We start from the raw sequence: 144,179 nt of genomic DNA on the forward strand, positions 1-144,179 counted from the left end.
TGGAAGACTTTTTAATGCTTCCACACTAAAAAGTAGAAATGGAGAGATCTTATTTTTTTGGCCATGGGAAATTTCTCAGGTTGAATGCATTTGGCTGCAAATAATGGATGACCTAAGGAACAGAGGCTGAAACAATAGGAACCAAGTTGTTTTGGTGGTTCAGTAATGCCACCAGGATCCACTTTGTTGTCCCTCTTTCAAGGATGCTCTTGGCACTGTTGTGCTTATGGCTCCTTTCCTGGTTGGCTCATTAGCACCAGTTCCAAACACAATGTTCTTACAAGATAGTATCTAAAGGTGGGAAGGGCTGCTTTTCTTCATATGTTTTTTGTAACTCGGGAGAAAAGTGGGAAGGATGCAGTGGTCTCCCTGTAACATTTTATCAGGTGGGTCACACCATATGCTCATTTTTAAATCAGTCACTGGGAAACAGATGTAATTACTGTGATTAGCTTAGAATAATTATTTCTCTTTTTGGAGCCAGGGAGGGGTATTAAGATGATAAATATTGAAATAGAATTGTGTTTCTCCAGCAAGAGACAAGAAGGAATGGCTACTGGGTAGGGAGCCATTAAAGTTTGTTGTAGTGATTCATTGAAGAATATTGAGCAGGGGAGTCTTAAGGTGGGATTTCAGTTTTAGGGCATTTTGTATATGGTCTAAATCAGGCATGGGCAAGCTTTGTCTCTAAAGGATCTAGTATTAAATATTTAAGGCTGTGTTATCGCTTTCACATCTACTCAACCCTGCCATTGTAGTGTGAAAGTAGTCATAGAAAATATGTAAGCAGATGGGCATGACTGTGCTCCAGTAACATTTTGTTTTACAAACCATATGGCATATGCATAGAGAAGAGCAGCAGTTCACCAAGGAAGATGAACACTTTTCTATAAATGTTGAATTTAATGGATATTCATATAGAGTCTTTTTAGTGTTTTCCAGACTCCCAGAAGGAAAGCCGCTCTTCAGAGTAAGTCACATTGTTTTTATGAAGAGTTTTTAGGCACAGTGTGCCGCTCTTTTCACTTAGGGAATGGTGGGAATCCTCTCAAAGCCAATGTCCTGGATCCCAGCCATGAGCCAGCCTTGCAAGCAGGCCTTTCTAAGGATGGCAGTCTCATCCTTGCTGTATAAAATCTGTTCTGCACAGCAGTTACACCCCAACTTAATTTTTAGTGGTTTTAAAATTTTATTTAATAGCAGATAATATAATGATATAGCATAACATGGTAGTTGTTTTAGTTGCATGATCCATATTAAGTTGCAATGCTGTTTACTTTTTTTTTTTTTACTGTTAATGAATGTTTAACAGATATTTGTGCATAAGTTACTATGGCAATGCAGGCACTTAAAACAGGGGATGTGATATTATGAAATATATATGTGGTCTTTGATTTGGTTTCCTGGCATACAACTCCTAAAATTTTTGTACTCTCCAAAGTGATTATCTTTTTGTGTGTGAAGGATTGACTGATGGCTGGCAGCCACCAGGTAGCTGCAGGATGGAGGCTGGTCATCACAGACCAAGGCATGATTAGGGAGCTGGGACTTCCACCCTACCTCCAACCTCCAGGGAGGAGAGTGGGGCTGAAGATAATGTGATCTTCAATGGCCCATGATTTAATTTGTCGTATCTCTGTAATGAAGCTTTCATAAATAGCCAAGGAGTGAGTTCAGAGAGCTTCCAGATAGCTGAATATGTGGAAGCTGTTCTAGGGTGGTGCCCCAGGAGGGTATGGAATTGCTCTACCCCTTCCCCCATACCTTATCATATGCATCTCTTCATCCATATCTTTTGCAACATGTTTGCCTGAGTTCTGTGAGCCATTCTGACAAATTAGTGGAACCCAAAGAGGGTATTACAGGAACCTGGACTTGAATCTGATCATTCAGAAGTTCTGGAGGCCCACATTTGCTACTGGTGTGGGGAAAAGCCAGCCTTGGGAACTGAGCCCCAACCTGTGGGATCTGAAGATAGTGATGGAACTGGATTGGAGGACTCTCAACAGGCGTCTCCAGCAGAATGAATTGCTTTATTGTTTATGGGGAGCCCCTGAACCACCACCACATTTGGTCAAAGAAGTCCTTTGTGTTGATAATTGCTGTTGTGGTGTGAGAACATATAGCAGCAAGGGGGACTGCTGTATACTCTGTGATTACATCTCCCAGTCTGTTAGTCCAGAAATCATGCTGTTTAAGTTTGACACTGTCTTCTTACAATACTGACTCTGCTAGTGAGACCATTTTCTGTCACTGTGGTAGGTTTCAGTTGGGATTATGATGATTGTACACAGCGGTTCACCTGTAGGTATCAAATTTTGAAAAATTCCAGTCTCCCTTGCATTTGATAAATCAAAGGAGGGGAGGCAACTGTTACTAATGTATTGATTGCCTACCAATAGTATCAATAATATTAATACTAATATAGTCCTCAGGTATGACCCCAAAAGAATCCTTTGTAACAAAGCATGAGTCTTTTTCTTATTTTGGTCCAAAATCTAAAACATATACAAAAGTGTGCATTAATTATTTATGTTTTGTGAAGGTGGAGCCTTGCTGTGTCACTCAGGCTGGTCTTATTTCCGAACCCTTCAAAGGATCCTCTTGCCCCAGCCTCTCGAGTAGCTGAACTTATAGGCACATAACACCATGCTCTTGTATGCTTTTAATATTCTATATTTGTCTGTTGTTGATTTAAAAATACTTTGCTTTTTTTTTTAATAGTGGATGGAATTTCTGAAGACTCTACAATCAGGTAGGATTTTGCAGATTTAAAAAAATTGTATGATAACTAAGGGAATGCAGAGAAAATAACCTAACTTTTCAGTGTTCTATTCTGGGCTGCAGACCACATTATGTGCTTAACATTTCATATCTTCTATAGTCATCACAACTGCTTCTCAAAGAATCCATGCTATTACTTTTTACTGATTAAGTAACTGTGGTTCCAAGAAGTTAATTAATTGCTCCATGATCCCATAGTTTGATTATCAGCCTGACTGGCTCCCAAATGTGTTTGCTTGTCCTTTAGCATAGATCAAGAGAAACCTGTGCAGTATTGCATCAAGGTACAGGTACAAATTAGATCAATTTAGAAAGTCAGATTTAGTTATATATTAATTCTCATCAAGAGTTCTTCTTAGAAATCTGGTTATTCCAAGAGCATGTCCTGATGTATTTGAGAATGACAGTGGTCCTTCCTTTTAACATCAAAGGTTTTAGGGCGGATCTCACTTCACTGTGGTTGTAGGACGATAGGTTTTACATAAGCAAGACCAGGCAAGTCCTAGAGAGGAATTGTTTTACTTTAAGTGAAGGTTATCTACATATACGCTATGTTATGTTAATTATTTATCAGCTATTTAGAAGTTCTTTCTAATTGATTTTTCTACTTAATGACTTACCAGTTTAGTTTTCCCATTAGGCTGGTATCCTTGCCTAATCCCATGAACGTGTTTTTTTTTTTTCCTAGAATCTTTTTTTCTCCCAAGATTTTCTATAATTTTGTCTTAATATTTTTTTACTTTCTACTTTGCATTTCTTGGTTTTTTATTTTTTTTTTTCCTGTTAAATATTCCCTACTTTTCTAAACAGAGAATGCAAAGCACATAGAAATTCATGATTTTAAGGAATCTTAGGGACTAATAAAAATGTCCTCTGGTACTTTAATCTGTGTTTAACATCCTGGTCAAGTAGTTGTTTAGATAGCATACCTGAAACTTTTTACTTTGGTAAATAACAAAGGATTGAAACCCAAGATATTTAAGTGATTTATTTGGATATAGTCAGAGGCAGAAATGAGATTTGAACTCATGTTTCTTCATTCAAGCCCAGTACTGTTCCTTTTTCATCATCTTGTAGGTGAGTGTTTTAATAATAGAAATGGAGAGTAGATCTAGGGAACCCAATGGAAGAGAATAAGAATGAAATTAGCTGCTGAACCCAGTGGCAGTGGATAAGAGTGGAATTAGCATTGGAAGGCCAATTTTGAAGAAGAACAATGCTGGGTTGGAGAGAAATACAGGTTTAAGAAAACAGATCAGAATATTGGGGCTTCTGACAAGTGTGATAAAGAGAAATCATATGAATGAATGAGAAAGGATGTTGGGATTTATCTAGAAAGGCACATTAAAATAGAGGGTTTGAGGGAGTTCTGAACAGGTTGCTGTGTTTTTGTTTGTTTAATTGGAGGAACTGGCAAACTTGAAATTTCTGTCAAAAGATGTTAAAAGAATTTGAGCCACTGGGAAGAGTCTCTGTAGCAGATAGGAATGTGGTATCATCTACTTCCACTCCAACCTACACAGGGGTGGCTTACAGCCCCTTGAGTACTAGGGGGCTAGCGGTTGCTGAATTACATAGGTCTGTGGCCCATGGCACGTGTCCCTTCACCTCTGTCCTTTTTCCCAGTTCACTGATGTCTTTCCCATGTACATGTAGAGTAGAGACGGGGTAAGATTTGCCGGGAAATCAGTCATGGAGCTGGGGTAGCTGGTAATGTGCCTATCCTGGGAGAGGATGACTGAGACTCGTTTAGCCTGCTTATCAGGATGAGGGAAATAGAGGATTTCTGCTCTTGGTCATTTGAGCCTATTTTTCAGGAACCTGTGCTGTATTAGACTGAAGATTAAAAGTTTGAAGACTGCCATGGAGTCCTCCAGAAGAAGGACCTGGAATCAGGAGCCCATAAGAAGGTACTTAGATAGTACTTTGGGAAATAGAAGTATGACTACCAGGATTCTCCTTTTCCAGTAGTCTCTCTCCTTGAGTATCTGAGTGTCTATGAAGGTTTTTAAAGGCTTGCTAGTTTATATAGACCTGAATAAGGAATGACCTGTATGGGCAAAATAATCGGGTAATATAATTTTTAATTTTGTACTTTTTCTTGGAAGAATATCCCCAATAACAACATATAATTTTTTTTTACTTTTGTACATTTGTCTTTCAAACATTTCAGATGTTTCCTGGAACTCCCTGTATGGTTTTAGAGGAAAGGGGAGATATAGGGCCTTCTTAGGTGCTTTCCTTCCTGAAGAAGCAAGCCTCCCGATTTTCTGAGTTATACAGATTAGTCTTTGAAACAGAGACATGTAATGGAGAAGGGACAGCATATTTTTCTACCTTGTTTCAGGTTATCAGGTTTCTTCCAGTTCAGGTAAGAAGAGTCATGTCAGTCACTAAGTTAACAGACAATTTGTGAAGACATATTATACTCGGGATTTGCTAATATATTGGCGGTCGATATCTCTTATGAAGCTAAAAGTAAGTCTTCATTGACTACTTCATAGACTGTGAGAGGTGGAGACAGAAGTAAGTAACTAGAATATTTCTTAAAACAGAGACCAAATTTTACTAATAATTATATCAAGAAACATCATTTAATATCTAGATAGCTGACCTTTCATGTTGTTTTATTTTTTCTGGGTGAGTGCACCTAGATAGAACCCTGTAGATGTTTTTATTTTAAGGCGATAACCTCATTTATTTTTGTTGTATATTTTTTCTCTAAAGGATGTCCACCTACCCGACTATTGATGATTTAAGCAGTGTCGATACCAAGGTAAAGTGGTTTCTTGTGAAATTAATTTTACTACTCTGAATCTCCTTTTGTATAGTATATTCTCTTAAAATTTAGCAGTGGTTTACATATGACTTTATAATAGAAAATTGGTCAGAGAAAACCATTCTACATAAGTTTGATGAAACCCTTGTGTTACCTCTGACCTGTTATCTTCCTCTTCACCTCTTCCCAATGGAGTGTAGGGAGTTCGGTCCCCCAGATTAAGATTCAAGCTTGTGGACTGTACTTGTGGGTACGAATCCACTGCTCCTTACTAGCTTGAGATGGAAGGAACTGTGTTTAGCTATGGGGTTGTTCCTGCTGTCATTGCTTTTAGTTTGTGTGGAGGAGCCAGTTACTGAGGTAATCCTTTGTGCCCATGGTAGGCTCTGGTCCACCAGGTGGGGTATACGAATGCCTTAAGCTTTGGGAGGGGCCGTTAGCTTCCAGGTGTTGCTTGGACCCTGCTCCCTCCTTAAGTAGGGGGAGGAGCAAGATGGATCACAGCTGGGGTGCAATAGCCTGGTTGTGTGGGCTTCCATGGGGCTCAGAGTTTGCTTATCTGGCCATTAGGGGGAGCCACTGATACAGAGTTGAGAGTTGTCTCTGGAAGATTAGAGGGCTGCTCCTGATGGCAGGTGCCTACTCATGTGATTGCTGAGGCCTCTGGCCAGATTTTCCATTCTTATCTACAAACCTGGTCACTTTTCCCTCTGATCGGTCCGCTTTTGTTTCCTCTCCACCCAAGGTGGGCTCTCAAGCTTCCCCACAGTTTGTGTATCTGGCCTGTTGGCATGTGTCTCTGCACATCACTGATAGATAGGGGGATCTCCAATTGTACACTGCTTTTGTGCCACTAGACCCCAATGCAAGGTGGGTGGGCCTCTCTACCCCCCAAAGTCACCACTAAAGTGATGCTCCCACTGGGAGAATAATGGCAGCTAAAGGAAATTTTGGTTCAAGCTTAACTCTCTATTAAAGTGAGTGGGGATAGGGACGGTTGCTCTGATTCAGCCTGTGGCACTCAAGGCATTTGGTTTCCATAGGAACCAGTACTTATGCAAATTGCATCCCAATGGCACAGCCAACTCCAATATGGCACTTCTCAGTGGGGAAGGGGGCATGGGGCTCACCCATAGAACCCTGCTCTCTTGTGCTCCTCCACACCCTCCCAATGGGCATGGGTTCTCACTTGCCACCTGAACTTAGAACTGGATCTCTCCCCCATGGCCCCTGCCCTTCTGTCTGCACAATTAGCAGCTGAACACACCAAGCACCTGTAGGCAGCAAGATCACAAACTGAGGGCTGTGGGTGGAAAAGTGCCCCTGGCACTGAAGCATGTTACTGAGCACAGAGAACTCCAGGGCTGCTATGGTTTGGGGAAGGGGCTGTGGACTTCCTGCACCACTCTGAAGTTTGGAGTGGCACCTGTCTGTCTGCCTCTCTGAGCCCTGGTGGCAGCTCTGCTGACCCAGGCAGGCTGAGCTTGGAATGGGGTCTGGGAGTGTGCTTCTCTGGCTCAAGGCAGGCTCAGCTGGGAGTGTGTTGTTGTGTGGAACCAAGTCACTCAGTACAAGGTGGTTTGGTGGTTACTATGGTGTGGGTGCAGCCTCATGGCTAGGAGTTGCTTGAGCCAAAATTACTTCCTGTGATGCCAGGAGTCGGGGAGTGCAGAGGAGATGGCATCTGCATGCAGAGATGCCAACTGCCTTGTCTCTTCTGGCACTCCCCTATTGGATGAGAACCCTGCATCTCGTTGCTGCCCTGAGGCCTCTGGGTGGGGGAGGGGAAAAGAAAACCCTTACCATTTCCCTGGGCTCCAGGACATGCCAATAACTCCCTTCTATCTTCCTCTCTCAGTAACTCAGTTCTTCTTGGTGGTGTTCCTGGACTCCAGTGGTATCTATCCCCGAAGTCTACTTCCAAGCGGTAATCACTCTCTGCTCTCAGTCCAATCCTCAACTGTTCTGCTGGGATGGTCCAGCAAGCTTTTTCTCTAGTCAGCTACTTTGGCTTTCTCCCCAAGGACTCCTATGACTCTTATGTTAGGCCTTTTACAGAATCCCATATTTCTTGTAGGCTTTGCTTGTTCCTCTTGCTTATCTGCTCCATCTCTTGACTGACTTGTTCAATTAAAAAGTGTTGTCTTCAAGTACTGAGAATCTTTCCTCTGCCTGATCTAACCTATTCTTAAGGTCTTCCACTGTGTTTGGTAATTCCTTGAATGATTTTTTCATTTCCAGAAATTGTGTTTGATTTTTTTCTTTAATATTTCAGTCTCTTTGGTGTTTTTTTTATTCATTTTTTGCATTGTTTTGGTCCTTTCTTTGTGTTGGGTTTCCTTGTTATCTTGTATTTCGTTGAGCTTCCTTATAATCCACGTTCAAAATTCTTTATGTGTCATTTCAATATTCTGGTTTTGGTTGTTACCCATTGCCAGAGATGTGGTGTTCCCTTTTGGGGGTGTTCTTTTGCTTTGATTCTTCATATTTCTGGAGTTCTGTCTCATATTCCTTCTCATCTGGAGCAGATATTGCTTCTTACTTTTGGATTTTCTTTTGTTTAGAGAATGACATGCCCAGTTTATTCTCTGAACCAGTAGGTGGTGCTTGGAGGTGAGCATCAATTACAGCCCATATGATGAGTCAGTAAATGCAGTAAAAAGATGTACAAATTGACTTCACTGTTAGTAGGTGGTGCTTGCCAGAAGGAACAAGCTGCAATGCTTTTTGGGGGGGTCATGTGACCAGGTCTAGTCCCTCAAGAAAAGCACTCTCATGCCCCCAGTGGTTGGATGAACCCTGGGACTTCCAAGTGTGCCCTTACTTTCCACCGCAGCAGTTGTGGGTGGGGGAGTGAGGGTGGGCATGTTTAGCTTGGGTGGTGAACTTGCCATCAAGATGAAAAATGCTATTAACAAGGGTTGAAGATCTGCTCCCTACCTCTGGACAAAGCTGCCAGGGAGGGGCTCAAGTGGCCCCATTCAACCAGAAAGTCTGTGTGAGGAGGCAGGGCTATCTGAGTCCCTCAATCTGGCAGTCTAGAGCATGCCTCACTCCTTTCCACCCTCCTTTATTACATGGTTTCTCCCAGGCCTCTGCCATTAGGCCCTCAAACCAGCCAAGGTCCCCTACAACTGTTGTGCAAGCCAGGATGTTCCCTTCCCAGGATCCTGGCCTCAGCTGGAAGTGCGGTCCTCCCATGTAAGAAGGGGTGCCCTTAGAGCACACTACATCTAGGACCCCCACTGCACTCTCCTCTTTGTCCCTGCAGGCACCCACATTTCATGACACTTATTCACAAATATTTCTTCTGTGCCTCCGGGCAATACGATTGAGACCTGGGCATACATGATCTGGTGTGTGGGCCCATCCCTGGGATCCAGTTCTTGACTATACCAGGGATGTGGATGCCGTTCCCAAGTCATCCATGGGGTACCGAAGCTGATTCTCTGTCCCCCCACCTTTGGTAGTTCCATGCTTTACTGGAGTTGCTGGGGAAATATCACCAGGGATGGCTAGCAGACAGGGAGCTCATGGTCTGTGTTACCCCTCTCTCCACTGCAGGACCAATAAGGAAAAGTGTGAACCCTGTTTCCTATAGAGGCCTCCATGTGGTCGCCCATTTGTTTCTCTTGGCAGCGATGGGTTGGGGAGGGAAAGGAGAGAAGAAGAGTTTGGCTGGAGGAAAATCCACTCTGGTCATCTCCAGCCCTCTCTCCAGGAGGCAGTCTGTCCAGAATGATGGGGTATCAGATTCATGCAGATCACCTGGGACCCACAGGGCCCCTGTGGCTCCTGTAGTCTGGGACAAAGTTGAGCAATGTCTATGTGAGAGTGAGTAATATGGAACCTGAGGGGTTGAAGCCCCCTAGGGAGGACAAAGGTGTCTGGTGGTAGACAAGAAATATGACACCTACTGTCCAGCTCAGATCTGTGGGGTGTTGTTGGAATACAGAATTAAGAGACATGGAAAGTTTCAAGAGTTTTTCAGGGCTTTGCTTGAAGGAAACTGAGCATATTAGTTCACATTCCAGAAGCTGCTTAGCAACAGGGGAGGCATTCCACTGACCAGGGGTGACTGCAAGGCTATGCTTGTCTCGAGGCCTGCAGGCCAGCACCTGGAGCTTGTGTAAGGCGGAGCTCGGCATAGGGTCACAGGTTAAGGAAGTGATCAAAGGATGCCAGCCCAGCAGGCACCTGTAGCTAAAGCTAATTAGCCTCATGGACAGTTCCTGCTTCACTCTGGACCACATGTCTCAGTTAATGACAAACTAGATAAAGAAATACATGGTCTGTATATTTCTGTTTTAGCTTTATTGCTAATTGGTAATTTTATCTTTAACTTGTATACTCAGCTAGGTCTATTCTTAACTTAGTGCTTAAGAAGTTTATCTTAGAAAAATTTTGTAACCATTTGCTCACGTAGATAGAATTAATTAAAGGATCTCTTGAAACCTTTGGGGAGCCTTTAAACCTAAATGAATGATCTGTACACATATATCTGTAACCGCTAACAGCTAATTGTTGTACCAATAAATACTGATGCAGGATTTCACTCAGTGACTCCTGGCTCACGGGAATGCTGGAGGACCTCTGCCTCCCCCATCATTTTAAACTACACTTTGTCTCTATCTCTATTATTTCCAAATGTCTTGCAAGGATCCTGCTTGGAACCTGTATTTCTTGGAGAATAGCTGACTCCCAGAAGGGCGGGAGGTGTCCTGGGAGGCTGGGAGCCTGGTTTCCTGTTTTTAAGGAGCTCCTTGCTCACTGGTGGCAACATTCTCTGGGCTTAGGTGGGCAGAAGGATGCTCCAGCAGCTCTGGAGCCCACCGACAGTCTGAGATGTGAGGGAGGGGGATGTTAACTCCTCCTCCACCTACCCTTCTTGTAGGTTTCCAAGCCTCTAATGGGTTAATCCCCACTGATGCCTTTCTCCTTCCAGTTGTGTTTTGCAGCCTCTTCCTGTGGAGTCTCCTGTAGGTTCAGAAACCCTTCCTTTAGACTGTCACTCAATCTGTGTTCGTTTGTCTGTTTGTTCTTTCTCTTTCATCTAAAGCTCCTCCTTCTTACAGAGATGCTCTGGCTAGTGGTGCCTCTGGTTCACCATCTTGCAGTTATTTATTTTAAACTTCTTGATCTGGGCTCCATTTAACATGAGCTTCTTGGGAAGGCTTTCCAGATATTCAAAGGAAATTGAGTGTTGTTAAGTAACTTGTTGGTTACTACAGGTGAATCAGCACAGGGGGAACCCCACGTCCAGTAATTATATGACGATTGCTAAATCCTTGTAGTACTGGCTTGGTGGAGTTGGGAATGATATAGGAGAATTTCCTGGATTATGAGGAAAATTTGTCATTCTCTTTCCTCACTCTGTGTGCTGAGTTGGTGGAGTTGGGGGAGGAGCAATGTGGGCACTCCCTCATGGTCATCATAGCTAAGACTTTGCTTAGGTCACACTGGACCCCAGCCAATCTCAACAAAAGCCCATGGTGACTGTTGCCTGGCTCCCCCTGATGTTTATGCTAGCCCAAGGGCTCTTTAGTCAGCAAGTTGTGAATCCTGCCAGGACTGGGTCTTTCCTTTAATAGCAGAGTGTATCTTTCGGGCTCAAGGTGATTCTAGGAGTGTAATTCATGGACTATGTTGTTAAATCCAGGGCCTTGGGAGTCTGCTATGTACTTTATTTTGCTGTTGGCATGCAAGTTGCAAAACAAAGTCTTCTGAATTTTTTCCTTTCCTTTCCCCAAATGAAAGAAGACTCTCCCTGAGCTGCACTGCCAGGGTTTGTGGGAAGGGTGACATAAGCACTGTCTTGGCCACCACCATTAGTGTATCTCTGGGTCATGTGTACCTCAAGCCCACTGGATCGGAGCCAGCACAGGCACGGGAACTACCCAAGGATGGTGTCCTTTGTGAAATCACTGCCTTACGAATTTATTTCAGGCCCCAGGCTGCTTTTTCTCAGCCAGTTGATGGACGTAGTCAGAACTAAGGTTTCAGGACAGAGAATTTCTCTTTGGCTGGGTGGGTCCAAATGCTCCCTCTGTGGGCACTGGCAGCATTCTGACCTGTGCTATGTTCCTCTGAAATTCAATACAAAGTCCCACAATCACTTCATTCTCTCTGACTCAGGGAAATGTATTCTCTTTGCTTGATGTGCTGGTGTGGCATTGCCTGCGGATGGAGGAGGGATAGTGTGCAAGGCTTTTTACTGCCCCAGTCAATGCCTCTTTCATTGATTGAATGTGAAACCTGGTACTGAGATCACTCACATGATTTTTGGTTTCCCTGAAGGTGCTTCCTTGCGTGTCTAGTTGTTGAATTTGGTGTTCATGTGGAGGGATGATTGCTGCAGGTTTCTATTTGGTCATCTTGCTCTTCTCAGATCTCCTACAGATGTCCTTTTTATAATATGACTTTCTTTTTCTTTTGGTATGTCTACTTTTAGTTCTTTGAGAAATCTCCATATAGTTTCCATAGAGATTGTTGTAATTTATTCTCCTACCAAAAGTGTATAAGCCTCTTCTTTTCACCACATCCCCACTAGCATCTATTGGTTTTGACTTTTTAATAACAACTATTCTGACAAGGGTAAGGTGGTATCGCATTGTGGTTTGGATTTGCATTTCTCTAATGAATAGTGATGTACAATGAATAGTGATGTGTTTTCATATGTTTATTAGTCATTTGTTTCTTTCCTTTGGAAAAATGTTCATTTATTTTGCCTACTTTTGATGGTTTTTTTTCTTTTTTCGTGTTGATTTGAGTTATTTATAGATTCTGGGTATTAGGCCTTTTTCAGATACGGAGCTTGTGCATACATTCTGTAGGTTGTTTACCCTGTTGATTACATCTTTTGCTATGTAAAAGCATTTTAGTTAACTTAATTTCAATTTACTTATTTTTGATTGTATTGTATTTGCTTTTTGGGTCATAGACATGAATTCTTTACCTAACCCTATTTTGAGGATAGTTTTTTCTAGTATTTTTTTTCTAAATTTTTTTTTATGGTTTCAGGTCTTACATTTAAGTCTTAAATCCATTTTGATTTAATTCTTGTATATGGTGAGAGATTGAAATCAAGTTTCCTTCTTCTGTATAGGAATATCCAATTTTCCTAGCACTATTTATTGAATAGGGTTTCCTTTTTCTAGTCTATGGTTTTGTCTGCTTGGTGAATGATCAGTTGGTTGTAGGTATTTGGCTTTATTCCTGGGTTCTCTATTTTGTTTTATTGGTGTATGTATCTACTTTTATTTTAGTAGTGTGATTTATTGGTTAATATTGCCTTATAGTGTAAATTAACATCATGTAATGCGATGCCACCTGATTTCTTTTTTCCTTAACATTGCTTTCGCTGTTCGTCGTACTCTTTTCTGGTATCATATGATTTTTTTGGTTTGTTTTTTCTAATTCTGTGAAAAAAGTGACATGGGTGTTTTGGTATAAATTGCATTGCATCCGTAGATTACTTTGTCAATGTGGCCATGTTCACAACATTTATTCTTCTAATCCATAATCCTGAGATACTTTCCCAATTTTTTGTATCATCTAGGACATTTTTAAAGTAGTATTTTGTAGTTCTTCTTGTGGAGATGATTCACAATCTTGGTTAAGTATATTCCCAGATTATTTATTTATTTATTTGTTTATTTGGAAGCTGTTATAAATGAGATTGAGTTGCTGATATTATTCTTACCTTGTTTGTTGTTAATGCATAGAAATGCTAGTGATGTGTATACATGGAATTTGTAACCTGAGACTTTACTGAATTTATTTATCTATTTCAGGAATGTCTTGGAGGTGTCTTTATGTTTTTCTTTGTATAAGATCATATTCTCAACCAACAAGGATAGTTCGACTTCAATTTTTTCTAATTTGTATGCACTTTATCTCTCTTTTTCCTCATTGTTCTGGCTAGGACTTCCAGTGGTGTGTTAAATTGAAGTGGTGAAAGTGGGCATCCTTGTCCGTTCCAATTCTTCAAGGGAATGCTTTCAGATGTCCCCCATTCAGTATGATGTTGGCAGTGAGTTTTTTATATATGGTTTTCACTATTTTGAGGCATATTCTTCCTATGCCTAGTGTCTTGGGGGTTTTTGTCATGAAAGGGGTATTGGATTTTGTTGGATGTTTTCTCTGCATGTATTGAGATTAGGCTTTGGTTTTGTTTTTAATTCTTTTCATGTGGTGAATTACAGTTATGGACTTTTGTATGTTGAACCACATTTGCCTCTCTCAGGTGAAACCCACTTGATCATGGTGAATTATATTGTTGAAGTGTTTTTTGCTAGGTTTTGCTTGTTTGTTTGTTTGTTTTTGAGGAATTTTTAAATCTATTTTCATCAAGGACATTGGCCTATAGTTTTCTTTTTTTGTTGTTGTGTCCTTACCTGGCTCTGTTATCAGGATGATATTGGTTTTGTCAGGTGAGTAAGGGAGGATTCCCTCCTTGTTGTAGCACAATTTCTGTAGGATAGTACAAGTTCTTTTCTGTAGCTCTGGTAAAATATACCTGTGAATCCATCTCACCCTAGGCTTTTTTTTTTTCCCATGGGAGTTTTCTTGTTAATGACTCAATGTTATTATTCATTATTGGTTCATCCAGGATTTCTATTTTATCCTGATTCAAGCAGGGGACTTTGCATTTTTCCAAAAAAATGTGTCCACTTCCTCTAGATGTTCTAGTTGGTGTGCATAGAGGTGTTTGTAGTAATCTCAGATTTTCTTTTAAAATACGTCTCCTTTTCCATTTTGGATTGAGTTTATTTGAATCATCTCTTTTCTTGGCTAATCTGGCTCATGGTCTGTCAATGGTTTTATCTTTTCAAAGAACGAATTTTGCATTTCATTGACATTTTGTATTTTCTTTTTGGTTTTACTTTTGTTTAGTTTTGCTTGGCTATTTGTTATTTCTTGTCTCCTGCTAGATTTGGCATTGGTTTGTTTTCATTTTTTCTAGTTTCCTGCGGTATGATATTTGGTTATTAATTTGTTGTCTTTCTCATGTAGATATTTTGTGCTCTTATAAACTTCCCTCTTGTTACTACTTTTTCTGCATTTTAGAAAATTTTATAGCTTTTGTTGCCATTGTCATTCAATTGAAAAATATTTTTTCATTTCTGTCGTGTTTTCAACTTTGGCCCAAAGATCATTTCACAGGAAGTGGTTTAATTTCTATATATTTGTCCAATTTTGAGAGTTCCTCTTGGAATTGTTTCTCATTTTATTCCACTGTAGTATGAGACAATAAATACATGATATGATCTTGATTTTTTAAAACTTTTCTGAGATGTGTTTTGTGGTTTAGAATAAGTTCTGTCTTGGAGAATGTTCCATGTGCTGATGAGAAGAATGTGCATTCTGCAGTTTTTTTGGCAGAATATTCTGCAAATGTCTCTTAGGTGTATGTGTTCTACCATCTTAAATCCATTGTTTCCTTGCTGATTTTCTGCCTCAGTGATTTATCTAGTTCTGTCAGTAGAGTGTTAGGGTCCCCCAGTATAATTATGCCCCTATTGATTTCTTTTCCTGGCTGTAGTAGCATTTGTTTTATGAATTGGGGAGCTCTGGTGTTAAGTACATATATATTTAGTTTTGTTAAATCTTCTTATTGAATTGCTCTCTTAATCATTATATAATAACCATCTTTGTATTGTCATTATTGTTGTTTTAGAGTTTATTTTACCTGGTATAAGATTAACTACTCTTGCTTGCTTTTTATATCCATTTGCATCGAATGTTTTTTCCAGACCTTCACTTTGATTCTGTGAGAATCTTTATGAATTAAATGTATTTTTTTGAGACATGATATTTTTGGGTTTTGTTTTTTTTATCCATGCCACGAATTGATACGTTTCAGTGGGATATTTAGAAGGTTTACATTGAATGTTAATATTGATTAGTGAAATACTGTTTCAGTCTTGTTGATTTGTACCAGTAGCTTTGTATTCTCACTTAATTTACTATTTTGTAAGAATTGTGAGTTTTAACTTCTACTTATTTTTACACTGTAGAGTATTGACTGTACTCTGATTTTTAGAGCACTTTTGAGCATTTTCTGTAGAGCAGGTCCAGTGCTGTGAGTCAGGGGAGAAGAGTCTGAATGGAGGAGAGCTGGCACTCTGGTCCTCTTTTTCCCAAGGTGTACCCTGCAGGGGATGCACTCTCTTTTTACTTGAAGGGAGCCAACCCTGTATGTCCAAGCTCTGGGATCACACAGTTCCCCTAAGACCTACCAGTGCCCTGTGGTTACTGCAATCTGACTGAGTATTAGAGAATATTTGTGTGGGTTCCAGTGTCAAGAAATGTAAAATGCTGAATTCCCCTGGGCAGGGCAAAGGCACACAATAGCTGGAAAAGCAGTATGACAACTGCTGCCTCAACTTGGGTCTGTGGTAAGCGTGAGTGATAACCAGTGGGCTAGAAGCCTGGTGCTGTATTGTCAAGAAGCTCTCAGTTCACTAAGGGCAGCAGTGCTGGGCTTATGAGGCTACAGGGTCTACCCAATAGTTTGGAGCCTTAGGACTGCCAGAGGTGTGAAAGGAGGAAAATCAAACACACTGACCTACCCTTTCCATGGGGCCACTAATTCCCTGGGGGTTCATTTCTTCTAAAATCTTGTTCCTTCTTGTTATTTCCTGTGACTTCTTTCCTTGGTGTCTCTGGCAGATTCTGGCACTCTTCCTGCAGAATTACACCTGGGCTATGATTTCATCTGAAACTTTCTCTTCTTTCTGAGATGATCTGGCTTCTGATATCTCTAGTCAGCCATCTAAGCTATATCCACTCCATGTTTTTCCTAGTTATTTAAATAATAATTTTATAACTCCTGCATTACTATGAGTTACTACAGGTTAGGAAACATATTTGTGTGTGTGTTAGAGTATGAAGAATGTAATCTGGCATGTATAAAGCATTTTAATATATTTTAATGGGAATAAATGAATAGATAAATGAATTTTAGTGCAAAGAAATGTTAGAATATTAAGGTTACAATGGAATGTTAAAAGTAACAATATCCATAGTATAATTAATAATTAAATCTATTGAATTTTTAAAATATAATTTAAATTTATGTTCCCCTTTAATAATTAGATTGTACAACTTCAGGAGAGTTATTATGAGAAAATATTTCATGAAAATGAACAAATTAGCAACATATCATAAGTAGGAAAGAGAACTATGTTATCTTTTCTAGTATCATCCAACTAGAAGTTTAGATTAGGATTTCAGATTAAAATTTCTTAAGTGTTCCTTATCTTCAACCGAAGTTCTATTAAAAAATGTCTTTTTAAGCAATACATTAATCTTTATAATTCTAATTACCAATTTTTTCTCCAAGTACAAAAGAGATGGAATATTTCTTTTTCTGATTTTTTTATCTCTGTAGCAATAGTGTCACAGCTTCCACATAGTGGAAGATGATTATGTTTCAATAATTTATTGTTTTATGGTAATTAAATTAAATTCTTTCCTATAGAAGAATATAGGAAAGTAAATTGTAGAGTAAATATTAATCAATTATCAGTTTTATCATGGATATACTGTAAACTAAAGTCTCTGTTTTATTCTCATATTTCTCCATGTACCTTATCATACAGAATATTTTTCCTTTTCTTCCATGGTTTAATCACATATTAGGTGGAGTGGTCATGTCTCTTTTTGTTTGTTTGTTTCATCCTCCTCTTCCACCTTGCAAAAATGCTTTTCCCCAATCTAAATATTTCCTTGCAGAATGCATTTCCTCAGTGTGTACCCTGTCAGTGCCTCTTTGTCTTCATTGTCATCGTATTTAGTGAAAGCTTTCTACTGAGTAGCTGTTTGTGGCTTTCATTCTTCAATGATTGCCCCACAAGGTTTATTATTGTTTTCTGTCTTTCTTGGGAGAACCTGAATCTATACAATAATTTATCTTTAGAATTTTGACAAACATAATAGAAGTGATTGATAATATTTGCAAAGCCAACCCATTAAAATAAGTTATTACTAAAACCTAAACTCTCCCATTTTCCCTGGCAAGAGATAGTTAATCCAAATGTAAATCATGCAAACACATTTCACAATGTAACACAAAATTGATTAATTTAAGTATCTTAATGATAGTTACTTTAATAATCCTGTAAGCTGACTAGGTCCATTTTTGTCTCAGGCTATTTTGGCTAAGAATATAATCTAATGGATATTATAGCATTTGTAGAATAATCAATTATGGGCAAAGGGAGTAACATTCTTAGGACATCTGTACCATCTCTCATAATCTTCACCCCATGAGAAGATGTAAATTAGTAAATGACAGAATTGAGGTTGAATCTACTCCAAAACCTCTTTTCTTTGCATTAGGTCATATGGTAATGGTGAATATTATAATTATTTTACCACTTTGATACTTGTTATCCTTAAAGCTATTGTTTTTTGTTCTAGGATGTTTCTGAACCAAACTTAACCAACTTAACTACTGCTTCTCAGCAATCCAGGAAATATTGTAAGCTTTTTAAAGATTGCCTATTTTTGTATTATCCACTGATTCTTCATTACAAATATCTTTATATATTATTTACTTTCTTTTTACTGTAGTAGAAGCAAAATATGCTACTGTGAGAACAGGTAAGGGAAACGTGTTTGAGGACAAGATTTCTGATCATCCAAAGGAAGATGTGTTTGAATGCTTTCCCACAACATCAGGCAAAGTCCAGGGCTTTTTAAATCCTTCCTTTCCACCACCTGAGCCTCAGCGGAAACCTTCCTCCGGGTCATTGGAAAACTGTGGTCTTACAAAGGTAAGTTATTATTTGAAAAACTTTTCTCCCCCATATATTTATGTACCCCTCCCCCATCCTCATAATGCTGACAAAAATACTGTAAAGAAATGGACCTCCTCAAGGCCATAATAGAAAACAAATGTAATAACAAAAGGAAGGATGGACAGGATTGAGATTTGTAAAAGCTGAGGGGAGTAAACAATTCTTAGGTTAGAAATTGTAGAAGGAAAGAATTAGAAAGCAACCCAAAAGAGCAGCTCAGAAATGTGGAAATGAAGAGGGGGATGATGGGGAAGAATTCATGCGAAGAAGGGCAAGATAAATACAAAGTTTGATTAAGAGAGTCAAGATCACACAAATTATTATGAAAAGATAACAGAAATAGTGGAGATAAATGAGAGTGGGAACTCTGTATCGTAAGGTATGTTAGAAATTGTTTTCATGCAAATCAAGAAAAGACAGGCAATGAAAAAGAGGCTGATATTCTTTTAAAAACTTATAGATTGCTTTAATGAAAAACAAACCGAAAAGTTAAGGGTGGCTATAATTAATATATTGTACATTTAAAACTAGCTATAAGAGAATAATTCAAATGATTCTGCCATAAAGAACAGATACTATTTAACATGATGCATATCTCAAGTACACTGATAAGATTCTAGAAATGTATCAAAATTTAGGTCCCTTCAAAATTTGTACATCTGTTATGCTCAAATAAAAACTATGTAAAAAGGAAAAAAATGAATCCTCATTTTTAAAAAATTATTAAGGTAATACATTTAATCTAGTAAATTATTAAAGTAATATATTTAATCGAGTAAAACCTATGTTCCTGGATAATGCCAAGTGAAATATATTTCAGGCCATATCTGATATTATGAATTATTAATTTTTGACTCTTTCATTTCTTCTTTAAGGTTTATAACTTATCTTTTGCATATCCATAACTTACTTAAATAATTTGTATTACTGTTTGGTATAATGTTGACAATCATTTTAGATCTGTTTGAAAATAGAGAAAGGAATAAACATTTTATTTGATCTTTTTTAAAATTTCAGGTTATATAAGGGAGGTTCTTAATCAGTATTCATTAAATAAGAATATAAATTTTGAGCTGCAACCCTCTTGAAGAAATAAATGCTACAATTGTTTACTTCTGGACATGTGATTTATCTTGTGCCAATAATTTCTACATATAACAGACACACATATGTATACATCACATGAATGCAATCATAATTGATTATTGTTCCCTAGAATAAACTACTTATTGTCATAGCATTATAAAGAAGGGGTGACTGTCAACAGAGTATACACATTCATCTCTGGAAGATGGTTGTTTACTTTTAAAAAATATTTCTAGCATTGGGAACATTTTATATTATTCTCAGGAAGATTTATTAAGTTTAGTATTCATAGTTGTTATATCTTGCACATAAATTTGTTCATCTGCAAAACTCAGAAAGCCTGTAGACTTGATTTTGTAGTCCTCTCTCCACTCCTTATGTGAATATTGGGGCCTGTTTGACAATTGTAGATGTATTTAAAGATTCTTAAATCTTCAATTCCGGTAATCATAGCTTTATGTTCTTTATAGTAGATGCTCTGTCCAATTTTTAACTACCGTCCTATATGATGGAAATAGGAAATTAGAGCTATGAGTATGTTGCTTACATGGGAGTAAGAAAACAAGGTGAAATTTAATGGAGGGCTTTATGTTTCTTTCTTACATGATCATAGTACTTAGAAATACATCATAATTCTGCATCACATAAGCATTTCTCTTCTACAGTTTAAAATTTTAAGATTAATTTTATTTTTTTTAGTGTCATTCCTTTTTTTATTTTAAATTTTTTAATTCAGGATATTTTGGGGGTGCAAACATTTTGGTTACATGAAATATTGTTTGCCTCACCCTAGCTAGGGCTATAAGAGTGTCCTTCCCACATACAGTGTTCCCCATTTCCATTAACTGTGGGTTTACTCCCCTCAGTCCTCCACCCCCCAACTTGACCAGCACCCAGTGAGTATTACTACCCTATGAGCACCTTAGTGTTTATCAGTTAGTACCAATTTGATAGTGAGTATATGTGGTGCATGTTTTTTCATCCTTCTGATACCTTACTTAAAAGGATGGTCTCAATCTCTATCTAGGATCACATAAGAAGTACTAGATCACTGTTCTTTTTTGTAGTTGAGTATTATTCCACGGTATACATATATCATTTTATTAATCCACTCATGTATTGATGGGCACTTGGGTTGTTTCCATAGCTTTGGAAAAGTGAATTGTGCTGCTATAAACATTTGATTGCAAATGTCTTTATTCTCTTCCTTTGGATAGATGCCTAGTAGTGGGATTGCGGGATCAAATGATATCTCTATTTTTAGCTCTTTGAGGTATCTCCAAATTACTTTCCACATGGGTTGTACTAATTTGTAGTCCCACCAGCAGTATAAGAGTGTCGCAATCTCTCGTATCCATGCCAGCATTTGTTATTTTGGGCCTTTTTAATAGAGGCCATTCTCACTGGAGTTAGGTGATGTCACATTGTAGTTTTGATTTGCATTTCCCTAATGATTAGAGATGTTGAGCACTTTTTTATATGTTTGGTGGCCATTAATCTGTCTTCTTTTGAAAAGTTGCTGTTCATGTCCTTTGTACATTTATTGATGGGGCTATTTGATTTTTTCTTGTTGATTTTCTTAAGTTCTATATAGATTCTTGTTATCAGCCCTTTATCAGATGTGTAGAAAGCAAATATTTTCTCCCATTCTGCAGTTTGTCTGTTTGCTGTAATGATAGTTTCCTTGGCTGTGCAGAAGCTTTGTAATTTGATCAGGTCCCATTTGTTTATTTTTGTTGCTGCTGTGATTGCTTTGGGGGTCTTCTTCATAAATTCTTTGCCAAGGTGGATGTCTAAAAGACTCTTCCCAACATTTTCTTCCAGAATTCTTAAGGTTTCGTGCCTCAGGTTTGAGTCCGTTATCCATCGTATGTTGATTTTTGTGAGAGGTGAGAGGTGGGGATGCAGTTTAAATCTTCTGCACATGGACATCCAGTTTTCCCAGCACATCTTGTTGAATAGAGATTCTTTTCCCATATGTATGCTTTTGTCTGCTTTGTTGAAGATTTGATGACAATATGAGGATGGTTTTATGTCTGGGATCTCTGTCCTACTCCAAAATTCTATATCTGTGTTCTTGTGCCTATACCATGGTGTTTTGGTTACTATAGCCTTGTAGTAAAGTTTGAAGATACTTTCAGACCCAAAGTCAAGGGCTGGAAAACAAACTTCCAAGCAAATGGAAACCAAAAGAGAGAGGCCATGGTGATTCTGATTTCAGACAGCATAAATTTTAAAATAGCAAGACTAAAGAAAGACAAAGATGGTCACAAAATCATGGTGAAAGGAAAAATCCAACAAGAAAGCTTAACAATTCTTAATATTTATGCACCGAACACAGGAGCACCCAGATACATAAAGCAAACCCTGTTTGATCTAAATAGCATGATAAACAGTAATTCCATATTAGGAGGGGATTTCAGTACCCCACTGACTGAATTGGACAGATTCCCAAACAAAAAGTAAGCAAAGAAATCATGGACTTAGACAAAGCTCTAGAACGAATGGGTCTAACACACATCTACAGAATATTCCACCCAAATAAAGCTGAATATACATTCTTCTCATCATCTCATGGAACTTTCTCCAAAATTGATCAAATCCTAGGCCACAAATCAGACCTCAACAAATTTAAAAACATAGAAATTGTACCATGTATCTTGTCAGATCATAGTGGTATAAAACTAGAGATCAATTCCAACAGAAACACTGCTTCACAAGGTCATGGAAATTAAACAATCTCTTGCTGAATGATTACTGGGTCAAGGGAGAGATCCAGATGGAACTTAAGATTAATTTTAAAAATAGTCTTCTTGCAGCATCTTGAATTGGTACTTTAGAATTAAATCTTTTTATTCAATTTAAAAGTGTATGTTATGATAATATTCCAGAAATAAATATTTTCATATATTAGTACTATTATATCTCACATTCTTCAAATTTTTAAAAGTATAGTTGAAAAAATTGAACTGTATTTTTCCTCCTCTTATTCTCATTTTCAAAATTTCTGAGTTCTGTATAGAATTTCATTATTTAATTCTACCATTTTCATATACTTTACAAATACTCATCCTTTTTCTCACATTGCCCTGTCTTGAAATGCTTCACACCCATTCTCAGCACTTTTTCTATCTTTCACAATGTGGCCATATATCTTTGCAGTATTTCCTGATCTTCCCAGGCAGAACTCACTGCTCTCTCCTTTGTGCCCTTACTGTCCTTTATTCACTTTAATTGTAGAATCAGTGAATTATTCTTTTCCATCTCTCTTTCATACATCTCAAACTCCTCTTGAATCTAGGGCAAAATCCACCGTTTTTTTATATTATCAGCTTCTGCCAGAATAGTGCCTGTGATTTGATAGACAGAGTAACGTTCATTGTCTTATAGACTAATTGAGTGAGTGAGTGAGGGAATAAATGCAATGTTTTCTGAAGTTGGGATTTTTTTTTTTTTTAAATAGGAAGGAGCAACAAAGCCAGCATCTGGACAAAAGGAAAATGGTATTGGTATTATTGAACATGCTCCGCGAGAGCAAAAAGTAATGTCAATTTTATTTATGTGCACAAAAATAACAGAAGTGGTAAGTTAGTGAATACCTATGATACTCTTTAATCCTTAAATGCCATCACACACACACACAAAAAACATTTAAAGTATGCAGACCCAAATATATTATCCATTTCTTTTAAATATATTTCTTTTGCTGTCTTTCTTGATACTGTCTACTTTTTTCTTCCTAAAACTGGTTCAACCTTGAAATTATTTTTGCTATTAGTTTTATTTTATTGAGATAAAAATGAATGGTGATAGACTTGTATATGTATTTAAAATGTATGATAAAAATGTTCTCATGAGTGTATCTGTGAATACCATTTTATAGACAAGATGTCTGCATTAAAGCCTGGAAAAAATGAAGATGCAGAATCACCTCAGGATTTGGAGGTACTGTCTATTGTTGTTGTTATTTTAAAATATAAGTATCAAATGATGTTAGAACCTAAAAGGAAATGTTTAGACTTTATGTTCTCACCTCTGTTTATGCCTGTAAAGAGTTAGTTTCTTGTATTTTCAGCTCACAATTAACAAATTGGTTATTGCATAGTACAATTCTTCTCACCTGTGGGATTCATTTAAGAAGCTACTATAGTATAGTGGAACAAAATAAAGCTTAGAAAAGGAATCAGTTTGGGTTCTCAACTTAGGTTTTTCTACAACAAAAGAATTATTCCAGGTCAACTTATGATCAAATGAATCATTCTATGTTATATGTGGGTGTGTAAAAGTCCTAATGATACTCAGAGAGAAACTGTTTGAACGATTGTCTTTTCCAACGTGGAACTTAAAAAGATAATATCTGCAACTTGAAGGTGTTCGTATAATTGGGTTGTTAAGTATAGATCTGCAAACAACATTTCCAGACAAGGAAAAGTATGGGAACAGTAAATATGTAGGACTATAGTAACAACAGTTCAGTTTAGTGGTGTTTTAATAAGTAGAATTCATTTTTAAAAATAGAAGCCATTGGATATTTTTGTGGCACCCATGTTTGTACTAGTGTCAGCATAATATAATGACAGTGTACATTGAAGTGACAACTGTGGAAAGATATGGGAAGGGTCTGATGATAGAACAGCTGCTGCACAGTGGTACCAGCACTGAGTGGAAGCCAGAAGACATGTTAGTGTCCTGGTGCTGTCGCTTAGTAGCCATGCAATCTTGAAAAAAATGAATGATTTATCCTATTCAGATATCAGTGACCTTCTTCATAAATATGGTACTAACATCTATTCCTTAAGTACGCGCAATGAACAAATGTGGTAAGAAACATAAAAACATTTTGTAAACTGGAGAGAGTGTTTATACAAATGAGGGACCAAATGATTACACTGATACTCACTAACTTAATGAATGCTGAAGGTACTTTTTGCAAACCAGAAGGCAGTAGTCCTAAGAAAAGAATGGAAGTTATAGCAAGCATATGGATTCCTAATTTTGGTTATGTTCAGTTTCCCAGCAGACTATTACCAGAGATGTCCTGTGGGAATATAGTGATTTGATGCTTGAGACCTTCCTGATGGGATTTTACATGTTTTGACGTTGATTAAATGTCTGTTATTGAGTACCAACTACATGCTGGGAAGTAAGACACTGAATATACAAGATGAGGGAATATGCTATAGGGGTAGGAAGAGAAAAATAAGTAAACAACAAAGAGCTATAGGTCATTATAAGTTCTGCATATAAGGAAAACAGAGACTGGTTAGAAAATATTGAGGTAGTTTGTAGTTAGGATGGGGATGGAAATGTGAATAGAATTCTGTAGTCAGAGAATATCTTTCTGAGGGTGACATTTACATCGCCGACTTTCACATGACTAGGAATGAGCAAGCTACGTGAAAGTCTAGGAGGAGGACATTCTGGATGGAGAGATGAGTGGATCACATCTCTTCATTTTACCCTTAACATCCTGGAATGACCAGGAAGCAGGAAATGGGACAACCACCATCCTACTCAATTATTATTAAGTATAGAAAAAATGTACAAATAAGTGTCCAGCACCATTTAGATGCTTTATGAATAAATATTCTTATAATTCTCTCTTCATTAAGGTTTGCTATTCTTTTTTGCAGTTTTCTTTTTAATTGGGAAAGAGTTACATATACTTTACTTTGTGTATCTCTAATATTTGTTTGCTTTACCTTGTACATGTGTAACATTTCCTTGGTTTTATTGAAATATGACATAAAGATATGTTTTTTTACTACTCCATCATTTTATTCATCCGTTTATACTATCAGTAAAAACTTTATTAAAAAATATTTAGATATTTGCAAGCCCTTGTTTCCAAAATGATGCAGCTTGTTAAATGTGCTGTTCTTCCTGAACTTGACATACTCTGATGTTTGTTATCATGCTAAGTATCTTATTTTAACACTAAACATTTCGAAGGTTAAAATTATTCTAAATATTTAATTATGTAATTATTATAGTAGGTGTATTGTATGTATGTATATATATTAAATACTCTTCTTATTTTTGGTGGGGATTGTAAAGTACAATCAGGTATTTTGAAGTTACTTCCTTGTTGAAATGTGCATACCCATTAATATTTTGTCTGTGACTATATTGCCTTTTTCCTCCATTCTTGGTTTTCAGAGTCAATAGCCAGAAATAGATAAAAGGTAACCTTGAGCTGGATAACATTTGTGAAGTTCCCTGTACAAATGTTTTGGTTTTTCAATACATACTTCTCTTATTTTTAAGTCTAATTGCCTTTACAATAGGAAATTCAGGTAGTTTTAAGAATATGATTGGAAAATTTTGATGGAATTCATTATTTTTATTTTTTAATTGAAACTTATTATTGATATTAATTTTAACAGAATGTCTCCACGAATCTCCCACAGAAGTATGGTGGTGATTTACGGTGGGCTGCAGTTCACAAACAAGAATACACCATAAATGGACAAGTAGAAGGTAAGAACCATATTTTATTAAAAGAAAATAATTTAACAGACTGTTTATTTAAAAACATGTACACTGATACATTCTAAAATCCAAAGAATATCATCAAGCATCAAGAAGCAGGCATATGTAATGGAGGGTGGTCAAATAAAATAATTCTTCAGAAAAAGGAAGAGCAGAGTGTTTGAAATGTGGGAAGCATATAAAGTGAGCTTCCAATACCAGAGTGTGTCAGAGAAGTATAGCAAACATTTCTCACTCTTCTTATCTCCCTCACTGTTGGGAAGGCACTAAGGATTGAGGCACCTAAGCCTGCAGCACTATCTTTTCTATACCATAGAGGAATAGAAGCATATGTGGTCAGCTGTACACATGCATAATTTAATGTGGTTTGAAATGTTCTTACTTCATAGGGTAGAATTAGTACTGCTCAAGATAAAAACTTTGGAGAGAAGAAGAGAATAGGGTCAGTTATTGAGAGATGAGGGAAGATAGAGGCTGATAAGCAGCCCATTAGAAACATTATGACTTGTAATACAATTTCATTTGTGGGGACATGATAGGGAGGAACATGAGGCTAGATTCCAAAAGGGTCAGTTCAGGTAGAGGAATGTGGAAGTACACTCAGTGTAGACCAGAGCGTCTCAAACTTTCATCAATCAGCTGTGTTAAAAATGCACATTCTGAGTCAGCAGCTCTGGGATTCTGCATTTCTAGTAACTTCTCAGCTGATGCTCCTGCTGGTGGGCCTTGGGTATAGACTTCTTTTTAGAGAAATCTGGAAGAAGAGCCATTGGATAACAGTTTAAGAAGTTACAGGATCAGGGGAAAACATTATTTTGTTATCATTTCTGAGCATGTTTGTAGCCAGAGGGGAAGGAGCCAAGTGATGAGGAAGGAGAAATTAGAGATGTGAGGTACTACTGCTAAATGAAGAGGAAAGATGTGGTGGGAATAATAAATCAAAGATGTTGAAGGAGGAGAATAAGGGGCACAGATCTCTACATGACTGCTGTAAAGGAAGAAAGATTGTGAGGGGTGAAGGAGGGAGGAATGAAAGAAGTTAGGAAGGTGATTTTGGAGTTGATGAGGAAACTTGGGAGCACTTCAGATGACTTCATTATATTTACACTCAAACAGAAGCTTAGATTCTTGCTACTTTAAAGGTTAGTAGAAGCAGGAGGGAGTGCTAGAATTGGGGTGAACAATAGTAATTTATTTTTCCTCCCCATAGCTGTCAGACAGCAAATATACATGTTGCATTAATATTAGTTAATCAAATGAGATTAATTTGAATATAGAAGCATCAGCCGCTTTTTTAAGATAGCTAAATTTTTGGTAAGGTAATTGTTTCATAAAAGTCTTTTAAAGACTAATTGGTAACCCAACTAATTTTAAAAAGAAAAAAAATTACAGAGTTCATCCTTGAATACTAAAATTGTTATTTCAATATAGAAAATTTATTATACATTGTTTCTTAGATGTGGTGTTAAGGCTTTTTGTATGTGTGTGTATCAAGAAAGTTTAAGATGACTAACCCAGAGGATACAAGAAATGTAGGCATACCAATAGCCCATATAACTAATGAAAAAGGTGAATATTTTCATTAACTAGCATTCTACAAATGAATCCAAGCTGATCAGTTCAGAATAGTTTTTCCGATGAAAGATGAATTATGCTCTCAACTGCATTGCAGCTGAGTACTTCTAAATCATGGGACAAATTGAAGAACATGATAACTAATTATAGTATAATGGTACAAATAATTCTGCTGGGTTGTGTTACAGATATGCTGTAGCATTCTCCCATCAGTTTTGATGGTTACCCTCTCAGCGTCATGACTTTCTCCGCTGATTAATGATCCCTTTTCCCCTCATCAATCAGCATGTTCACACAGATCTATGGCCACTTTCCTCTTCAGTTAACAGACATAGCTAATAGTTAATAGAATTTGTGAGTGAATCTTTGAGATGTTGTATGCCTTGGACCAGGTGTCTCCCCAAGTGGTTTCTTGAAGCTTGGGTTTTTTTTCTTTTTTTAATTAGAAATATTTCTTAAAGAAGTAAGTATTTCATCATAGATTTAGCTTCATTTAAACTCTAAATTTATACAATGAAAATTTTATTTTCTATCTATTTCTATAAAGACTGTCTTTTACCTCACTCTTCTAACTAATCCAATTTAATTCAATGTATGGATTTTTTAGCAGAAGAAGACCTAGAAGTGACATCAGAGAATGAGCAAGAGAGTCATGAAGGAAGTGAAAATAACCAGCCACCGGTATGTAAAGATTTAAATTTAAATTTCTGGTTTAACATAATTTTCTTCATTTTAATAACATCATTTTGCACTAACCTGTTAGAGTAAATAATCATTTACTATTTTATAATTTTATTTATTTATATTTTTATTTTTCCAATTTATTTATTTATTTTCATTTTTCAAAAAAATTTCAGAATATTATAGGTCTACAAACATTTTGGTTATGTGTAATGCCTTTGCATTGCCCAAGCCAGAGCTACAAGTGTGCCCATCCCCCATACAGTGTGCTATGCGCTCATTAGTTATGAGTTTACCTACCCCCATTTAAAGTAGTTATGCAACTGAAAATATTCTTACAATCTCTAGTAACTTATAGCTGATGTTTACCTTGGAGTTGAGGCATATGTTTTTCCAAATTTTGTTTACTCTTCCATTTTTACAACTTCCTTACATGATAAAGAGGGTGACATCAAATATTGAATTATAAGCAATAGAAATTATGAGTAATTTAAGAGTGATGACCACTGAGTTGTATTCATGTCAAAGGAGTAACCATTGCCAGTGGTTCAGAATTTTCAGTTTTATGTTATCAATCATTAATGGCACGGTTAAAGATTTCTTCTGCCTTGTGGTCTCTAATTGACTTCATCATCTATGTCCAGGGTGAGAATAGGGTCATAAAGTCATCTGTACTGTCTGTTAAGGGACTCATATCTTTTAAGAAGGGGTCCTTTGGTGTTAGGGTACAAACAACTTTCTAACTTGTTTTAATGTGGGAAATCATGAAATGTTATTATATTTTTAAATTCACTGTCATTAGGAGACTTTAGACTGTTAGTGGCCTCTGAATGGAGGTTTTTTCCAAGTTCTTGGTGTTAATCAGGAAAAGAATTTTAGGATGGACCATGAAAGTCAAGCAGGAAGCTTTATATTGAATGATTGAAAGCAACAGTGCACTCTCTCAAGAGTAAGAGAGTGGGCAGGCTTTGAAAAGAGCATCTGCATCAGGAGGAAGAGGTTTTTGGTGTTCTGAAGTCTTATTAATTGAGGGGAGGAGTATTTATGAGTAAGGGGCTGACTTTTGCTATGAATTTGAGTAGTAATTCCTAAAATTGGGTTTGCTCTCATTTTAATACTGTATATGGCTGTCTTTGAGCCATCATGGTGATTTCAAGGGTGGAGCAATTGTAAAACTCCAGTAATAATTGGCCTAAGTTCATGTAAAATGACAGAAATCATAATGACAAGCCAGCTGAAGCTGGTTCTTGCCTATGGTTAACAGCCCCTCTAGTCAGCTCCTGTCTAAGGGTTATTTACTGTAACATCTGCTCCCACTTTGCAAGTCCCCACATGTGATCTCAGCCCTGTCTCTGAAACTTCTCTTCTAACAAGACTATATTAGAACTAGTCTTAAGCAGATTGTCCATCTAGATTCGTGACATTATCATCTTATGGTATATCATTTGAATTAACATTTAAGAAATTCCTTTTCTTTCTAATTGGTGTGTTGATTTTGGATCCTAATAATTAAAAGTGTGACACTCCCCAGTTAGCAATCTTTAGAAAAAGTACTTAAGTGCTACCCTTTCTACTTTCTCTTCATCAATTGCCTGATCCATTCTGATTTTCTACTTATAAAAGTTCATGGGTAAGATGGAGTTATCTAAAGATATAATTGTATATAGAAATAGATTTTATCTGTTATGTAAATGATAGGAGTTCAGAATATTTTTTTCATAATCATTATTCCTTAATCAACCTGTTTCTCCATCTCCAGTCTTCCAAGTGGCCTAAGGACTGGGAAGCTAATTCATTCATATGCCATATCATCTCAACAAGAATAAATGTAAAATAAGTTAATAAAAGTATGTAGTAAGGTCTAGGATTTTTTCACCCCCTAGTGACTTAAAGATGAATTGCATTGATTTGAACAATAAAATGAAAATACAGTGGGAAGGAAGCAGTGACTGAGAAGAGATAAATATGTGTCTAACCTTGAGATTTGCAACAAATATGCCCAGCCAAGTGAATCTGTTTAATGTGCTTTTATGTGTGCAAGATTCATCTATTTGATTCAAACTGTTGGAACTTAAAATTCCATCATAACCACTTTAAATATTATTGACCAGAAACATATATAGTTCCACATAGCTTTTAAAATCGCCACTCTCAAATGTTTGTGAAATCAGAATTTACATTATGTTGCAAATATGGTATAAGATTTGACAAGTATGATTTGATCATATGAGTAGAAAAATCCCCAGCCAAAAATACAGTATTTGACTCCAAAATGGAAAGGTGAGTTCTGTACGTTGAGTTTTAAAGCTACACAAAAATCTAGAGATACTCTTTTTTAAATGTCGATGTAGATGAGGCCTGCCCCCCAATTAAGGCATTTAGTTATTTTGCCAAAGTCAGACAGTTAATTTATCTGACTAGTTTTTGACTAGTTTAATCTCGTAATTTACCTGATTCAGCATGATGCAATTCCACTATCTCTTTTTCTTTTTTTGTCAGAAATTGCTAGGTAATGCCACTTTAGGAGCTTTGAATGAATCATTTAATCTTTCTCGGTTTTACTCCAGTTATCAGTAGGTGAAGGAGCTAAAATAGATAATTACTTTATACTGTACATCCTCCAACTGTAAAATTGTATGGCTACTGAATGTGAAATTTGGGAAGCATCTCATTTTTCAGGACTCCACACCAGCAACTGAGCACTTGCACTCTGCTCCTTGTGTGGTGACAAACTTGGTTCATATACATTTGTGTGTATCTTCGTCTTTTGATATTTCTCTATCCAAATGAAAAAAGAATGATAAACGGCAGCGTCAAAAGATTAACTTGGTGCAGAAAAGGGAAAGCTTTCTCTCTGTTCCTGAAGCCTTACAATATTGCATCCTCTAAATCTGGCCATTTAACGTAAAATCCAGGTGATAAGACAGAAGAAGACGTGATTTATGTCTTTGTCTTTTTCTTTCTGTCTCTGCCAGTCAAATGGGGGTGGAAATTCCTATTATCCAGAGAAGAGTGGATGTGAATAACAGCAAAAAATTAAGAAGGGCCCTTTTAGAAATTTGGGAAAATTCTGTTTCATTCACTCAAACAGAAATGAAGTAGACTTTATAAAAATTTCAATAATACCATAATAATTATAATTATATGGTAATTATGTACAATAATATTCAAGTAAGCACAAAATATTTAATGATTAAAAATATGACAGTTAAGGTGAGTCAAGGGATAAAATCAATGAAAAGAGAAAAAGTTATTTTTATTGATAAGGTAATAACAATTATTCGTACTATCAAGCTTTCATTAAAGGTTGAAGAAAAGGAGAAGCACAAAAGCAATAAAATGGCAGCATCAGAAAACCTATGTGATGGTGCTGGTGATGACAGTGACGATGACGCATTACTTCAAGAAAGAAAGAGTAGAAAAACTGACAGTTGGCAATTTCCTAGGATGGAGAATGAAGTGTGTGATAGGTAAGCCTGTAGCAATATTTAACAGTAGATAATTTTATTGTGCTATACAATTAATTCTAATTGGACTAATATTCATGATTAAGAAATTTTATGCTTTCTGTAGGTATATTCAGCCTTGCTCGGTGATCAGAAAAATGTGCATTAATGATGTAACATATTTTCCAATGATACTGGCATTTTATTAAAAGATTAGCAGTGTTGGCAAATGTGAGGAAAATGCATTTTGATACACTGTTGGTAAATAAAATTGACAAATCCTTTTTGAAGTGTAATTTAGTAGCATGTATCAACACTTCAAATATGTCACTCCTTTGGCCTACCAGGAACTTAGGATCTGGGACTAGATGCTGCAGGAAAACATGACTTGTAGAAACACATGTAAACACATACGAGTTAAGGACATTTATTCTATATTGTATATAACATACAAGAAGCCAATATATTCATAAAATAGATAGCCTATGTATGTCAAAGATCTATAATATATGTGTGTTCAGAATATTTATACAAGTGTGTTACGTGCATACATGTATATGCATGTTAAAGATAGTTACTGTAACATCATCATCTCAAAAACTTCGAGGTAGTCTACATACCAATCAAGAAGGAAATAGTTACATTGTCATGTCCATATAATAATGTCATATGCAACCATTTAAACAACAAAGTTAGATCTGTAGTGTACTGATTACTTCACAATTGATGGATATTTAAAGCATATAGTTTGATGACACATCTTAAGCAAATTATGTTAGAATTCTTGTAATATCTGCTGAGGTTCAAAAGGATGCTGCATGCTACACTGCAGCTCTACCTTGTTCCCAACAGAATTGCTAATTATTGATTTGTTGGGGTTTTGTTCTCAATGCATGAGTGCTCACCTGCTGGATCCTCACATTAATCCAGATATTGCCAAGGGATTGCATATCCATATCCCATATAAACATTTTCATATTTTGGGTAAAACTTACTAAAATACATCAAAGGATCTTTAATCTACTAACCAGGTATTGGCCACCTCATTCTGTAGAAAGCCAGATAGTAAATGATTTAGGCTTTGTGAACCACAGGGCCTCTGTTCATTGTAGTCCACAAACTGTGATAGACAGTAAATAAATAGACATGGTGGTGTCCCAATTAAACTTTACTTATGAAAACAGGCAGCGGGCTTGACTTGGCCCCAAGACACTAATTTGCTGACCCCCGTGCCAACACCAAGTTGCTGCTAATGTGGTGAATCTTCTTTGTAAAGATAGCCTGAATTCATGGCATTAACCTTCCTTTTAAATATACGTCAGTATGCATCATACCGTATTTTCTACAGTGACTTTATATGTTACAAACATTCAGTTTAAAAATGAGATTATTTTGTGCATTTACCCCTTTTATTCCTGTCCTTGAATCAGTATTTTAGTATGAGTGATTGCTTTCTATATTTGATGAGTATAAAATATCCTGCAATTGGATGATGTTTCTAAAGGCAAAAATACTACTTTTGAATGTTTTGGTGTTTCTGTGGTCTTTTTTATAAGTATGGGCAAAAGCATAAGCAAAAATCAGCTTATATGATCTAGAAATGTTCATAGGATCTTGTAATTCTATAATTTTTGTGAATTTATTCTTTAATACCTTGGTCTGGCGTTTTTTAAAATGCCATATGTATACAATTTGGAAACATTTAAAGTGTGAAAATATACTATATAATTATTTTATAGTGATTGAAATATATAGCTAAACAAGAAGAACATTAGAGTGTCCATGATCATGCCACTTAGGTATGATGGCCTTGAAAAAACTGCCTAGTGTCTGCACATGGACTTGAATTTCTTTGCCATTCACTCTTGAACTCATTCCAGCAATTTTCACTCCCACCTCTAGTGCAAAATTGGTTTTCTCAAAGTTCCCACTGATTTTCACTTTAATAAATCTAGATATAATTTCTGAGACCTCATTTTACTCACTCTGTCAGCAATCTTTTCTCCAGTGAAAAACTCTCTCCTCCATAATCCCTTTTACCCTTGACTTTCAGTATATCACTCACTCACCTGGTTTTTCCTCCTTCTTTTCTAGTTCATCCATCTTAGTCTGTTTTGTGTGTTCATCCTCACACCCCACCTTTCGCACATTGAAGTGTCCCAGGGCTCAGTCCTCAGGCTTCTTTCTCATGACTTTTACTACCTTGTGTGTGCTAATGATTTTCTTAATTCCAGACCTATAGACAAAACTGCCTACTTGACCTCCCTCTTTGGTTAGCTATTAGGTATCACAGCTTACGAGGTCCAAAATTGAGCTATTGATGTTCTTTCTTATACCTCACCCTCATCATGGAGTCTTTCCTACCGGAGTTAATGGGAACCCTTTCAGTTAGTCTGGCAAAAACCTTGGGATAATCCTTGACATCTCTCTCTCTCTCATTCTCTCTTTTTTTCTCCCTCTCTGTCTCTGACATCTCATACCAAATCTGTCAGCAAATCTTGTCAGGTCTTCCTTCAAAATAGATGCAGAAACCATTCACAGATTGGTGAAGCCACCACCAATGTCTAAGCCACCACCATCTGCTGTCTAGATGAGTGTAACGCACTCCTAAATGGTCTTTTTTTTCTAGTCCTCTTTCCATCAATGCTTAACCCAGTGCTCATATTAAAACAAGTCAGAGGATGTCATTGCTCTGCTCAGAACATCCCAATTGCCTCCCATTTCAGTCAGAGTATATGTCACCATTCTTCTTAATACCTAAAAGGAAGCACGTGATCTGATCTTTAGTCCCTCTGCCTTAATTTTCCATTTTTTTAAATCCCTTTAGCTCTGCTACTGCCTCATTGAACTTCTCACTATTCCTTAAACTCTACAGGCACACCTCTGTACTTGGCAGTTCTGTCTATTTTAAATGGTTTTCCTCAGAAATCTTTCTGGCCTCCTTTTGTCTATTTCTTCAGTTCTTTCCTTAACAACTGTTTTCTCAGCAAGGCTTTTTCTAGACATGCTAACATTTCCACCATGCCTCTTCTCCGACACATAAACATTTCATTATCCTGCTTTACCTTTTCTCCTCTAACATATGATGCAGTTTGCCCAGCTTTTCTGTTTACTGTCATTGTGTGTTTCCTTCACTCTCATGATAGGACTTTTGCGTGTTCACTGCCATACCCCTGTGTCTGGAAAACAGCCTAGCATGTAATGTCATAAGGACCTACTCCATACACTTGTATTAACTGAGTGTATGGAGTTTACCCTGTGGGTATTGTTTTAATCATTAGACTAAATCTCATTTAAAAGTGTGACATGGGTTCATTGTGACAACTTTACCTAGCGGTTATGCATTTTTGAATTCTTACGTACACTTTAATAAGCTATATTCTGTATATTTATTTGTTTTCATTTAGGGAGAAAAGCCCAATAATGTGTTTACTCAGTATTTACTCTTTTACTGTAATGATGATTGTTTTACATATGGTAAGACAGATCAAAGGAATTGCAAACTTCATTTGTGTTTATTAAGAAAAGTAAACTATAAGTGAGGTAATTTTAATGGACTTAACAATTCTTTCCAAAGAATGGTGAGCCTTCAATATCTGAAATAAGAAGATGAAGTTGGAATTTATTGCTTTCTCTAGTAAGAGAGCTATGCTGGTGAGGCAGTTTCTTCCGACAGAGCAGTTGCTGATCTTACACAGGGTTTTGGGAAGAGTGGCATTGAAGGACTGGCAGCCTTTCAGAGGAATACGTGGGTTGACATCATCTGTACTAGCACGGTTATTTGAGTGACACAGTGGTTGAGTGCTGGGCACTCCCAGGCATGTTTATTGGAATGAGTTTGTGTCTGACTGGCTGTCTCTCAGAAGCAAGTGGCTGATACTGATTGGTGAATGAGGCCAGTGGTCACTGATGGATTGACTAGATTTAAAACTACTTGGGGGTGGCTATTTGTTACCATGGCTACAGATCAGTCATTTTCTAAGTGTGAGGACCAGACATTTTGTGTTGAAATCAGCCTTCTATCAACTATGTTCAAAATGAAAACTATTTGTTATTCTAGAATCGTAAACTTATTTTGCAGTTTGAGTCAAGAGCAGTTGTTTGATAATTGCTCTCAGGAAGATTTTCCCCCAACCCCCTTTTCTTTCTGGCCTGCTTAGTCTTAAACAGAACAGTTATCTACATGATTCATTTTATAGCTGTTACTTTTGTTTTTGTTTTTGATATATTTAAAGGCTCATGCTCAACTCCTAACATAATCTCCTGTGGGAAATTTTGGTTTCTTTGTAAATTCATATACGTATATGATAGTGATTTTCTTACACATGTGTTTATTCCACAAAAAAGTAAATACACTTTTCTGTTGGTATATCTTACTATTTACATTAGAATTAGCTAGGCTAAAAGTATATAAAAGTCAAAAAATTATTTTATTTTCAAACAAAATTATAATTCATCACAATATTACCATTTATAAATCCTATATAGAATGATATATAGGTATTCTTTTTTTTTTTTTTTTTTTTTTATATATATTTTTTTTATTTCAGCTCATCATGGGGGTACATAAGTTTAGGTTATATACATTTTCCATGTCCCACCCATCCCCCCGAGTCAGAGTCCCAAGCGCGTCCGTTCTCATTCTCCAGACAGTGCACCTGGCACTCATCATGTAGTCATACCTCCATCCCCTCCCCCCCCCACCTCCCCAGGTCTGCACCTTCAAGCATGACCATTCCCCAGAGGGTGTGCAACGCACTCATCATGTAGGCATACACCCATCCCCTCCCCCCACCCCCCATCCCAGTCTGATATCCAATTGGTATCCTTCCCTGATGTACATTTAGGTGATGATCAGGGAAACCAGTTTTCTGGTGAGTACATGTGATGCTTGTTTTTCCATTCTTTGGATACTTCACTTAGTATAATGGGTTCCAGCTCTCTCCAGGAGAACCAAAGAGATGTCGTATCATTGTTATTTCTTATAGCTGAGTAGTACTCCATGGTATACATATACCACAGTTTACTAATCCATTCGTGGATTGATGGGCACTTGGGTTGTTTCCACATCCTTGCAATTGTAAATTGTGCTGCTATAAACATTCGGGTACAGGTGTCTTTGTTAAAGAATGACTTTTGTTCTTCTGGGTATATGCCCAATAATGGGATTGCTGGATCAAATGGTAGGTCTACTTGAATCTGTTGAAGGTATCTCCATATTGCTTTCCATAGGGGTTGCACTAGTTTGCATTCCCACCAGCAGTGTATGAGTGTTCCTGTCTCTCCGCATCCACGCCAACATGTGTTGTTTTGGGATTTTTTGATAAAGGCCATTCTCACCGGAGTTAAGTGGTATCTCATTGTGGTTTTGATTTGCATTTCCCTGATGATTAGGGATGTTGAGCATTTTTTGATATGTTTTTTGGCCATTCTTATGTCTTCTTTTGAAAAATTTCTATTCATGTCCTTTGCCCATTTTTTGATAGGATTGTTTGATTTTTTCCTGCTGATTTTCCTGAGTTCTAAATAGATTCTTGTTATCAGTCTTTTATCTGATGTGTAGTATGCGAAAATTTTTTCCCATTCTGTAGGCTGTCTGTTTATTTTCATGACTGTTTCTTTGGCTGTGCAGAAGCTTTTTAATTTAATCAGGTCCCAGTCGTTTATTTTTGTTGTTGCTGCGATTGCCTTAGCGGTTTTCTTCATAAATTCTTTGCCTAGACCAATGTCTGTAAGAGTCTTTCCTACATTTTCTTCTAGAATTCTAATTGTTTCCCATTTAAGGTTTAAATCTGTTATCCACCGTGATTTGATTTTTGTGAGAGGTGAAATCTGTGGGTCCTGTTTCAGTCTTCTACATGTGGCTATCCAGTTTTCCCAGCACCATTTATTGAATAGGGACTCTTGTCCCCAGAGTATGTTTTTGTCTATTTTGTCAAAGATTAGATAGTTATATGAGGATGGTTTTATATTTGGGTTTTCTGTTCTGTTCCACTGGTCTGTGTCCCTGCCCTTGTGCCAATACCAAGCAGTTTTAAGAACCACAGCTTTGTAGTATAGTTTGAAGTCTGGCAAATCAATACCTCCCATTTTGTTTTTATTGCTTAAGATTGCTTTTGCTATACGGGGTCTTCTCTGATTCCATACAAAGTGTATAATTATTTTTTCTAAATCTGTGAAAAATGATGTTGGTATTTTAATAGGAATTGCATTGAATCTATAGATTACTTTGGGTAGTATAGACATTTTAACGATGTTAATTCTTCCAATCCATGAGCATGGTATGGATTTCCACTTATTTACGTGTTCTGCAATTTCCTTCCTTAGCGTTTCATAGTTCTCTTTATAGAGGTCCTTTACCTCTTTAGTTAAATATATTCCTAGATATTTTATTTTCTTTGTTGCTATTTTGAAAGGTATTGAGTCCTTAATTTGGTTCTCCGATTGAATGGTATTGGCATATATGAATGCCTCTGATTTGTGTGTATTGACTTTGTAACCTGAGACATTACTGAATTCGTTAATTAATTCCAGGAGTCTCTTGGTTGAGTCCTTGGGGTTTTCCAGATACAACATCATGTCATCAGCAAAGAGTGAGAGTTTGATCTCTTCTGTCCCTATTTGGACACCTTTGATTCTGCTCTCTTGTCTGATAGCTCTCGCAAGGACTTCCAATACTATGTTGAAAAGTAATGGGGACAGTGGGCAGCCTTGTCTGGTTCCAGTTCTGAGTGGGAATGCTTTCAGTTTTTCCCCATTCAGTATGATGTTGGCTGTGGGTTTGTCATATATGGCTTGTATTATTTTTAGGTAGGTCCCATTTATGCCTATGTTGTTAAGTGTTTTTATCATAAAAGGGTGTTGAATTTTGTCAAATGCTTTTTCTGCATCTATTGAGAGGATCATATGGTCTTTATTTTTGCTTCTATTTACGTGGTTAATTACATTTATAGATTTTCGTATGTTAAACCACCCCTGCATCTCTGGGATGAAGCCTACTTGGTCATGATGAATTATTTTTTTAATCAGCACTTGGATACGATTTGCTAGGATTTTATTGAGAATTTTTGCGTCTACGTTCATGAGAGAAATTGGTCTGTAGTTTTCTTTTTTTGTTGCATCCTTTCCTGGTTTTGGTATTAATGTTATATTGGCTTGGTAGAATGTGTTGGGGAGAATTCCATCCTTCTCAATATTGAAGAATAGTTTATGTAGGATGGGCACCAGTTCATCTTTGTATGTATGGTAAAATTCAGGTGTGAACCCATCTGGACCAGGGCTTTTCTTTTTGGGAAGGTTTTTTATTGCTGTTTCAATTTCAGTTGTTGATATTGGTCTATTCAGGAATTCTATTTCTTCCTGATTGAGCTTGGGAAGGCTGTGTGATTCTAAAAATTTGTCCATTTCCTCCTCATTCTCCAATTTGTGTGCATAAAGATTTTTGTAATATTCATAGATAATGTCACGTATCTCTGTGGCTTCGGTTGTGATTTCTCCTTTCATGTTCCTGATGGAAGTTATTAAAGATTTTTCTTTTCTGCTCTTGGTTAGTCTAGCCAGTGGTGTGTCTATTTTATTTATCTTTTCAAAGAACCAACTTTTTGTTTTATTAATTTCCCTTATAGTATTTTTGTTGTCTTTTTCATTTAATTCTGATTTGATCTTAATAATTTCTCGCCTTCTGCTGGGTTTGGGGTCAGTCTGTTCTTCTTTCTCCAGCTCTTTGAGTCTATTCATTAAGTTGTCTAGTTGTAAATTGTCTGTCTTTTTGAAATAGGCATTTATGGAAATGAATTTTCCTCTCAGGACTGCTTTAGCTGCATCCCATAGATTTTGATAAGTTGTGTCACCTTTGTCATTTAATTCAAAGAATGTTTTGATTTCTGACTTAATTTCTTCCTTTACAAAATTGTTATTCAGGAGAAGGTTGTTTAGCTTCCATGACTTTGAGTAGGAATGAGAGTTCCTGTTAAGGTTCATTATTATTTTTATTCCATTGTGATCTGAGAAGATGCAGGGTATGATTTCTATTTTTTTAATTTTTTTAAGACTTGCTTTATGACCTAGGATATGGTCAATCTTAGAGAATGTCCCGTGAGCTGATGAGAAGAATGTATATTCAGTGGTTTTCGGGTAGAATGTCCTGTAGATGTCAGTCAGGCCCATTTGTTCTAGCATTCTGTTTAAGTCTACTATGTCTTTGCTTATTTTCTGCTTGGAAGATCTGTCCTGTGCTGTCAGTGGGGTATTAAAATCTCCAACTATTAAAGTGTTGTTGTCTATGATTTGGTTTAGATCGAGTAGGATTTGCTTTATGAATCTGGGTGCACCTAGATTGGGTGCATATATATTAAGTATGGTTATGTCTTCTTGTTGAATTGTGCCTTTCACCAGTATGTAGTAACCGTCTTTGTCTTTTATTACTTTTGTTGGTTTGAAGACTAAGTTATTGGAAATTAAAACTGCCACACCAGCTTTCTTTTGGCTACCATTTGCTTGAAATATCAGGTTCCATCCTTTTATTTTCAGTCTAAATGCATCTTTGCCGGTTAAGTGAGTTTCCTGAAGGCAGCAGACACTTGGTTTGTGTTTTTTTATCCATTGGCCCAGTCTATGTCTCTTGAGTGGGGAATTCAGGCCATTGACATTTAGTGAGAGAACTGATAATTGGGATAGATTTCTGTTTATCTTATTGGGTAGAACTTCATTGCTATGTTTTCTCTCTTGAGCCATTGTGGTGGCTAGAATTTGATCTTTAGCTCTTGGGTGGTTTTACATTCGTGGGTCTTTGTTGTGATGATCCATGTTTAACTCTCTTTTGAGTACTTCTTGGAGGGGTGGTCTTGTCTTGGTGAATTCCCTCAGTCTTTGTTTATCCGAGAATGTCTTAATTTCTCCTTCATATAGAAAGCTTAGCTTAGCTGGGTACAAGATTCTAGGCTGGGCATTATTCTGTTTCAGAAGAGTGAGAATGGGGCCCCAACTTCTTCTTGCTTGTAAAGTTTCAGTTGAGAAATCTGGCGTAATTCTAATGGGCCTCCCTTTGTATGTTACTTGTTTCTTTCTCCTTACAGCTCGAAGAAGGGTCTCTTTAGTGGATATTTTGGTCAGTCTGACGACTACGTGGCGTGGTGTTTTCCTATTTGCTATGAATCTACCAGGGGTTCTTTGAGCTTCTTGAACCTGTATATCTAAAGTTTTAGCAAGGCCTGGGAAATTTTCTTCTATTATGTCTTCAAATAGTTTATCCAGCCCTTGCTTATTATCTTCTTCACCTTCAGGGATGCCTATAACTCTCACGTTAGGTTTCTTCACATAATCCCACATTTCTTGAAGACTCTGGTCTTTTTTCTTATTTCTTTGCTCTATCTCTGTGACTGTCTTATTTAATTGGAAAGAGTTATCTTCGATTTCTGAGATTCTGTCTTCTATTTGATCTACCCTGTTCTTGAGACTTTCCACTGTGTTTTGTAGCTCCCTGAATAAATCCCTCATTTCTAGGAGTTCAGTTTGGTTTTTTTTCAATACGTCTATTTCTTTAGTGAATTTTTCTTCCAAATCCTGGAATTTTTTTGCGGTTTCTTTGCGGTGGATATCAATTTTTTCTTGTATATCATTCAGCTTATTTATAACCCAAGACTGAAATTCTTCTGGTAACATGTTGGTATTCTGAAACTGGCTTGTGCCAATTGGAGGAGAGTTGGTATTTCTCTTTGGGGGCGAGGTTTCCGTTTGGTTTTTTGTGCTCCCCATATTTTTCCGCTGAGCCCTTCCCATCTGGCTCTATCGTTAGATCTTTTCTCACAGCTTTAGTCTAGTTAACAGCACGTCTTGTACTCTGTTCTTAGGCTGTGGAACAGTCTAGGAATGTTGCTTCCTTTATCTATAGGGGGAGACTGTTGTGTGCTGTTTAGAGTTTCTTTTTTCTATCTCAGTTGGGGGACTGCTTCTGATGGGTCCACCCCCAGAGGGTTGGCTTGACCTAAGACCAGTTTGGCAAGTTAAATCATTGTGTTGCGGACTTTCAGTTAGTAGGCAGGATTCACACGATTTGCAAGCAGAAAGCCTCTTCTCCCTCTCTTTTTTTTTCCCCCCCCTGGCTTTTTGGTTCTTCCTCTGGATGTGTGGTTTCTGTCTCCTTCAGCAGGAAAGACACTGGCTAGGCCGAGGAGGCAGTGCCCTCACTCCCTCAGTGCCCCAGCTGCTGCAGCTCCCACGGGCAAAGGTCTACACTGTCCCAGTGTTCCCAAGGTCCGGGCTCCACACTCTTGCGTCTGGGGAAGCACTCAGTGTTCACACCTGGGAAGGGGACCTGGAGAGGGTCTATGGATCAGGGGATGGAGCCTCCTGAGGAGTCACCTGGCACCCTATGGCTCTGCAGCAATTAGACCTTGGCCCGCGCAATTGTTCCTGCCCACCCGCAGATCACTGGCACTGGGGGGTAATTTTCAGGGTCCGATAGGAATCACAGCTGGGGGTCTGGAGCACTCAGGAGTTTACAGTAGCTCCTGGGCTGGAGGGACACCGGAAAGGAGAAAAGAAAAAGAAAGGAAAAAAGAAAAGAAAAAAAAAAAAAGGAGAGAAACAATATGAATAACAAGAAGAAGAAAGAGAAAACAAGAAAGAAAAGAGAAAGAAAGAAAGAAAGAAAGAGAGAGATAAAAAGAAAAAAAGAAAAAAAAAAAAATCCCACTTTAATATTTCAGGCTCGGGGCCCCTCGCCTCGGTGCAGGTCCGCTTCTGTCCCTTTAAGAGATAGGGCTCTGGCACCGCGGAGGCCTGCCAGAGTTCAAGGTCCTTTCCGCTTAGCTGTGGGAACCGAGATGGCCACCGCGCGTCCGTCGGTCGCAGGCGCCAGGGGAAAGCGTTCAGAGCTCGGCAGGCGCCAGGGCCCGCAGCGGCTCCCCAGCCAGAGAGCTGCCGTACGGGAAGAGAAAAGCAAAAATGTCCCGCTTTAATATTTCACGCTCGCGGCCCCTCGCCTCGGTGCAGGTCCGCGTCTGTCCCTTTAAGAGATAGGGCTCCGGCACCGCAGAGGCCTGCCAGAGTCCAAGGTCCTTTCCGCTTAGCTGTGGGAACCGAGATGGCGACCACGCGAGAGCGTTCAGAGCTCGGCAGGCGCCAGGGCCCGCAGCGGCTCCCCAGCCGGAGAGCTGCCGTACGGGGAGAAAAAAGCAAAAAAGTCCCGCTTTAATATTTCACGCTCGCGGCCCCTCGCCTCGGCGCAGGTCCGTGTCTGTCCCTTTAAGAGATAGGGCACCACGGAGACCCGCCCGAGTCCAAGCTCTCTCCTGCCTATGTCACCTGTCCTCGGAGCTCCACGTCTCCCGCGGTGATTCTGCACCAATTTCAGCCAGATCCCTGACCGAGTGGATGTGGGGGTCAGTGGGGAGATCAAGCCGCTCTGCTGTGGGGCTGCACCCGCCCCACTCGCCGGTGAGGCAGGCACGGCCGTCCCGCACTCCGCTGTCTGTTTTCCATCTCGCACTCTCCAAATTATCTCGGTCTGATTTCTCACTCGCCTCTGTTTTTTCCTGTTCCCCGTGTCCCACGGTGATTCTCCGTGGGTTCACACCGCCGTTCCTGTGGAGAAGCAATCCTCTAGCGTTGTGGCAGGTGGAGATCCACGCCTTCCTCTCTGGGAGCACAAATCCAGGAGGTCACCTCCACTCCGCCATCTTCTGATCCCAATTTTCAGTTTCGATATATAGGTATTCTAAAAGTAAGGATTTCCCCTAAGATATTTGCCGATTTCTTACATTCATGTTATGTGTGCTTCATGCTATTTTATAACTTTTGAAGTGAAACATTGTCATATTTAAACAGAAAACCAAAAATATAGCACAAATCTAATTATTGCTCCTATGCCTAAGAATCATTTCTTGTAGGCAGTGAGCTCCCAGCTTTCAGTGTAGGATTCAAGGTCAGCGTAGCGTTCACCTCTCAGCATTTGCTTCTATGTATTTTACACTTTTCCTTTCAAGTTCCTAAGAAACACCTAGACACCCTGTGCCTCATCTTGGTACTCACATTCTTTCCTTAAGTTGGTTGGCTTTCTCCTACTTTTTGCCTGGTGAGCTTCTTTTATGTATTTTGTCTGTTCTGTGAAGCCTTCCCTGGGCTCATGTAGAACTTTTCAAAAAGATTCAGTCTTGTGTATCACATTGTATCATAATTGCATTTGACCTTTTTTTTTGAAGCAAGGAATATGTATTTCTTTGCATATTGTTGGTGCTTCATAATATTTTTTTAAATTAATAAGTGAATTGAAATGGAGAAGATGTAGAAGTTTATAAAAAATTCCCTTTTATATATTGTCAATAGAATTATTAGAAAACATTATCTCTTTTATGTGTTTGTTTTAAAGTACTGGTCCTGCATTGCATATAAGGGAAGTAAAGAAAAATGAAAATGAAAAACAGACCTCAAACGAATCTGTGATGAGCAGTGTATGCGCAGGCCAGTTTAGTACCTGGAGGTGTGAATGATGACAGCGCCTGAAGTGAAATAGAATGAAGGAACATAAAATCTATAAGTCCTTTATGTCCTTGTAAAAGAATGTCAGCAGTGATTACTTTTACTGGAAATATAATAGTGTTGCCTGCCAAAACTAGAGAATGCTCAACTGTATCCATGCTGTGAAATGATTGATTAAGATGAGGACAAGTGAACTTGGACAAGGAGTAGAGCAGTAGTTTCTTTTTTTTTTTTTTTGTATTTTAAGCTAAGTATTATTATTTTTCATTTCAAAATATTAAGAGAGTACAAATGTTTTCGTTACATGGGTGGGTTTTGTAAAACTTGAGTCAGGGCTGTGAGTGTGCCTGTATCCTCTGAGCAGTGTTCAGTATACCCTTCAGGGCGGTCTGTGCCCCTTTCCCTATTTCCCCCTGTTTGATTTCCAATGACTTTTAGTTCCCTGTGTGTCTGTGTGTGCCCCTTAGTTAGTTGTAATTTATTATAGAGTGGATGGAACTAGAGACCATTGTCCTAAGTGAAGTAGCTCAAGAAAGGAGCAGTTTCAATAAATGGTTACCATGGAACCCTGACTGTAGTGGACAGCATGGACAGCTCTTGAGTGACATTTTCCTGGGAAAGGCAATGGAGAAATGGGTAATAACTGAAGAAGAATGTGGGATTCAAGGGAGTTTTATTTCTTTATTTTAAATTAGAAGCTTTTAGAGAATATATTTGTATGCTGTTGGGAATGACCAAGTAGAGAAGGAAATTTAATTTTGTTTACATGTCTGAGCACTAGAAACCTTCATACATTACGTTTTAAGCATTTGTAGTAAACTAATTGTCCTTAGAAGTTCTATTCATGTATGATTTTATAGTAGGATGTTATTTCTTCAGAACTGGTTCAGAAATGAAATTTTCTAATTGAATTAAAGATGCCAATGATGACTTAAAAATTAAACTGTAATAGATAGGATTTTTAAAAAGTGTAGTAAAAACACACAGACACTTAAGGCATATTTATTACAGTTTAAACATTCCTTTTTGACCATGTATATATTACAGTACCTTTGCCAGTAGCATAATAAATACCTATGATTTGGTAAGGTGCTCTAAAGTATCAGGTATATGTGTCAACTTTATAATTATTTAGATTGTGGGGAGGGCTTTCTTCATGTACAATAAAAAAGCAAACTATTATGATCTACCACAGATTATTACTTCTGGATTATAAAGTTCTAAAGTATAAAATAAAGTTTCATTGTACCAACAATGTCATTCACATGTATTACATGCTGAATAAGTATTTGTTGAATGCATGAATGAACAGTTGAATAGATAAATGAATGCTTGCTGATGACGTTCTGTAGAAAAAATAAATGTTTAGTTTATTAAAATATGTTTCCAAAATTGGTTGAGTATAAAACCTTTTAAGAAAACATTTGTAAGGTTTAGAAGTTATTATGTATGATTTTGGAAAGAAATGGAATGATAATATTGTTTCCTCTGCTATCATCTCACTTAAAACACTTAAAAATAAATGTTACTTTCACATCACATGGGGAAACCCATGCTTTGGAGTCAGAAACCTGGGTTTGAATGCTGGGTCTGCTACGGACAAGCTTTATGGGCTTGAGCAAGTTCTGTGGCCTTTCTGTGCTTAGCTTCTTCCTTTATAAAATACCTAATGTGTCACCTACCTCACAGGATTATGGTGAGGACAAAAATGAGTTTACCACATGCACAGTGCTTAAAATAATGCATAGTATCTGCATAATAAGTTCGGAATGAGCTAGCTAATACCATCATGAGAAAAACGTTTCCCTCATATAAGGACATAAGTATGATTTCCCAAATAGGTTTCAGTGCCAGTAAAAGCTTGTTTTTAGTGAAAAGGAGAATAATCACAATAAAAATACCCTGATAGATTTCTTTCTATCAAATAATGTAGCTAAGATGTGTTTCCTTTTGTTTTGAATGTCAGAAAGCTTGATCTAAATTTAATTCTTTGTTATGATATTATTAATATATTTTCTGTATCTCTTCATATTACTTTCTATCATTTAAACTTCCTTGTAAAAATTATTATATTTTATATTGCCTGTAAATATAATTACCTGTAACATTTTGAAGAGGAGAAATAAATTTACATATGAATTTTATCATATAAAAATTAGACATTTATATATACAAAAGTTTTAGCTATTCTTTGTATTTCATATATTTATTGTTTCTCTGAAAGAAATTGTTTGTGTTTTTCCAGGCCTGCAAAGAAAACACCTAATGAAAAGAACAAGGTATTTAAAAATAAATTATCAAAAATATTGTTAGAATATGTATTATACAACATAAAATAAGAAAATAGTGGACATTTTGTTGTAAAGTCATTTGCTTTGAAAAAGTGGTAAGAAGCAGTAGGCATCGATAAAGGTATCCTTCGAACAAAAATCCCTTTCTTTTAGAAGAACCTATGATTTTATTCATATAAAAGTTGGATAACTAGCACTTCTGTACATTTTTTTATGCTATGAGTATTTGGAGACATATTGAAGCAGTGTTATTTATTTTGTAGGTGAAAGAACAAATACAGTCTATGAGTGACCATGATGACTTAACTTGGTCATCTGCAACAGCCCCAGAGGATTGTGAGTTGCCTTCCTCTTACTATCAGCATTTTATCTTGCTTGTTGAACAGCTTGGAATGTATTGTAAAGGTAGAACCATTGTATAAATGTAAGACCTTCTTACATATCCTAAGTAACATATATGTACCCATTGCTTAGCACGGCACCATCCAGCACTGATGTGCTATAGTCACGAGTTCATCCCAGAAATATACTTTATGTTAATGTACAATTAGAACTAATGTATATTGTGCACTGTCAGCTGAAGAGTTATGATAATTCCACTGTGTTTTTCTCTGTGTGAATGGCATGCCCAGTCTTTTTGTTGACTCTGCTTCTCCTCCTACCTATAGCCAAGGGCAGGTTGCCATTAACTCCCACCTAGAATATTGGAATACACTTAAAACTGTTTTCCCTTCTACCCTAGCTGCCCAAACTGTGGTCTACTCTTCAACCATAATTATATATTTTGAAAACTCCAGATCTCATCATGGTCCTCCCTTGCTTAAAACGCAGCTATCACCTTTCATTGCTATAAGGTTAAAGATCTCAATTCTCCAGCATTATACTGCATAATTTTCTACCCTTCTTTCTCTCTGTGTTCCAGCCACCATCTTAGATGCTTGTCGCTCTAATCAATGGCTTTCATGAAGCATAATTAATATATGATAAAGACATAGATAAAAAATACATTTTGATAATTTTGGACACATATGGAGACATTAAACCATCACCACTGTCAAGATAGTTAACATCCATCACTCACAAAAGTCTCCTCATGCCCCTTTATATTCCTTTATTAAGAAACTACTCAATTGTTTTCCAAAGTATTTGTACAGTTTTTCATTGCCATCAGCAGTATCTGACAGTTCCGGTTGCGCTGTATTGCCACAAACACCATGTTGTGCCATTTTTTAGAATTTTTAAATTTTAGGCATTCTGGTGGGTGTGTATTGTGCATATCATAATGGTTTCAATATACATTATCCTAATAACTAATAACCTTGAGCATCTTCCCATATGCTTACTTGCCATCTGTATGACTTCTTTGTGAACTATCTTTTTGGAGGTTTTTTAAAATATATTTTGGATACTTTTACTTTATTAACAATGTTTTTGTTTTTTTTTTTCTGCAAGGACTTTGTCCCAGTTTGTGGTTTAACTTTTCTTTCTGTTGGTAGTATCTTATAAAGAGAAGAAGTTTATAGTTTTAATGAAGTCCAATTTATCTATTTGTTCAATTATGGATTTTGATTTTCATAGCATGTCTAAAATGTCTTTGCCCAGCATAAGATCACAAAGACTTTCTACTGTGCTTTCTTCTGGAAGTTTTCTAGTTTTAGGGCTTATATTAATATTTGGATCTATGTTTCCATTTTGAGTTCATTTTTGGTTATTGATATTCAATTGTTCTGGCACCAGACGGTATCTTTCCAATTATATAATGGAATTTAATTATTTCAGTGATATTGTATAGTTTTCAGTGTATAGGTTTTCTTGATTTTACCAGTTTTATCTGTATTTCATTGTTTGATGAAGTTGTAAATATTTTTAAAATTTTAATTTGCTTGTTTTTTGCTAGTATGATTTTTTTCCCAGCCTGGCTCATGGGAATGGCCACTCTTCCTGGCTCTGTGTGAACACCAGGCATGGTTTCCTCTATTTCTTTTAGCTTTTCCCCACCCCCCACCCTTGGTTTAGGTAGTTTCCTAGCACACATGCACTGTTCGTTACTCTACTAAATACCCGACAGGGGATCTCTGCAGGTCTCCAGGTTTCTTTCCCTGTGCTATTCTCTCCTATCCAGTGTTCTGTCCTGTGATCTCTCTCTGCCTTGGTTTTACCAGACTCTCAGCTTCATCACCTCAACTCGGGGAGTCTGGGAGACTCTACCTGAGGTTTTTCCTCCCTCAGTCATGGCCTGGAACGTCTGTCAAGGCAGAGAGCTGAGGCATTCATAAGGCTTAGCTCACTTGTTTCCTTTCTTTCGGGGATCATGGTCTCCATTGCTTGAAGTCCACTGTCCTGAAAATCGTTGTTTAATGTGCCTTGTCTATTTTGTTCTGGTTGTTTCAAGTAAGAAGGTCAATCAGCACCTGTTCCTCCAACTTGGCTGGAAGCAGATTGCAGTGGAGCTTCAGCCCAGGCTGTAGAGTGGCTGGAATGTTTTCCTTCTCCCTTTGCTCAACTGCTTCCTTTCATCTTCTGTTTTTCAGTGTTGCCATCCCTTCCTCAGAGACAGTTCGCTGGGCTCAGTGTAGATCAGTTTTTCTTAAGTGCTCATAGAACTCTCTTTACTTATAGCATCTATCTGAATTTATAATTGTCTTTGTTCCTGACCACACTTAAAGTATTTAAATAAGAACAGAGGTCTTATCTGTTTTATCTTCAGAGCTGGGTGTAAGGTCCTCCACATTGCAGGCCCTCGCTATATATTTGTTCATTGTATGAATGAGTGACTGTTAAATGTGCAGTCCTTTATATCCCAAAAGTACTCATGTATTTTATATCTTTATTGTTTTCTCCCTAATACAGATTTTGTTATCCTATTGAAAATGCAAGATGCCATTCTTTCCCAGCAAAGATTAGTAGAACTTAAAAGTAATGAGTGTGAAAGACTCACAATAAAAATTGGAAAAATGGAAAACGAGGTTAGCGTTCTGCAAGATGAGCTCTATGAAGCCAAAAAAATAATGTCACAGTTAAATTATGAAAAAGCCGTATGGGAATGTGAACTCTCTACTTTGAGGTATGACATCCTAGTTTTAAAGAAATGTTTGCATGTACTGTTTACTTCACACTAAAGATCTACAGGAGAATTTGAGTAATTGCTACTTCCATTCTGGGGTTTAACAGGGGTAAAATCTGTGATGTTGTAGAGTGTGAAATTCTTCAAAGTAAGACAGTAAGTTATAAACTGTGAATATGTCTACTAATAAATGCATATTCTTTTACTTCTTAATGCTAATGGCTACATAGAAGTATAAAATTTGGAAATCTCATTATTCCAGAAATTATGTTTTGAATTTTAAAATTTTCTGTATTATAATCAATGCTACAAGGAACAGCTTTGATATAAATATTTTCCTACATTTCTAACTATTTACTTTGAATAATTTCTTCAATGTAGAATTTTTGGTGAAAGTATAGGAACTTTTAAAGAAAGATCTTTGATCAATATTGATATTTTTTTCTCAAGAAACTTCATATTAATTTACAATTGAACAGAATGTGAAATGGCCATTTTTCTCAACCCAGAATGAATTTTAAAAATTTTATATGCTTTTATTCTGAATATGCATGGAACAAAAAGTAACATGGAACATAATTACGGATTTGTTTCTTCAACATCACTCTCTCATACAGAGATAAAGTTAATTCAGAGTTCTATGTTAAAATACATATTATCCTATGTTATTTAATTAAATATTAGATCTTCTCTTGTTCCAAAGCAGATTTTAAAATTTTTTATGAAATATAAAATAATGAGCAAGATACACTGAACATGTTACTAAACAAAGAAATGCAAAAGGTGTGGGGTAATAGATACTGGACTCCTTAGGCTGTTCCTGGATCATGGTAATCTGTAGATACATGTTCTGTGAAAGACATGGGAAGGTGCTCTCCTACACGGTAAATTATTGTTAGGGATACCTGCAATATGTCATGAAGTTGACAATTTATTTCTACTGAATGTCTAAGCTTGTTTATAAACAGTGACTTTTTAAAACTTAGTTAACTTGAAATGATCTGCCCTAATTGAGGGGTAATTATGACTGTGTGAAAACAAGGAAACTTTCAACTTGTATCTTTAGTGGATCATTGCCAGTATTCTTTTCCATAATATTTACCAGAGGTACTAGTAACACAAACTTATCAGTTAGCAGATAGTTCTTTCATCAGTACTCTTTATATCCTTTGGAAGAGACTGAAATGAGAAATTAAAAACCTGAGAAGTAGGAAAAATATTCAAGAGCATGGAAATTTTATTAGGATAATAGACCAACATATGAAGAGGCAGATCATAAAGTGGACTTTGTATTTTCTACAAAAAACTAATTTTAAAAGATAAGTGTATTTAATTGCAGATGTACCTTAAAAGAAGAAGGAGAGAAGAGAAGAAATGCTGATCTGTTATATGAAAACACTCGAGAAGAGATAAGAAAAAAGGAAGAGGAATGCAGGAAAGAAGTTGAAATGAAACAACAAGCTGAAGAGTCTGTCAAAACACTGAATGCAGAAATGAATATATTAAGAAACTATTTGTCTGAGGTAAATTGATCTTCGGTAAAACTTTCTATTTTTTTTTATATTTCAGCTTATTATGTGAGTATAAAAGTCCAGGTTATATATATTGCCATGTCCCGCCCATCACCCCCCCCACCCCCGAGTCAGAACTTCAACCATGTCCTTTCCCCAGATTAACTTTATGTCAACAATATTGCTTACATCAATTTGGTAAAATATATGTTATGTAGGATTAAAACACAAGAAAAATGTTATCTTAAAAATGAATTATGGCATTTTTAGCTAAAATTCCTTATTATAAATATTGGCATCTGATAAGTGTTCAGTATATGCGTTCTGCATGGAGCAATGAAGGGAAAGTTGAGTTTAATCACTAATAAAAATGTTAATTTAGGCATTTTTATATTACAGTAAGGTCTATAGCTTTGAAACTCTAATGAAACTAGTTTAATGTTCTGTAAATTTTTTTTCACAGTACTATATATGTGTGTATTTAAAATTGTTGTTCTTTGATGAATTTAGCTGTCATTTATTCAATTAAAATTGGAGTAATTCTTGAGACAAAAAAGTCCTTGTCTTCCATAAGCTCTTGCTTTTCACAGCTTTGTTAAAGGTTATACTCTTAATTAACTTTTTGGACTTTTTTCCCTGATGCTATTAGACCAAAAACTTTACTATATCTCTAGCTTGCAGAAAAGTACAACGAGAGTCAGAGGCAGCTATATGGAGAGCGGAATGCCAGACAATTACAAGGTTGGATTCTGGCCAATCAACTTTACACACAAACTGAAACAGAAATGACTCTGAGGGAAATGGAATCTCAGGTATTTTCTTTAGTCATTTTCACATACGTGTTTGTGTGTGCTTGTATGTGTATATATTAATATGTAAAACACAAACTATATGCATCTTGGAAAGTATAAAGTATTTTAAGCTGCGTGTCTGTGTATTTATACATGTATGGCAGTGATGGTGGTGGCATTTTTGGCCCATTGGATAAAATATTGTTCTCAATTCAGTTACATTTCTCTGCTATAGTCCAGTAGTTATAGTCACAATGGCCTCATCCAAATCAGAGGCTTTTAATGTTTTCTGTAGGAATTGATGGTATTTTCATAATCTCAAATCCCTTGCTACTAAGAATAGATGTTCTAGTTTTGGGAAGTGATTCCATTCCCTTGATATATTAATGGAGAGGTTAGTTTATTACTTGCACTGATGGTTAAGGAGGAAAAGGACAGCCAGTTCAGAGACCATATTTGGGATGCCATGCTCCTCACTGTGGAGAGGAGTTACAATTTGCTCCAAGTAGTGTCTTATTTCAGTACAAAGAGGTTTTGCAAACAATAGTATGCCATAACATAGACTTAGTGAGAATTTTTTGATAAGTGTTTTGTTCCTAGTAAAATGATTGAGTGCATTTTCCCCTGTTCACACTGATTACGGTTTCAAACATTGTAACCAGGAGAAAATAAGAGCCATTGTGATGGCAATTCATGATTTTCTTAAGAAGAGCTCAATCAATGTTATCTTAGTTATGGCTGGTGTTTTGAAATGAAAGGCTTCCTTTGTGTTTATATGCTTACACAAGAGAAGTAACTGTGATTTGGTAGAGGTAGAATCAGAAGACCTGGGGGAAATTCCACAGCTTGCCTACATTGTTAACCTCTCCTTTTCAGAACTGTGATAACTAAATGAGTTTGTTGATGTATGTAGAAATGGTGTAGGACAAAGCCTAGATACATCATTTGTCCACCAATGTACCATACACACTGACTACAAATAGCTAGGAAGGTAGAATATCTATAAGGAAATTTTATCTGTCCAAATATATGCAAAGCTAAGTCTCTTCCTATGGGTAACGCAGAGGTTAGCTGTTACAGTGTAAACCCAATTTTTTAATGTAGTCAAATCTATAAATCTTTCTTCTTATGCCTTTGATTTTGTTGTAATTCAGGGAAAGGCTTTTCCAATTCTGAGATTCTTAAAAATTCTCTAATGGTTTCCTTTTTCCTTTCATGGATTCATTTTCCAGAAATGAATGTTTGATGTTTTGAGAATTTATGCTCTATTATACAGTGTGAGGTTTTGATCCATCTTCTATTTCCAGTTGGATATCCTCTTATTGCATCATTTTCAATGTATAAATGGATAGGTTCTCCTTTATTTTAAGAAGAAATCATATGTCATTTCATTGAGTGCTAACTAAAAGTTCCCTTTGTTGTACTTAGATTTGTCAGAGTTATGAAAAAGAACGATTTCTCATGCGTACAAATGACATGTTGCATGAAGAAATAGCCATGCTACAAATGGAAATAGCCACAATAAAATATCAGAATGAGGAAAAAGAAAATAAGTATATCAACCACATTAAAATTGTGGAAGAAGTGAATGAGAACCTTCAAATGACCATGAAAAAGAATGTGGAAAAGTTAACAGACACAGTATCTCAGTATAGTGACCAGCTTAATGCTCTGGCATGTGAGAATGCCTTGCTAAATGCTCAACTACAAAATGAAAAAGAGAGCAAGGAACAACTGCAAGCAGAACTTGAATCCTGCAGTTCTAGACTGACTGCTGCAATACATGATCAATACGTTGATCAAATTCTGATGTCAGGAAGAGACGTCGAAATGTCTTTCCAGAGAGCAGGACATGAGTGGTTTTGCTTACGGAATGAAATAAATGTACCTGTGTCTGATCTCAAAGAAAACCATGAGATTTTTGGTCAAAACTGTTCTAAGGCTCAAAGTCAAATCGGTAGCCTGGAAGATGAGCTCCATAGCACAAGAAATGTTCTGAGAGATAAGACTCTGTCTTTGGAATGTGTCCAAAGACACCTCTACCAAACAGAATGTCAAATGGAAAAGATCAATCAAATGTATGAAAATGAACAATATCACGTGAAGAAATACATTGGACAACAGGAATATCTAGAGGAGAGAATATCTGAACTAGAAAGAGGAAATATGTTGCTTCGAGAGCAACTGGTGTACGCTCACAGCAGAGCAGAGCATAAAGAGGAGACACTGATGAATATGCGAGAGCAATTTCAAGATACTGTGAAAAACCTTCTAGCTGAGAACGGAAAGCAAACCCGTCTGCTAGAAGTAAGTATCAAGAAACATAAATCTTTTTCAAAGTTCCTGAAAGAAAATTTAAAGTAATCTTTGTTTGTGACCATATGTTGAATCTAGTTGAATATAAACATATCTAGATGATAAATGTATTTGCAATATCAGGCTAGAAACATACCTTGTTTCCAGCTAATAAAAGTTATACATAAAAAATACTTTTTTTAAATTTATATTTTATTTCAGGATATTATGAGGGTACACACGTTTTGGTTATATTTTATGTCTTTGCCTCACCCAGGCAGGGTTTAGAAGCACGCTCTTCCCCTCTACCATGCTCACCATGTCCATTAGTTGTGAGTTTATGCCCTCCCCAAACCCCTAATTCCTGGAGAATATTACTACCGTGTGAGCGCCATAGTGTTGATCAGTCAGTGCCAATTTGATGGTGAGTACATGTGGAGGCTATTCCTCTGATCCTGTGATACCTTATTGTGGATAATGGGCTCAAGCTCAATCCAGGAAAAGTATAAGTGGTGCTAGACCACTGTCATTTCTTATTGTCATACACAATTGTGTAATATTCTTTGTATACATATACCAAATTTTAGTAATCCAGTCATGAATTGACGGGCACTTAGGTTGGAACAGAACATGGTAGACCGTGGTCAGGTTCAACAGTAGAAGCAGGAAATTCAAGAAACAGCCACACAGTTTATTGCAGAAAAATTAAGAGAAGTCAACCTATTTTTACAGGTTAGTTAAGTGTGAACTGCACTTGCATTCATTTCCCTGCAGATTATATTGTCATATGTACATTGTGTGTGTTTTTTCTACTACACTTTTAGCAATTGGTTTTGTAGATTTCTAGAATGAGGGTGGCGTTTGTTTCTCCCTTTAACTTTTTCAGTTTCTATCATCATTACAACTAAATCGATCTTTGAGAGTAGTGATGCACCTTAGAGAATCATTTGTATATTTAGGCCAGTTAGCATGCAGTTAGCATAAAACAATAGTACTAGGAAAAGAAAAAAAAAATGGGATTTAGAAATTCTACCATACTCTTGAATTGTACTTGTGTTACAATGTTCAGTTTTTAAAATTGTAAATTATTTCTATTCTTTAGATTATTAGATTCCTTGAGTACTAATTTATGAATGATTCAATTTTTTAAAACCCAAATTGAATGATCGATTTAGTTGATAATTGCTGATAAATATTTTAAACCTCATCTTCTTTTGTCATGTATTTAAAATTGCTCTCTGAGGATGGGTGTGGTGGCTTATGCCTGCCAGCACTTTGGGTGGTGGAGATGGGAGTATCACTTGAGAACAGGAGTTCGACACCAACCTTGGCATCATAATGAGACCCCGTCTCTCCAAAAATAATAAAATGTGCCAGACATGGTGGTGCACATCTGCAGTCCCAGCTAGTCGGGATGTAGAGGCAGGAGGATCGCTTGGGCCCAAGAATTGGAGGCTGCCGTGAACTGCGACTGGGCCACTGCACTCCAGCCTGTGTGACAGGGAGATACTTTCTCTAAAAACTAAGATAAAGCAAAATCAAATAAAATCACCGTCTGATTCAAAAGTGAAGGAAACAAATATGCAAGAATTGTTTAGGTTGTCACTGCTAAAAATGTATCCTTTTAATTTGTTTCAGGCACAAGCAGCATCGGAAGAATACAGACGACAGTTGAGAGAGAATCATCTGGCTGCAGTAAGCAGTCAGAGGGAATTCAGAATGAATAATCTTGAATCCCAAATCTCCAATATGACAACTGCTCCAGAAGATTTTCATTGTATTGAACTGGAAAAATATAAACACTTCTATCAATTAGAGTTAGAAGACAGAAAATACTTGCCAAAGAAACTAAAAATGTAAGTCAAAATATGGAATGGAAAATAAGTTAAGATCATTAATTTGCCTTGAAAGCACGCCTTTTACTAAGACAGGTTCATGAAATTAGTGGGAAGTGAAAGCTAGCTAGATAATATAATTTTGGAAAATTATATTAATAAATAAACTTGCCTTTAAAATGGGAGTGCAGAACAGTTTACATCTCTCCCTCTTTTCTTGTTTTATCTGGCTTTGTTTCTCCTTAATAGTCTCACGTAGTTAACCTGACCTGATAGTCCTTGAGCTAAGTATTTTGGAAGCTTTATGATTTAGAGAGGGATACTGTCATAAAACTGCTTGTCACCATCCCCCTAAATGAAAATATTAATGAGTTTGACTCCTTTTTGGAAGACTACAGCCCGAACCAAATAGCCAAGTACTGCAACTACTTTTGGTGCATTCTGGCACTCAGTAAATTATCTTGTTTATATTGGTTTACCAAAAATAATAATTTCTACATTTTCTTTTTTTTTTATTTATTCAGGGTGTTATGGGGGTACAAACATTTTGGTTACTGAAAGGGTGAATGAATGACCTAAAGGACACATTTCACACACAGGTTATGTGAGAGCAATGTGGCTGGTTTATTCACCCGGGTGTGGGTGGGCTGAGTCAGAAGTGTCAACACAGAAGGGAGTTCAATCAGGTTTTTTATAAACCGGGATAGCCGACCCCCTCCCACCAGCTGTGTTCAGTTCTTTGTTTCTGGGCCACACTGGCAGGTGGAGAATTGCTTCCTGCTGTGGGCAGCAGAGGACAGTGGGCACAACAGTTGTTTGTAGTACATTTTTCTTAAAATGACCAAGTCCTATGGCCCCTTTCCCCAGTCGCATCCATCCTTCTGTTCTGGCATAGTCCTCATCAGGAGACCTAGGGAGGGATAGCCTTGGTCTCCATCAGGGAGGGAGCGGGAAGGAATGCTGGCTGCAGCTGTCTGATCTACAAAGTCCGGGGTCTCCCCAGACTGCTGTGGCTATTGTTTTATGAGCCTAAGCTTTGCATTAACCACATTCTGTCCTATACATCCTTTTTGGGTTTCTACCTGTAATAAACCTAACGGTTGCATACAATGCTGTTTGCCCTGCCCAAGCTTGGGCTACAAGCATGTCCCTTCCCCATACAGTGTGCTCTGCTTCCATTAGTTGTGGGTTTACCCTCTACCCTTCCCCCTGACCAGCACCCACTCAGTATTACTACCATGTGAACACCATAGTGTTGGTCAGTTAGTACCAATTTGATGGCGAGTACATGTGGTGCATGTTTTCAACCCTTGTGATACCTCACATCAAAGGACAGGCTCAATCTCTGTCCAGGATAATATAAGAGGTGCAAGGCTCTTTCAGACATCAGCCTAGGCAAAAAATTTATGAAGAAGAACCCCAAAGCAATCACAGCATCAACAAAAATAAACAAATGGGACCTGATCAAATTAAAAAACTTTTGCACAGCCAAGGAAACTATCATTAGCGTGAATAGACAACCTGCAGAATGGGAGAAAATATTTGCTTTCTACACATCTGATAAAGGGCTGATAATAAGAATCTATATAGAACTTAAGAAAACAACAAGAAACAATCAACCCCATCAATACATGGGCAAAGGACAGGAACAGAAACTTTTCAAAAGAAGACAGAATAATGGCCAGCAAATATAAAAAAGTGCTCAATATTTCTACTCATTAGGCAAATGCAACTCAAAACTACAACGAGATATCACCTAACTCCAGTGAGAATGGCCCTTATCAAAAAGTTCCAAAACAACAAATGCTGGCCTGGATACGGAGAGATAGGAACACTTTTTACACTGCTGGTGGGACTGCCAATTAGCACAACCCCTGTGGAAAGTAATTTGGAGATACCTCAAAGAGCTAAAAGTAGAAATACCATTTGAGCCAGTAATCCCACTACTGGGCATCTAAACAAAGGAAAAAAAGATGTTCTAGGGCCAGGCATGGTGGCTTCCACCTGTAATGCTAGGACTCTGGGAGACCAGGGCAGGTGGATCATTTGAGCTCAGAAGTTCGAGACTGAGCAATAGCCTGAGTGAGAGCAAGACCCTGTCTCTACTAAAAACACAAAGAAATTATCTGGACAACTAAACATAGACAGAAAAAATTAGCCAGACATGGTGGCACATGCCTGTTGTCCCAGCTATTCAGGAGGCTGAGGCAGAAGGATTGCTTCAGCCCAAGCGTTTGAGGTTGCTGCGAGCTAGGCTGATGCCTTGGCACTCTAGCCTGGGCAACAGAGTGAGACTTTGTCTCAGAAAACAAAGAAACAAACAAAAAGACATTCTTTCATAAAGACATCTGCACTCCAATGTTTATAGCAGCACAATTCACAATTGCAAAGATGTGGAAATAACCCAAATGCACATCAATACATGAGTGGATTAGTAAAATTTCAGATATGTAACTATGGAATACTACTAATCTACCTTTTTATAGGGATAATCATTTTGTTGTGTGTATTTAAGGAGTATAAAATGATGTTTTGATATATTTGTACATAGTGAAATAGCCATTATATTGCACCAAACTGATAAATTCACATTGTTCATTTTCACTTACTATTCCTTTCAATACAAGTGTTTCTTATGGCATCCACAAGAATCTTATAAATAGATCCATTGCAGAAGGCAGCAATTATTACTTGTTAAGCCATACATTGTTGCATCATTGATAGACATTTCTCTACCCTCCTTACTTTATTTAAATTACTTCTTTTTTAGCAATTCCCCTAGGAATATATATATATATATATATATATATATATATATATATATATATGTATATATATATACACACACACACACACACACACACACACACACACACACACATTCACTTCTTTGGAACAATTGTGAAAGCGTAACTGCACAGAGTAGGCATGCTTTGACACATCTTCAAAGTTAAAACACTATTTACTGGGAAGTTCCATTTACTCTTATGGTCACTTTTTGAAAATTTAATCATTTAGGAATCATTTAAGAAAAAATGAAATACTAAACATTTGTCTTTTTGCAATCTTCACAGAGCTACTGAGAGGCCAGCAGCGTTCAGTAGCAGTCTTGTTGCAGAGACACAGGAGACCAGAAGTTTCTCTGGCCCTTGTACAATGAGCACAGAGTCAGCTTCTGCTGGAACTGTTGTTGATGGGTTAGGTCTTCACAGAGAATTTCCTGGAAGAGAATACTCACTGTTTTCTTCTTCCTGCCCATGGACTTTAGATACCAGCTTGAAGAATAACTTGAGTGAGGTTAGTTATATGATCTTCTTTCCTTTGGGTTTCAGATTTCTGATATAATTACTGTTTTTAGTTTGGTGAAATACTGAGTTGTTTAAATGACCTATGCATGATTAGTAATGGTTATAATTATCTGAGTTAATAAAGAGAGGAAAGAGAAAGTTTTCTATTTTCTTAAATTCCCTGCAGCTCTCATTTTCAAGAGATACCCAGATAGTAATGTTATTCAATACATGTAAGTAAAATGACACATTTTAGATTTGTTTAAAGGCTGCATTTAAGTTAGATGTTAGAGATTGAATTTTCTGTAATAACAGGAAGTATATTGAGAGGTCCTTTGGCTTCCTTCCAATTGATTTTAGTTTGGCTGTGGTTGTGGTTCATAACACTTTTGAAGTTTTCCTCTACCATCTCAAAGTTTCCACCCTTAGTCACAAGGGAATGATTGGCATCCAAACACTTAACCACATCTGGATATTTATTATTTATAGCAGTCCAAGAGAGGTAAGTTTTATGAATTAAATAAACCTGTAGTACTACAAAGATTAACTTCTCTTTTTAAATTAAAAGATTTGTCATTTCCTTACATAAAAGTACATGTTTAATTGCTAAGGTAATTACAGCCTTTTAATCTCAAGTTTTGTAAAATTTGCCTATTGGTGGGCAATTGCACAGCACTTTTTAGTTAAATGAGGCATGTACTTGAACTTTTAAAATGGCATTCACTTTTGTCTCTCTATCTTGCCATCACTTGAATGATTGATGACTAAGATGGAAAATCTATCAAGACATTTTGCTGTCTTTTTTCCTTCTATAATCTGTGCCAGGCACTGTATTGCCCTTCAACTGGTGACAACAATTCTGAATTTCTAGTAAGGGAAATATGAGGAAAATGTGTGATTTAAGGGGAAAGTAAGAATAAAATGAAAGAGTCTTTTAAAACATCATTTAATATTTGACAGTCTCACTTGTCAATATAGATAAAATCACTCAAGCCTCCCACCAGCCAGGACAAAACTAGAAGCATCAATACTCCAGACCCTTTTCCTAAGCCTCTGGGTGCCCCTCCCAGAGCAGCTCCCTTCCTGGGATCTGGGTCCTTCCCTTTCCCTTCTGAGCTTTCATATGTAACCTGGGAAAAGATAATTACATTAATAGGCCCTTAGTTCAAGTCACGTTACGATGTACATTTTACATAGTGTTTATTAATGGTAACGTAAGATTCTGTTGATAAAGCCTTCTCCCTTTATCTGGTATTGAGTTGTACTTTTACAACACCTGGCTGGTAATACTGTTATCAGATTATTCATTTGTTCATGCCTTTCTATGGTGGTGTTCTCACAAAAGTGTTCTTGAAAACAGTCTCTCAAAATACTGGGAAAAGTGTTAGTCAGACATTTGTGAAGGCATCAGATGTCATATTATGATTATCACGACAATATATTTATTAGCTTGAATATACTCTTTCAGGCCCCGTTTTGGGCATTTAGAGGGAGAATACCTTTTATACAAAGGAGTTAAACAAGAATCCTCTATATGAGAACATTTACAATACATTAATAGTTAGAAATGTTTTCACACATTTTTAGAAATAACTAAAAATTGCAGCTATAAGCAGCCAGATGTTTCCAAAACCTGGTACTAATTTCTGAAAAGAAATAAAAATTACAATTCATGAGCTATATATTTTTGACCTCTTTTCTAATTCTAGAACATCGTGAATCAAAGAAACTAAGTTTGAAAACTGGCTCTAACCTATATTTATCCTTATTTCAAGCAAATTTTGGGAGATCTTAGTGTTCATATGACAAAATGTCAGTCATAAGACAGGCAGCACAATATTTTTACCTAATCTTAGCCAGTAGAATATTCACATGACATTATGACAGTGCCATTTTCTTCATATGTGTATTCATGATTCTGTGCTAAAATGTTAGTAGCATAGAACATACTTTAATATTTTAGTTTTATTAGAAGTGGAAAATAAAAATTTTATTTTAAGGAAAAATCAATTACAGTGAAAAAACCTCATCATGTTTTATAAAGGGTAGAGTTTTCCTAAGAATTTCAAAGTAACACATTCATGTGAAAATGTGATTTGAATTGTCCAACCTTTGTACTGATAAGAGAAAATGTCACCCTTTTTGAAGTCATGTATATTCAGTAGACCAATATTAATTGTACTTTTTTATTAGATGATTGTAGACAGCATCACACATACACATTCTGTTATCTAAATGTGAAATAAATAGGAATTTTATTTTATTATGTGATTATTTCTCTATTTAAGCAATCCTCAAGTTAAGTCTAGTCTCTCTAGCAATGCCATGAAAATGTCTCTGGTTTACCTGAAGATTATAAATAATATTTGACTTATTTCAGATGCAGCAGGAGTTGGAAGAAATAACTTCAGGACTAGAAGTAGGTATGCTGCCAAATTTTATGAATTAAATTGAGAGTAATGATTTGATTTCTGAAATCAGCTGTAAGTAAGAAGTGGCATCCCTCTCTATTATTTGGTTAATAGATACTACATTAAATATTTCCTCTTACATGAATCTAGTGAAAGATGTGAAAACACTAACATTCATACTGAACAGTATACTTATGCTTCATGATTTCATTATCATATTCCATAGCTTCAGAGAAATCTCATGAAATTTATGTTTTGTTTTGTTATTTTCTGGATCTGCACTTTATTCACTCTACCATCCCTATGAACCTATTCATGTGTCAGGCAGCACACTGGAACTATTCTCAGAAAACGAAGGCATCATCAGCTTTCTACGTTTATGATAATGATTTAAGGCCAAAACCCCCAAACTCATCTAGTGACACTAAGCCAAGCAATTATAGTTCATAAGCAGTCACTTGACCTGTGACCTTTTAAATCCATCATCTACTTTTTCACTGGCATACTTTTGCCCTCAGAAAAAGTTCCATATTTCTTAGCATGGAAACATCACCCACATCAATGTGGTTCTTGTCAATTTTTTCAACTTCATATCTTGCCACATACCCTACACTGCCCCTCTGTTCTAGCATCTCAAAAACTAGACTACTTAGAATTCCACAATGTCCCTCCTCACTGCCACCTGTTTTCCTTTACTTCTTCCCTCTATCTGATAATTGTCCCTCAGCTATCAAGTTATGTATCACCCCTACCAAAAAGTGTACTCTACTGATAGAAAACTTGGACAGATGGCCCTTGTCTGTGTTAAAAGAGTGCCCATTTTATACTTGTTATGGTCTCTCTGACTCTGCAGGGTGTTCCCTGCTTCTCCTCTTTGCATATTACAGTATACGATTGTTGAGGTCGGTCATGTGGACTGTGTCATCTTCACCTTGTCCTTCCAGTGCTTGTCATAGTTCCTTCGCATGTGGTTGTTGAATGAGTGAAGGGAGCTGAGAAAACCAGATGCTGAACCACAATGATAATTAATTTAATGTGCAACTATGGACAATAATATTTAATATAATAATAATAATATGATAATATAATATTAATATTGCAATACGAGTTTTGTATTGCCTGTTTACATATATATTTATCATTCTTATTAACACCAATAAAGTTCTTGCCTCTTTCTTACTAGCTTACACTTATTTCCTACAAAATCTTTTAGGTAAAGAATATAATTCTTTACTTTTATTTCCAGGTGCTGCTGGATACAGTCCTCTAGAAGAGTTTCTCCTCTAGGATACATTAATGAGTCAAGTCTAAATGAATATATTCTTTGGAAGGCATCTCAACAATATATGCCAATTTTTTTTTAAATTATATGATGTGAAAGACTTTTAATTGGATCTTGCCAATGAAAGCCAATTTTATATCCTCAAACTGTCAAAGTGTGAGCTCTTTCATAACCAAACACTCAAGTTTTCATGCATACTTTAGTGAAGTTACTTGATTTCTCATTCGTCTTTTACCATTTTCATCACTATACATAATGATAAATTTACATTTAGACAGACATCATTTTGGTTCAGGTACTGTGGTCATTGTCAATGTTTGGAGGTGTTACAATTCTTACAGTGCCATCAGACTTATGTAATTTTAATTTTCAGCACAGATTTATATGGCTCTTTCTTCCTGGAGACAAAAAGTTTGCCTAACTCTTTTGATTTTTTCTGTTCATTCAGATTTAGATCCTGTGTGTTTTGACAAGTGTATCACAGAAGTGGTCCTGTGGATCTTCTCCTTGCATCCTAACATGGGATCTACATCTGATTTGTCTTATTCCTGATGATGTTAGCATTGACCGCTAATGGTGGTATCTGCTGTGTTTGAGATTTGACTTGCTGAATGAGCCAAGCATAGTACCTGAAATAAATCTAACTCAGTCAGGTGTGTAATTCTTTTCACACTAACCTTACTTGCTTCAATTTCCTCATATTTTGGTGCAGATTTTATTTCTAAATTAGTGACATCCTTTGGTCTGTTGTTCTCTTTTTTTCTTTTGCTGTCTTTGTCTGGTTTTGATGTGAAGGTGATACTGGCTTTATAAAACTATTTGGTAAGTAATTGTCTTCTTCAATTTTTTAGGAGAGTTTGTATAACCCTGGTGTTAATTCCTTGAATGTTGGTTAAAATTCTCCAGTGAAACCCTCTAGGCCTAGAGACTTTGGGGAGAGGGAGCTGTTTTATTCCAAATGCCATTTGTTTCTTAAATAGTTATGGAGCTATTCAGGTTATCTATTTAATATTGGCTCAGTTTGGATAATTTGTGGTTCTTGAGAAATTGCTCCATTTGTTATACATAGTTAAGTTGATGAGCATGACATTTTTTGTAGCATTCATTAGTTATCATTTTAATGGCTGTAACATCTGCCTTTTTTGCTGCTCATGTCTGATATTAGTGATCTGTATCTTCTCTGTTTTTATCTTTCTCGGTCTTGTCAGATTTTTGTTGATTTTATTTATTTTTTTAAGAACTAGCTACTTGTTTTCTTGATTTCTTATTATTTTCCTGTTTTTTCATATAATTATTTTTCTTCTTATATTCACTATTTCCTCCTCATTCTTATTTTCAGTTTCTCTTGTTCTTTTTTAGTTTCTTAAACTAGGACTATTGATTTGAACTTTTCCTTTTATAATAACGTAGGTACTTAGTGCAATAAATGTCATCTTCAGCACTGTTTAAGTGGCGTTCACATAATTTCATTAGTTATATTTTTATTTTCATCCAGTTTCATGTATTCTATATTCCTTTCAGTTTTCTTCTTAGACCCATGCCTTTCTTTGATGGGTACTATTTAATTCTCAACTGTTTGGAGAATTTCTGTTATCTTTCTCATAATTTCCAGGTGTATTCAATTATTTTAATTGAACGTACTTGTATGATTTCAATGGTTTTAAATTTCTTGAAGTTTATTTTATGACTTAGAATATGGACTATTTTTGTGAATTCATCATGGATTATTGGAAAAAAAGTTTCATCTGCTATTATTGGGTGGACTGTTCTATGACTACCCACTTGTGGGGGCTGAGAGTGTTATGCACTTGTTCTACGCCTGTGCTGATCTTCTGTCTGTAGATTACTAGAGTAGGGTGGTGAAGTCCTCAGGTAAAATTGTGCATTTATCTGTTTCTCTTTTGAGTTCTGTCAGTTTGTACTTCATGTGTACAGAGGCCATATTGTGTACACATTTAAACAGCTCTTATGTCTTGCTTGTTTGTTGGCCTTTCCATTATTGTGTGATGTACCTCTTTATGTCTAGTAATTGTTTTTGCTCTGAAGTCTACTTTATCTCATATTAACATAGCCATATTAGTTTTTAAAGAGAACTGAGGTTGCGTAGTTTATCACTTCCATCCTTTTACATTCGCTGTAACTATGCTGTTAAATTTGAAGTGCGTTCATTAACAGGCAGCATAAATTTTGTTGAATCATGCTGTTTCCCACTCCACTTTGGTATTATCTTTTAATTGACACATGCCCACTATTTGCATTCAAGGGAATTGTTATATGCTTAAGGGTCAGGTGTGTGCTACTTTTTGATTTGTTTTCTGTTTGTTAATTATCTTGCTCTTTCCTCTGCATCTCTTTCCTTACCCTCCTGTTGGATACTTCAGGAGTTTTAGGATTAGATATTGATTTTTTTTACAGTGTTTTTGATAATATATCTTTTATAATTTTCTTAGTGGTGACTTTAATTATTATTATACATGCACAACTTATCAGAGTCCACTGGTGTGGATGTTTTACCATTTGAAGTGAAATGTAGAAACCTTATTTCCATTTAGCTTCCTTCAGCTTTTTACTTTTTAAAATGGAATGGTGCTAAGTGACGCCCCTGTTGCACTGGATGCCACATCAAATATCATTCAAAAACGTATGGGAAGAAGCATATTTTATCCTCCCCTATTTTCCCATTCTGATGTTCTTCTTTTTGAGGTTCCAAGCATTCTTCTGATACCAGCTCCTTTCTGTTTAGAGAACTCACTCTATACATTGGTAAGAGGAGGTTTGCTAAGCACAACTTGTCTTAGTTTCCTCCATCTGAGGACGCCTTTATTTGCCCTTCCTTTCTGAGTGTGAATTTTGCTGGATGCAGATTTAGTGGCTGATAGTTCTTTTCTTTCAGCAATTTAAAAATGTTAGGCCTCTTCCTCCCATCCTCCATGGTTTTGAATGAGAAATCTGTCATTTGAATCCATATCTCTCCATCAGTCTACATCATTTCTCTTGGGCATGCTTTGAAGAGTTTTTATCTGTCTTCATTTTTCAGTTTTCAGAAGGTTTTAAAGGACATGTCTTGATCTGGACTTCTTTGGGTTTATCTTATGTAGAATTCACTTAGATACTTGAATCTGTAGGGTTTTGTCTGCCAAATTTGTGATATTTTCAGATATTACTTCATTGAATATTTTTTTCAGTCCTACTGTCTCTTTCGACTTTCTTTTTTTCCCTGGGTCTCTGATGATACAGATGCTGTCTGATGGGTCCCCGCGGCTGTCTTGTTTGTTCTGTTTTATATCTGTTTTTTTCTTTATTGTTCAAAATAGGGAAATTCTATTGATTTGCTTTGAAGTTCATTTATTCTATCTTCTCCCTTTTACTATTGAGTTTATCCCCCAAATTTTAACTTAGTTATTATAGTTTTAAAATCTACAATTTCCATTTGGTTCCTTGTTTTTATTTTGTATGTCGGAGTATTATAGGGTTACAAAGGCTTTGATTACATAATTGCTTTTGCACTGTCCCAAAACAGTGCCCATTCACTAGGGAGTATGCACCATAGCCACTATTTGTGGATTTACCTAATCCCTCTTCCCCATTCCTACCTGCTCAACACCCTATCAATGTTTCTTCCCATATGTGCACATTAGTGTTGATCATTTGGTACGAATTTAATGGTGAGTGCCTGTGGTGTTTTTCCATTCTTATGATATTTCACTTAAAAAAATGGACTCTAGCTCCATCCAATATAATAGAATAGGTAGTTAATCATTTTTAATTTTTTTATACGGCTGACTAGTACTCCACGGTACACATCTGCCACATTTTTTAAATCTGCTCATGTATTGATGGGCACTTGTATTGTTTTCATATTTTTGCAGTTGTGAACCATGCTGCTATAAACATTCGAGTGCAGATGTCTTTTTCATAGAATATCTTTTCCTTTGGGTAGATGCCCAATAGTGGGACTGCTGGATCAAATGATAGTTCTACTTTTAGTTCTCTGAGTTATCACTATGGTACTTTCCATAGAGGGTAGTATCAGTTTCCAGTCCCAGCAGCAGTATATGAGTGTTCCTATCTCTTGGTATCCACACCAACATTTGTTGTTTTGGGACTTTTTGATAAAAGCCGTTCTCACTGGAGTTAAGTGATATCTCATAGTGGTTTTTATTTGCATGTCCCTGAGGATAAGAGATGTTCACCACTTTTTAAAGATGTGTGTTGGCCACTAGTCTGCCATTAGTCTTTTCTTTTGAAAAGTTTCTGTTCATGTCATTGACCACTTTGTATGGATTTGTTTGATGAGTTCGATATAGATTCTGGTTATCAGCCCTTTATTGGATGTGTAGCATGTGAATATTTTCTCCCATTCTCTAGATTGTCTGTTTGCTCTCATGGGAGTTTCCTTGGCTGTGCAGAACCTTGTTAATTTGATAAGGTCCCATTTGTTTGTTTTCACTGATGCCATGATTGCTTTTGGGGTCTTCTTTATTAATTCTTTGCCTAGGCTGATGTCTGTGAGAGTTTTTCCAACATTTTCTTCTAGAATTCTTAAGGTTTCATGCCTTAGGTGTAAGTCTGTAATCCATTGTGAATTGATTTTTGTGAGAGGCAAAAAGGGCAGTTCCTGTTTGAGTCTTCTGCATGTGGCTATCCAAATTTCCTAGTACCACTTATTGAATAGGTATTCTTTTTCCCACTGTGTGTATGTTTCTTGTTTATCAAAGAGCAGATAGCTCTATCTGGATGGTTTTGTATCTGGGTTTTTAGTCCTGTTCCACTGGTCTATGTCTCTGTTCTTGTGCAAGTACCATACTGTTTTGGATACTCTAGCCTTGTAGGATAGCTTGAAGACTGCTAAATTGGTGCCTTCCATTTTTTTCTTTATGCTTAAGGTTGCTTTTTCTATACGGGGGTCTTCTCTTGTTTGATATAAAGTGTTCATTTATTTTTTTGAGATATGCAAAAAATGTTGTTGGTATTGTAATAGAGATTGCATTGAATCTGTAGATCAGTTTGAGCAGTATGACCATGAGCATGGTGTGGCTTTCCATCTGTTTATGTCCTCTGCTATTTCCTCGCTCAGTGTTTTGTAGTTCTCCCTGTAGAGCTCTTTCACCAGCTTAGGTGAATATATTCCTGGGTATTTTATTTACCTTGTTGCCATTGTGAAAAGTATGGAGTCTTTGATTTGGATCTCTGTTTGCCTGTTGTTTGCGTATATGAATGCTACCAATTTATGTACATTAATATTGTAACCTGAGACTTTGCTGAACTTATCAATTGCAATAATCTCTTGGCTGAATCTTCGGGGTCTAGATAAAATATCATATTGCCAGCAAAGCACAGTAGTTTGACATCTTCTGCCCCCATTTGTATTGGCTTGCTTTCTTTCTCTTATCTAATTGCCCTGGCTAGGAACCCAAGCACTATGTTGAACAGAACTGGTGATAGAAGGCAATATTGTTTGGTTCCAGTTCTGAGCAGGAAATCTTTCAAATTTTCCTCATGCTGTATAATGTTGGCAGAGAGTTTGTCCTATACGGCTTTTATCATTTTGAGGTAAGTCCCATCTATGCTTATTTTGTTAAGCGTTCTTATCATAAAAGTGTTCCAAATTTTATCAAATGCTTTCTGTGCATCTACTGCGAGGATCATATGGTCTTAGCTTACACTTCTGTTTATGTGGTGAATTACATTTATAGGTTTGTGTATGTTGAAACATCCCTGCATTTTTGGGATGAAGCCCTCTTAATCATGATAGATTATTTATTTGATGAGTAGCTGAATTAGATTTGCTAGGATTTTCTTGACATTTTTTGAATGTATATTCATAATGGATATTGGTCTGTAATTTTCTATTTTTGGCGAGTCCTTTCATGGCTTTGGGATCAGAGTGATGTTGGCTTTGTAAACTGTGTTGGGGAGGAATCCTACCTTCTCAATATTGTGGAATAATTTCTGCTGTATAGGCACCAGTTCTTCTTCGTAGGTCTGATAAAATTAAGCTGTGAGGCCGTCTGGTCTGAGACTTTTATGTTTAGGAAAGTTTTTATTGCTGCTTCAATTTCAGTACTTGATATTGGTCTGTTCAGGAATTCTATTTCTTCCTGATTGAGCCTAGGGAAGCATTGTCATTCTAAGAATTTGTCCATTTCCTCCACACTTACAAGTTTACCTGCATAGACATTTTCATAGTATTCATACATGATATTATGTATTTCCATGGTATGAGTTGTAATTTCTCCTTTTTCATTCCTGACTGAGCTTATTAGCACCCTGACTTTTGTGCTTCTGGTTCTAGTGAGGATCTTGCCAATCTAGTCAGGATCATGCCAGTTTTCTTTTCTTTTCAAAGAATGAACTTTCTGTTTCATAAATCTTTTGTATAGGTCTTTTATTATTGATTTCATTTAGTTCTGCTGTGATCCTTCTTATTTCTTTTCATCTGTCGGGTTTGGAATTGGTTTGCTCATCCTTTTCCAGTTTTTTGAGATGATTCATTAGATTGTTGATTTGTGATCTTTCTGTATTTTAGAAAAAAGAATGTATGACTATAATTTTCCTCTCAGGATTGCAGTAGCTGTGTCCCACAGATTTTTGATAACTTGTGTCCTTGTTATCATTTAGGTCAAAGAATCTTTTGATTTCCATCTTAATTTCCTCCTTGACCTGAGTATCATTCAGAAGTATGTTGTTTTGTTTCCATGAATTTGTGTAGAGATGATTGTTTCTGTTGGAGCTGATTTCTAATTTTATTCCATTGTGGTCTGAGTGGATACATGGTATAATTTGCATTTTTTAAAAAGAATTGTTGAGACATGTTTTATTGCTTAGGATATAGTGAAGCTTAGAGAATGTCCCAGTAGCTGATGAGAAGAATGTATACTCAGCAGTTTTTGGGTAAAATGTTCTGTAAATGTCTGTTAGGATCATTTCTCATAGAGTTCACTTTAAGTCCATTGTTTCTTTGTTTATATTTTATTTGGAGGATTTGTTCTGTTCTGTGAAAGGGGTTTTGAAGACCCCAGTTATTATGGTGCTGCCATTTATCATTTTGCTTAGATGAAGTAGTATTTGCTTCATGAATATGAGTGCAGCTCTGTTGACCATGTAAATATTTAGAATTGTTATGTCTTCTTGTTGAATTGTTCCTTTTACCATTATATTATGACCATCTTTGTCTTTCATTACTTTTGTTGATTTGAAGACTAAGTTATTCGATATGAGAGCTGCCACACCAGCTTTCTTTTGGTTTTCCTTTCCATGGAATATTGTTTTCCATGTCTTCAGTTTGAGTCTGAATGAGTCTTTGTGAGTTAGATGTATTTCCTGAGGATAGATGTTACTTGGCATATGTATATGTATTCATTCACCTAATTTATGTCTCTTCAGTGGGCAGTTCAAGTCATTCATATTTATTGAAATATTTGATAAGTGGGTCGGATCTGTGCATCCTGTTGATTAGATTTCTGTTGCTTTGTTTTATCTCTGTGCCATTGTGGTATCTGGCCTTTAACCTTTAGCTTTTGGGTAATTTTACACTGATGAGTTCTATTGTGCTGATCCATGACTAATGCAGTTCTGAGTACTTCCTGCATGGCAGGTCTTGTCTTGAACAACTCCCTCAGAGATTGCTTATCTGAGAACAATTTTATTTCTCCGTCATATATGAAACTTAGTTCTCCAGGATACAAAATTCTAGTTGGGCCTTATTTCCTTTGAGAAGAGTGAGAGTAGAGCCCCAGTTGTAAGGTGTCACTTGAGCAGTCTGCAGTTAGTGTGATGTGTTTCCCTGGGTAAGCTACTTACTGCTTTCCCCTTACAGCTCATAAGAGCACCTCTGTCATGTTTAATTTCTCCACTCTGATGACTATGTGTTGTGTTTTCCTCTTCATCATGGCTCCGCCAGGGGTCCTAGGAGGTTCTTGTACCTGGATATCTAGAATTCTAGCAAGGTCAAGGAAATTTTCCTCAATCATTCACTCAATTAAATTATCTAACCATTGTGTATTTTCTTCTGCCCCCTCAGGAATGCCTATGATTCCTATGTTAGGCCTCTTATCATAGTTCCATATTTTTGTATGCTTTGTTTATTTCCCTTATTTCTCTGTTCTCTCTCTGTGACTGACTGATTTAATTGAAAGGTGGTATCATCAAGCTCTGGGATTCTTTCTTCTGCCTGACCTAACCTGTTCTTAAGGCTTCTTACTGTGTTTTGTAATTCCTTGAATGAATTTTTCATCTCCAGAAGTTCTGTTTGATTTTTCTTTAATACTTGAACTGCTTTAGTGAATTTTTCATTCATTTCCTGCACTTTGGCTTTTTTTGTGTGTTGTATTTCCATATTTTATTGAATTGCATTGAGGTTTCTTACAATCCATGTTCAAAATTATTCACCAGTCATTTCAGTGTTATGATTTTGGTTGGTATCCATTGCTAGAGTGCTGGTGAAGCCTTTCCTGGGTGTTCTTTAGCTTTTATTTTCCATACTTCTAGAGTTCTTTTGCTGATTCTTTCTCGTATGGAGCAATTTTTACCTCTTTGGAGGTAAAACCTTTCGATTTTCTTTTGTTTCGATAATGACATATACCGAGTTTAATATCTGAGCCCTGAGGTCATGCTTCTGTGTGAGAACTGACCACACCCTGTATGGTGAGTCAGTAAATGTAGTAAAAGGGCATGTAAACTGACCTCCCTATCCGTAGGTGTTGCTTGCTGGGAAGAACAAGCTTCAGTGTTGTTTTTGGTTCCTGGGACCTCCTCTAGTTACTCAGAAGAACTCTAGTGTCCCAGATGGTGGGTGGGGCTCTGGAACTGGCAGATGTGTCCTTATTTTACACTTCAGCAGGTCCAGGTAGGGGAGTGAGGCTGGGTGTGACTTGGTTTCGTGAACCTGCACTAAAATTCCACAGAAGTTTTAGCAGGGGTCAAATTTCTGCCTTTGGGCACAGCTGCCAGGGATGGGCTGAAGTAGGGCCTACTCAGCCAGAAAGTCTGTGTGTGGAGGCAGGGCTGTCTGAGACCCTGAATCAGGTAGTCTGGAACAAACTTCACTTCTTTCCACCCTCCCCTATTCTGTGGTTTCTTCCAAGCCTCTGCTGGCAGGCAGGACCTCAAGCCAGCCTTGTTGTACTATGACTGTGATGGGGACTGGGAGTTTCCCTGTCCAGGATCCCAGCCAGAGCTGGGAATGGGGCCCTTCTGGGGGAGGAGGGGTGCCCCCACATGTACACCATAGGTGTGAACCCAAACTGCACTCTCTCCCAATCTGCCCCTGCAGGCATCCACAGCTCATGAGAATTATTCACAAATATCCCCTCTTGCCCCTGGGTTTTGTGATTGGGACCTGAGTGTACTGGATCTGACATGTGGGCCCATCCTCTGGGCCCTGGAGATCAATCCCTGAACATAGCAGGGAGAAGCATACTGTTCCCAAGTCCCTCCTGGGATGCTCAAGCTGGATCAATGTCCCTCCACTTCGGGCTGTGTCCCACTCTGCTGAAGTCACCAGCAACAGTACCAGGAATGGCCAGCAGGCAGTGCACTCACAGTCCAAGCACCTCTTTTTTCTGCTACAGGACCTCCAGAGAAAAGGTATGAGCTCCATTCCCTGTGGGAGCCTCTGTGTGGTGGCTCAATTTTTTCTCTCAGTAGCCATGGGAGGGGGAGGGGAAGGGAAGAAAAAGAGTCTAGGTGGAGGAAAGTCCACTCTCTCGTCTTCTTCAAACCTCTCTCTGGGAGGCAGTCCACCCAGAATGACGGGTGTGTGGAATCACTCTCATCATCCAGGACCCACTGCACTCATGTGGCTCCTGCAGTCTGGGCCAGAGTTGAGAAATGTCTGTGTTGGGATGAGGAAGATGGAACCAGAATGTTTGGGGCACCCTGGTGAAGACAAAGGCAGCAGGTGTGTCAAAAAGCAATGTGGAATCTCCCATCTTGCTTGGGTCTGTGCGGCATGAGATGCACTAAGCGGTGCTGGGAGTCTGGTGCCCTTTTTGAAAGCAGCTCTCCACTCACTGGGAGCAGCATTGTCTGGGCTTGCGTCAACAGAATGTCTCTCCAGCACCTCAAGAGCCCAGGAAGAGTCTGAGATACAAGGGAGGGGTATGGTACTGGATCCAGGTACCCTTCTGCCTGGACTCCTAGCCTCACTGGGCTTAATTCCCATCGATGCCTTTCTCCTTCCAATCTTGCTCTTCCTCCTCTTCCCCTGGAGTCTCCTGTGGGTTCAGGAACACTTCCTTAAGCCCCCTTTCTTATCTACATTTGTCTGTCTGTTTTTTCTCTTTCATCTAAAACTTCTCCTTCTATAGAGATGCTCTGGCTGGTGGTGCCTTCGGTCCACCATCTTACCCCCCATAACCATTTGGTTGTTTCTCATAACTTCTTTTCCTTTCCTGAAATTTTTAAGGTTTTCATTTGTTTCCAGACAATTCCTAATTGCTTATTGGCATGACCTCACTCAGTCTCATTGTAGGTGGGGCAGCGTAGAGGTTCAGTTGCCTGCTGGGCCCTGCTGACAACAGAAGTATGTGAAATGGAAGTGCTGATTAGCCTGGACTCTACTATCTTGTCAGTGTGTTGATTCTGGCTTGCAGTGGTGGCTCAGCTTCCTACTTGTCTCCAGTGACTCCAGGGTAGGGAAGGTGACACTCACCTTGCCTCTCAGTGTGTGGGACTCTTTCTTATTGAGTTGAGGTGGAGGCTCAGCTTCCTACTGAACTCCAGTGCCATCAGGGCTGCAAAGATGACACTAGCTCTGCTTCACACTGTCTTGGTAAATCTTTTGCATGCTGGGTGGGTGTGGGGGCTCAGGTTCCCTCTGGACCCCATTGATACTACATTGCCAAGGGAACTGTAAAATTATTTCCTTTTGTCAGGCAGGGGATGGAGAACAGCTTCCTACTTTGTCTGTTGCTACCACTCCAAAGTGAAAATCATAATGCCTACTTTTGCCAGATGGGAAATAGAAGATGAGCTCCTTTGTTGGTGCCAGTAATACCAGCAGGCAAGAACATCAAAGCATGGCTGCTTCTGTTCAGTGGATATGAAGTAGATAATCTGCTCCCCGATGGACTCCACTGGAACCATCCTGGTATTTCATTGCAGTTGGGTGGGTATTGCCAGCAAGGTTTTCTGCTGTTAGACCATTCTTTTCCAATCCTTTGGTTGGGAGAGCAGGCTTCTTGTTTTGTTTTGTCTGTGCCACTTAGTGGTCCTGATTGGAGGCTTCCGCAGCACTCTCTCCAGAGCATATGGGAAGAAATTGAAGACCCAAGGAACTCATCATTGTGTTATTCCCCAGTAAGTGCACCTTCTTTTCACCTTTCAGATGCTGAGGCTTCTCCAACTTGGCTAGATCCAGATTTGTATTGTCTTAAAGTTAAAATTTGTGTGTGTGTGTGTGTGTGTGTGTGTGTTTGATTCCTTTTTAAATCCTTGAATCTTCTGGTGATTAGGTTGGAGATAATTAACATGCCAGCTGGGGAAAAAAAACTGTAATTTCCACAATAAAAACAATAGTCCTTCTGTGTGACAACTTCATTTGATTATCCTAAGAAATAATGAACTGGAGGCACAGATATAATGAGTGTTAATAGGGTCTCATTTGTGATTATCAACATTGTAAAACTTTTTCACAGCCTATTAAAGTCCTACTATTCTTCTATAAGTAAATGGGAGTCTGTGGATAGAATTATGCTATATAATATAATGGCTTTGAAACTGAATCATGGTCAAAGGTTAACCCAACAAGTTTGGGGAAAAGATCTCAGGAACTAACTCCATCACTGTGGAGATGAGCACAATTTTCCAGGTACGTTGATGTCTCTGAGAGAACCTGATGCCCCACGGCCCCAGTTCACTGAGTTCCCTGAGTGCCACCGACCAGACATGAATGTCCTGGTTCTAAAGCTCATGAGGCCCTGCACTAGAGATGTATGAAGACTAGTGTACTAGTTTTCTGTTGTTGCATAACAAACTACCACAAATTTAGGGGCTTAAAACAACACTCATTTATTAACAAAGAGCTCCCAGTTTGGGTGGATTCTCTGCTCAGGGTATCAGAAGACTGAAATCAAACTGTTATCCAGGTGGGTTTTTTGTCTGCAGGCTCTATGGAGAAGTCTGCATCCAAGCTCATTCAGGTTGCTAGAATTCAGTTCCTCACAGTTTTAGGGATGGGGTCTATTTCTTTGCTGGGTGTTAGCCAAGGTCCAATCTTGGCATCTTATAACTATCTGCACTCCATCTCATGGGTTTTCTTCTGTCTTCAAGCAAGCAGTGATGTGTCAGGTCCACTTGTGCTTTAAATCTTTTTGACTTTCCCTTCTGTACCAGCCAGAGCAAGGTTTGTGTTTAGAATTCCTCCTCCCACAGCAAACCTTCATGAATCTTTTATCGACAGAGTCTACATTCAGGTCCTTCTGGGAACTCTCAGAGGGACCTTCGTGGTGAGACGTTCTAGTCAGTCACCACATGGTGTTCACATCTTGATCCTTTTCCTCTTCGTGGGTCCAGCAGTGTCCTCCTGCTTGTGCACACTCACAGGTCCCATAATCCTCCTCAGGTCACCACCACTTTCACCTGGTAAGGCTGAAAATTCCACCAGTGCCAAAGCAGGAGATTCTTTGAGGTGCTCCATGACGAGCAGTGGGATGGGGAGAGACGGTCATCTTCTCATCTTTTGTTTACGTGCTTTAAAAGTAGTGTTAACATTTCAAAGCTTTTAGTGGTGCAGTGTTTTCTTTTGCTTTTTTACATATGATTCTTTGTCCCTTCCTCCATGGGTCTCAGGCATCAACCAACAGCCCTGGGCTAGGTGATGAATCTAATGATCAACCGCCAGCATCTCATCCAGACAAGATTTCTGCTAGGGTATCTAAGCTTTGGTCTCACTTTGACTCATGACCAGTAACTTCATGAAGGTATTCAGTGTTGCCCCCAAATTCTAACATGTTCTCTAGTCTGGTGATGCTCCCACGGTATTTTTTTTTTAATATTTCACAGCTTTTCTTCCTGCAAACCTCCAAAACCTCCAGTGCTCACTCTTTGGTCGAGGTCCTTCTTCCTACTGAGACTGAGAAAACAAAAACAATCAGAAGGGATCTTCCATATTTTCTCCACACCTCTCCACCTGCATGCTGTGTGTGTCTATGCCCTGGCCTTCTCTCCTGATGCCATAGGCATGCTCACTGCCCATGCCCCTTTCACACCAAACCCTCCCCCTTTCACTAGAATCTATCTACCATCTTCTACACACGGATATACCTCTAGACATTGACCAATGCCCCCTCATGCACTGAGAATTTCTCCTCACTATTATTTTGTAATTTTTGCTTCTCGAAAATAAATAATACCTTTTTTTTTTTACCATATATTCTCCTCAAGCCACTCTATTTCTCTTTTCCAATTTATATCAATATTTATAGTTTTCAATTCTTCTCCTCCAATTCTATGTAGAACTCATACAAGCCATCTTCCCCTTCTCCCAACTTTGCCATGGTCAGTCACCATTGGCCTCTTCCTAGATCCAAAGTTTAATTCTTAGCCTTCATCTTAATTTAATATTGGAGTAATCATTGGCCTTGTTCATCCCCACTCTTGTCTAGTTCTAAAGCTCTCTTCATTTGGCTTCTAGAACACCACATTCTCTCATTTACCCTCCTACATCAGGAACCATTCCTTTGCAGACTCCTTTGATAGTTTGTTTTCATTCTTCTTTGTTTTTATTTTCTAAACTTATTTCAGAGGGAAGTTTATATAGTCTGATGACTTTAAATAGCATCACTGTGCTGATGGCTGATGATTGTATATATCCAGCCTGGTCCCACACTCCTGATCTACAGTCTGGGATGTCCAGTTGCCTGTGGGGTCACTTAGCCTTTGTACCTGGGAGTCATTTGGAATCACTATTCTCCCATTCTTCTGCTTTGCAATCTTCTCCCTCTCCAATCTTTCTGTTTTTCAGTTAATGGCAACCACATCATACCAGTAGCTTAGGAAAGTGTTCTTGCTGTCATCCCTGCTGTCTCTCTTTCACTTAAACCCATATGTCATATATCCACCAGTGCCGGGGCCCTAAATTATACTTTTATCTGGTATCTGTGAGGCCTCACTGCCTCTCCACCACTGCTCTCACCCAGATAGCATCATCTTTTGCTGTAGTTTTTATTGTCCTTTTCTATCTCAGGTGGCCTCTGCTGCCTTAGTCCTTGCCCATCCACATTTTATTCTCAGAAACCAGAAGAGGGTCTTGCCTTCAAGACAGTGCAAGCCACCCCACAGTTCAAACACCTAAGATGGTTTCAGGTGACACAGCAAAGCCCAGATTCTTCCCCAGGGCTAACAGATCCCTCCTGCCACTCCCAGTGCTCCTCTCTGACCTCATCCCTGTCTTACCTGCCTTGATGGTTTTGCTGTTATTCTTTTCCCTGAACATGCCAGCATCTTGCCTCAGTTTCCCTCTATCTGCTGTTCACTCTGTCATCAGGGTTTTGTAGACATGGCCCAGGCTTGGCTTCCTCTTTGCTGGAGATACAATATGACAATGGTGTCAGAACTTCTCTGACCTCCCTATGAAAACAAAGAACCCTACTGCTCTCCTCCATACTTTGCAGAGTTTATTCTCCTCCATGCTTTATTTAAAAATATATTTTGAAATAATTTTAGATTTAAGGAAGAATTCCAGAGACTTCACAGAATTTCCACATGTCCTTTTCTTAACTTCCCCTAAGGTTTACATGTTATTTAACTATAATACATTTAACAAAACTAAAAAAAATAAATAACATTGCTATGATACTATTAACTATATTGTGTAATTCATTAGAATTTTACCATTTTTCCATTCCTATTTTTGTCTGTTCCAGGATCCAGTACTAGATACAGTGTTGTGTTTAGTCATTATGATTCTGTAGTCTTCCCAAATCTTGACAGTTTCTCACTTTTTCCTTGTTTTTCATGACCTTGGAACTTTTTATGAATACAGATTATATATTTATAGAATTCCCCTAGTTTATGCTTCTCTGTCTAGTTTGGGGCTATGGATTTGTGGAGAGACTAACACAAAGGCGAAGCGACCTTTTCCTCACATCATACGGGGGCAAGATATCACTGCTGACATTAACCATATCACCTGGTTAAGGTGGAGTCTGCCAGGTTTCTCCAATGTGAACTTACTATCTTTCCCTTTCCACACTGTGTATGTTATAATTGCATCAGACTAACCACAGCAGGTAGTAAATATGTGGTTAAATATATATTGAGCTTTTACAAATCTCGTTTTCAGGTTTCACCCAATAATATCGATCCGACTTTGGATCTTGCCTGCAGCGACTACTGCTGTGGTGTTCTAATAGTGATTTCCTATTTCCCCATGTTTTCTACATAAATTATTGGAAACTCTTCCATAGGAAAGGTGATTCCTCTCTCCCATTTATTTATCCATCATATTATTTTTATTAGTATGACTCATGTATATTTATATTTCACTTTGGATTATAACCCCCCAATATCACACTATTTCTTGTTGTTGCTCAGATAGTGCTAGCTTTGGCAATTGGTAGCTTGTTCAGGTAAGCTCTATGCCTCTTTGACCTGCCCTCTCCTTTTGTTCTTGGACACTTTTTAAATTTGTTTTTGGCACCACAGGATGCTCCAGGATCATCTGGTATTTTCATTGGCCTGGTCCTAGAATCAATCATTTCTCCAAAGACCTGATTCCTTATAGTTGAAAATGTTATTTAGAAACCAAGAAATAAAAAAAACTAATAAAATGAAGGATAAAAAAATAGAAACCAAGATTTATTTTCATTGCTTCTTGGCAGTCAGAACTAGAAAATTTGTGTGTGTATGAACCCATGGTTATACTTATATCTCTATATAATCTGTATATTCATCTCTTTATATACTGATATCTCCAACCTTCATCCAGCACCACAGGATTTTTGCGCTTTCAATGTGGTGAAGTTGAACACTATAAGTGAGAGATTGAAGAAAGCACAAGAAAGGTATTGTAGAAAAATTCAAACAAGTCAATCTATTTTTACAGGTTAGTTAAGTGTGAAATGCACTTACTTTATTTCACTGCACATTATATTTTTGATGTGTACATTGTGTGTGTTTCCTCTGTTTCCATTACAGCAATTGGATTTGTAGATTTCTAGAAGGAAGGTTGCCTCTGTTGCTCCCTTTAGCTTTTTTAGTTTCTGTCATCATTGTAACTAAATGGATCTTTGAGAAGGCTGATACTCCTTAGAGAATCATTGGATTATTTGGGCCAGTTAGCATAAAAGAAGACTATTAGGAAAAGAAAAAAATTGTGATTTAGAAATTGTACCATATTCTTGAATTGTATTTCTGTTAAATTGTTCAAATTTTAAAATTTTAAATTACTCCTATTTTTCTTTGGATTATCAGATCACATAAGTAGTAATTGAGGAATGATTCAATTCTTTATAAGCCAGATGAAATTATCAATTTAGTTGACAATTGATGTTAAATGTTTTAAACCTCAGCTTCTTTTGTCACATATTTAAAATTGCTCTCTGAGGTTGGGTGTAGTGGCTCATGCCTCCCAGGGTGGTTGAGGTGGGAGGATCACTTGAGGCCAGGAGTTTGATACCAGCCTGGGCATCATAATGAGACCTGATCTCTACAAAAAGTAATAAAATTTGCCAGGCATGGTGGTGCACACCTGCAGTCCCAGCTACTCAGGAGGTAGAGGCAGGAGGATTGGTGGAGCTCAGGAATTTGAGGCTGCAGTGAACTATGATTGGGCCACTGCACTCCAACCTGGGTGACAGAAGGAGACATTGTCTTGAAAATTTAAGATAAAATAAAATAAAATAAAATAAAATGGCTGTCTGATTTAAAAGTGAAGGAAACAAATATGCAAGAATTGTTCAGGTTGTCACTGCTAAAAATGTATCCTTTTAATTTGATTCAGGCACAAGCAGCATCTGAAGAATACAGAGAACTTCACTTAGAAGTCAGATGGAACTCAGAATGAAAGATCTTGAATCTGAAGTCTCCAACAGGAAAACTTCTTGAGAAGTCTTTCATTATATTGAATTGGGAAAATACAGGCACCTCTATCAATTAGACTTGGAAGCTAGAAAATACTTGTCAAACAAAATTAAAAAGTAAGTCAAAGTATGGAATAGAAAATAAATTTAGTTCATTAATTTGCCTTGAAAACATGCTTTTTAGTGAGACAGGTTTATGACATTAGTGGGACATGAAAGCTAAGTACATACTATAATTTTAATGGTAGTCCAGAACAGTTTATATCTCTCCATCTTTTTTGTTTTATTATGACTTTCTTTCCCCTTAATATTCTCATGTCATTAACCTGACCTAATAGGCTTTCAGCTAAGTATTTTTGAAGTCTTATAATTTAGACAATGATGCTGTTATAAAATTGCTTGTTACCAGTCCCTAAATAGTTTATCTACTTTTTGAAAGATTACAAAGTAAACCAAAAGAGTCAATTACTGCAGCTACTCTTGGTGGTTTCTGGCACTCAGTATATTAACTTCTTTATACTGCCTTACTAAATACAATAATTTCTACCTTTTCTTAGTGATAAGCATTTTACTGTATGTATCTAAGGAGTACAATGTTGTGTTTTGATCTACTTACACATAGTGAATGGCCATTATAGTCAAGCTAATAACATATTTCCAATAGGTTAGTAATGTTTCACTTACTAACCCTTTAAATACAAGTATTTCTAATGACACCCTCAAGAATGTTATAAATAGATCCATTCCAGAAGGCAGCAAGTGTTACCTGTTAAGCCTCACATTATTGTTAGACATTTCTCTCTGCTCCTTACTTCATTTGAATTACTATTTTCAGACATTCCCCTAGGAATGCTTATACTTCTTTAGAACAATTGCAAAACTATAACTGCACAGAGTCGGCATGCTGTGACACATTTTCCGAGTTAAAACACTATTTAGTGGGAAATTCCATTTTCTCTCAAGGTCACTTTTTAAAAATATAATCACTGAGGAATCATTTAGGAAAAAAATGAACTACTAAACTTTGTCTTTTGCAGTCTTCACAGAACTACTGAGAGACTAGCAGCATTCAGTAGCAATCTTTTTGTGGAGACAGGAGACCAGAACTTTCTTTACCACTCATGGACAGTCCTATAGTCACCTCCTGGTGGCAATCTTAATAATGGTTTAGGTCTTCACAGAGAATTTACTTCAAAAGAATACTCAACGTTCTCTTTTTCCTGCCCATGGACTTCACATACCGGCATGAAGAACAACTTGAGTGAGGTTAGTTATATTATCTTCTTTCCTTTGGGTTTCCGAATTCTGATATAATACTTGTTTTTATTTGGTGAAATACTGAGTTTTTTAAAGGACCTATGCATGCTAAGTAAAGGTTATAATTTTCTGTGTTAATAAAGAGAGGAAAGAGAAATTTTTCCATTTTCTTAAAGTCCCTGCAGCTCTCATTTTTAAGAGATACCCATGTAGTAATATTAATGCTATTCAATATATGTAATGAAAATGACGCTTTTTAAATTTCTTTAAAAGCTGCATTTAAGTTAAATTTTAGAGATTGAATCTTATTGGCTAATAACAGAAAGTATATTGAGAGGTGCTTTGGCTTCCTTCTAATTGATTTTAGTTTGACTGTGGTTGTGATTCATAACACTTTTAAGGTTTTCCTCTACCATATCAAATTTTCCACCCTTAATCATAAGGGAATGATTGGCATGCAAACACTTAACCACATCTGGATGTTTATTATTTATAAGAATCCAAGATAAATAAGCTTTATGAATTAAATAAACCTGTAGAACTACAAAGATTAACTTCTCTTTTTAAATTAAAAGATTTGTCTTTTTCTTACACATAAGTAGTAATACATCTTTAATCCCCATGATAATTATACCATTTTTATCTCAATTCTGTAAAATGTGCCTGTTGATGGGCAATTGCACAGCACTTTTTAAATAGTTAAATCAAGCAAATATTTGAATTTTTAAAATGGCATTCACTTTTGTCTCTCTGTGTTGGTATCATTTGAATGATTGTGACTATGATTGCAAAGACCATCAAGAGTCTTTAAACAGCAATGATGACCAAACAGAATCAATTATATTCTTCCTACCCAGAACTCCATGGAATGCCAAACATGGTGCCCATGTCCCCTGAAGATGTAAGAAGAGCATCCCAATCCAAAATTTGATTTCACCAAAGAATCTATTTCTGGAAAATCTCAAAATGTATTCAACAATGAAAAGCTATGGTAATTGTAGAGCTGTTTAGGAAAAAAAAATAGTTCAAGTATACTTGACCCAGTTTAAGATATTTGTTCAATGTTTCACCATTTTTGACTAGGGGGAGAATTTTAAAGGCTCAGCACGGTAGTGCATACGGCAGTGCCAGCTACTTGGGAGGCTTAGGCAGGAGGATAGAGGGACAATATCTTTTATATAAAAGATTTAAATAAGAAACTTCTAGATGAGAACATTTACAATATAGTTTGAAATGTTTTCACACATTTCATAAACAAGTAGATAATTGCATCTATAAGTAGTCAGATGTTTCAGAAACTTGGTACTAATTTCTGAAAATAAATCAAAGTAACAATTAAAGAACCATATATTTTTTGCCTTATTCTAATTCTAGAAGATCATGAATCTAAGAAACTAGGTTTGAAAACTGGCTGTAATGCATATTTTTCCTTTTTTCAAGCAAATTTTATGAACTCTTTGTGTTCATATGAAAAAACGTTAGTCATAATACAGACAGCAAAATATTTTTATTTAATCTCTGCCACAATATTCACATGACATTATGATAGTGCCACTTTCCTCATGTGTATATTTAAGATTTTGAGCTAAAAAGTTAGCAGCATAAAGCATATTTTAAAATTTTAATTTTCTAGAAGTGGACTATAGCAACTTAATTTTAAGGAAAAATCCATCAAAGTGAGAAGGACTCATCATACTTTTATATAAAAGGCAGGATTTTTCTAAGAATTACAAAGTAACACATTCATGCGAAAATCTTACTTGAATTCTGCACCCTTTGTACTAATAAGAGAAAATGCTACCCTTTTGAAATGATGTATATTCAATAGACCAATATTAATTGTGCTTTTTATTAGATGAATGTAAGTAGCATCACACATATATATTCTCTATTGTCTGCATGTAAATAAATAGGAATTTTATTTTATTTCTGTGATTATTTTTCTATTTAAGCACTTCTCAAGTGAAGTTTAGTCTTTGCAATCGTCTCATGAAAATATATCTGATTTACCTAAATATTATAAATAGTATTTGACTTATTTGAGATGCGGCAGGAATATTATGAAGAAATAACTATAGAACTGGAAGAAGGTATCCTGTCAAATTTTATGAATGAAATTGAGATTAACAAAATGATTTCTGAGATCAACTGTAAAAAACAAGTGGCTTTCCTCTCTATTGTTTGGTTAATAGATACTGCATTAAATATTTCCTCATCCACACATGTAATTAAAGACGTGAAAACACTAGCATTCATACTGAAGAGTATACTTGTGCCTCGTGATTGCATCATCATGTTTCATAGCTTTTTACAAATCTCATGAAGTGTATGTAACTTTTTTTTTTTCTGGCTCTACACTTTATTTACTCCTGCCATCCTCATGAATCTGTCAGTGTGTCACCCAGCACACTGGAACTATTCTCAGAAAACCAAGGCATCATCAACTTTCTACCTTTAGGTTAGCAACTTCAGGCCAAAAGACCCCAGATTCACTAGCAACATTTAGCCAAGCACTTGCAGTTCACATGCAGTCACCTGACGGGTGACACTGTAAATGAGTCATTCACTATATCATTGGTGTACTTTTGCCCTCAGAAAAAGTTCCATATTTCTTAGCATGGGAGAAAGCACCCATATTAATGTGGTTCTTGTTAGTTTATTCAGCCTTATCTCTTACCACGTACCTACTCTGCCCCTTTGCCGTAGCATCTCACTAAACTCCACTACTTAGAATTCTACAGCATTCCTCCTCACATCCAGCACTTTGCATTTGCTGCTGCCCTCTATCTGGCACACATTTTCCTTGTCTCTCAGCTATCAACTTCCATATCACTGCATCAAAAAGTTTATAGTGTTGGAGAGAAGACTTAGACATATGGCCCTTCTGTGTGTTCCAATTGTGCCTTCTTTTAAACTTGTTATAGTCTCTATGACTCTGCATGGAAATTGCCTATTTGTCTGTTTTGTTTTTCATAGTATACTATATGATTATCGAGGTCAATGATGTGGCTCTATCATCCTTACCTTGTATACCAGTGCTTGTCATAGTACCTTAGCACATGGTTGTTGAGTAAGTGAATGAAGACTCAGAAAAGCAGAAGCTCTGATACCTAACCACAATGACAATTAATTCAATGTGCAACTACAGGCAAATTATATTTAATAATAATTTTATATTACATTTGTACATACATATTTTTTATTATTAACATGCTGATAAACTTCTTGACTCTTTTTTACTCACTTTCACTTAGTTCCAATGAAATCTGTTAGGTAAAGAATACTCTGTCTTTCCTTTCCAGATGCTGCTGGATATTCTCCTGTGGAAGAGCTTCTTCTCTAGATTCACTGATGAGTCAAATCTAAATGAAGACATTCTTTAGAAAGCATCATGGAAATATGTGCCAATTTTTTTTTAAAAAAAATATACAATGTGAAAGACTTTTAAGTAGGTCTTGCAAATGAAAGCCAGTTTTACATCCTCAGACTGCCAAAATGTTAGCTGTTTATAATTTTAATTTTAAGCACTGATTTATATGACTCTTTCTTCTTGGAGAAATAAAATTTGCCTAAGGCTTTTCATTTTTCTGATCATTCATTCCTTCATTTGTTTATTTCTGATTAACTTTTGGAAACAGTCTTAAAGTTAGAGAAAAGTTTCAAGTTCCAAATGCTTACACAGAACATACCTAGGCTCAATCAGAAAAAAATAGAATTCCTGACCAGACCAATATCAAGCACAGAAATTGAAGCAGCAATTAAAAGTCTTCCAACAAGAAAAAAATGTTCCAGACCAGATGGATTCACATCTGAATTTTACCAAACTTACAAAGAAGAACTCACACCTATACTGCAGAAATTATTCAACAACATTGAGAAGGATGATATCCTCCCCACCTCATTCTGTGAAGCCAATATCACCTTGATGCCAAAGCCAGGAAAAGATGTAGCAAAAGAAAGAAAACTACAGATGAAAATCACTGGTGAATATAGATGCAAAAATCCTCCACAAAATTTTAGCAAACCAAATCCAAGAGCATTTACAAAAGTAATTCATCATGACCAGGGGGTGGGGTCCACTTTATCCCAGGGATGCAGGGATGGTTCAACATATGCAAATCTATAAATGTAATTTACCACATAAATAAAGAAAGAATAAAGACCATATGATTCTCTCAATAGATGCAGAAAAATCATTTGATAAAATACAGTGCACTTTTATGTTAAAAACTCTTAACAAAATAGGCATAGATGGAACATTCCTTAAAATTATTAAGGCCATATATGATAAACCCACAGCCAATATCATACTGAAAGGGGAAAAATTGAAAGCATTCCCACTTAGCACTGGAACCAGACAAGTTTGCCCACTACCTCCATTTCTATTCAACATAGTGCTGGAAGTGCTTGTCATAGCAATCAGACAAGAGAAGGGAATTAAGGGTGTCTGATCAGGGGCAGAAGAAGTCAAACTCTCACTCTTTGCTGATGATATGCTATTATACCTAGAAAATCTCAAGGATTCAAACAAGAGACCCCTGGAATTGATATATAAATTTAGTGAAGTCTCAGGATACAAACTTAATGCACAAAAATCAATGGTATTCATATATGCCAATAACAGTCAAGCCAAAAATGAAATAAAAAATGTAACACCTTTCACAATAGCATCAAAGAAAATTAATTATTTAACAATATATATAACGAGGTGAGAGATATGTATAGGGTGAACCTATGAAACACTGAGAAAGTGTAGAGGATGTGCACAGATGGAAATCCCTACCGTGTTCATGGATTGGTAGAATCAATATTGTTAAAATGTCCATTCTACTTAAAGTGATCTGTACAATTAATGCAATCCATATCAAAATTCCACCATCATCCTTTACAGATTTAGGAAAAATAATTCTACACTGCTTCTGGAACCAGAGAAGACCTTGTATAGCCAAAGCAATCTTAAGCAAAAAGAACAAATTGGGAGGCATCAGTCTGCCAGACTTCAATCTTTACTACAAGGCTATAGCAGCCAAAACAGTATAGTACTGGCGCAAGAACAGAGATACAGACTTTTGGAATAGGACGGAGATCCCAGATATAATACCATCCTCATATTGTCATCTAATCTTCGACAAAGCACACAAAAGCATACATTGCAGAAAAGAATTTCTATTCAATAAGTGGTGCTGGGAAAACTGGATATCCACACATAGAAGATTAAAATTAGATCCCCACCTCTCACAAAAATCAACTCACATTGGATAAAAGACTTAAACCTAAGGCATGAAATCTTAAGAATTCTGGAAGAAATGTTGGGAAGTCTCTTAGACATTGGCCTAGGTAAAGGATTTATGAAGAAGATCCCCAAAGCAATCACAACAGCAACCAAAATAAATAAATTGGATCTGATCAAATTAAAAAGCTTTTGCACAGCCAAGGAAACTGTCATTAGAGTGAATAGACAGCCTACAAAATGGGAGAAAATATTTGCTTTCTATACATCCAATAAAGGGCTGGTAACAAGAATCTATATAGAACTTAAGAAAATCAACATGGAAAAATCAAACAACCCCATCAATAAATGGGCAAAGGACATGAACAGAAACTTTTCAAAAGACAGAATAATGACCAGCAAACATATAAAAAGTGCTCAACATCTCTAACCATCAGGGAAATGCAAATCAAAACCACAATCAGATATCACTTAACTCCAGTGAGAATGGCCTTTATCAAAAAGTCCCAAAACAATACATGTTGGTGTGGATGCAGAGAGATAGGAACACTCATACAGTGCTGGTGGGACTGCAAATTAGTGCAATCGCTGTTGTAAGCAATATGGAGATATCTCAAAGAGATCCAAATAGACCTACCATTTGATCCAGCAATCCCATTACTGGGCATCTACCCAAAAGAACAAAAGATATTCTATAAAAAAGACATCTGCATTCAAATGTTTATTGCAGCAAAATTCACAATTGCGAAGAGGTGTTAACAACCCAAGTGCACGTGAATACATGAGTGGGTTAATAAAATGTGGTATATGTATACCATGGAGTAGTACTCAGGCCTAAGAAACAATGGTGAATGGGTTAGGGTTAGAACTAGGGTTAGGGTTAGGGATTAGGGTGTGGGTAAGCATTAGGGTGCTCAATACATTTGCTGCTTGGTGGATGTTAGGTAAATGTTGGTTAACCGAGTTACCTTCCCTCCACTAGCTAGGGATTGTGGAGGTCCTGGAGGTCCCTGCTACTGTGTTTACGCTTTAACCAAAACTTTAGAAGAAATGCAGCGGCCCCAAGGGAATTGAGGAAAGCACCGTTCTGCTGGTCGTTCAGGGGCAAATTCAGAAGCTGAATTTCTAAAAGTTGCCCCAAAGCTGTTCAACCCTATGTGCGGAATTTTAAACCTTCGCGGGGCTGGGAAGGAGGCAAGACTACGAAGTGACGCACAGATCACACGGGATTTGTGATGCCCCCGCACAAGACAGGCTACGTAGGACGAGGATTACTGAACTGGAAGCCTGGCTCTCTGCCACTACCTGACCTGGAACGAGTCCCTTAAGTTTTGACTAAGTCCCCTGTCCCCTCCATCTGTGAAATACGGAGGATGTGGGCTCCATAAAAATACCCAGGCATTTAGGTTCTACCCTTTGCCAGGTGAGGCGTTTCCCACATTCTCTCTTTCGATCCTTGGAAGAACAGCGGTCGATTTTACTCACCAACCCCGTTTTACCCGGGACGTGCAGTTCAGTGTTTAAGGAGCACGCCCCAGGTCACACAGCCAGACGGCGGCGGAGCTACATTCCAATCCACAGGGTCCGAATCTGACAGCAGAGTACCTGCCCTAACATTTCTCTCACCTACCCCAATGCCGCCACCTCCTCTTCTTCCCTAAACTGGCCTCCAGCGCGCCCTTTTGCTACTGGACATGCTCTGTCGCTCTGGAACAGTTTTCACTCGGCATCGGGAAATTTTTCACACCTCTCTGGGAGCCGAGCCCGCCCCGCCCACACCTCCTTCTCACCGGATTGGTCGAACTTCGAGAGGCGGAGATAGAGGGACCGGGAGCGAGGAGGCCCAGATGACCTCCCAACGCCCCAGTGCTCTGAGAGTGCGTGCATTCCTGTGAGAGAGCACAAGAGGCCCAGGGACGCACACGGTGGGCGGGGACAGGAATTGGAAAACTGGGGGGGGTATGGGCTGCCGTTGCCATGGCAATGACGCCGGCATCGGGGAGCGACCCTGGCCCCTTGCCCGGTAGCGCGCACGCACACAGAGACATGCACGAGCCCGCTCGGCCCCTCCCCACAGCCAGGCTGGGGGGAAAGGTCAAACTCAAGGGCGGGCCTGACCGGCGGGAGGGAGCCCCCGCCCCGCGCCCTGACGACTGCGGACCCACCGAGCCCCGCTCTCGCCGCGGCCCAGGGTGCGGGCGGGCGGCCCCTCGGCGGGAGCCGGCCAGGTGAGCGCGGCTGGAGGAGAAGGTGTCTGGAGAGGAGAGGACGCTGCGAGCTCAGTCCCCCGCGGGACCCCCTTCCGGGAGCGCTGACGGGCTCCGGGCGCGGCCTCTGGGGGAGTTGCGGGGGCCTCGGATGGGGGACCGGGGTGCGGCCGCCAGGCCAGGCGTGGGTGCGACCCGGGTGGGGACGGCGGGCGGGCGCGGGCAGGGACGGCTTCGGGACACGCGCGGCGGGCGGTCGGGGGAGCCCCGCGCTCGCGACGAGGCGCCCTGCTGCGCCGGGGCCAGCGAGGGGGGCGCGGGTCAGGGCCCCGGGCGGAGCGGGCCGGGGCTGGGCCGGAGCTGGGCCGGGCGGGACCAGGGTGGACAGATCCGCCCGGGAGGCGCCAGGGCCCGGTCTGTGCGCGTGGCCAGGCCGGTGCTTGACGTTTGCTGCCTGTGGAAATTTCAGGACTAACCGATAAAAAAGTTACTCGGGAGACGGAGCCGCTTGATTGTCAGGCGTTCTTCCCCGTGCATGCGGGAGATGGGTTGGTCTTGCATACACAGCACACACGAAACTGAATCTATGCCCAGTGGGCTTTAAAAGTAATAAAAACTCCAAAGCCCCCGAACAAGGTTAGACGAGTTTCAGGTGTCAGGCTTCGTGTTCTGTGGGAGAAAAATATAAAAGGACGCCCAAGTACTTGATGTGCCCAAGCAGTCAGGCTTTTGTAATCAGCTTCGGAGCGCATCACAGTGGTGTGTAGTTGTAAGGGCCAGGGTTAAGGAATCACGTTGACCCAGCGCCGCCGGTTTGGAGCCTCCCTGAGAGTCACCTAGAAAACTGTCACCAGCCCACTGCTGTGCTGACTGTGAATAAGCAGTGCTGTCGCTGGCTTTTCCCTTTCATGTTTTCCACCGTCATAATGTACGCGGGTATGCTACCTGCTTACGGAATGTTAGAATGAATTATCCATAAACTCTCCACTTTGGAAGTTATTAGGCAGGAGCTCTGGCATGTGTCTTTTTTCAATATTTGAAAGTTGTTTGGAGATTTCAAATATAATGGATTCAAATTGATAGGGATTTTTTGAGTATAAATCATACCAAGTGAGTAATGTGGGGTTTTTTTGTTTGTTTTGTTTGAGACAGGGTTTCTCTCTGTCACCTGGGCTAGAGTGCAATGGCCTCGTCATAGCTCACCACAGCCTCAAACTGCTGAGCTCAAACGATCCTCCTGGTGCAGCCTCCAGAGTGGCTGGGACTACAGACGCTATGCCCAGTTAATTTTTCTATTTTTAGTACAGAGGGGGTCTGGCTCTCGCTCAAGCTGGTCTTGAACTCCTGAGCTCCAGCAATCCTCTCACCTTGGCCTCCCAGAGTGCTAGGATTATAGGCGTGAGCCACCGTGCCGGGCCTTGGTGATTATTTTGTATCAGGTATTTATCCATATTCATTTTAGGCTAATAATAATTTTGTTCAAATACATTCTCTACACTCTTAAGGCTGATTTCATTGATCCCAAGTGAATTTCTTTTCCTAGAGGAAGGTAATTGCATGTTTTGACAAAAGACTCAACGGAAAAATTCTACTTTATTCTACACAGTTCTACCAGTCAGAAGTAATTTGGATATTATGTATATTACAATTCTGCTTGTCAGGATTCTGAAATTGAAATATTTCATATGTGCTAAATATTTGCCATTTCCCAGGGGCAGTGAGCTGTTTACGTACGTTCTGCTCTGTGCCCAGCAGTGCTGGGCTTCCTCCCCTGCTGGTGTTCAGGGCACAAGCCAGAGAAGCTCAGCTCCATCTCTCTGTGGGCTCAGCCAGCCACTCCTCCTGCTTAATAAATAACTGAATTCAGTAGGGTAGAATTAGGAAACTGCCTTTTTCTTCGCATTAAAAAGGTAATGTAAAATTTTAAGGAATGTTTCCGCAACTAACTTAAAATGGTATTCTTTTGGACTTTTCTTTCTCAATTCTTGAAAAAAGCTTCGGCGGGGCCTTTTGGGGATATTATTGAAGAGTGGTGTTTTCAGGTATTAGGAAGCCCAGTTCAGTCCAACTTTCCATCCTGCATACAACTTAAAGGTTTCCTGTAAGCTCTCCACCCTCAGCCCAGCTCAACCCTGCCCCTAAACCTTGAGGTTCAGCGGTGGGAAGGATGGGCAATATTTGTTCTTTTACTCTCTTCTTTCTTCCCCTGTTTCACCCTCCAAACTCCTAGACTGTGGCTCTTGGTATATATCCATTTGGAGAATAAGATACTAGCTCCCCCTTCTGCCAAGCACCGGCACTCTCTGAGTGAGTCACTTGAAAGTCTTCCTCAGTTGGCTCTGGGGGGGGGGGGTGAGACCATCCCTGTCTCATCTCTACCTATAAATTCACCTCTGTAGAACTGTGTTTCTAATGAATCTCTATTTTTCTCTTTCACAGGATGCCGGGGACATGAGCAATGGATGATTTTGGCTTCCTCTGAATAACTCCTGAGAGGGCATGTGTAGTTCCTCTGTGGGAGGACATTGTCACCTGTGTCAACAGCTTTGAGGCTTTAGCTAAACTTGTGGGAGGTAGGCAAATGTCTAACTATACATCCAGTTATGTTTGCATATGTTAAAAGTCATATTGAGAGGAGAAAAACAGGATTATAAGTGGAAGGAAAGGGAAAACAAAAGATCATTGAGAAAATGGAGGGAGAGAAAAATCAGGGGAATTGGAGAGAGAAGACAAGACCGCCAACCTGGATATTCTGAAATTGTTGCTAATGTCTTGGCTTCCATTAATTCACTCTAAGCTATGCCTGCCTGTGGATGCTAAAGCATGATATTTTATTTGGAAAGTGTCTAATGTAGTAAAATAAGTGATAACTTTAAAATGAAAAAAAGGCAACGAGGAACACTGCACTAAATAGCTAAAAATTATTTTTTTAATTGTAGCAAACATTGAAGTTGTTCTACCATCCATTTTCAGTTCCTTCGAGCAACAGCCATGGTGTTTAGAAGGGGAAACCTCATCTTCAGATCCAGAGGAGGGCTCTGGTTGCTCTAAACCACTTGGAATAATCCCATTTCCCTGTCATAGTGATTGACGCAGATGTAAGTCAATCAGGGAATGGCACTTTCCTAGTTACATAAATTGGATCGGGGTGGCCCAGTCAGAGTGAAACTTGAGACCATATGGTTTTAGAACCACCGGTTCTAACAACTGTCCTTGGCCTTTGCTCTGCCATTGGATGTGAAGGAGTAGCCAGCATGCGTGCTGCTGGCAGTCATTTTATGAGGCCAGCCTGACAACAAAGCCATCATTTAGAGGCCGGCAACACTGCCTTTTACATCTTTTTGGCCAAAACTGGCCACATGATCATCTCTATCTTATGGAGAGTCTGAGATAAATCATATTTCAGCTGGGCAAATTGACCCTCCCTAGAAAATGAAGGTTCTATTCATAAGAAAGGTTCTACCAAATTGGCCTTTAGATGACCCCACAATGTAAGAAAAGCATGCCACCCTCATTTCTCTAGCATCATCTCTTGACACTTTTCCTGACAAATTCTATGCTACTGCCAAATGAACTTTAATTAATCCCCACTGCAACCCAAACATCCACTCACATAACCCCCTTCACATGTAATTTCTTGCCATATGTCTGCCTTTCTTCACAGCTTATAAACTCCATGGAAGTTCCCTAATAGTGTCCCATAACTGACCATTGTCTTGATACACACTGGGTTCATAGTAAGTCTTTCTATACTTATGGATGGAAGCATAGATAGATAGCTGGGTAGAGAATGGGTGGGTGGGTGGATAGATGGGTGGATATATGGATGGACAAATAACTGAGTGGGTTGGTGGCTAGATGGATATATGGGTAGATGGATGGTTCAGTTCATTTATGAAAGGTTAGATGAATGGATGGATGAACGAATGGGTGGACAAATGAATAGATGGACAAATACATCAATGTTACCTATACTCTCTCATGCCTGTGTTTACCCAAATGCCTAAAATGCTCTTCTCCCTCTCTCCACCCTGCTAACTCCTGTCCAACTTTTAATATTCAGCTGAGACATTCCCTCCTCCAGAAAGCTCTCCCTGACCATCCTTCCTGGACTAGGTGTCTTGTTTTTTGCTCCTGCAGTGCCTGGTGTATCTCTCTACAATTAGCTTTACTGCTTTGCTGTGCTGGGCTGCAGGTCTGGCTCCTTTGCCTTCAGATGCTCAGCTGTCCGAGAGCAGCACCTGACTCTGAGTCTGTGTGCCCTGCACTGACCCCGCTGTCAATCATGGAGTAGGAGCACAAGAAATTTTCAATGATCTTAGAATACAAATGAAAGTAATAAAGACCACATGTTCCTTGTTTCTAGAGAAAGATATGGCATGTGGAAGACACTGTGCATGAGGTGAATGAGGAGTTCTTCCAGCTCTCTTCTCCAGCCCTGGAGCTCCAGAAAGAGGAGGATGAGCCAGACCCACTGCCCCCAGGTGAAGGCAGCACATTTGTGGTAAGCCCAGCAGACGAGCATCTCAGCTCCTAAGGTGTCCAGGGGGGTGGGACCCATGGAGTCACGGCCCCTTCCACAGAGAGGTGTTGGGACTGCAATAGCCAGCTCTGACCAGAATGTCCGCCAGTCAAAGTCAGGTTCTGTTTTGTTGGTTTCATGAATGGAAAGCTTAGAGCTGGGGCTGGAGACAGGGAAGCCCACACCGTCAGATTAGGTTGAAACTCTCTAAATTCACAGCCTGAAAATACTGAGGACGAGCATGGAAAAGGAGCACTAACAATGGCTGTTGTAGATGTAGCCTAATTAATAGTGCACACCTCTGGGACCAGGAGCTTTCTGCAAGATGCATCTTCTATCCAGGCTGTTCCCTGTCCTAGCTGCAGACACATGAATGGATGGAGAAGAAAGGAGGATGAAAGATAGAAGTGATCATGCCATTGTGTCTGCACTGAGCTCAAGATAACTTTATTTCCTTAAAAATATAGAAAAAGTAAAGCAAGGCCGGGCGCGGTGGCTCACGTCTGTAGTCCTAGCACTCTGGGAGGCTGAGGCGGGTGGATTGCTCGAGGTCAGGTGTTCGAGACCAGCCTCAGCAAGAGCGAGACCCCATGACTACTAAAAAAATAGAAAGAAATTATATGGCCAACTAAAAATCTCTATAGAAAAAATTAGCCGGGCATGGTGGCGCATGCCTGTAGTCCCAGCTACTCGGGAGGCTGAGGCAGGAGGATCGCTTAAGCCCAGAAGTCTGAGGTTGCTGTGAGCTAGGCTGATGCCACAGCACTCACTCTAGCCCGGGCAACAAAGCGAGACTCTGTCTCAAAAAAAAAAAGAAAAAGTAAAGCAAAAAAGCCAACTTTATTTGCTAAAGCTGACAGCCAGTCTTTGGGTGTTAGTTCACCAGTTTGATTGTTTTCATACTGTATAAGATACTATTCAACCAGACTTGAAGTTTCTGGCACCTTTTATGTCATTTATCTCTAACTGTGTGTCCTGTCCCCACTTTGCTATCGGGTCATGTTTAATCCTCTGTTCTGGGCCCCTGGACTTTCACACCGAAGCCCAGGGCCTCACTTTTCCCAGCCTCGTCCGTGCGTTGCTAAAATTAGCGAAGCACCCTGGGTGGCGGAGGGGCATGGATAGGCACCTTCTCACATCCGCCTTCCCAGTGTGGGCGTCTGGGCTGGGATACCTTGAAATACCACAGAATCCCCTCTTCCCCTGCCAGGGAACACCCTCTGCCACGGTGACCCCAGGAGTCCGGGCCAAGGGGCAGGTTTTCTTCTCATTCTTACTCAGCAGGGAAAGTCAGGTTGGTCCCTCAATATGGAGAGTTTCAGGAGAACATCGTGGGTATCTGGGTCTTGATGTCTGAAGATCTGGAATATCAACTCTTCTTGGTCAAACTGACCTCTCAGTACAGAAACGACAAGGAAGGGCACCTGTGTTCACAAACAGCTGAGGGGACATTTCTCTTGTGAGCAGACAAGGCAGGGTGTGGCCCAAGGACTGGCCACGAGAGGCACAGATGCCCTTCCCAGTGAGGCTGCGGGAACTGTGTCTCTCACGGCCTTCCAGGGTCCCTGAGCCCCAGAGGTGAGTCCCCTCGGGAAACCCAAATGCAGATGCTGGCTTCCTGTCATCTCATCGCACCAATCATTCTTGCCCTGAGCTTTATCTGGACTTCCTCCACAGCGTTTGCTCTAAGCTGAGGGGTCAGTTCCTCTGTGAACCCGCCCTCCGTCCACCTCAGACGGGCAGCCGTGAAGGTAGCTCGACAGCAGAGGGACTAGGTAGGTGCAGCAGCCTGTCCTCAGCTGCACTGAGGGGCCAGAAGAGCATGACTCGTTGAGGATAAAGTAACAGGTGATCATCCTTAAAAATACATTCTATACAAATATCCCTGGTTTTAAGGAAGGGAAAATTAGGATTAGATGAGGGATTATAAAATATGCTGAGATTTAATTATTCAATAATCATTCTAAATTATTAAACATGACAATTGTATAATGATATAGTTGGCCACTGTTGTGCATTACTGTGGTGACAGAAACTTGTGAACACTGTGTCTTCATTTGTTAATCATGAGGTCAGTCCCTGGAGGGAGCTCACTGGCATCTTCCCATGTTTGGGGTGGATGTTGGTGCCTAGAGAGTGTCTAAATGACAAAAGTCAGGGCCAAGACCACAGAGAGGGCTCAGGATAGAGTGAGCTGAGAGCGTTCAGGGGTCACCTGTCCATGTTGTGCATCTGTCATTCCCAGGTGGCTCCCAGCATCTCCCCTTGTGAGTGGCAGGAAGATAAACTTCACCCACTGGAGACAAGTGGCCCATATGGAGAGAAGCTGGGACCCTGGGCCCTGAAGAGCCACCAGGCCCTGGAGCTGGAGGTGAGGAGAGTCCACCTCGCTCAGAGGATTGAAGACCTGGAGTGGGAGCTGTCCCTGCTCCATGAGGCGGCCAACAGCAGTTCGAGCATGGGAGGGAGCTGGTCCAGCTGACACAGCGGCCTAAGGGGCACTGAGTCACATCAGATGCTGCATGGTGGCCACCTCCGGGAGGTGCCTTCTCACCGAGAACATGAATGGGCTCCCCTGGTAGGAAGGAGTGGGCATCTGGGGCCCGGAGTGTGTGCTGGTTTTACGACGTGCTCCTACAGGGGAACACCTGGATTTCTTTCAGAGCCTGGACCTCAGCTTGTGCTCAATTCTGCCTTGAACTTTCTGGGGTGAGGGAAAATAAACTGACATGGGTTGACAAAATCAGGGTGTGCTCCTATCAGAGTCTGTGCCCAGTTTTTTCACTCAGCTGTGGGCTGTGGCTTCCCCCCAAAACTTCAGTTGGGGCCCCTGGCTTGAGGGGTGAGAAGTGCTTGGCGGGGGGCCCTGAGAACATAGGTGCAGCCAGAGCACATCCATGCCCCATCTTCCATCACACCTCACAGCTGAATCTCCTGGGCCCCCAGTGTGGCTTCTGGGGAGTCCAAGCCGCTATGTCCCCTCCTGGCTCCTGCCGACCTCCTGGACACAGAGGAGGGTTCGGTCTGTGGCCTGGGCCTCGTGACCACATCAGATGTCCCAGTACCAAAGGAGACTCTGAGAACTCCCAGTCAAACTGGAGTTCTCTGACCCTGGACACACCTGGCCCTGCCGTCTGAGCCTGGCTCCAGCAGTTCCCTCCTCAGAAGACCTGTCCCCTGCACTGTGCCCAGGTGAGATGTGCTTCACCTCTAAGCCCCAGCCCAGAGGCCCGTCAATCCACGGAGCTTTTTCCCACCCCTTCCCAGATTTCTACCCCATCTCCACCACATGTCTGATTCCCACCACAGTCACCTGTGCCCTGGATGGCCCTATCTTCCAGTCGGAGCTCCTCAAAGCAGGGTGTGTCTCATTCACCTTGGCGTCCCTCTCTCACACACACAGACACGCTCACACACGTGCACATATAGACGCGAACCAACATTCAGACACACACACAGACACAGTCACAAACACAGACATGCATACTCTAACAGACACACGCACATATACCCTGAAAACACTGCTTTGCACCCACAGGGTAATAAGGGACCCATGAAGGCTTTAAGAATGTAATTGACTGTAAAGACATAGCTTCTAACCCAGAGATCACACAGTCATGTCGGGGTGCCACAAAGGCACGTGGGAAATTGTGCAGAAAATGATAAAAAACTGAGTGCCAAACCCTGTCCCTTGGCACCTGACAGGTGCGAAAATGAACCTGTCCTGGTGGTCTCTGTCCCAAGTCAGGGGAAAGTATGAGGCCCTGTCAGGGACCCAGGACACATTACAGTAACAAAGAGGCCAGAAGGAAACATGTTCTCTGAGCACAGCTGTTTGGATTCCAGCATCAAGTTCCATCTTATCAGTTCCACAGGCATCAGAAATTATCTTGAAGCATTTAGGCAAATTATGTTGTGAAGAGAGCTGGATTTACAGAGATTAGGCAGACAAAAAGAACAAAGTTAAAATCAGAATGGAATAATAAGCCCAGTTTGAATAATAGCTTTAAACCATGAAACTAATTTTAAAGGTAATCAGCTGAACATATTAAAAAGTGCAGACATACGTGGTGAGAATTATTATATGGAGTCTTGCTTCAACCACTTAGGAAAAGCCGTTTATAGCATGGGAAGTTCAACTTGTCCTGGTTTACATTTCCATGTCTCTGGCTATAGCATCAGATAGTTTGGTGAATGTCTGTGTGGCCCATACATTACCCACAGACTTGTTTCTTGAAATTTATCTAGTTTCAACGTATAGGGGTTAAGGCACAAAGAAGTTTGCCTTTTTGTAATTCTTTGTAAGAAATTTGGATGAGAAGAAACCGAAAAAATTAAGAAAATAGTATACAGAGCTACAGTCATATAATGAATGTATTATACCTGTTTTTTTTTAGAAGTATAACTTTTTTTTCTCTATATTGATCACATAGAAACCTCAGGTTTAATAACTTCTTAAGGCTAGGAAGCCAAACCAAGGCAGACTTCAGGTTTTATTTACTGTTGTAAGGATGCTGGCTCTGACAGAAAGTGAGTTTTTATTTACTTTTTTTAAGTCTAGGGACCTTTGAAGTCAGGCATTGTATGCATATTTTCAAATATGATATTTTAGTCAAAGATTTGGTAATAAATCTGGAAAACAAACATTTCAAGTAGACAAACAAAAATGTTTTAAATAAAAGTCATATGGACATGATTTTATCAGGTATTCAATGTCATATAGTCAACATTTGTTCTGCTTAATCTCCATTAGTAGTATCATGAATCCATCCATTTCTTTAGCAGAGTTCCGGAAATTTTTGTTTAGTCAATTGTCCTTAAAGTTATCAGAAACCTGTATGTAAGAGTGTTTGTTGGAGTCTGTTTCATGAATCTGACTGTAAATGATTTTTAGAGATTTTAAAAATCTGATGAAAGTTTACAGTCAACAAGGAAACGTCACTATATCTATGACAGATAGTAACCAGAATTATGACTGATAATATATTAAACTTCTATAAACTTACATGCTTGAGGAAATGATGTTTTTGAAACATTCATATCAACAGCATACCAATAAATGAAACTAAGTAAGATCTAGTGTCACTTATCATTGGACCATGTTTCTTATACAATTTATCCAATGAGTCTAATCATTTAATATCCTTTTAAGATGAGAGATATATATTTTGAATCTTTCCAGGGACCCAACTGGAAATTTTCATAATTAATTCTAGGTTAAAGATGCTTAAGTTAGAATTCAATTTGGGGGAGGTTTGTCGAAGATGTTAAAGGGCTCAAAACATTTGACCAAAACAAAATCAGAGAACACTGTAAAATAGCAGTCATTCATTTAACCAAAGTGATAATCAAAAGGCTTTGAAAGCAGTACAGAAAGTTACATGGATGCAAAAACCTTCACCAGTAAGCAGGTAAACCAGGCAAGAAAGTATGTTGACAGCTTTAAAGACATTTCTAATTTTGTGTTATCATTAATTTTTAAACCAATTAATTTGCCAAACTTTTCTTGTCATATGAACTAAAAATAATTTAATTTAATTACTAAATATTTTATGAGTGTTCATTTATTTAAACCAATCAAAATACAACTTTTGAAGAGATTTCTTGCTGACTACACAAGATTTTATTATGTAGATATTACATATGACATAATGCACCAATACGTCTAAATATATATATATATATAGTGTGTATATATATATACATATACACATAAAAAAGGTCTTACAGTTTTCATTTTAGAATTTTAGTCATGGGATAGTAAAACATATAAACTCACCAGTTTATAAAAACCAGTTGGACCTAAATCATTTTTCTAACAAAATGGGATAAGGTTAAGATTTTCCTAAGTAGGCCGTCTTATAAAGGCTGTCAACCAAATTTTGGGTAAAGCAGTTTGACTCAGTTTTCAATATACTGGATTGTACAGAAAACACTTCACTGTGAAAATGTGACTGAAACATGTGAGAAGGCTGAAAACATAAGAGTTCTCCTAAGAACAAAAAGACCAGTGTTATTTTCCGAGAGGGTCAGTTTGGAACCTGTGACTCCCAGTGTGGAGTTTGCTGTACTTGCTCTTTCTCATTGGCACTTCTACATCTCCAGTATCTGTTACAGCCCGAGCAGGTTCACTGCCTGCTGCTCAAGAGGAGATCAACACACTGAGCCAGCAGGGGTTACAGCAGAGAAACAGTTTTATTATCACAGGCACCATGCGAGGAGAGGGGAGTAATTTCTCAAATCCATCTTCCTCAATCATTTGGGAGAAAAGGTTTTTAAAGGGACTTTGGTGAGCAAAGGGCTAGGGAATGGGGTCTGCTGATGGGTGAGGGATGAGCTCATAGGGTTGGAATGCAGAAATTATCTTCTCAGTTGGTAGGTTTCCTGGGTAGGGGCTTTCGAGGCTGTTGGATCCATTCCCACATCTGTCCATGGGTCTGGTTGGTGTCAGCAGGTCTCCAGGATGCAGAGTTTGAAAAACACCTCAAAGACCAGTCTTAAGACTTAAACAGCAATGGAGTCAAAGTCTTGTGATTTACAATAGCAATTTTATGTATAGAAATAGTGGGGGGAGTCACATATCGGGTGCCTGTCAGGGAGGCACAAGTAGTGCAATTAAGTAGTAACCCTTTGCAGCAGCAAGGAAGTTAGGGAACAATGGCTCTTTGATTTCTGTCTGTATCTGTACTTCTATGAAAATGAGACCTGGATTACTATTTATACTTTGTGGCTTCACAGTACTTTAATATGGACAGTTTCATCTCCATGTGTCCCTGCCAGTCTGTGAGAACAAAACAGGTTGTGAAATATTTGATACAAAAGGCCTTTGGTCCAGTTCTGGCAGATACAGGGCTTGGTTTTGTCACGAAACCAAGTCAGTCCAGACTTTTGGTCTGTCCATTTGTAATCATTAGTGTCCGTCAACTTAGCAAAGGGAGCAAGCTGCAGAGGCCTGGCTTGTGAGCCATCCAGAACATCTTATCATTTAGCAAGCATTGACATCATGAGAGGTAGTGTCAGCATCATCTAAGAGGTGCAAGAATGCCTCCTGTGGAATCAAACCATTGATCACAATATTGCCCTAGAATGTCACCCAGAAGAGATAAAAATTTTCTTTCTAGTGACTTTACCTGAGAAAAAGACACTTTTTCTGTGTTCAGTTACTCACCAACAGCAGCAGTACCATAACATGTTTTCTTTGGCTGTGGATGCCACTGCTTGTCATATCTCCATCTTCCAGACCAGTCCCACCAGGCACTCACTTTGGCAGAAACAAAAATGAGTTCAAGTTCCTTTGTATGATTTACATGGTGGCACAACTAGCAATTGGATTGATTAGTTAGTGTGGCCAGGGTTTGAAAAACTGGTGCAAAGGGATGCTGGGTCTGTGTCTGACCTGCTGGAAAAACAGTAAGAGTTAGTAAGAGTGAGTCATAGTTTGAAAGAAAAGTCATAGTGGAAGATTAAAAGGGAAATTGGGATAGGTTGAGGCAATCCCCACTCGGCTTCCCATGTGCAATCCTCGAACAGGGAGGCTCAAAAGAAAAAGGGTTTATGAAGAACTCTTCTTGAGGGGAGGGGATAAAAAGAGAGAAAAAAAACACACAAAAAAGGAGTTGTTAGATAGAAGATGTGGTTTCTTGATCTAAGATCTTGGGAAAAACCTGTCTACTTTTTGGTGATGTCTGCTTCAGGGGCCTGGGAACTAGCCCTGGAAATCCTTGCTTTCGGGTCACTGTAGGGGTGATCTTCCTACTGTCTCAGTGCACTTTGGTGTAGCTCGCATGAATCCGGGAAAATTTTTCTTTTATTTTGATGGCCATGTAGGTAGTTAACAGTACTTCAAAGGGGCCTGCCCAGAGAGATGATAGTACATGTGTTTCTCTAAAAATTTTGATGTATACAGACTCTCTTGGTCAAAAAGGATGGCAGAGCATATCAGTTGGTGGAAGCCATGGTCCTTTCACCTGCTGATGATATGTTTCAAGCATATTAGTCAGTGTCTGCATATAGCTAGTCCCGGTATCAAATTGTTCACTTAAATCCCAACAGTGTCCAGACACCCTGGCAACAGAAGATCACCTGCCTCCAGAGGCATCTTTGGAGTCTGTGTAAATAGTGGCAACATTTCCTTTTACCAATATATAATCTCTAATGAGGGCTATAACAAAATTGACTCAAGGAATTTTTGGGTGAGCTTTTGAGTGCCCAGAAATATTTTATGTTAAAACTAAGTAACAGTTGCATGTACCCTCTGGAGTTTGGACCTAGAGGCTTTATGGCGTCACTCAGTCAGAGACTTTCAAAGAATGAGGATGTCTAAGAGGACACCCGGTTTATGGAGTAAAACATTGTCCATATGCTGAACAAGTAAGGAAAAAGAATGGATCCCCGGCTAAACGTCAAAGTATGAATCAGCTGTGACAATTTGAGAGAATACTGAAGGACATTCACAGTATCTCTGAGTACTCTGGTCCATGTTAATAGTCTCACTGTGTAGGTGAATGTAACAGAAATTGTGAAGTAGAGTGAAATGGAATTAAAAAAAAAAGTTGAGCAGAGGTCAATTATTGTACTATTAAAGTCACATACTCTAAAAAAGCATTTCAATTAGTTTCTATTTTCTAGAAAAATATTTGATGTAGCAATTATTTCTAAGATAATCAATTAAAGTACCTTTGTATATATTGGTAGCAAAATATTATATACATAACATATATAGACACAAGGAAATATAGCTATACAGATGGAAGAAGATATAATCAGTCTTACAAACAATTTTTTTCCATGGATCTTAAAATTATATTTTAATCTAACTACAAATCTTTGCATATTTTGTTGTTTTAAGCAATTGCTAGCTAGGTAACACTTCGCTGTTAGGAAATTTTTGCAATTTCTATAACTGTTTGCTTAGACACGCACCTAGTATGTATACATGCATAGGTAGGTGAAGTAAAGTAGTTAATTTAAGGATCCCATATTTGGCTGCATCTTGGCTGTGACTCATAGGTCTCCATGAGCAATTAAAACACTATTTCTCCATAAAAACCAGACAAGAATAAGAAAGAAAGGAATGCAATACAGAAATATCTGTGAATTCTTGAACACATGACTAACATGGATTGTACCCTAACAATTTACTGTGAGTTTCTTTATGACACAGATGGATATTGTGGGTGGTCCACACAGGGTTTCACCACTGAGTCGGTTCCCGCCTCTCACCTGTGTCTGAGGTTCTGTCTCCAGGGGTCTAACACCACCGAGAGGGCTCAAAATGCCGAGTGATCAGCTCTCATGTGCGTTTCCTGGATGAGCCTTCTTTTAAATAATTTTGTTGGGGATTCCCTGCAGGGACACGTCACGCCAGGGGCAGTCCCCCCAAGCACTCCCACTTGTACCCACAGTCACCCAGGCGTGCCTTTGGCCGGGAGGAGGAAAATGCCCTTTCTCTTTGGAGCTCAGCAACTCAGTCTCTCATTTGTCTACAAACGGGACAGTTCAGTTTCCTCTTTCCTTTTATAACGGCCCAGAAAAGCCAATTCAGAGAAATTTGGGGAGGAAGAGGCCATGAATGGAGAAGACCTTTTTGAGTTCATCACCATGTCAAAATTAGGACCCCTCAAAACTACTTCCCAGTAAAAGTATTGACAGATCAGAAAAATCCATGACCATCAACCAAGATCGTGAGGGCCGTGCAGTCTCAAGAGAACTAACCTGTTCAGACCAAGTGAAATCTTGAAGCAGTGTGAGCACCCGAGGGGGCCATGCCTTTACCTGGCACTCATGGTTGGCTACTCTCTCAGGGGTTGGTGAGTCTTCTGGGTGCCACACAGGTTGACATCATCTTGTGAACAGACAGGAACCCAAACTCTGAAAAGTAAATGAAAGAGGTTTATCCTGAGCTGAGTATGTGTGACCATGGACCAGAAAATCACAGGCAAGAGGTTTTCAGCGAGTGCTCTCACTCTGATTGGGTTACATCTTGGCTTTATACCTTTCAGAAGGGCAGGGTTTGCCCATAATTCAGTACACAGAAGGTATACATTGGTTTTGCCCCAAAAGGCATGACATGTCAAAGGGGGGTATTACAGGTTACCGGTGGGTTTAAGGATACTGTTTGGAGATTCTCTTTGTATTGTAATAACCATTGTGTTTACCCTAAAATAAAGTATTATATAAAATTTAACAGCTTAGGGATTTGTTCTCCTAAGCAGAAACTGTGCTGTGTCTGTGCAGTGGACACATAACGTCCTAGGTAGTAAGAGTTGGACAAATGAACAGTGGATAAGACCAAAGGGAAAACTGAAGCTGCCAGTTTAAGCCCTTGTAACCACAGGTTCAAATCCCTAATGGTAACGTTCATATCAAATGATAGAAAGAGGGAGTTAGAAACACATTTTATGTGTACCTTTGCACAGACATTGAAATCAGGGGAAGAAAATACATCGTATCTAGGATTCAATGGCCAAAACCATAATAACTTCATAAGCTTTTGACCATAAGTATGTCTTTCTGTGCTCCTATGTGCTTCATGTTTCCATTATGTTAATTTTTTGACCATTTATTTTAGTTCAGCCTGTCTCCCTTTTTAGATACTTAAGAACATTAAACACATGGGCAGTTTTGTTCATAAGGCAGGAGATTTTGCTGTTATTGTGAGACTAACATTAAATATCCCTAACTTATCAGAAATGATACAAACACAGACCATTTTGCTTTAGGATGGGTTTAGAGTTGTAAGATTTTTGTGCTAAAAACTGACACTTTAAACACATCAAACTGTCCAGGAGCATACATAAAAATGTATGCTCACAATTTGAAAAAATTTTCACTTTCACTTCACCATTCATACTTACCCTGTTTAAATAAGCCAATTCATTTACCAAAGTTTACTAAATTCATAGGAAATACAGAGTAATCTTGCTTCTTTTTAAGTAAGTTAGGAGTGCTGCCTTATGTATAAACCAGTCTGGCATCATGTAAACACAACACATACTACATGGATATCCACAAATAAATCTAAACACATGCACACATATAAACATACACACACGTACACACACACACAATGTTCCATTACCTTTAACCTCACAATTCTAGCCATGAGGTTCTGATAGAAACTCCCCGGTTTACAAAACATCACTGGACCAGAATTACCTCTGACAAAACTGGTCTCTTTCATATGTTTGAATTTTCATGGCCCTGAGAGTTAAGCTAATTAAGCCTATGGACCAAAGTGTTGGATAAAAGAGTTTGGTGGCAGTCTGATTTTAAAAAGACCCTTTTATCCTTTTTTTCTTTCTTTTCCTTAGAGGAAAAAGAGTGCTCAATCTTTGTGTTTTAGCTTGAACTGGCTGTAAGATCTCCAAGTAGCTTTGAATGACAAATAGCATAAACTTTGAGTCCACCTCAAGAGCAACAGGAAAACTTAGCAGGTTGAGAGTTGACAGAACAGACAACAGAGACAGAGAGCTTGAAAGACTGGACATTTTAAATTCATAGAGGCAGGTCGAGCACTTGAGCTCTGAATTTTCATGGATGCAATTTGCCCTTCAGTTAAAACATGTGCACAAGAATTGGCCCTAACCAGCTGCAGTCCTAGCGTACCTGGCACGCCTTTGAATCTTGCCATTTACACACACACTTGTGAGTAGAGTTGCCGGAATGCGACCGGGGTGCCCAGATAGGATCATTCTCCTTGCCTTTTCTCACTTGTAGAGGATTGGCTTCCCATTTTTCTTTACAGGAAGCAACCGAACAGCGGTCTAGGGGTCAGTGTAGTGGATCAGAGTGTGCTGATTGTGGGCAGGATCACACAGGGTTTCACCACTGAGTTGGTTCCCGCCTCTCACCCGTGTCTCAGGTTCTCTCTCCAGGGCTCTAACTCCTCTGAGAAGGCTCAAAATGCCAAGTGATCAGCTCTTATGTGCATTTCCTGGCTGATCCTTCTTTTAATTAATTTTGTTGGGGATTCCCTGCAGGGACATGTCCGACCGGGGGCAGTCACCCCAAGCACTCCCACTTGCACCTGCAGTCACCCAGGTTTCCCTTTGGCTGGGAGGAGGAAAATGCCCTTTCTCTTCGGAGCTGAGCAACTGAGACTCTTATTTGTCTACAAATGGGACAGTTCAGTTTCCTCCTTCATTTCACAAAGGCCCAGAAAGGCCAATTCAGAGAAATTTGGTGAGGAAGAGGCAATGAATGGAGAAGACCCTTTAGAGTGCACCTCCAAGTCAAAATTAGGATCCATCAAAACAGCTTCCTAGAAAAAGTATCCATGGCTCAGAATATTCCAGGACCATCAACCAAGATTGTGAGGTCTGGGGACACAGGAGGACTTACCAGTTCAGCCCAAGGGAAAGCTTGGAGGTGGGTGGCTTTGGATGCTGTGCTGCTACCTGTTGCTGATTTTGGGCTCCTCCTTCAAGGAATCCTGAGTCTTCTTTGAACCTCAGGTGTGAGCACCATCTTGTGAAAAGAAAAGAACCCAAACTCTTTAAAATAATTAAAGAGGTTTATTCTGATCTGAACATGCATGACTGGCTCACCTGGAGCACATGGCCTCAGGAGGTCCTGAGAATATGTGCCCACACTACTGCGGTGCAGTTTGGTTGTATAGGTTCATGCAGGTAGGAACTACAAATAACTCCCTAAGTCAGTATGTGGAGGGCGTGTATTGTTTTCCCTGAAATGGCAGGACATCTTAAAGTGTGTTCTTATATGTTATATGTGCACTTACAGTTTCTTTGACTTGTAACTGGTTAAAGTATGAAGCTTTGTCTTAAGTCTTGGAATTTCTTAACTTAAGAAATCTGTTGCCCAGATGCGGTGGCTCACGCCTGTAATCCTAGCACTCTGGGAGGCCAAAGGTGGGTGGATTGTTTGAGCTCAGGAGTTCAAGAGCAGCCTGAGCAAGAGCGAGACCCCATCTCTACTAAAAATAGAAAGAAATTATCTGGACAGCTAAAAATATATATAGAAAAATTAGCCGGGCATGGTGGCGCATGCCTGTAGTCCTAGCTACTCGGGAAGCTAAGGCAGGAGGATTGCTTGAACCCAGGAGTTTGAGGTTGCTGTGAGCTAGGCTGACGCCATGGCACTCTAGCCTGGGCAACAGAGTGGGACTCTGTCTTAAAGTATAAAAAATATAAAAAAATAAAAATAAAAAGAAATCTGTTAATGAGAGATAAGCCATTGGATGTTTACTGAAACTCAAGAGGTCTCTTATGTAAATTGAAGGCGTATAGGTTTGTTTTAGGCTATTTTCCTTCTATAGCCTTAGGTCTGTTCATGATTTGTTGTCTCACTGTCATAAAGTATGATGTCTCCAAAAGGATAAAGGTGCACCTACCGTTTCATAGCCAGTATCTGAGCCTTAGGTTATTTCTGCAGTGCCCTTTGCCAAGAGGACGTCCATTCCATCACAGCTGGGGGGATTAAGATTTTATTTTAGTTCATACAAACCTGACTGTAGAGAGTTGTTCTTTTTCTCTTGATCCACCACAATCACTGTGCGGCCTCTTCTGAAGCTAGTGCTCTGCGGAATTATTTACATTAAGTAGAAAAATATTATCACCTTGCTATGAATACCTGGTCTACTCCTAGCAACACCAAATCTTAACAGTGCTAGGTGAGTTTCCAAATATTAGAGGTTGCTTCTCTCTTCTTAGTGTCTCCTTTTGACCAAGCTAAAGTCAGGTTTCTGTTTTTTTTTTTTTTTTTTTTTTTTGAGACAGAGTCTCACTTTGTTACCCGGGCTAGAGTGAGTGCCGTGGGATCAGCCTAGCTCACAGCAACCTCAAACTCCTGGGCTTAAGCGATCCTACTGCCTCAGCCTCCCGAGTAGCTGGGACTACAGGCATGAGCCACCATGCCCGGCTAATTTTTTTGTATATATATTTTTAGTTGGCCAGATAATTCCTTTCTATTTTTAGTAGAGACGGGGTCTCACTCTTGCTCAGGCTGGTCTCGAACTCCTGACCTTGAGCGATCCACCCGCCTCGGCCTCCCAGAGCTAGGATTACAGGCGTGAGCCACCGCGCCCGGCCTAAAGTCAGGTTTCTGGATGTAAATCAATGACCTCTACCATTTCTGTGATTTGCTAATCAGCTGCTTGTCTAGGGAGCATGGCCTATAGAAATACTAGGGCTTTTAATTCACCATCTTATAATAGGACATCTTTTTGTTTCTAAAGCATTTCATAGTCGTGAACTAACCTAAAATCATACCTACCACAACAATAAATATTTCTTTCTTTATCTTTTGGCAATTGATATATCTGAATGATGGCAATTAATGCAACCATCTGGAATTATTTTATTTCTGTGAGAAGCTTATATTTCAAGGCCTGATTTAAGTTTCTTATAGCATACTCAGCTTCATAATTTTTAGTTTTTTTAAATTATTAACTACATAAAACCACATTAAAATCAAGGTTGTTTTGTCTATAAGGTTTAAATTATTGTGAATAGTTCCCAAAATGCTGGCAAGTTATTGTTGGGTTCTTTCTTTAGGTGATGAATGAAGGGTGGCTGGATTCAGAGTGAAGCAGCAATGAATAGAGACCTTTGAAGACGAAAGCAGTAATATTTCACAGGATGCCAGGTGACTGCCAGTAAAAGAGTCTGTGGAGGATAGGAACCAGTAAGTGTAGTAGAAACTCTGGAACTAAATCAATGGAAGTTTTCATACATTTTTCTATTGCTGTTATAGATCCCAAACAAGGTGGATATGGCTTGGCCACTAGATCTAACAAAATACTGAAATAAGCAGTAGGTCTCTAATGATTCCCACATACTTGAGTCAGCACTTGGTCAGAGTTTTCATGAACAAAACATGAAAAAGGATTTGTGAGCCTAGAATCCTAGAGAAAAATCTGATAGTTTATATTTCAGTATTTATGTTTAAATAGCAGCATGCTTCTTTTAACTTGAAAAGTACACAGTTATTAAAACATACTTCTATTAATATGTTTTACTAATATACAATTAACCTAATATCAACTCTCTTTTGGATTTGCCAGGTTTGGAGCACTTTAATTTTTGCACAGAGGGAAGTAAAACTTACTTTTTTGTTGTTTTTAAATACCAAGGTTGAAGGACAATGGCTTTCATAACAGTTTTGAATTATTTAAAACCTAATGAGTTTTAACAAACCTAATTATTCCTATTTTCCTTTGTTTTGTAGAACAAAATTACTGTTTTGAATTTTGGAAAGCTAAAACAAAAAATAGTAGTTACAGAAGACATGATATAAATCATAACTAATGTCAGAAATAATTTCATACATTTTAAAAACACTGTAACAATTGTAATTGAAAATAAATTATGAAAAGCAAACAAGACTTCTTTTTAAAAACTGATTTAGGAGTGTAAAAAACAATAACCAAAATTTAACAGAATTACAAGAAGAAACTTCCACATAAGCATAAAATAGCCCAGTCATTTTAAATAAAAATGTCACTCTTTTTGTTTCTGCTTTATAACTATTTATATAATAATTTAAAGGAAAGGACTTATAGGTTTAGACATACACAGATATATAAATATAAAAATTGGTAATAATAAAAATTCCCTATGGTTTTAACAAATAATTAACTAATCAGTATATTAAATAATACATATATATCATATTAAATTTGTCCTGTGGATAAACTATTAATTTCTTAAATAAGAAGGAAATCATATCTAGTTTCTTGTATACATATTTTCATGTCTCTAATTATCGTATCTTATATAATTATTTAAATTAAGTGTCTTCATATTAAATATAAATGTTATATATCATAAAATATAATTTATATATTATAAATGAAATTATATAATATTTATATTAAATATCATCTTTAATTAAAATAACCTTTTCCAGACAGAAAAAAAGAACTAGAGAATAAAAAAAACATGAATTGTTTTACTGTTTTTTCTCCATCAACACATATTAACAATTGATTAACAATTGAAATAGATGAATATACCCATATTCACATACATATACACACACATACATATTTATTTGTGTTGTATAATTTTGAACATACTGTATGTGCATGCATATATATATATATATATATATATATCTCCTCTGAGGGCAACTGGAGGATATATATTTTGTCCTTAAGCCATTGCCATTCAAAAATAACAAGAATAGATATTATCATTATTTATAAGTGTTTTGTGTCTGTTTTTTACTAAGAAACTTTCCAGGCTTTCAAAACTTATTAATTAACTGAATGATTTATCTAAGATCTTAAAGGTAGATAAGGATAGGGAAATTGTAATTTATCTAATACATTAAATCCTTATGATTTGTAGCTTGTAAAAATATTATGAAATTAAAACGTTTAGAATGGCATCCATTATCATTTCATTTAGTTCAATATAAGTTGGTACATATAATTTTGTGTTTTAAGCAGTGATGAGATCAGTGGTAATTTACTTATAAATCCAATATAGGAAATTTATAAAATTTAAGTCACAAGAAATTTTACCCTCTTATTAAACAAACAAAAATATTGTTCCTAACATATGTTTCCATTGTAAGCTGATTTTTTAACATGAAACCATACCATACACTAAACTTTTTTGATGTTGAAACCAAAGCCATTACTTCTTAGCTCCTAACTATCGTAACAGAAGCTTACTATGTAAATAAGCTTTTAAGCGTCTACCAAAAGAAACACCACTTAATAACTTTTTTCTTCTTCCTTTTTACGTTTATAGCTTAATTGATGTATGATTAGCATACCCTAAAATTTGCCCACTGGAAATGTAAACTCAAATTGTTTTGATAAATTTGTACTTATGCAAACATCACCACAATCCAGTTTTAGAACATTTCCATCACCTGCAAAAAGTTCCTTCACAATCATTTGCAGTTAATCCCGTCTCCCACTCCCCACCTTAGAAAAATGCTGACCTACTTTGTCTCTATAAACTTACTTTCCTAGACATTGTATGTAAATGGAATCACACAATATGCAGACGTTTTTGGTCTGGCTCCTTTCACTCAGCATGTTTAAGTTTCATCCAGATTTTAGTACTTAGTAGTGTGCTTTTAATTACTGAATAGTATTCCATAGTATGTATATACCACATTTCTTTAATCATCTGCCAATTGATGCATATTTGGATTGCTTCCAGTTTGAGCCATTATGAACAACACTGCTAGAAACATCCACGTATGTGTCTCTGTATGAACGTGTTTTCATTTCTTTTAAAGAGATTCCCAGAAGTAGACTTACCAGGTTGTGTGGTAAGTCTAAGAAATTGCCAAACTGATTTCCAAGGTAGCTGTACCTTTTTACACTCCCACCTACAACATGTGGGGATTCCAGTTTCTCTGCATTCTCATTAACACTTGTTATTTTCTGGGTTACTGCAGTCATTTTAGTGGGTATGTAATAGTATATCATTATGGTTTTAATCTGAACTTCTCTAATGGTCAATAATGTTGAGTATTATCACAATGTGCTCATCATTCATAGGCCCATTAGCCATTCTTATATCTTCTTTGGTGAAATGTCTGTGCAAGTCTTTTGAACATTTTTTAGTTTTATTCTTATTGTTGAGGTTTACATGTTCTTTATATATTCTGGATTCAAGTCTATCATCAGATATATTATTTGTGATTTCATCGTCCAGTGTGTGGCTTGTATTTTAGTTTTCTTAATGGTGTCTTTAGAAGTGAAAAACTTTGTAATTTCTATAAAAATCCATTTTAATGTTTTCTTTTATGGACTATGCTTTTAATGTTGTCTGTATGAACATTTTCCACAACACAAGGTAATGCATTTTTTCCCTATTTCTTATTGCAATTTTAAAGTGCTGGCTCTTACATTTGGATTTATGATCCACTTTCAGTTAGTTTTTATGTGCTGTGTGAAGTAATAATGCTTTTTTCGGCTTATGGGTATTCAATTGTTTCAGCACTATTTGTTAAAAGACTGTATAACTTTGTCAAAAATCATCTGACCATAAATTTAAACATTTTTTAAGGACTCTCAAATAATTTTCATTGATCTATATACCTGATCTTGTGTCAACACCATGATGTCTTGATTACTGGAGATTTATAGTAAGTTTTGAAAACAGGTACATAAGTCCTTCAACTTCATTCTTTTATGTAAAAAATGTGTCTTCATTATTTTAAGTCCTTTTCATTTCCATATAAATTTTCAAATCAACTTGTCTATTCCAATAAAAATGTCTACTGGGATATTTATAGGACTTGCTTTGAATTTAGAGTTTAATTTGGGTAGAATTGTGATCTTGACAATACTGAATCTCTAATCAATGAATACAAAATGTCTTTCCACTTATTCCTATCTTCTAAATTTCTCTCCGTGATGTTTTATAATTTTCAGTGTACAGGTTTACAAATTTTTTGCTAAATTTATTCCTATTTTATTCTTCTTCATACTATTTTGAAAGAAATTTTTATTTCATTTTGTTTATTGCTAGTATATAGAAACAATTGATTTTTGTAGTTTGATCTTGTATCCTACAGAGTTATTAAGCTCATTTATAACCTTAAAAATCATCTGACCATAAATTTAAGCAGAAACAGAAAAATAAATGCCGTATGTTCTTATAAGTGTAAACTATGGCTACACCAGGGCACACAGAATGGTATAATGGAGACTTAAAAGTAGGGAGGCTGGAGGGGGTGAGGGATGAAAATTATTTATGGGGTACAATGCACACTATTCAGGTGATGGGTACAAAAGCCCAGACTTCACTATATCACATATACATGTAACAGAATTCAACTTGTACCCTATTCTATCAAAATAAAACAAAAATGAACAAAATTTTACCATTAAATAAACATATAAATAAATAAATGGGCTACATGAGGGGTGGGAATCTCCTAGCGAGTGAGATCATTCTTGGCATTTTCAGGAAAAACTTGATGTCAGAAGCATCAATGTGAAAAACATCACTCCTCCATCCAGAAGAATTCAGGCTGCTTGGACTTATAGATGTGGCCAAAAGAGGGCCCAGCTCTGAGGTCATTAAGTTACTGAGCCCTTTTGATGACTCACTAGGACTAGATGTAGGACTTACCTCAGATATAAGCCCAACCCCTCCATTTCCAGAAGAGGAAGACCTCACAAGTCGGGACATCATTGAGAGATAGCAGAAAACTTTCCAATTTCATTGTGAGGAACAAAGCTGAGCTCTCTGATGGTTTATTTTCTAAGGACCTCTCTCAGGTGGCCACTTTCATTCCCACCACCTGAATTCTCTTTGTGCAGCCCAGGCTACAGTGGGAACTGCGTGGGCCTTCTCACTAAGAAAACCGACCTTGCTATGAAGCTCTCTCTGTCCGCGCATGTACGACGCATCTCTCACAGGCACAGCGATCCAGAAAACTCAAGTGGCCGTCTCCATTGCGGTCATCTGGACTTCCAGGCAAACAGGACACACAGGGGACAATGAGCAGGTAAGCTGAAGACTCTGGAAAGCAGGGCTGGCTCCGGACGAAATTTCTGGAAACCAAAGTGGCAAAGTGGAGGACTGTGGCAGCCAGAAACTGAGAAGTCATGGAGGATTAGGAAGCAGAGGGGAGGAAGCTGTAGAATAGATGAGACTCACTGGAAGTGGCAGGCAAGAGGGTGACCTTGAGACATGACCACAGGAAGGTGGTCACAGCCAAAGGGCGGGTGCTGGAGCCCAAGTTCAGCCCTTCAAGTCCATGCGGGCTCTGCTGCACTCAAGCTCGGCAACCAGCTTTTCATCACTACCCTTTGCCTGCCCGGCCAATCCCCAACTCCGCTCCAGGTGCGTCACAATGTCACCCCTGTGACCTCACACTCCCCCACTCCTGACCCCACTCACCTGTTATTTCATGGAGGCAAGTCCTCCTCTCTCTGTCCCTGTGCCAGGGTCACCCACTAGCTTCACCCCTGATGTCCTTCGAGCCGTTCCCTCTCACCTAGCCGCCTCCACTGGTCCAGCGGAGCAAGATGTCCCAAGTTTTCAGGTGGCTCATAATTGAGGCTCATTCCCAGGATGCTGGGATGACTGGGCCCCAGGAGCCAAGCAGACAGGCTTCACAAAAACACAGGGTAGGGAGGGGTCGGAGACTTGTAGCTGTCTACTGTCCTGATTCTGCCACCAGCATTTGCCCCCCCCTCCCTTTGAGGCACTTTCCCGGCCACGTCCATGAGTTCGGAGGGTGACAGTAAATCAGCTAGACCATAGCTGTGAGGAATGGGAACCAAGAGAAACTGAGCCCCCAGGTGTGCGCTCAGCTTTGGGGAGGCACAGCCTGGGGGCTTGGGTGTGGGGAAGAGAGTCTCTGAGGGCTGGGCTCCAAATTTGAGGATCAATTCAACAGTTCTTCCCCCACAGGAATCAAGTATTTTTTTTAATACTTTAATCTGTTGGGGAGCAGCCTGGATGGAATTAACATGCCACCTGGGGAGAAAAATTGATCAATGTCACACGTGCACAAAAAAGAGTATACTCATTCTATTTGACAACTTCATTTGATTATCCTAAAAAATAATGCATTGGAGGCACTGATAAAGTGGGTGTTAATAGGGTGTTATTTTTCATTATCAACATTGTAAAACATATATTTCACAACCTATTAAAGTCTTACTAATTGTCATTTTCTTACATAAAAGTACATCTCTAATTCCTATGTTACCTACAGCATTTTTATCTCAACTACTGCAAAGTTTGCCTGTTGATGGGCAATTGGATAGTACTTTTTAAATAGTTAAATCAAGCTAATATTTGAATTTTTAAAATGACATTCACTGGGCCAGGCGCAGTGGCTTACACTTGTAATCCTAGCACTCTGTAAGGCCAAGGCAGGAGGATCGTTTGAGCTCAGGAGTTCGAGACCAGCCTGAGCAAGAGCGAGACCGCATCTCTACTTAAATAAAAAAAAAAAAAATAGAAAGAAATTTGCTGGAAAACTAAAAATATATAGAAAAAAATTAGCTGGGAATGGTGGCACATGCTTGTAGTCCCAGCTACTTGGGAGGCTGAGGCAGAAGGATTGCTTGAGCCCTGGAGTTTGAGGTTGCTGTGAGCTAGGCAGATGCCAGGGCACTCTAGCCCAGGCAACAGAGTGAAACTCTGTCTCAAAAAAACAAAAACTTGATGTTCTTGAGCTTCATCTATGTTGAGACATTTAGCTGGCATTTATTCATTTTCACTGCTGAACTTTATTTTATTGTATGACTATATTACCATTTATTGATTCAGTCTTCTTTTACCAAAATTAGGTTGTTTTCAGTTTGGGGCTATTATGAGTCATGTTGTATGAACATTCTTATACACATATTCTGTTGAATGAGTACTGTACTCATGGTCTGTTGAAATAAATTCTAGTGTTACAGAAATGCATAGGTTCAATACCTTACTCGATGGTAACCTGATTTCCAAAGTTACTTTACTATTACACCCCAACCAACATTAGATGAATGTTCAAGTTCCTCCACATCCTGATCATTTTCACACATTTTAAACCTTATCAAAAAGATGGTGTACAAGGGTGCCTTATTTTGGTTTCAATTTTAATTTCTATTAATACAAATGAATTTTAGCATCATGTCATATACTTTGAGACAGTGTATTTTCTCTTCTGTGAAAAGCTTTATGTCACCTGACCATTTCTCCATAAGACTGTTATTTTTTAAATCTATTAAAGAGTCTATCGATTTCCCCATGATCTTCAATCCTCACTAACAGTAATATTTGTTACTCATGGAATCTCCATACAGTTCTCCACATTTCCTAGTTCCTTTTTGGATAGGTGGAACCATGCTTTTAATTTATGGGACAAGGTCTCTGAGCGGTCACTTTTAAGTCAAAGGACTTATGAGCTGGCACATGATCCTCTCGTTCTTGCTACTCTGGCCATAATGACCAAAACGACCACAAGGCTCCCAAACGTACAGCTACAAGATCATTAAGCTGCTTTTTGCCTGGATCCCTGAGTGATTCTGGGGAGCAGATTACGCATCCCACCCCCACCCACCCCAGCCAACTCACACTGGATTTGTGTTGTGAGAAATGTGAAGGAGAATCTGTTACTACTGTATATGCTAGTCTGACCTTGACTTAACTGCTCATTTATGAATCAAATTTCCAGGCAGGTAAAAGTTGGTTTTGAGCTCTGTGTTATGTTCCACAGGACCATTTATCTATCGCACAATGAACAGTATGTTATCTCAATGAGTATAAAGTGTTTTTTTATTTCAGCATATTATGGGGATACAAAAGTTTAGGTTATGTATATTGCCTTTTGCCTCCCTCCCCCAAGTCAGAGCTTCAAGCGTGTCCATCCCCCAGACAGTGCGCATCGCACTCATTATGTATGTATACACCCATCTCAGTAGGGAAAATCCCTGTACCTTCGTCTATCTTCAGAAGTGTTTTGACTATTTTTATTTTTTATTCTTTTATATATTTTTAGGATCATCTTCTCAAGTTCTGTGCCAGAAAAACCCCATTGAGATTTTGCCTACAATTACATTAAATATATGATCACTTTGGTAAGAATTTGTATCTTTGCTCTACTGAATGTTTCATTAAAGAATATGTGCTCTACTGAATGTTTCATTTAAGAATATTTTATATCTCTGCATATTTGTTTAAAAATGTTTTTCAATATATTTTATAATTTTTTCATAAAGGATTTATACATCCTTTATTATATTAACCCCTAAATACTTCATATTTTCATGAAGTATTTTCTAAATAGTACCTGTTAAAAATTATTTCATACAATTGATCCCTACTTGTTTATGAATGTTCAATTAATTTTACATTTTGATATGTATCCAGCCACCTTATTAATTTTATTGTTTCTAATACTTAACTAAAATCTCCTTTAGATATTTAACATAAGCAATCATAGCATCTGTGAATAATGACAATATTTTTTATTCTTTCAAATATTTATCTTACTTCACAGATCCTGCCAGGATCGTCAGTATAATCTTGAGAAGAAATTATAATAGCAGGCATCTTTTCTAATCATTTAATATCCTATTAAGATGGGAGATATATATTTTGAATCTTTCCAGGGACCCAACTGGAAATTTTCATAATTAATTCAAGGTTAAAGATGCTTAAGTTAGAATTCAATTTAGGGGAGGTTTGTCAAAGATGTTAAAGGGCTCAAAACATTTGACCAAATCAAAATCAGAGAACACTGTAAAATAGTAGCCATTGATTTAACCAAAGTGATAATCAAAAGACTTTGAAAGCAGTACAGAAAGTTACATGGATGCAAAAACCTTCACCAGTAAGCTGGTAAACCCAGGCAAGAAAGTATGTTGAAGGGGTGATGCCACTGTGGGGGCAGGGGACATGCAGGGGACATGAGATACAGCCAACCCTCTTAGAGTATAGGAAGCTTGGTAATTTTTTACAGGATTTCACATGAACAGAAAAGAACAGAGAATAACATGACCACCTACTCCCCTGTTAACAAGTAAAAGATTACAAAACTCAATGTCCTCATGTATCTATGTAAAATCATCCCCTAGACAACAGTTCTCCCACTGTGGACAGCCACTCTCATCTGTGTTTGCTGATATTCTCTACTTATTTACATTGTTACTTCGTATGTTTGTATCTGTAAATGTGTATTTTTGGTTTGTTTGTTTTTATATCAATGGTAACATGTATGCTCTTCTGAAACTTGCTATTCTATGGTTTTGGGATTTATCCATGTTGATCTATATAGCTCAAGTTGGTTATTTTAACTGATGTGTAATATTCTAGTTTATACAACTACAATAATCTTCTCAATTGTTGAACATTTAAAATGTTTCCAATTTTCCATTACTATGTAGTGGTGAAATACAGTAAAATAATTTCACTATTATAATAAAAAATAATTTTTGCTAAAAAAAGAAAGTATGTTGACAACTTTGAAGACATTTCTAATTTTATAAAACTTTTCTTGTCATGTGAACTGAAAATTTGATTTAATTACTAAATATTTTGAGTGCTCATTTATTTAAACCAATTTTGCTGACTATACCAGATTTTATTATGTAGGCATTACATAGGACATAGTGCATGTGTATATGCATCAATATACCTAAATATATATATATATATATAATGTGTATATATATATATACACACATAAAGGTCTTAAAGTTTTCATTTTAGAATTTCAGTCATGAGATAGTAAAACATATAAACTCGCCAGTTTATAAAAACCAGTTGGATCTAAATCATTTTTCTGACAAAATGAGATAAGGTTAAGATTTTTTTAAGTAGGCCATCTTATAAAGGCTGTCAACCAAATTTTGGGTAAAGCAGTTTGACTCAGTTATCAATATACTGGATTGTACAAAGAACACTTAACTGTGAAAATATGACTGAAATATGTGAGAAGGCTGAAAACAAGAGTTCTTCTGACAAGTTCTGACAGTTTCTTGGACTCAATTCTTCATCCTTGAAGATAATAATGTCACCATTTCTTTTACTATAGGGAAGGTGTCTTTATAGGAATTTTATGTTTTACTTTTAAAAAAGGTCTGAATGGCAAAATATTTCTTTAAAAAAATCTGCTGGTTTTCAAGAGGGTTTCCTTTTTTAATAAGCAGTCTGCCAGAATAGCTAAGGATTTTATAAAAAGAGTTTAGCTAAGGGAATGATTAAGAGGAGAAATTGTAAAAGGGGAAGAAAAAAGTTCCAGAAATAAGAGCCTAAGCTGGCTTTCAGATAATATTTTGTGGCCAGGTAATCTTTGGGTCTTGACTGATTTTTTTTTTTTTCAGCTTCAATGTATCAATGAGATGTGCGTATCTTATTTAGAGTCTATAATTTTATAGCCACAGTCAGCAGAGAGAGACCAAAAGGCTACAGGAGTCTACCCATGCCAGTTCCCTGTGATCCTTCCTATATAGCAAACACCAGGTCAGGGACTTTAACCAGCCCCAGCCCAAATGCTATCACCCAAGAATGGGAAATCTCTCTATTTTTCCAAATCTTGGAGGATCGTATTTTATTCTAGCTCTCCATGGACAGCCTCTTTTCAAACCACTCATATTTGAAAAGTAATTGCACCAACTTTAGGTATTCAAAAGAAAAACACATTTTCTAATAGATTTGGAAAAATAGCTTTATTTAGAGTCTATAATTTTATAGCCATGGTCAGCAGAGAGTTCAGTTGGCTGGTAACCCATAGGCCCAGCGGGTGCCATGCTCGGCAACCCTGATGCAGCCCAGGGTGAGCTCCGCCAGCCCACGTAGGGGCCTGAGTTGCAGCCACACATGCAGGACATGTGGGCAACAGAGCCAGAACAGCCCGGAGTCTGTGTGCTCTAGAGTGTGTCACTGGGGGAACGGTTTCCTGCTGGCGGTTGTGCTCATGTGCAGTGACGGCTCTCTGATGCGTGCATGCACACTTGCTTTAACGGCTCTGGCGGTGCTTGTCCTTACTTGGCTGTGTTTGGTGCTGCCTGGCGATTTGCTCCTGTCAGAAGTTGGAAACTGGGATTTCCCTTGTTGGAGGTCGTGGTCAGATCGAGTTGTCTTCATTGCACTGGACCCCTTCAGCAGCCCTGAGAAGACCAGAGTGGGCCTGGAAGGCGAGGCAGGTGACAGCGCCTTCCTACAGCCATGGTACCACATCTGGAAAAAAGATCTCGGCAAAATTCACCAAGCTGCCAGCGCTGGTGACATAGCAAAAGTGAAGAGGATCCTTTCGCTGAAGAAAAAGGTCTTGGATGCCAGAGATAGAAAGAAGAGGTAATGGGAGCGGCCATTCCGGGCCTGGGTGCAGTTGGCGGGTGTGGGGGAAACGCCCTTCCCAGACTGGCGGGAGCCCGGAGTCCTGTCAGTGAGGGCGCCCGGCTGTCCTCCCTGTGGGCCCCGCAGCACCTGGGATGTGGAAACCTGGGAGGGGTCCAGCACCAAGGCCATCTTCATGGGCAGCAGCACAAAAACAAAACTTCAGCTGCTTCCCCGTTCACTCATGATTCCCCTTCTAGGACACTTTCTTGCCAATTTTAGCTACTTAACTAACACAAGTATATACGGTGTTTTATTGTTAATGTACACATTTTAAATCATTATGTTATACACCTTATAGAAAGGTACATAACGAGAGGAACAGTTCACACACTGTATCAAATTCTGTGCTAAAACATCTTAGCAAGAAGTTCAATATCCATTTTACGTCAATATAAAACTATGTAAATGTGTCCTTTACTCAAGGAACTTAGAAGGAGACTTTGAAGTGGTTAGATGCTACCATAGTCTTCAATAGGAAGACTCATTTTTCTGAAAATATGAGCTCTTAATAAATTTTACAGGAGCTAAATAAAAGTAATAAGGTTTCCAAATTTTTGAGTTACACATGGTGTCTGTCTTTTACTATTGTGATGACATGAAGAAAAATTTTGTGATGGAGTGAATAAGACTTGCACTTGTAGATATCGAAATGTGCTATTAATTTTCACAAATTAAATCATTTATTAACAGTTGAAGAGACAGATAAATGAATGGAACAGAATAGAAAATCTGGGAACACCCAAATATATGAAAGAATTTAGAACTTGATGGTGACAAATCAAACAAGAAAAAGCTGACCTCTAATTTCAAATTGGCAAAGTACTTTTTTTGCAGATCTACAAGTGCCCCCCACACATAGGAAAAAGTATTAAGTGTCTCTGCTAAGAGAAGGATTTTGAGTTAAAAGAGAAATGAGATACCATTAATGTATCCAGAAAGTTTGTAAGAATGAAGATATTAAATACTAATATTAAACATGGAAAATACTTATACTGGTACTTACAGTTTATGTTGCTGATTTCTTTTCAAATAGACAACTTGGTGGTAACTACATACAAATGAGACTGACACGCTGCCTGCCTACTGCACTAACGAGGCAACTGTAACTACACATTTAAAAATTGTATATGCCCTTTACCCATCAGTTCCATTATACTAAAATATCCTCAAGAAATAGAGATCATACAATTTGTTTTTCTCAGAAGTTAAAATAATAAGGTCTTAAGAGGAATGCATATGATGGATTTTGTAAATCAATTTGATTGTGTCCATAGATGGAATAATATGTGATCATAAAAGGTGGCATAGATACGTATGTGTGCTGACATGTGAAGAGTATTTAGGTATATCAAGTAAGAATAAAAGTCATTTTGATTATTATACATATACACAAACACACTGTCGTCTTGTGTTAGCTTAAAATATGTACACAATGTGATAAAATTTGTTATTTCTGGGCAATTAGCATGTACGATTTGAAAGTTCTAGTAAAAGTTTATTAAGGATATAATCCTGGGAAGAGCAGTAATATGAATCTTGCACAGATAGAAGTAATTTCTTAATTTCCATGAATTTATTTTAAAATTATTTTGTGGATTGGAGTATTCTGCCTACTTTTATCCCTTCAGAAGTAAAGCGAATCTTTACATACAGTTTTTTTAATGTACATATGTTTTGTTATATAGATTTATTACTTAAACGTTAGGGACCAGGCCACACAGCAGGGGGTGAGCAGCAGGTCAAGTTCCCCTGTATTTACAGCTGCTCCCCATTGCTCCCATCACCGCGTCCGTTATGCCTGTTAGATGCCCCCCAACACACACCTGGTCCATGGAAAAATTGTCTTCCGTGAAACTGGCCCCTGGTGCACAAAAGGTTGGGGACTGCTGCCCTAAAGGACCTGTGCCCCAATGGAACTATATTCCCACCTGGCTCTGTGGGCCCTCCTCCCTCTGAGGGCCCTCTAGGCTCTCAGTCACCTTCCCTGGCTCTGTGTCACCTCATGGTCATGTGGCCACTCTTGGCTTTGTGTCCCCTTCAGGCTCTGAGGCCCCTTCTGATTTGTGTCCCCTCTTAACTCTCAGGCCCCTCTTGGATGTGTCCCTTCCTGCCTGTGACCCTCCTGCTATTTCTGAGGCCTCTCCCCACTCTTAGGCCCCTCCTGGCTCGTATCCCTGCTGGCCCTGAGGTTATTCCTGCTCTGAGACTCCTTCCAGCTCTGTCCCTTCCTGCCCGAGGCCACTCCTATCCTGTCTCCCCTCCTGGCCCTGTATCCAATCCTGGCATTAGGCCTCTCATGGCTGAATTTGTCCTTGTTCTGTGACAGTACCCCAAGTCACTTTGAATCCTGACTTCCCTCCTAGCCTTGAGGTTATTCCTGGCTCTATAAACCCTCCTGAGGCCCCTCCTGGCTCTGAGTCCCTTAATGGCTATGTAGCCTGTCATTACTCTGAGGCACCTAAGAGCTCTGTGTCCTCTGATGGCCCTGAGGCCCCTTCTGATTCTGTGCCCCCTTGTGCCTTTGTGTCCTCTCCTATCTCTGAGGTCACATCTAGCCCTGAGGCCCTTCATGGGTCTATTACTCATCCTGCTCTGTGTCTCCTCCTGATTCTGTGACCTCCTGGCTCTGTAACCATCTCATGCCTTATGTCCCCTCCTGGTTATGTGATGCAAGCTCTAAGCCCTCTTGTGACCCTATAGTCCCTCATGAACCTGAGGCCCCTCCTGTCCAAGTGTCCCATCTTTCTCTGTCTCCTTTCCTTGGTCTAGGCCCCTCCTCACTCTTGGTCCCCTCCTGTCCCTTTGATCCTCCTATCTCTGAGGCACCTCCTGGTCCTGAAACTCCTCTCCCCTCTGTGGCCCCTCCTGGCTCTCTGTTTTCTCCCTCATCTGAGGCCCCTCCTGGCTCTGCAGACACTCCTGGCTCTGCGGCCTTTCTTGGCTCTGTGGTTTCCCCTTACTGTGACTGTTTTTGACCCTGAGGCCCCTCCTGACTGTTTCTCCTCCTGACTAAATACACACACACACACACACACACACACACACACACACACACACACGTATCTCAGATTTTGAGAATATGTTTAATCCTACAAACACAATTTGAACTAAAGCCATTGTTTCAAGCAAACCTATTGTAATATGGTCAGGTCAAAATAACTCCACTCTTCCTCCCATATTAACACTGATTTGTACAAGCACCCGGGCTCCAGTTCCATTCCACCTGTCATTCTCAGACAACAGGGACACCTAGTAAATTGAAAAATTATAACTAAAGAAACAACTTCAGATAAAATTCTGAAATAGTTGCATTAAAAACCATTATCAGTATCACTTCAGCTCTCACTGAGGTATATTTGACACCATGATGTTGAAAGCTGAAACATTTAATAGAGATGACCATGAGGTGACTGAAGATAAAACTGGCAATTTAGGAAAGAAGGAAAATTCTTTATGAGGCAAAAGTGTATTTTCTTAGCCAATAGGTGGATAATGCTCAAATAGAACTGTTCCCCACCCCAGTCACAGAGTAATTTTTAAATGTCTATATTTGGAATGATATGATGGCGAAACTTACAACAAATGAGAAAAATCTTAGCATAACTATTAAATCAGTTACTATGACATGTAATTTGTCTCTTTGGGGGGAGGCAGAGCAATTAGACATTTAAGAATTATGGTTTCTTACCATTCCTTAACTAAATTTCATAATATAAATATATAATGTAACATATATTAAGAAAATACTCTCTATTAACAGAAAAAATGTCACTAATATATCTGATTTCAAGATGATTTAGGAAGTGAAATAAAGTACCAAACACAGGAAGTAGCTGAATTTTTTTGGTAAATGTTTAAATCAGCAAGTTCCTATGTAAATTTCTGGAAGGCTCTATTTGAAAACAGAGAAACTACACACAACTTACATGTCCAAGTGTTGACACTGGTGGCATGACTGTAGCTTTCTTACAAAAACAGAATTAGAGGACTCATATATACTTTTCAGTAAATATAAAGGCAACAAAGTTATATTAATGCCACATTTTAACATAAGAAAATAAGGACAGCTGAGAAATAGTCATAAAACTGTTCTACCATTGTTATGTTTTAGCCATACCTATCTGGTTTAAATCACATTAATTTCTATAGATTGTATCTGGTACCTTGGGATTTTTCCACAAATTTATCAAATACCCCTTGTGATTAGAAAGAAGAGTGTAACTAAATTTATGGTTTTAAACACTCACTCTGTTACCTACTAGCATTGATTTGGCAAGTGAGCCCCAAATTAACAAAGGTTCATGCAAACTATCTCACTGCTGAACTCTCAAATGAGGTTATCTGTCAGTATCAAAACACACCATATAAAGGAATATCATCCTGTAAATCAGCAATTCCATTTGTAGAAGTTTATTCTAAGGAAAGAAATTAAGCATGTAGGCAAAGTTTTGAGTTAACATGACCATCACACTGCTATTTTTAGCAGCAAAAAAAAAAAGCCCTCCAAACCATATAACGATTCAATATAAATGGTTAAATTATGATACAACCAGCCGGGCGCGGTGGCTGATGCCTGTAATCCTAGCACTCTGGGAGGCCGAGGTGGGTGGATCGCTTGAGCTCAGGAGTTCGAGACCAGCCTGAGCAAAAGCGAGACCCCGTCTCTACTAAAAATAGAAAAATTATCTGGCCAACTAAAATATATATAGAAAAAATTAGCCGGGCGTGGTGCTGCATGCCTGTAGTCCCAGCTACTCGGGAGGCTGAGGCAGTAGGATCGGTTAAGCCCAGGAGTCTGAGGTTGCTGTGAGCTGGGCTGACACCACAGCACTCACTCTAGCCTGGGCAGCAAAGCAAGACTCTGTCTCAAAAAAAAAAAAAAAATTATGATACAACCATACATTAGGAGGCTAATCACAAACTCACCAAGAATTATGTTAACTGTGAGAAAATGTCAGACAAAGACAAACTAAAGGAATATTTTATAAATAATTAGCAATTTACTCCTCACAGTTTTAAAGATCATGAAAGATCCTCTTCTCCTTGCCCCTGCAAAAAGGCTGAATTAGTTTTTTCTCTAATATGAAACTGTAAGTGTTATGTGTGATCCTGGATTGGGTCCTGAACCACAGTGTAGGGGACACTACAAAGGAGACTATTGAGATAAACAGTAGAATTTCAATATGGACTGTGAATTTCGTAATTATTTTGTATATATGTTAAGTTTTCTGATTTTGGTAATTATTCTCGAATTATGTAAAAGAATCATTCTTAGGAAATACACACTTAGGGGTGATTATGTATACAATTTACTCTCAAATGGTAAAAAATAAAGTATGTTTGTAAAGAGTTACAAAGCAAATGATAAAAAAAAGTGGAGCAAAATGTTAAAAATTGGTGAGTCTTGGTTAAGGGTTTAAGAAGCATCCTTTGTAGTATTGTCTTACTTCACTGTATGTTTGAAGTTATATAAACATTCTAAGTTCTAAAAATAAGATTGCAGAATGAGTATGTATGTTGCAACAAAGCCATTAAGAACTAAACTTTTTATCAGTAGAAATCTCATGTAATTACATTAATAATATATTACAATATTTTTTAAAATTGTAAATAAATTTAATTCCAGAAATTGAGTTCACCATTTATAAATACACCAAGACAGCCAATGCGATGCAATTTTGATTAAGCATAGCTATAGTATTTTAACAGAACAGCAACTTTTCTAAAAGGTCATAGGTAAATGAGTTATTTTTCTAACTCAGAACATTTAATTGGTTTGATTGAGAAACCACCTTTTTAAACATAAAACAAAAACTATGAAGACATAATTGTTCAAAGAATCTGACAACCAATACTTCATTCTGATGTCCTTGGGATTCTAAAATATCCCAACAATGGCTGAATCTTCCCTACCATTAAACAAAAAATCCAAACACCTAAGGCTATTCTTAAAACTGTTTTATGAGCTTCTTCCCTGTTATTAAGCCATCTTCTCTTAAAAGAATTTTACACATAATTTGAACAAACAAGTGGGTCAATGCAGACATTTTACAAGACACCTTCCTTAGCGCAGAGACACTAAGCAGCAGATCATCTGCTGGAAACCTGTCATATTAAGCACTGGCTACACAATGAGCATGAATTGACAAACTTGGAGCAAATTTCAAAGGAGCTCACATTAAAAACTTGTGAGCTCTGTGAGTTAACAAACCACATAAAACTTGAAAAGGGAAAATTCTCGGTAGCAAGTAACCATGTAACTGACATGATACATCTAATTTTAGTTTTGTTTTCAAATGCCATGTCTCTGTTGCAGTAAACAGTTACTTTCCAGAATATTCTCTGTACCCTGAGACATACTTTAGAACACCAATCCCCAACCTTTTTAGCATCAGGGACTGGTTTCATGGAAAACAATTTTTCCATGGACCAGGGGACTGGTGGCGGGGTATGATTTCAGGATGATTCACATGCATTGCATTTATTGTGCACTTTATTTCTATTGTTCCACCATTGTAACATACCCTCACTGATAATGTTTTCATATGACTCTGCAAGCAATTGATTTATTATGGTCTCTGTGCTGTCAAACCTCTCTGAGAATGATAACCTGTACTTAAAGCCACTCCCCAGTGCTAGCACTAGCATCACCATCTCATCCACACCTCAAATCATCAGGCATTAGATTCTCATAAAGAGTTCACAACCTAGATCTCTCACGTGTGCAGTTTACAGTAGGGTTCACGCTGTGAGAATCTAATGTTGGCACTGATCTGACAGGAGGTACAGCCCAGGTAGTGATGAGAGTGATGTGGAGCAGCTGTAAAAACAGGTGAAGCTTCATTCAATTGCCTGCTGCTTACCTCTCCTGCTGCATGGCTCAGTTCCTAACAGGCGGCAGACCAGTACCCAGGTTGGGGACCACAGCTTTAGAGCCTGTAGTAAAAACTCCAAAGGTCGTATGGCTTGGCCTCCACCTCCTATTTACAGATTTTATTTGACAGGCACAAAAGCTTTCTTGCTGCAATTAAAGCAATGCTAAACTAAAATCCAGTACCTGATTCATGGTTTTTATATAATCAATGGTGCAGGAAGTTCTGCACCATTCTGTGGCTCTTTCTGTCCTCATCTGGAATCCAATTGATCATGCCGCTGAAGCACGGCAATGCTCATATGCTCCCCTTCATTCAACATCTTTCCTATGCTTGGATTGTCAGTCTCCATAATACCAATTTGAAGTAAAACACCTACAGAATAAAATTATTTACTTTTCTCTGCCATTCTAGTAAGACAAATTACTAAACCTCAACTTTCAAAAAACTTTAGTTACAAATTAAAACCTAGTGGTCCTATTTCATAGTTGACAAGACGAGCTATTTCTAACAGACTTCTTAAAAAACACACCACTATACCTGGCCTGAAGGAGTAGGAGTAGGGCACCTGCAGACATTATGGTGAAAGCTGGAGAGTGACCCTCAGTGTCTGGTCTGGTAACATACATGGCCCGGGGCACAGTCACAGCCCCTTGTACCAACTGCTAATGCCTAAGCAGCAATAGCAACTCTAGTCTGGTGGCTCCATCGTGAGATTCAATACTGAAAATATATTAAGAAAATATTTGCTTTCAAAAAAATAAGTTTTTAAAAATATTCCATCATGAGCCTGGACTAGCCGAAGGTACTGTTCTCAGTGAGCATGCTGAACAGCTTCTCTGAAGGGATGGTAACTGGGGGACAGCCCAAAACTCTGATGGCCAAACTTGACAGCCCTGTTGAGGATGACTTCTTGAGGTTCCAGTAAGCAAGCAGCTCAGAGCTCTGTTTATCAAGCACTTCCTCCGCCAACTATGCAAGCACCATGTCCTCAGGTAGCTTTGCTCTCAGATTTTTCTTCTTCATCTTGGCCAAGAGTGACCACAAGTTATCCTCTCCAACGAATTCTTATGAATCACACCCATTGGAGGCAGGCATGTCATCTGGATAGAACTCAGAATTTCCATACTTCCCTGATTGAAGCCCACTTTTGCTGTTCTGCTGCCTCCTGTGTAAACAGAGAAGATTTGTAATGAGGGTCCAACACTGTAGCAAATGTGTATCTGGGGTCATGGAGGATGGTGGACAATCAGCTCACCACAGACTCCTTCAAGAACTTTAGCATGGTGTCCATGTCCACCGTCTCCTCAAAGAGGACCTCAATTTTTATATTGAGAATGTGGATCATGGGGATGACTTGGATTAAAGCAGAAACTGGTGTGGCTATCTCCCGACTGTTAGCATGGAAAAGTTTGGTGCATATCAGAGACTGGATGACCTCCCACTGGTCACAAGTGATCAGTTCTCCCAAATTATACTCTGTTGCCATCTCGTTAATTGCCCTTTCTTGTTCAATGAGTCATTCCAACATATGAAATGATGTCCTCCATTTGGATGGAATGTCTTGAATAAAATGGTGCTGTGGCAATTTATATGACTTCTGCATCTCTGCTAGCTTCTTTTTGGCTTTCAATGATTGATGTACCCAATAACACATCTTCTGTGCAATGCTAAGGAAGTTCTGCACCACTCTGTGGCTCTTACTGTCCTCACATATACAATCAAGTTGATCATGTGGCTGAAGCACTGCATGCTCCTGTACTTCATTCTATGTCGTTTCTGTGCTTGGATTGTCAGTCACCATTATACCAATTTGAAAGCCAATTGAGGTATCCGAGACATCCCACCATCATTCTAGCTTCTTCTGAATGCTGTTGCTGCTATTGCCACAATCTGTGACACATCTAAAAGGTGCTGACCAATGGTAGTCCTCACAGTGTGGTTACACTGACAACTCGAAGGAGACCCAGTGAGCCTTTAAATGGTCAGGTCCTCTTAAGTCCGGTTATTCATACCTATTCCCAAAGTGAATTGGATCCGAATCTCACCTTTCTTAAGATGTGACACAATTATCTGCTTCACATTACCACACGTACCTGGGATACCTGTTCTAGAGAAGTAAGATGGGGAGGGCAAGGAACATTGAGTTTTCAAGTATTGGAGCAGTCTGTTAGAGCCAACATTGTCTACAAAGACGGAAAGTCAAGTATGACCATTGCAGCTATTAGACTTGTGATGTTACTTTTGCAACTGGGTGAGAATCATAAAACATGTCATTGGTGCCACCAAAGGAGGGAGGTCCTAATAATTCTGTGCTCAGTGGCACACATATGTCCAGAGAAGAGGACTGCATTGTCTCAGAGACATTGGTTTCAGCACATTGCTGTGGAGCCTCTGCAATGTCTCAGGAGACAACGGGTGCCCAGGGTAACTGGCTTCTTTCCTCTGCTGATCTGGACACAGCGTAATCACACAACTTCAGTGTGCAGAGCAAACAGAAAAATGATTCCACAGCTTTGAGGTCTTTTTGCTATTCATAGGAAACATAACCTTATTACATCTTATGACCATTGTTCCCAAGTCAATTCATCTGGAGAAGGAACTTTCTGCAGAAACAAAGGTGGCATACAATTTGCCAAACTTTCACAGAGAAAGCTCTTTTGGTTCCTGACTACTTCAGGATGCCATCTGTACAGGTGTCTCATCACACAGCTTCTTCCCACATCACTCTTCTTTCCCAGACTGATGACACAACTGCAGTATCTGCACGCTGCCTTGAGACTGGCAATGAAAAGTGATTCCAACCTTCTGATTTCATTCTTTTCATGACCTTTTTATTCTTCTGGAAGACATCACCACACTCAAACATTCCACGCCTCAACCCGTGGGACTGATGCTTCTCAGGAAAGGACATCACGGCCTCCCCAACGTCACTGGAGGATGACAACACCAACACAGCTTCCATCAGCACATCGCCAGGGTTCAAATGCAATGGCAGGTCCTCAGTCAGCCGATCAGGGGAGGAGGAAGCTGAAGGGGACTCTTTGACCAGTTTTCCTGAAGATGACTACATAGACCTTAGATCCACCTCTGGAGACAGTAGAGAAGGTATCTGGCTTGGGTGGATGTAGTACAGAGGCAGGATGCCCGGGTCCACATTCTCCTGCAGCACAGCGGAGCGCTGTGCTCTCTGCGTGTGTCTGATGAGACAGCTGGTGCCCAGATCCTTCCCATCCTTTTCTCTGCTGAACTCATTCGTGCAGTGAACACAGAGAGCTTCAGAATTATCTGGAGGCCATATGCAGAAGTGGTACCAGACAGGAGATCTTCTGGACCCAGCTGTGGCCTTTGGAAGGGGAAAGTTTTTGCTACTATGTTTCCTGTGGTTTCATCATGCTGGAGAGTCAGGAATATTGGAGATGACGCCCCCAGAGCTTCTTCTCTTCTCTGCTTCTCAGAGATGGACATGGAAAAGGAGATTTCTTCAGAAGAAAACACAGATTCCTCTGTTATTTGATGACACGATGGGATCTCAGATACCATCTTTTGGACAAGTTTGATGGGTGAGATTATGGTGCTCGTGTCTCCTCCATCTGTAGGCTGTAGTGGAAACAGGAGTGAAGGAGAAGAAATTAAGGACAGAGCAGATACACTTCCATTTTCTCGAATGAGCACGGTGGTGTGTGCTGACCTTCTCATGAGACAGCTTGTACTTAAGTCTTTTTCATTTTTACCTGTAATAAATTCTTTCACATGATACATACATATTACTTTGGTACTATTCTGAAAACAGAGTTGCCAAGCTGGAGGTTTCTTATGGAAGACTATGTTTTGGCTGCAAAGGTGGCTCTGAGTTGCAGCTTTCACTGCCATGCTACACAGTGTTTACTACTGTACTGACAGAACTAAGACCCATAATTGTCATCCTTCCAGCTTGTTTCTCTGATTTCTGTTTCATCACCAGTTTATTTCGCATCCTCTTCCCTTACTTTTAACATCCACTCTTTCCCAACTGTGTAAGAATTTGATCACCACCATCTTCTTCTATTTTACAATTTATTTTATCAAAAACAAAAGCACTATTCCCGTTTGGGACAGGATTTCAGGTGAGTTTCCATGATTGACTATAACTATTCTGGCTATTTCATCATGTTAATATCTTAGGTTAATCAAAAATAGATTCAAATGCTTATTTGTGCCCCCACAAATGTAGGTTTTACCTTCCCTTTTTCATAAGTCAGTCTTTCAGGATGTTTCTATCAATGGCCAATCATAACATTACTGAAAATTATAATGTCCAACTCATATAAGCATATCATCTTAGAGCATAAATCACTGACTCCCAGGAGCTGTACTATTAAAAATATTTCATGGTGGCATAGACAGAAACATACGCAGTGGAGACTTACTTCTTGTTTAACGACAGGGTCCCTGCCATCCTGATAGCATACACATCTTCCTTTTGCATCACACCTCATTGGCTTCCTAACCCCATCTGAACACGGCCCTCGCTGGTCTCTTCCTGGAAACAGCACGGAAAGTGACAGGGTCTGGAAGAGGCCCTGGAGTTGGGCTATGCCAACTTTGGGTCACCCGAAGAGGCCTCTCTATCTGTGGAGCCACTGCTGCCAAGCTGCACTGCGCTGCTAGCAGGCCAGCCCCCACACTCATCTTCTCAGCGCCCTATGGGGCTATAGTTCCAGAATTCGCATTTGGAAGAGATAAAAGAAACAGAAATCAGTAGGAGAAAACACTCATCTTGACTGGTCTTGATATAAATTCGTGATCCCCAACTTCCAGTTAGGCCTCAATAACATTTCCCATTTCCACTCATTCTTCTAGTCCTCCGTGACTCTGTACCTCCTCCACAAACCACTAAGACCTCCTTTTCCATACATACTCTCAGCTGATAACTTGAACCTGACTTCACTATCAGTGAATTTCCACAAACCTCCACCTGCCAACTTACCATCACCTCCACTTTAAAAACTTTGCTGAAGCTCCAGAATCTGAATCCCGTATCAACAGGGCAGATGTAGGGGGCAGCCTACCCCCGCAGAAGCTGCTAACTGTAGGCACCTGGGTGAGAGCACAAGGGCCAACAGATCTAAGGATGAGAGCAGGAGGAGCCAGGGCTGGGGCTGGGTGGGAGACGCAGGTGGACACATCACCAGATGCTTCTGCTGCTGACTTTGGGGGCGACTGCCTCTCTGCCATACTGCCTGGAACCTGGCAGCTTGTGAAGGGTGGGTGACACCAGGAGCACTGTGCAGGGCGTGGCTGGCGACCATGGCGCCCTTACACCCTTCTCCTGTCCTTGCCCCATGGGCCCTCACAGAACAGTCTCCCTCTTCCTCTGCACTTTCAATGCCAGCAGCAGCACAAGCCTAGGATATCCGCCACTCACCATCATTCACATTGTATTGCAGAGCCACCCCTGGGAGCAGAAACCTAAGCCCACCCAGCATGAAACCACAGTGGAGAACGTGGTGGTGCTAAAGGGCATCACCTAACACTGGCCCCTGTAGTACAGAGGCTAAGCTTCACCTGATGCCCTCTGCAAAATCCACCGGAAACCAACCGACAACTTAGGCCCACCGATGGGCGGCTCTGGGGAACATCACCCCGATCTATCTCCCTGCTGTACTTACACCCAGCAGCTACACAAACCGCTATGGGGAGGAGAAGCAGAACCTGGACACAGTGTCCCCCCCTACACACACACTCGGTGCCCCTTCCCACTCACGTGCCCATTCCCGGTCTACAAGGCCTCTGAGTACCGAGGACCAAATCCCTCCCACGTGCCAACTGAGTCCTTGCTTACCTGCCTCTCATGACAGGATGCTCACCAGCAAGTCCCTCTCAAGTCCTAGGTCGGTCCTTCCTTGGGTGTTGCTCACTGTAGGATGCTCTCTTCCCAGGAGATTCAAAGGCGGTTCTGGCCACAAAGCCCTCACCAATGGAAATCTCTCGGCCAGAGCAAAATGAAAAACTAACAGACTCCTCAGCAAGCTCTCAAGAGCCAAAGAAAAAAGAAACAGCTTCAACCCATGGCAGACAATTTATAGCCTCGTATATTCAAATGAGGTATTGTAAAATACCCATTCTGATTGGATGTCATTATCCAATCACAATTGGTCTGTGAATTTCTCTTTTCAAAGGGCCTCTTCTAGAATACTCGTTGTGATTGGGTTGCACTATCCAATCAGAATTTGACAGTTTTTATCATCCAACCAGAATGTACATTCCAGAAAGCCTTATTGGAATATGAAAGCCTATAAATGGCCTGCCGAGGCCAAAATAAGGCTTGTGATAGCGCTTCAGTCTCCGTGGCGGAGAGTGAGCCTGGAAATGGACCTGGCCCCCAGTGGTAGACCTCTTTTCGCCTTGGATTCCCAGGTAAGGAGAGGAAGAGGGGAATGCTGGGGACGTGCTGGCTCGCAGCAGGGATGGAAAGCCTTTCAGGAGCCCCTCGCTCCTTGTCTTGAGCTGTCCTCCTCCCGCAGCACTGCCTCTGCCTTCCGAGTTAGGTGTAGTTGGGTTCCCTCACCTCTGGCCCTTCTTAGGTTTCCTGTTTTCTTCTCTTTTCTCCAGCCACTGTGGGTTTTCTCTTCTTGCACATCGCGGCAATTTCTCTCTCCCTAGGGGACTAGCTCCAGAAGTCCTTACTCATCCGGCTCCCTGAGGAACCTGCGGCTTCCACTGTGTCTCTATTCTATTCTGTCCTCTTGCTCACAACTCAATCTCTCCACCTTTGTGGGTGGTTTTCATTTTCCCTCTTACCTGGTCCGCCCCACCATTACCTCTTGGGTTGTCAAAAACCTCCTGGTGTCTCCCTTTCCTTGCTCTTTCTGGGCCAATATTTACTTTTTCATTTTTAATTTGAGATAATGAAAATTAAGGTTACAAGATTAAGGTTTAGAAGCTTAAAATTTCTTCCTAGATGTAAAAAGACGAAGACTTTTGGATGTTTATTTTATCCCCTGTGTAAACTTAGTCAAACACATTGTACTGTGGAATGAGATTTAAAAGCGCAATCCCAAAGCCTAAAAATAGGGGACAGTAATGGAAATTTTGGCAGTCTTTTTACCTATTGGGCAATGATACAAGACCTGATTCTTTGAGAGTAATTTTAGTTTGAGGATAATTCTAAGAAAGCTTTACCGATTAGCCTTTTTAGGAAGGCAGGAAACTGCAGCCAATCAACTCCCTGCAGCTGGGAGAGGGAAAGGGGCTGCCACAGCCAAACCCCACAGGAACCAGGCCCTGAGGGGAGGCTGCCCCAAGGCGGGGCGGGGAGGGGGCTAGATGCCTGGAGGCGCGTCCCCATTCTCCTGGAGAGGCTGAGCGCATCCCGTCTGTTGCCCCGTGCGCCCGGAAAGGGTCCTCAGGGAAGCTTGGGGTTTGGGCGTGAAGGCAGGCAGGCTCCCGCGCTGGGCAAAAGGCAACGGGCCGGGGGCTCCTCGGTTAACAGGGTCTCCCTGGATCTGTCCAAGTCCAGGAGACACAAGCTGCCACAGACTTGAGGAGGAGGCAGCCTCCCGCTGGGAGCCAACTTTGTGCGCGGCGGCCGGGGTCAGGGATGGGGTCAGGGTACACGTTACATGGACACCGGAACGCGGTCAGCGCCAGCAGGAGCCCGAGCGGCGGCGCCCGGCCCAGGGGCAACACAGTCCTTGGCGCGCGGGTGGCGCGGGGCTGGTCCTCTCGCGCGCCCTGCCCGGCCCGCGGCTCCCGGGAGCAGCCCCGGCGGCTACGCCCGGGCGCCCGGCCCGGCTCGCTCCCGGCGCGCCGCTCCTCCCCAGACGCCGGCGCCGGCTCTGCGGGCGCTTCCTCCGCTGCGCCTCTGCGCGCTCTCCTGGGCTCGGCCGTGCGCGGGCGGGGAGCCGGGGGCTGCCAGAGCCCCGCGCCCCGCGCCCTCGCCCGCCGCCCCGCGCTTGGCCCGAGTTGCGCGGCCGCCACTGCCGCCGCCGCGGCTCCTGCGCCCCAGAGCCGGTCCCATCCCAGTCGCGCTGCCGCCACCTCAGCCAGCCCCACTGCCGGCCCCCTCTCCAGCCAGCCAGAGTGAAAATTAAATTCTTTACTACAGAAATATATACAAAAACGAATTGTAAATACTAAGAAATTTTATTATGGATATACTCTGAACTAAAACCTCTGTTATATACATATACATAGATTTATTTCTTCATGTGCCTTATCATACAATTTTCCGTTTTCTGTTATGGTTTAAGTACATACTTGATGGAGTGGTCCTGTCTCTTTTTGTTTGTTTCTTCTTCCTCCTCCACCTTTTAAAAATGATTTACCCCAGCCTAACGTTTTCCTTGCAGAATACTTTTCCTCAGTTGTCTATCCTTTCAGTGCCTCTGTCTTCATTGTTATCGTATTTAGTTAAAGCTTTCTATTGAGTAGCTCTTTGTGGCTTTCATTCAACAATCATTGCTTCATAAGGTTTATTTTTATTTTTTTTCTCTTTCTTTCTTTCTTTTTTTTTTTTTTGAAACAGAGTCTCGCTCTGTTGCCCAGGCTAGAGTGCCATGGTGTCAGCCTAGCTCACAGCAACCTCAAGCTCCTGGGCTCATGTGATCCTTCTGCCTCAGCCTCCCAAGTAGCTGGGACTACAGGCATGCACCACCATGCCTGCCTAATTTTTTTGTATATATTTTAGTTGTTTGGCTAATTTCTTTCTATTTTTAGTAGAGATGGGATCTCGATGTTGCTCAAGATGGTCTTGAACTCCTCAGCTCAAACGATCCACCCACCTCAGCCTCCCAGAGTGCTAGGATTACAGGCGTGAGCCACTGCGCTCGGTCTTTTTCTCTTTCTTGAGAGAACCTGAATTATACAGTACTTTATCTTTAGCATTTTGAGAAACATAATAGAAGTGGTTTATACTATTAGCAAAGCCAACCCATTAAAATAAATTATTACTAAAAACTGAACTGTAACATTTTCCCCAGCAAGAGATAGTTCGTCCAAATGTGAATGATACAAACACATATCACAATATAACTCAAAATTGATTAACTATCTTAACGATAGTTACTTTAACAATCCTCTAAGCTGACTAGGTACATTTTTGCCCCAGGCTATTTTGGTTAAGAATATAATCCAATGGATATTACAGTATTTGTAGAATAATCAAGTATGGGTAAAGGGAGTAAAATTTTGAGGACATTTGTATCATCTTTTCATAATGTTCACCCCGTGAGAACATGTAGATTAGTAAATGACAGAATTGAGGGTTGAATCTGCATCTGATTGACTCCAAATCCTCTTTTCTTTGTGTTAGATCATATAGTAATGGTCAATGTTATAATTATTTTACCAGTTTGATACTTTTTATTCTTAAAGGTATTGTTTTTTGTTCTAGGATGTTCCATAATGAAGCTTAACAAACTTAATTACTGCTTCTCAGAGATCCAGGAAAAACTGTAAGCTATTTGAAGATAACCTATTCTTCTGTTATTCACTGATTGTTCATTACAAATATTTTGATATATTGTTTACTTTCTTTTTACTATAGTAGAAGCAAAATATTATACTGTGAGAACAGATAATGGAATCGTGTTTGAGGACAAGGTTTGTGATCATGCAAATGAAGATGTGTTTGAATCCTTTCCTATGTCAGCCAAAGTCCAGGGCTTTTCACATCCTTCATTTCAATCACCTGAGGCTCCTCTGAAACCTTCCTTTCGGTCATTGGAAAACTGTGGCCTTACAAAGGCAAATTACAATTTAAAAATTTTTCTGTATATTTTTTAATATACCACTCACCCATCCTCATAATGCAGACAAAAATGGTGTAAAGAAATGGACCTCCTCAAGGCCATAATAGAAAACAAATGTAATAACAGAAGGAAGGATGTACAGGATTGAGATTTGTAAAAAGTTGAGCAGAGTAAATCATTCTTAGGTTAGAAATTGTGGAAGGAAAGAATTAGAAAGCAACCCAAAAGAATAGCTCAAAAAATACGGAAATGAGGAGGGGGATGAAGGAGAAGAATTCATTGAGGAAAGGTGAGATGAATACAAAGTTTGAATAAAGAGTCAAAATGACAGAAATTATTATGAAAAGACAACAGAAATGAGTTAAATGAGAGCAGGAACTCTTCTATATGTTAGAAATTATTTTCATGCAAATTAAGAAAAGAAAGGCAATGAAAAAGAAGCTCAATTTCTTTTCAATGACTTCTAGATGGTTTTATGAAAAAAGAAAAGTTAAAGGTGAGTATAATGAAAATTAATATATTGTACATTTAAAAATAGCTGCAAGAGAATAATTGAAATGATTCTGCCATAAAGAAAAGATAAATATTTAACATGACACATATCCCAATTACGCTAAGATTGTGTGAATGTATCAAACCATATGTCCCTTCAAATACTTACATCTTTTATATATCAATGAAAAACAATTTTAAAGGGAAAAATCATTTTAAAAAAAATTACTGAAGTAATATCTTATATTTAATCAAGTAAAACCTGTGTTTCCAGATAATGCAAAATGAAATATATTTTAGGCCTTATCTGATTTTTATGAATTATTAATTTTTTACTCTTTTATTTCTTCTTTAAGGTTTCTAACATGTCTTTTGTATATCCATAACTTAACTAATTTATCTTGCTGTGTGATACAGTCTTTACAGCCATTTTAGATCTGTTTGAGAATAGAGAGAAAGGAATAAGCATTGTATTTGATCTTTTTATTAATCAAAATTAAAATTCCTGGTTATATGAAGGAGGTTCTTAATCTGTATCCATGAAATAAGAACTAACCCTCTTGAAAAAATAAAGGTAACAATTATTTATTTCTGGAGGTATTCTGATTTATCTTGTGGCAATAATTTCTCCATATAATGGACACACCTATGTATACATCACATGAATGCAATCGTAATTGATCATTGTTCTCTAGAATAACCTACTTATTATCATAGAATTATAAAGAAGGGGCACCTGCCAACAGAGTATACACAGTCATCTCTGGAAGATGATTTTTTACCTTGAAAAATATCTCCAGTATTGGGGACATTTTATATTATTCTCAGGAAGCTTTATCAAGTTCAGTATTGATAGTTGTTATATTTTGCACATAAATGTGTGTTCATCTGTAAAACTCAGAAATCCTGTAGACTTGATTTTGTAGTCCTCTCTCCACTCCTCATGTGAATATTGGGGCCTGATTGACAATTGTAGATTGTTTGAAGATTCTTAAATCTTCAATTTGGGTAATCATATCTTTATTTATAATAGATGATATCCCCAATTTTTAACTACGTTGTTATATAATGTAAATACGAAATTAGAGCTATGAGTGTGTTGCTTACGTGGGAGTAAGAAAACCATGTGAAACTTAGTGGAGGATTTTATGTTTCTTTCTTACATGATGGTAGTACTTAGAAGTACCTCATAATTCTGCATCACATAAGCATTTCTCCTCTACAGTTTAAAATTTTAAGATTAATTTTAAAAATAATCTTGCAGCATCTTAAATTGGCATCTTAGAATTAAATTTTTTATTCAATTTAAAAGTGCATATTACGATAATCAAGAAATAAATATTTTCTTATATTAATGCTATTGTATCTCATATCATTCAAATATTAAAAGGTATAACTGAAAAATTGAATCATATTTCTTCCTCCTCCTGTTTTCATTTTCAAAATTTCAGAGTTCTGTGTAGGTTTTCATTATTTAATTCTACCCAGTTTACTATATTTAAGTACATTTTACAAGTACTCATCCTTTTTCTCACACTGCCCTGTCTAAAAACCCTTCATGTCTTTTTCCAACACTTTGTCTTTCATAATATGGCCATATATCTTTGCAGCATGTCCTATGCTTCTCAGGTAGACCTCACTGCTCTCTTCTTTGTACTCTTACTGTCCTTTATTTACTTTAATGGTAGAAACAGTGAATTATTCTTTTCTTTCTTTCATTTATCTGATTTCATATATCTCATACATTTCTTGCATCTCAACCTCCTCAGCGTCTCCCAGAATAGTGCCTATGATTTGACAGACACAGTAAATGTTTATTGTCTTACTGACTGACTGAGCAAGTGAGTGAGTGAGCGAATAATAAGTGCAATGTTTTCTGAAGTTGGGATTCTTTTTTTAATAGGATGAAGCAACGAAGCCAGTATCTGGACAAAAGGAAAATGGTATTGGTATTATTGAAAATGCTGCAAGAGAGCAAAAAAATATTGTCAATTTCATATGTGTGCACACAAATAACAGAAGTGGTGAGTTAGTGAATACCTCTGACAATATTTGATCCTTAAATGCCATCATGAAAAAAACATTGAAAGTATGTAGACCCAAGTATATTATTCATTTCTTTTAAATATTTTTCTTTTGCTGTCTTTTTTTTTTCTTTTTTTGTTTTTGTTTTTTGTTTTTTTGTTTTATGTTTACTTCAGCTTATTATGGGGGTACAAAAGCTCAGGTTACATGTATTGCCCATGTCCCACCCATCTCCCTGAGTCAGAGCCTCAAGCGTGTCCATTCCCCAGATAGTGCGCCTGGCACTCACCATGTAGTCATACATCCATCCCCTCCCTAAAACTGGTTCAACCTTGAAATTATTTTTGCTATTAATTTTCTTTTATTGAAATAAAAATGAATGGTGATAGACTTGTATATGAATTTAAAATTTACATTAAAAATGTTCTCATGAACGTATCTGTGAATAACATGTTTTAGACAAGATCTCTGCATTGGGAACTGGACAAAATGAAGACGCAGAATCACCTCAGGATTTGGAGGTACTGCCTATTGTTGTTATTATTTTAAAGTATAAGTATCAAATGATATTAAAACCTAAAAGGAGATGTTTTGACTTTACATTCTCACCTCTGCATATGCCCATAAGAAATTATTTTCTTATATTTTCAGCTCATAATTAAAAAAGTGATTATTATTACATAGTACAACTCTGCTCATTTGTGGGATTTATTTAAGAAGCTACTATAGTGTAGTGCAAAAAAGTAAGGCTTAGAACAGGAATCAGTTTGGGTTCCAATGTTATGTTTATCTACAATCTAAAGAATTATTCCAGGTCAACCTGTGGTCACATGAATCATTAGATGTGTAAAAATCCTAATGATATTCAGAGAGAAATCATCTGGACTATTGCGTTTTCCAACTTGGAACATAAAAAGATAATATCCATAACTTGATGGTGTTAGTGTAATTGGGTTGTCAGGTATAGATCTGCAAGCAACATTTCAGGAGAAGAAAAGGTATGGGAACAGTAAATATGTAGGACTGTAGTAACAATTTGGTTTAGTGCTGTTTTAGAAAGTAGAATTCGTTTTTTATAATAGAACACATTGGATATTTTTGTGGCATCCATGTTTGTACTAGTGTAAGTATAAAATAATGACACTGTACATTAAGGTGACAACTGTGGAAAGAGCTGGGAAGGGTCTGATGATAGAAGAGCTGCTGCACAGTGGCATCAGCACTGAGTGGAAGACATGTTAGTGTCCTGGTACTGTCACTTACTAGCCATGGAATCTTGAAAGTAATGATTTATTCTATTCAGATATCAGGGACCTTCTTCGAAAACATGGTACTGACATCTATTCCTTAAGAATGTGTAATGAACCAATATGGTAAGAAATGTGAAACATTTTGTAAACTAGAGGGTGTTTATACCAATGGAGGACCAAATGATTACACTGATATTCACTGACTTAATAAAGCTTGCAAGTACTTTTTGCAAAACAGAAGGCAGTAGTGCTAAGAAAAGAATGGAAGTTATAACAGGCATATGGATTCCTAATTTGGGTTATGTTAAGTTTGGGCAGACTATTACTAGAGATGTCCTATAGGAATATAGTGATTTGATGCTTGAGACCCTCCTGATGGGATTTTAAATGTTTCGCCATTGATTAAATGTCTGTTATTAAGTACCAACTACATACTGAGCAGTAAGACATTGAAAATACAAGATGAGGGAATATGCTGTAGGAGTAGGAACAGAAAGACAAGTAAACAACAAAGACATATAGGTCACTATAAGTTCTGCATATAAATAAAACAGAAACGGTTTGTTTAGAAAATATTGAGGTAATTTGTAGTTAGGATGGGGATGGAAATGGAAGTACCTAAAATATGGTAAGAACCATATTTTATTAAAAGAAAGTCATTTAACAGACTGTTTATTTAAAAACATGTGCACTGATAATATTCTAAAATCCAAAAAATATCATCCAGCAACAAGAAGCAGGCATATGCAATGGAGGGTGGTCAACTAAAATAATTCTTCAGAAAAAGGAAGAGCAGAGTGTTAGAAAGGTGGGACAAATAGAAAGTGAGCTTCCAATAACAGTGTGTGTCAGAGAAATATAGTAGATATTTCTCACTCTTCTTATCTCCCTCACTGTTGGGAAGGTATGAAGGATTGAGGCACCCGAACCTGTAGAACTACATTTTCTGTCCTACAGAGGAATAGAAGCATATATAGTCAGCGATGCATGTGTATAATTCAGTGTGGTAAGAAATGGTGTTACTTCATAGGATAGAATTATACAGCTCAAAATAAAAGCATTGGAAAGAAGAAGAGAGTAGGGTCAGTTATAGAGAGATCAGGGAAGATAGAGGCTGATAAACAGCACATTCGAAACATTATGACTTGTAATGCAGTTTCAGTTTGGGTGACATGATAGGGAGGAACTTGAGGCTAGATTCCAAAAGGGTCAGTTCAGGTAGAGGAAGGTGGAAGCACACTCAGTGTAGACCAGAGCATCTCAAACTTTCATCAGTCAGCTGGGGACCTTGTTAAAAATGCACACTCTGAGTCAGCAGGTCTGGGATTCTGCATTTCTAATAAGTTCTGAGCTAATGCTGGTGCTGGTAGTCCTGGGGTATAGACCTCCTTTTTGAGAAATCTGGAAGAGGAGCCATTGGATAACAGTTTAAGACATTACAGGATCAGGGAAAACATTATATATTTATTTATTTTTTATGTCTGAGCATGTTTGTAGCCAGAAGGGAAGGAGCCACGTGATGAGGAAGGAGAAATTAGAGATGTAAGATACTACTGCTAAATAAAGAGGAAAGATGTGGTGGGAACAATACATCAAAAAATGTAGAAGGGGTAGAATAAGGACCACAGATCTCGAGATGACTGTTGTGAAGGAAGAAGGATTGTGAGGGGGTAAGGGGGGAGTAAAGAAAGAAGTTAGGAAGGTGATTTTGGAGATGATGAGGAAACTTGGGAGGAACATGACTTCAGTATGTTCACACTCAAACAGAGGCTTAGATTATTGCTGCTCTAAAAGTTACTAGAAGCAGGAGGGAGTGAACAATAGTAACTTACTTTTCCTGCCCATAGCTGTCAGCCATCAAATATACATGTTGTGTTAATATTAGTTAATCAAATGAGATTAATTTGAATATAGAAGCATCAGCTGCTTTTTTAACATAGCTGAATTTTTGTTTAGGTAATTATTTCATAAAAGTCTTTTAAAGACTACATGGTAACCAAACTAATTTTAGAAAGAAAGCAAATTATAGAGTTCATTCCTTAAATTCTAAAATTGTTATTTCAATATTGAAAACTTATGCATTTTTTCTTAGATGTGTTGTTGTGGCTTCTTGCATGAATATATCAAGAAAGTTTAAGGTGACTAACCCAGAGGATACAAGAAATGTAGGCATACCAATAGCCCATATAACTAATGCAAAAAATGAATATTTTCATTAAGTAGCATTCTACAAATGAATCCAAGCTGATCAAAATACTTGTTCTGATGAGAGATGAATTATACTGTCAACTGAAATGCATTGCAACTGCATACTTCCTAAAGTCAGGAGGGAAGAAGCAGCCCCCGCCCCACAATAACGGGGAGGACGATGTGCTGAAATATCACATGTGAGGATGAAAGCGCCACTAAAAGAATCCTCGAAGGTGCCAGACAGACCACAAGCTAAAGGGCAGTTCCTGGGTCCCCAGCCACCTGCCCTGTAAATCCTGCTCATGGTTGCAGCCTCTGTCAGGTTCCACCTGTGTCTGCCGCTTGAGCACGGTGACCAGCAGAGGGCAGCCGTCACCCACAGATGACCAGCCCTCCCCAGGCACCTTCTGTTCCTGCCTCGCTGTGTGGGCAGCAGGTTATGAAGGTGGCCCCTGGGGTTGGCACAGGGTCTGCCTTGAAGGAAGGAGCTTTGCAACTACACACTCCCCGAGCGCGGCACCGGCTTCTGCAGAGCCCCCCTCCCTGGCTCTCTCCTCGCTGCTCTGGGCCGCCTGGGCATGCAGGGCCTCACTGCTCAGAGGAGATACCAAGAGAGGGCAGCAGCCTCCGTTATTGCAGCTTCCCCACCACCTCCCCAACCCTTTAGCAGAAATGCATGAAACTGGCCCTCCCCAGGAAGGAGGGGCACCTAGAACTGACCATCTGGGATGACAAAGACCTTCCAAGGCAAGTGACAGTGAATGTGTGGAAACCCCTATGGACAAGTCAGATTTCTGTTCTCTCTCCTCTCTTCCCCCTCTAACCCATTCCTCTCCGTTCTCTCTCTTGCTCCCCTCTCCCCTTTCTCACGCTACCTCTCTCCTTGTTCATGGTCATCTCTAAGGGGTAAGAGGCACGAATGTCAGGGAATGCCTGCTTTTGTTCCAGTGGTGGACAAGAACACGTGATTCATTTGTGACAGTCAGTTTCCCATTTAAGGTGAAGTGACTGAGAAGATTCACCTGAGTCCCGATTTCGTGAATCTGCAGACAGAGGAATCTCTTCACTAGCACCTGCTCAGGCTTGGTGCTTACAGTCTGCCCCAACAAGCTTCAGCTTTTGACATTAAGCATCATATCACCATCACTGACATCGTCAACACCATCAGCAACACAATCACTAGCACTAACATCACATTATCATCCCCACCATCACCGTCACTGTCCCAACCATCACCATCATCACTATCATCATTATCACTGCCATACCAACATCATCACCATCAACACCACCATAATCATCATGTCCATCACCACTGCCACCATCATCACCGTCACTGCCAGATGTCAGCAGCTACTTTTCATTGTGATATGATCTTCACTCACCTTATGTGATTACATAACACCCCAATTCTATACTTTTATAGACAAAAAGAAGGTGGTGATGGGTTTGTACCTTGATACAAGAGTGTAAGAACCTTGCAATCAATGAAAGAGAAAACTCGTTTTATTCCTCAGCCCCCACCTTGCTGGCCCCTCCCTAGATAGGTCTGATCTGGACACTCACATCCTCACTGTTCTGCTGTCTCCACCCTCTGATTGTGCTTCCCTGGCTCCAAAGTGTTGAGAGAGCTGCATCCGCTGCACAGGGAGCACAGGCATCTTGCCCTCCCTGGCTGCTCCCTTGCTTTTGCCCCTCATAAAGCCTAGGCTCTAGAGAAAGTGGACTCCTTAATGGCGTGCATACACACTCCTGTCAAAGTTCACATGTTTGTCCCTCTGGAAAGGTCACCTTTCCCTGCCCTCTCCACCACGGATCTTTGCTTCCGCAAATCTTGCCTGCTACTCAAGTTCAGATCTACATGAACATTTGCTACAAATCCCTCCCTGTCCCAAGCAGCCATGGGTGAACGTTTCTGTTTGGGGTCCTATAGCACTTTTGTGTTCCCCAGAGGCATTTATCATTCTCCTGTCAGAGTTTTTTGTTTTTTTTTTTATTTATTTATTTTATTTCACCATATTACCAGGGTACAAATGTTTAGGTTACATATATTGCCCTTGCCCCATCCAAGTCAGAGCTTCAAGTGTGTCCATTCCCCAGACAGGGTGCACCACACCCAATATGTGTGCACATACCCATCCTCACTTCCCCTTCCCATCTTCCCGACACCCGATGAATGTTGTTACTATGTATGCACTTAAGTGTTGATCAGTTAATACCAATTTGATGGTAAGTACATGCGGTGCTTGTTTTTCCATTCTTGGAATACTTAGTAGAATGGGCTCCAGCTCTATCCAGCATAATACAAGAGATGCTAGATCACCATTGTTTTTTGTGGCTGAGTGGAACTCCATGGTGTGTGTGTGTATGTGTATATACATATATATATATATATGTCACATTTTATTAATCCACTCATATATTGTTGTGCACTTGGGTTGTTTCCACATCTTTGCAATTGTGAATTGTGCTGCAGTAAACATTCAAGGGCAGAAGTCTTTTTTATAGAATGTCTTTTGTTCTTTTACGTAGATGCCCAGTAATGAGATTGCTGGATCAAATGGTAGTTCTACTTGTCTCTCTTTGAGGTATCTCCATATTGCTTTCCACAGAAGTTATACTAGTTTGCAGTAACACCATCAGTGTATGAGTGTTCCTATCTCTGCATCCACACCAACATTTATTGTTTTGGGACTTTTTGACAA

The 144,179-nt window shown here is 38.8% G+C and overlaps 2 protein-coding genes and 4 long non-coding RNA genes across 6 annotated transcripts; 4 read left to right on the top strand and 2 right to left on the bottom strand.

Annotated features, from left to right (window-relative positions):
* Nucleotides 1-937: 937 nt before the first annotated feature.
* On the top strand, nt 938-23,150 carry LOC123629262 (ankyrin repeat domain-containing protein 26-like). The gene is made up of 7 exons (XM_045539098.1): nt 938-970; nt 2,725-2,755; nt 4,602-4,694; nt 5,512-5,560; nt 17,990-18,050; nt 18,143-18,345; nt 22,919-23,150. Coding segments are annotated over exons 1-7 (567 nt in total). The 5' UTR covers nt 938-969; the 3' UTR covers nt 23,048-23,150.
* A 208-nt stretch (nt 23,151-23,358) lies between these two features.
* On the top strand, nt 23,359-28,169 carry LOC123629260. Its single transcript, XR_006731958.1, has 3 exons — nt 23,359-23,400; nt 25,842-25,935; nt 28,130-28,169. It is a non-coding gene; the product is annotated as an uncharacterized LOC123629260 (long non-coding RNA).
* Nucleotides 28,170-31,503: 3,334 nt separating this feature from the next.
* Nucleotides 31,504-84,751, top strand: LOC123629265 (ankyrin repeat domain-containing protein 26-like). The gene is made up of 14 exons (XM_045539099.1): nt 31,504-31,673; nt 46,372-46,405; nt 46,681-46,753; nt 49,268-49,481; nt 50,821-51,004; nt 51,667-51,804; nt 53,212-54,090; nt 55,717-55,934; nt 58,988-59,210; nt 61,581-61,623; nt 78,825-78,900; nt 79,839-80,034; nt 80,955-81,183; nt 84,477-84,751. Exons 1-12 carry the CDS (start codon nt 31,543-31,545, stop codon nt 79,876-79,878), a joined length of 2,253 nt encoding a protein of 750 aa, XP_045395055.1. The 5' UTR covers nt 31,504-31,542; the 3' UTR covers nt 79,879-80,034; nt 80,955-81,183; nt 84,477-84,751.
* LOC123629259 lies at nt 74,881-77,701 on the bottom strand. Its single transcript, XR_006731957.1, has 2 exons — nt 77,291-77,701; nt 74,881-75,968 (listed from the first exon to the last, which is right to left on the bottom strand). It is a non-coding gene; the product is annotated as an uncharacterized LOC123629259 (long non-coding RNA).
* Nucleotides 84,752-99,588: 14,837 nt separating the features above from the next.
* LOC123629264 lies at nt 99,589-107,876 on the bottom strand. Its single transcript, XR_006731960.1, has 6 exons — nt 107,699-107,876; nt 106,598-106,670; nt 105,476-105,601; nt 102,848-103,003; nt 100,302-100,394; nt 99,589-100,181 (listed from the first exon to the last, which is right to left on the bottom strand). It is a non-coding gene; the product is annotated as an uncharacterized LOC123629264 (long non-coding RNA).
* Nucleotides 107,651-115,632, top strand: LOC123629263. Its single transcript, XR_006731959.1, has 3 exons — nt 107,651-107,776; nt 112,389-112,576; nt 115,568-115,632. It is a non-coding gene; the product is annotated as an uncharacterized LOC123629263 (long non-coding RNA).
* Nucleotides 115,633-144,179: the final 28,547 nt, after the last annotated feature.

The sequence above is a fragment of the Lemur catta genome, unplaced genomic scaffold (assembly GCF_020740605.2).
Source record: "Lemur catta isolate mLemCat1 unplaced genomic scaffold, mLemCat1.pri scaffold_106_ctg1, whole genome shotgun sequence".
Lineage (NCBI taxonomy): Eukaryota > Metazoa > Chordata > Mammalia > Primates > Lemuridae > Lemur > Lemur catta.

Excerpts from the sequence above, each read along its gene's own strand:
- LOC123629262 (XM_045539098.1), top strand. Across the intron at positions 4,695-5,511 it reads AATCAGGAGCCCATAAGAAG|GATGTCCACCTACCCGACTA; the intron begins GTACTTAGATAG and ends TTTTCTCTAAAG. Across the intron at positions 18,346-22,918 it reads AAAACTGTGGTCTTACAAAG|GAAGGAGCAACAAAGCCAGC; the intron begins GTAAGTTATTAT and ends TTTTTTAAATAG.
- LOC123629265 (XM_045539099.1), top strand. The coding sequence starts at position 31,543 with ATGGCAGCATCAGAAAACCTATGTGATGGTGCTGGTGATGACAGTGAC. Across the intron at positions 55,935-58,987 it reads TTGCCAAAGAAACTAAAAAT|AGCTACTGAGAGGCCAGCAG; the intron begins GTAAGTCAAAAT and ends CAATCTTCACAG. Across the intron at positions 78,901-79,838 it reads TTGAAGAAAGCACAAGAAAG|GCACAAGCAGCATCTGAAGA; the intron begins GTATTGTAGAAA and ends AATTTGATTCAG.